Genomic DNA, 144,179 nt, shown 5'->3' on the forward strand with positions numbered 1-144,179 from the left:
TCTGCTGCTATATAAAAAGCCCTTTTAACACCAAGAATCATCTCCAAGGCTCCAGCTTGCTCTAATCAGTATTTCCATTAGATGAACAGGCATGTCTGATTGACTTTTGCTGTTTTCTTGTGTCTGGTTCTTTCCTGCCCACACTCAACATTTGTGCTTCATTTTAAGCACCCTGGTGGTGACCCTGCCCAGGGCTGGTCCCACCAGCAGCATGCACAGGCACCACATCCCTCCCTGCTCCACACAGTGCTCCCCTGCTCCTTTGCCAGCCTGTTTTGCCATCTAGTTTGCATCATGATTGGCAAGCCAAAAAAAAAAAAAAGACACTGGCAAAAAAATAAGTGCTGAATGGCTCCTGTTCATGTCAGCACATTTTTCTGCTTTCTAGCAATTCATCTTAGTATTACAAACAAGGTACCAATGACCATCATCCCATCAGTAATTGCCTTAATCTGATCAAAATTCCTCCAGTTATCAATCACTGCAAGTTCTCATTACCCTTTTCTCTTTCTTCTCTGTTATCCCAGAGGCATCTCTACCAACATGAAAAATTTTCTTTTATTTAGAGAGCCTGTTAAGGATCAGAGCTACCAATTTCCTAAACATGCAGCAAAATCACATTTTTTCCTGGTTCCTGAATCAACAACCTCAGAGTGATTCCAGTGATAAATTAAACTTCATATCTTAATGTTCAAGAAAGTGAAAATTGTTGTTTTCCACTTGAATAGATGCACAAAGAGGTGTGAAAGCCAATATATGCCATTCACACAGCAACAGGGATCTCCAAGGACTCCTGCTCTCAGTTAATGGCTTGAACAGAATACCCTGGCCAGGAAGAAACAGCATTACACAAATAACTGCTGTAGTCAAATTGCTGGAAAATTGGAGAAGTTTAGGAATATTTATTTTGGTGAATTGCAATCCTGAACAAGCCAGTGAAAGATGCCAAGCTGTAAATAGCCTTCCTTCAAGCAATAAGTGGAGTCTTTTAAGAACTTTTATCCACAGTAAAGGTGAAGTTTGTAGCATTTGCTATTCACAGGGTGAAGGGGAAGGGGTGCAGCACCCTCAGCATTCTGTGGTTATTTGGATTCTGTGAGTCTGTCTGGAGAAAACACTTGCCAACAAGAAAAACCAAGCCCACAGATTTTCCTGGAGCCTGTCCTGAGCAGCAGCCACTCATGCACGATTTTAGGTGGTTTTACCTTGGCTGTACCAATGGCACATCCATTTTACCATGGATGGAGATGTGACAGTGCAGACCTGGGGGAAATGAACAAGAACAAAGGAGCTGTGCAGCACAAAATGGAAATAGAGGGGAGACAATGGAAATTACCCATTCCCAGACAGCCCAGAAACTGAATTCCTGCCATCAAAAGACATCCCTAATCTCTTAATGCATTAAGGGCCTCAGCAGTCCTTGCAATTGCCTAAGCATTTAAAGGTTAATTGCAACCAGGATCTTTCAATGGAGTTATGTCAGAGAATAAAGGTTTCAGGAAATCCAAGGCTGTAATTAAGAGATTGATATCACAGATTCACATTTTCCTGAGCTTTGTGCAGTGCCTGACACTGACTGCTCCAGTTTTTCTCTGGAATTCAGAGCAACACAAATAAGTACATGTCTCTGTGAAGCTGAAGGCTTCAAAATCCAGCTGATCATTTCTCCTGTACACTTCTTCTGTACATTTCTTCTTCTTCCCAGGGCTGTATTGGAAGACTCCAGCCATTTATTTAAAACCCCTGGATGAACAGCTGCACCCCAGACACAAAAATTAAAATCTTCCTTCTTGTGGCCTTTTTGTTAAGAGTTTTGCTTCTCCTGCAGATATTTGAATTCCCACAATAACCCACAAAGGGCTGTGAAAACTTTGGGGAAGGGATGTTGCTTCTCTCTACAGCAGAAATGAATTAATTTTGTTTATTGTGGCAGCAAAAGGCTTCATCACACCTATATATTTGTGTTTTGGGTGACTGCTATGAGGCTCTTGCCTGGGATTAAGGAAAGGGAAAGATGTAAAAAAGCTTCTGGAGGTGACACCAGAAGTGGCTGGGTGTGATAGGTAAGAGAGTAAGAAACTGATGAGCCTTTCAGACAGTGTGGAAAAAAGGGTCTGTGTTTGGGGGCAGTGGCAGAGGAGTTATGTGAGGAATAGCCAAATTTCACATAATGGAAGGGCTGAGCTCCTGCCAGCATTGCCCAGGTAATCAATCACATCTGAGACATCAGCTGCAGACCTGACAGCCACATTTCCACAAGGAAAGCAGGCTGGACAGCAGCTCCACATCCCAGCCCTGCCAGAATCAGCTCATTCTTTTAGTGCCCAGCCCATTTCAGACACAGGGTGTTCTGAGAAGAGTGTTTAGGAGCAATGCAGGCAAAAATCACATCATCTGCAGATCAGAAAAACTAGAAAATACTCTCTTAATCACTGGTGTCTCACAGCTCAAAGGCTCCTACTTTGGGACAGTGATTTTCCTCATCACAAGGTAAGAACAGACTGACAAGTGGGTCTGGCATCCCAGATGCAGAATTTATTCTTTCTGGATCAGTCTCTTTCGCAAGCCCAAGTTCATTTTAAGAGCAAAAATAGATGCCCCAAAACAGAAACAAGGGAAGCTCTTATTCTTAAGAAGCTTCTTAAGGGAAGGATCATTAGGACTAAGCTGGAGCACTTAAAGCCCAATTTTTTCCCCCTGCTGCTTTTACACAGTTTCCAGCAGGGGACCAGAGAGGTGGTGGATGCCCCATCCCTGAGACATTCCTGGCCAGGTTGGATGAGGCACAGCTCTTAGCAGTCCACATCATTAGTGGAATTTCATTAGCAGAGTTGCTAATGAGAAATGGGACTGAGATGTAAGGGAGCATTTTCCTCCCAGGGAGAACAAATTGGCCAACAGTCACTAAAAGAAGCAGTAAAAGCAGGACATGGGTTCTGTGCCATCTGGGCAGTTTCCACAGAGGATGTGTCTGGAGTCTTGGCAGACCTGGAGGAATCCACCTGGCCTCTAGTCAGAGAATGTGTTGCAAGATGCATTTGTACCTTCATGTTTCAGTTTTAAGGCACTCCCTAAGCTCAGAATTTGGGTGAGAAGGGAGCACAGTTCAGGCTCTCCAAACCTGGGAGCAGCCACTGCTGTCAGACTGATCTGAAAGGCTCCACACCCTGCAAAGCCTCACCTGCCACAGCAGCAGAGCTCCCCAGGCTGCCAAAGCTGAGCCTAAAACTTCATCTCTACGAGATGAAAATCAAGAAGAGCTCATACAACCTTGCCCTGGCAGAAACAGCAAAACAACCAGTCCTTGGCAGGCAAGAGAGATGCTCTGTAATGCACTTATGGAAAGTGCCCTGCAGTTGTTCTGACACTACCTGCTCAGCTCAATAACAGCACAGAACAGAGAGCAGGCAGTGGGAAGGTCAGGTGGAAATTAGATTCCAAAAGAGACGCTGCACATTTAAAATTCTCCAGCCTCGGGAGGACAGAATTGAGCTGTTTGTTCAGGAGGAAGCATGTCTGGCTAACATTGAGTTTGCATTTAATTGGCACTGATGAACAATAAAGTTGCAAACTCCTTTCACCAGTGCATGAATGTGCAGAAAACAACCTGCCACAGAACATTATATAGGAAATATTGTCCTTTGGCATGCTGCAGCCTTGTGCCATGTGAATCACAGCCCATTTAACAGTGACAGGGATGCTGGGCTGCTCAGGGGAGGGAAAGGCATCTCTGACCATTACACACCAGCCAACATCATTAGAGTCAATTACCCTATTAGCACTGAAACAGACCTGCTACGTGAACAGGGAGCCTCAGTGCTCTTCAAGTGCTGCTTTCAACTGGAGATCAAAAATGGGCACAGGAAAATTTCCAGCTGCTTACAAGCAGCACTCAGCACCCGGCAGCATTGGGTCCCTAATTAGGATTTAATAAGCTGGTAATTGTAATGGCAGTGGTCTCATTAGCCTGATGCCTCATTACTGTGAGCACAGATCAAGTTGAGAAAGGCAGTCAACCTTGCAAGGCTTTCCAAACAAGCAGACAAGAGCTGATTAAAGCAAGCTCTGCTTCTGAGGCAGTTCCTAATGAAAAGTCCAAATTCACAGCCAATGGGAAACCAACAGTAATTTGTGTCACTCTTTTAAAGAACATCTTTAGTGAGAGATGTGGGACCAGGAAGTTTGTTAATACTAAATAAATGCCCAAAATAAAAAGGAAGAATGTGTAGTCAGCACTACAAAATAAGGAACACTGAACTGGAACAATGCTTGCCCCAAAGACAGTCCATGGAAATTCCTAATGACTGCTCAGGGTACAATCCCTAAAGCAGACCAACATGTTTCTGAATCCCAAAGAACTTCAGGGCCCTTGGTTACTTGCTGTGTTTATTGAAGCTGTCACTTCAGGTACACCCTTGGGCACTGCTCAATAGCAGGTGAAATCATTCTGCACTTTCACTGCAGAGCTCAGAGAGCCTTTGATCAAACTAATGTCTGTCAGCTGGCTCTCATCTGCCTCTGCTTGAGCAAGATCATAGCTAAAGGTCTAAAACAAAGTCATGCATTTATCAATAACAGAAATGCGATGTGTTTTATAAATACTTTTGATTTCAGGAATTTAGATAAAAAATAGACTATTCCATGAACAAAACTGGAGCACAGATGCCATCTCATGCTGGGTAATCCCCTAGAAACCAATCAATCAAGAACTTCTGAATGCAAATCAAAAAAGCCTTTAGGCTCTGTTGCTCACCTTTCTTCCAATCAGAAACATGAAGTTTACTGAGGCCAGGATTTTGCAGCAAGTCATTTTCATCTCAAGAGAGCAATGTGAGCAGAGAGATGGTAAAATTAATTCAAAATAATCAATTCATTAAAAATAAGTATCAAAGAGGCTTCATGAAGATCAAATACCTAACAAAAAAAAAAAAAAGACTATTTCTGAGCTTGATTTCTAAGTATCCAACTAGACAGTTTTAAAGTTCCTGTGAGTGGTTACCAAGGCAGAGACACGTAAAAGATCTTATACAGAGGGGAATTGAAGGATTAACCTTTTTTTTCTTTTATTTTTTTGTGAAAAGATGCCTGCAGAACGTATCTTTATATAGGCTGCCTTTCAGTCATAAAACACTTTGACCAACACAGAGAGAAAATTCTCGTAATTTTGGGATGGCAGAGGATGCATTTGCACAGAGGCCTTGGAGCAGCAGCCACCCCACGGGCTGTCACTGGTACCACCCAGCAGCTGCTGCCTCTCTGTTGATAAAAGTCACTGTGGCCATGGCCACCAAAAATGGAGGAACCCCTCAGGAGCCTGAAAATGAGATTTTTTTAGCAGTTAAGAGGGTCTTCTTTGCTATGCTGGTATCAGCACTAGCACTTCCAAGAGCCATGAGCTGGTGTCTATCCAACCCTGCAGGAAAGCAGGTTCAGGGAGGGCTCAGAGCAGAAATCCTCTCCCTTGCCTGGATTTGTGCACATCAGCATCAGGAAATGTGTATCTTTGTGGGAAAGCCCCCAGTGAGTTTTGATAAGTAACTTTATGGCATTATCAGAAGGGGACCTTTTGTTCCAGTCACAAGGTCTCCTTTCCTTCCCTTAAAATGAGATTTCTTGTGGTGTAACTCAATGACCTCCACAAAGCATAGTTATTCAATAACATCAAAATTAATGCTAATGCTGAAGTAATGCAATTTAGGAACAATTCAAAAAAGCATTCAGCACTTACAGTTAGGACATAATTAGGAGTTTGAAAGGAACCCAAATAACTACACCTGCTTTTCCTCACACAAGTTACTGATCTGACAGTCCCTTTGCTAAACAATTCCACAAATCCTTCTGGAGGAATTGAGTAGGGAAGTCCTGATCTTTCTAATTTTGTGTAACATTGTGTTGCTGCTGGAACCCCCAGGTTTTCCTGTATTTACCCAGAGGCCAGGCAGCTCTGCTATCTGATGGAGAAATCTGTCTATCCATGCACTTAGAGGCTGAACAAGATGGGATGCCCAAAGCAGTTGGGCATTTTCCTCAGGTGCTCCTCAGCAGCTCCACGCTGGCTCTGGGGGCCAAGGTGTGAGGTTCTTTGACCTCCAGTGCTCCAGGCACCACCTCCAGAGCTCTTGGCTCCTACTTCATCAGGTAACTTAAGCAAAGCAGCTAATAATCAAAAAGGTTATTTATTACATAGCACATCTTATTCCAAAGGAAATGCACTGGCAGTAAGTGAATGGCTAAAAGCCACAATGGCTAAAAGCAACAACTCTCCCAATACATATTCTTGTATGGGATTTTTCCAACAAGCTAAAATGCAAACTCAGACCAACACTCCTTAACCTATTAGAATTCTAGTTTCTTAGCACACCAGGTTACAAACAGAACTACACATACAATCTGTCATGTTCTATCTAAGAAGTATAAGCAATGTTCTTACTACAGCTCCATTATGACTAAGTCCTGTCTACAGCTGTGGGCCTGGAACATCTACTGAAGATATCAGTATGTTTCAACCTTCACTAGAACACTCACTGCCATTGTGGCATTTGAAACCTTTCACTTACTAAAAGCATTAGAACTCACCTAAAACTACTGACTTACTTCTGTTTAAATGTCTGCTTTATATGTGAGTGGCTTAATATACTTCAATCCATCCAAAGGCTTTAATTCAATCCCTGCACCTTGATTCCTCCCTGGAGGATTCAGAGAATCCCCAGGCTCACTGACTCCAGCACCAAGGAATGGCCCAAGGACACCAGGCAATCTGTGTTTGGCAGATATTGCAATGTGTGGTCACAGATGTGTTTTCTTCAGCTGTTTTGGTACTGCCATCCCTCGGGAGCTGTGAGCACAGCCCATTTCCTCAGGGAAAACCTTTCCACCCTCCAGCACCAAGGCTCAGAAAACACTGCAGGCAAGCTGAGCCCACATCATCTCCTTCACCACTTCTTGGTGAGGGAAATTATCTGCAATGAACTCTCTGAGCTCACAGACCTCAGCAGACTCTAATAAATTGTGGATTTCATTGTCTAACCAGACTCTGTATAGATCCTTCACATGTCCCAGTTTAACACAAAGCCCCTAGTTGGTTTGTGGATAATTTAAAGAAGAGCTGAGTGCTGTTTCCTTCCTTGTGCAAGACTGGATGCAGCCCCATGTCTGAGCACTTCCCTGCACAAACAGCTCAGCTCTGAACTGCAGCATTTGGTGTTTTGCAGGGAAGTTCCTGTCAAGTTCAGCAGGGGCAGAACTCCAGCCTGGTCTTACCCCTGGCATCCCTCACCACTGGCTTTTGTCACCTCATTTCACTGCTTTCCCTACAACCACCACTTCATTCTGTGCTGCCAGTTTTGTTCTGTGGCTTAGAGGAAATTAAAGTGTATTTGCTTATTAAAATATGGACAAGAAGTTGCTCTGAGGTGAAACAAACCCCTGACATGCTGAAGCACTGCTGGCTGGCCAGACACATCCATCTTCAGCACACAAATGTCCCCAAAGAATCCCTCCCAGTGTCTTCCAGCAATCAGGCAGATTACTGAAAGTTGGGTGTTTTTATCTCTTCAACTTCCAGGAATTTCCACCAAGTGGGAATAACCCTTTCTGACAGCTCTGAGTCAGAGTGAAAGGCAGAAAAAAGTGACAGGTTTGTATGACTTGAGAATAAAACCAGAGAGAACACAGCTGCAACTTCATACATATTGAAGTGGGCTAGAAAAAAAGTGACAGCAAAAGAAAATCACACAATGATGGAACCTAGAAATCAGGAGAACCTGACTGACAGCACAGCAACACCTAGAGAATAACAGACCAGAATTGCTGGTAGAAAATTTAAATATATTTAAATTAATTCCCCCATTCCCGAGAAAGCAATTATGTTGACTAGAAGTACCTAAGATTTCAATCTGCTTTGAAATATCAAGCTGTCAATATTTTCATCCGTTTTGCAAATAACCATTAAAGGGAATTAAAATGCAACATTGCTCAAGGATTGCCAGTACATCATCCACAGAGGAGAGAGATTAAAGCTGCCTTGGCAGCTGCAGCCTCAGCCAGCTGCAGCAGATGAATGTCCCACTCCAGAGCAGCACTCAAGGACAGGGGCTCGCAGGGGGAAGGATGCAGACAGCTCTAACATGGTGTAAAAACTCTCCAGAGCACATTTGGACAGCCAGAAGCACAGGGCAGGATTACTAAACCCAGAGGAATTCAGGTCATGGTGTTCTCTTCAGAAGGAGACACAGAGACTGTCTAAGTGCATCTTCCTAAACAGTCTTGTCCTGTCCAGCCTTTCCCCTGTGCTTTTGGAGACACACAGAGTGGTGCAGACTGTGCCCTGGGCTAGGGGGGAAGATGGGGGTTTGAAGGTGTCCAGCATCACCCAGCCTGAAGACACTGCATAGCTGAAATAGAGGCAATATTTCAAAACCACATAGAAAGTTACCAATTTCAGACACAACTCAGGAAACACATTGCAGAACCTAAAAAATACTGAAAGGGTGCCTATTGGGGCACACACAATTTTTGCACAGTCTCAGTTTGAGGTCAAAGATAAGCTCTTCCAAGTGGTGAAGTGCTCCCTCCATTCTGCTCAGGAGTTGTCATGTCCAACATGACTCAGGACTTCTTTTGTTAGCTCTTTATGACTCTGAAAATTCTCAGAGATTAATATTGAGGGCCAAGCCTGTTGTTTGAAATTTATCTAGCCAAGAGAAGAATTATTTCTTTTATATGAATATCCTTCTTTTGCTTTAAATTCAGTTTATTAGCCTTAATTTGACTGATGAAAAATCAAATAAGTCACATGGTTCAATTAAAAGCAGCCAGACATGTTGGGCTTTTTCCTGTGTATACGTAGCCCACAAACAAAGGGAATAATATAATAATGGCCAAAACATTTGTTTGTATTCAACAGAAGAAGAATTCATCAGACTAAAGCAATCTTGAACTAAGTCACTGAGCATGCAAACCAGCAGAAAGTTAAACTAGCTCCCCTAGGAACTAACTTCAAATGTATTAAGTTTTCAGGATTTAAAAATCAACAGAGCTCTTGAAATACTTCAAATACAACCAACAACTGTCTGCAAAGCAGCTAAATCAGTGTAAGGGTGGTTTGTCCTGCCCTGGGAAAGGCTAAAAGGAAGCACAAGCACCATTTGTGGTGTCCAGCCTGGCCTTGGGCACTGCCAGGGATCCAGGGCAGACACAGCTGCTCTGGGCACCCTGTGCCACTGCTTTACTACCCTGAGTAAAAAATTTCTTTCTAACCTGCTGTTAAAGCTGTTTTCTGCTCACTTATATAAATACAGAGCAAAGGATAATCTTTTGTTTTCCCCTTTATCAGGCAAACTGCCTCCAATCCCTGAAAATTAGCCCTGGGCTACACACACTCTCCTTTTTAATTACACCTGTAATTAAAAGCCTTCCTGCAGCACATGAGGCCTTGGGGACCACAGTGCACCAGCCCCTGCACAGCTGAACACTGACCCTCCATGCCCAGGATTTGGGAACAGGAAGCCACGATTCTGATTTCTTACAAGAGCCCAGAGATGATACAGCTCAGGAGAGGGACGGTGGCTTTGGTAAATGTGCCTCAGAGGTGATTCCTGACACCTGCAGATCACTGACTGTGGCTTATTTTAAAGTAACAATCAGAGAAGCAAATGTGGCAATGAGGCATTGAAGTGCCCTGTAGATGAAACAGCAGCAAGTGTGGATGAGGAACCTCTGCTGCACTGCTCTGCTCAGTCTCCTTCACTCACTTTGGAGCTTCAGGTGCCAGGACATTCTCCCAGGATGACAAGCTGACAAGAGGACCTGGCAAGCTGTAAGCTTGTCAGTCCAAGTTCAGAGAGTGTGCAACAGATTTGCAGAAACTCTTTGCTAAACAGAGTAGATGAAATATTATGGTAAATATTTTGTTTCCTTTTACTCAAGGAAATCCCCAATTCATCAGCAGGTCAGAGTCTGACACCACAAATTTCCACCTGAACTTTTGTCACCTGTGGCGTGAGAGTTCAGACCTTTAGGTCTGCCCAGCAATTCCTATAATGGATTCACTTTTCCACATGAAGAAATTTGCACTGGGAACCTACACAGCAGGAACAGACTGTGCTCCCAACAGGGAGAGGTCACCATCACACTGACCACACTGGGGTCCTGCTCACTGCTGTGCTCACAATAAATAAGGAGGTGAACAGTGAAATGAGGTTCCTGTGCCAGCACCCAGGGAAGTGCAGAACATTGGCTACAAAGAGCTACAGCACTTCATTTCACTCAGCAAGGGGGTGAGACTCCAAACCACCTCTGGCTGCAGTGACTTACAAAGAGATGAACAGGGAAAACGTGATTCTAATTCTGCTTTCACAAGGAGGAGCTGCTACTACCCACAAATGGCATCTTGGCACTCTGACAGAGCTCTAAGAAGGGTTAGCTTGATATACAGCAGTCAGTAAGAAAAGGCAAATTCAGTGCTGGGAATTATTAAAAAAGAAATAATAAAACATAATTATGCCAGAACATAAAGGAACTGAAGATGAAATTTTTTCATTTCATGTCACATTGCCAGAGGGAAACAGGAAACAGAAGTATGGAAAGCAGGATTTCACTTTATGGGTGTCTCTCCCCTGCATATCTGTAACTATGGCATTCTCTGCAGATCAGAGCCATAACTGGAAAAACACATTTCACTTGAATATGCATTCTGAAGTCGTAACTGAGGGAACAAATAGGATAATGAGATTATTTCCAAAACAAGTAGATAATCACCAGGTATGACACATCTCTGCATTTTAAGGGAAATGATTATTCTATTTGGATGGAATTCTGCCTCAGATCCATTCCAACAGACATCCAAACTGTGTACCTGAAACAACTGAGGCTGTCTAAGCAACTGGGAACAGCAGGTGCCTGCTCAATAAAGACTTAACACAGAAGTGATTAAGGAAAAAAACCAAACAAGCCTGTTTTCCTTCTGCTAGTGCACAGGTAAGACTGGTCCTGTCTGCCAAGTTCTGCTCCCAGCTCCTTCCACGAGGTGGGTTCAAGTACCAGCAGCCCATGGCCAGTAACTGAGACCCCAAACCAAAAATCTGGGAGCACATCCATTTACTGGTATGTGGTACCTGCTGGAGAAATCTTTTGTTTCACATTGACCACACAGGGAATTTGAGTCAGGGATAGATAATCCGTAGATTTCAAGCCCTGACCTGTTTCAAATGGGCTGCATGTTGCTGCTCAGCCACTCCTGCCCCAGGAGCAGGAGCTGTGGGGGTGAGTTTACAGCCCACCAGCTCTCCCAGGTGCCTGTGTGGAGGCATTTGGGGTGTTTGCTGGCAGTGCAATTCCCTCCGTGGTCACTGATGTTTGCACAGGGCAGCAGTGTGACCCTTCCCCCAGGGATCGCCTCAGCACAGCCTTCAGACCCTCCTATGCCATGCCTTGAACAGGAGCTCTCACCCCCAGGGCAGCATCTGCCAACCACCCCGAGATTAATGTATGAACTGCTCTCTGCACAAACCATCCACTTTGCTGATAGATGGCAAACGGTGCAAACCATGAGTAATGACAAATAAATTATCTGCTGCTCTCTAACAGAATCCAGAGCTGACCCAGGTCACCACAGAAACTGGAACAGTTTCTTAAGGAACGACTAATTGAAAAATAATACTAATGAGGCAATAAGTGCTATTACTAAATCCATTCTGTTGTCATCATTAGGAGAGTCAACATTCCTGTTCTGTGCTAATTAGGTCAGATAGCAGAAGCTCAGAAAGAAGAACATTAACCAAGTGTATCTGGAGCATTCCAGAGACAGACAGAGGCAGCCAGAGGGATTTCTGAGCACTCATTGCCTATGGAATTTTGGAATCCCCTTAATAAGTCATTCCAGTTAGATCAAGATAAGTTGGTTTAATCCTTTCCCTCACTCTCTCTAGAAAACACAAAGCACTTTGTCAAGCAGTTTTCAGCTGAGGCCAAATCAGCAAGTTTGTCCTGTTTTGCTCATGCAGCAACGCTGACTTTCCATCCTTCCTGATAAACAGGGCACAACTTCCCCTCACAGGTGACTTTGGTCCCCACCCAAAGCACTCATTTCAGTGCTACAAGGATGAAGTTTAGATTCTCCAGCCTTTTTCTCTTAACAGGCACTAGGGACATAAAAATATTTTGTTGGGCCAGAATCACACTGACTTGTGCTGAATTTACAAAGTGAATTCCTATGGCTTGTAACTACTGCAATGACACCTGCCAGAATAAATCCACAACTGGTTCACACCCACCACGATTAGCAATACCTGAAGTTTGTAAGCTAATAGCAAATCCTTGTTTATCCCAGATGAAATCCAGAATGGCTACAGTCAACTGAACCTAAAGGCCCATAGTGAGAGCTGAACTCTGTGCCTCTGGACACCTTGTACACAAAAAACCCAAACCAAACCAAAGCAAACCAAACTTGTTTTCTCTCTGCTGGAGCTGGGTTGATGACAGGAGTCAAATTCAAGTGGTTGTTTTTTATTCCATAGGTCTACAGAATAGTCCTTTCACTAGGGTTGTCACAGTGTACATGAGAAACATTTTTTCAGTCACTCAAAACATGCCCTTTGTAGTTCTTGGGGGTTTTGTTTGGTTTTCTTAATTTTTAGAAAGTAAATAATCATGTCAGGGACAAATTAAAAGGGATGAGTCTGGCTGTTAATATTTCTATCAAATGACAGGAATCAAAAAATTCTTCTTCAATGCATTAATCTGTAAACATTTCCCCAACAACTGCAGGAAGGAGATGCAGCTGAAGAAGAGTTGGGTACTTACTTGGTTAGACTCCCACTCCATCATTTTTACCAATGACTATCTTAACCATGTATCAACAGCTGACAACCATTAGTCAGCATGAGGAATTTAAATATTTCAACTTCTCAAATAAAGAAATGAAATTAATCTAAAAATATTTTAATGTAGCAAGCTTGGCTCTAGAACCAGTGCAACATAAAGAGGACACCCATTGTATAACCAACTTTACTGCTTAACAGAGTAAGCTACAGATGCAACAGATTCACCACAAGTTATTTGGTTAAATTAAATACTGAAGTTAGGATCATGCTGTTGGTAATTGTGGTTTTACAGTACCAATGTTCAAATTGGCTGAGTTAGTTTGACTGTAAGTAAAATGCAAGTTTACAGAGAAACAAAATAATTTAGTATGTCCTGTATTCTGTTCCATGCTCAGCCATAATGATAATGTCTTCAACAGATAAACAATATTTCAGCATTATGTCAATAATGCCAAATTTACAACACAATACAGTGTTTGACAAACAGATTCCTCAGGCATGGGGGCCAGTGGTGGCAATGCTACACAGGACTAGAAGTATCCAAGCCCCACCACACTGACAAGAATGCTTTACCTTTTGATGGAATTGTCACTCTAGGAGTTTGTGTCCCAAACATAATGCAATGGAAAAGGAATGTTAAACCCTTGCCTCAGACATGAAGCAAAAGCACTACATGTTATTTACAAAACTGAACCAGTAAAATCACTTTAAGACCAGAGAAAAACTGTGAACACTTGACAAAGATGACAGAGCTTGGTTACTGTACTGTGTGAACCAGGATGGTGATGAAGCTGTAAACAAACTTTAACCAAACTAGGTTAATGCATCTATTCTTAACTCAAGAATATTTCCATTTCAGCAGACAGTGATTTTTAAAGCTAAGGACACTATCAGAGGTTTTATTTTTGTTTAAAGCCAAAACTTTGAAAACCTGGAAGCTTGCAAATTATTTTTGCTCCTTATAAGCCTTCATTAATTTTTACACACACTTCACCAAAATTTTCAACCCCCCTGATTTTATCTAATCCTGCTCCAGCCTCAGTAGCTGGTAGCAAAGTTGAAGCAGACACTACCAACACCTGAAAATCCCTTCTCAGAGTGGCTTGGTTTACACCACTGGGGATGAATTCAGATTGCTGGAATTTCTCTACATTGAACACAAAACACTGAAGCATTAGGTCTTAATTTGAAAAGAAATACTTCCTCAAAATTAAACAGGCTTTGCAAATATAGAAAGAAAGAACATAGGGAAATCATATTTGAATCTGTCAACCCCAGCAGTGTCAAACTCATTCTTCCTCCCCCATCCTCCAACCAAACCACATTGCCAAAGTGGCTGATGAGACACTGATGGACTTAAATTGGACATAAAACTTGGATACAAAACAAAAAGAAACTTTGTCCCTGCCGCATCTATTTTTTTCTTTTTTTTTTCTTGCATTTTGTAATGAACCTATACAAGCATGAAAGGAGTTGTGTTGGTATTTTGTGTTGTTTTTTTAAAACAGGCATAAGAGTTGTGCCAGACAAAACTGAAGAAGCTTTTATTTCACTTCAGAAAGACTTTTTTCTGTATTACCAACCTATTTTTCTTCATAACTAAAGGTGATAAAAAAAATTCCATAGTAATGAAAAAAAACCTCAAACCCTGTAATCAAACTGCTTTTTCAAGTATGTTTCTCCCCTCACAAAAGAGGTGCATTAGCCATGGTGCTGATTAAAACCCACATGCCAATGAGCAGACTTAGCCCCTAGGCCAAATCCCCTGGAAATGGGCTCAGCTGGATCTCCAGGACACAGCACTGGAGGCTGATGGGCAATGCACAATTTCTATCACTCCTGAAATCCCTGATTGACTACATCCCCTGCCACAGCCCCATCACACCCCAGCAGGAGGAGTGGCACAGGAGCCACAGAGTGATGTTGGACAGGTACCATTGCTCAGCCCAGTGCAATTCTTGTGCTGATGGAGATGCACTTTGCAGAGCTACCAGACTGGAGAGTTTTGCCCACAGAATTTTTGCAGAGCACAACATAAACCACATCCTGCTATTTTGTTCAGTCTGGAATTCTCATCTCCATCTATTGCAATTATGGAATCACAGAATAGTCTGAGTTGGAAGGGACAAGGACCATCCAGTCCAGCTCCTGAGGCCAATGAAAAGTCATTGAGGGGGATTCTACAAGAGTTGGTCCCTGCATTAAACACTAATACATGTGAAAAATAAATGGGGACAAACTTTCAAGTCACTATTAGTGATGGTGATAGGTTCAACTTTTCTTCCTTTCTCCTTATTTTCACTTCCCATTAATGCAAGAGAAAAGTGCAACTTTGCAGCATGTTTGTTCACATCAAGTTTTTCCTCAAGAACACATTTTGCAGCAACAAAATATGGTCTGTAAAGTTGCAAAGTGCACAAGCTGAAGGCACAGAGTACAAACATATAAGAAAACAGATTTCAAAATACCAAGTAACAAAAAAGAGACAAAAGAAAAATCTGGAATTCAAAACTCCCTGACAGAAGATACATTTATATGGGACCGACTCTTCTTGGAAGGTGACAGGCTTTAAACTAACAAACAAATACTGCAAAATAATGAAACTTTATTCTTATTAAGTAGAAGCTCCAGAAAATAACTTGAAGTTTAAAATCTAATACACTGACTTGTTAACTAGTTTTAAGAATGTCTTTAATATTAAGAAAAGAGTGCAAAAAGGATTCTTCCATTCTAACGCTTTTGGAAGCTGCTGATTTCGGCTGCCCATTTCCACTTTGAAAGGATTGTTTTTCAAGGTGCATTCCTCACAAAGGTTGCAGAAGAGGTTGTTCATAGGCCAGACCAGGGAATCTTGCCTTTCAAAGTCATCCCAAGTGTAGCAGCAACTGACATTTTAATATATAAAGAAGAAGGTCCAAAACTCTTCTTTGAGGCATAGTTTGTGTCAGAGCTTGAGTTTCAGCAGTTGCCAAAGGAGGCTCCAGCTACCACCTGTGCTCCTCCAGTGTCTGTTCTGGCTAGGAATAAAAGCTGATCCAGTATATTCACTATCTGCATCCCCTGGAGCTTGCACAAGCTGATGAGCCATCTGAAATTACAGAAAAAGTTAAGAAATTCTCTTATGTTAAACTTCCCCATGATGTCCCTTGCCACCCTTCCCCCAAAACAGAGCTGTATCTGCAAAACATTCACACTGTGAGCAGAAGCTGATACACCATCCATGTTCATTCAGTCACTTCAGCCTATGATAAAAGTTCATCATAAAACTGTGTGACATTTTATGGCAGGGAATAAAGTGAACATACTCAGCTGAAAGCAAATGAGGAAACTTGGTGGTAAGAGGGCCATAAAATGAGCAGAAGTTAACAACAGTACCCAAACAGACACCATTCCCAAACAGCTCTGCATCCAAGCAGTTTGGATTATTTCTTAGCATGGTAAAGGCTGGACTGCAGGCAGCTGTTACATGTGGAGATGCAGTCTGACACCTGCCACCCTGAGAAGCCAGAGGTCCACCAGGACCTGAATGCCCAAGCTGGGAGGGGCTGGAGCCTGCAGGAGGGCTGGAGCTGTACTTACTGTAAGTTAACTCTTCTCCAGCTCTCTTGCGTGACTGGTCACCTCTGCAGGAGAAGGAGAAAGGTGTTTTCATGAAAACCTCAATCAAAGATGTCCCTGCTCCTCTGGACCTTCAAAGTCCCTACCAACCCCAATCATTCTGTGATCTTCAAAACAGTAGGGAAATAAATACCTCAGAGAAATATCTCTTTTAGAGATTTAGAAACAAAATGCAGACATAGTAACAACACTACCACTGCAGGAATCTCCATTTATCAAAGTATAAGTAAATTTCATGGATTAAATTAGTTCATCCTTTTGCTACAGACAGTAGGTTTGATCTCATAGGATAATTCTTTACAAAAAGAAGATGAGGAAAAAATGCTCATACACAGTTAGAGCTTAAAACAAGCATAAAATTGTTTTCCTCACTTTGAACTCCTCACCAAACTTTTTTGAACTATGTGAAAAACTCTGCATTTGTCAGTCTGAAAAGATGCTCAGAATCTTACAGACTCTGAGCTGACAACATTTGCTCTTTAAGCAGAAGATTTTAGCAATTAATGTTGTTGATAGCTGTTGTTCTTCAACTAGAAGCTGATGTGCCATTACTGCTGCTGAATACACCTCACTGACCTATGTTCCTCATGGTTATTGCTTTCAATCTTACTAATTCTGTAGGTGGCTGATAACAGTTCTGCTTACCAGTGCATTTCACCAGTTTCACACTGCTTAGAGAACTAAACATGACATTTCAAGTACTAACAGTCTATATCCACAAAACCAACTGGTTTGAAACATGTTTTTTCTTTAGTAACCTGAAAAGCAGAGAGTTGGTTCTGAAGTTCTTTGGCTGGTTCTGAAAGAAGGAGAGACTCTATGAAAGGCTGGGAAAGGTAGTAAGGGACACTGACCATTGCAAGGCAAAATGCATTTCAAAAAACAGTTGGTTTTGTGGATATAGAAATGTCATGTTTAGTTCTCTAAGTGTGTGAAACTGGTGAAATGCACTGGTAAGCAGAACTATTATCAGCCACCTACAGAATTAGTAAGATTGAAAGTTTGACAACACCAAACTGTTCCCTTTTTTTGCTTTGTTCTGTACATTACAATCTTTTGTCAGCACTATATGCCTACTCAGTTATAAAGTCTCACACTTCTATTTCTTGGGCCAAATTGCTTTTTTCAGCCAACAGTTTTATGGTTTTATTTTTATGCTTATCTCTCAAAAAATTATTATTCTCAACAGACAGCCATATAAGGAAAGAGTCTTCACCACATCATTTGCATTTGGGTCAATGGTAGAGCTCTGAAGCTCAATAATTTACCAAGTTTTCAAGAGAGAGATGACCTTTGAAGAAAACCACAGGGTATGAAATCCAGAAATACACCCAAACTAAACATACCCACATCTAGTGGGTGTTCAAACTACAGGGCCAGAGTCTCAGTATTGGACAGGTAACAGGAGAAATGAAGATGTTTTCTCTTTATGAAGAAATGAACCTCTTGGGAGTAGAGTAAAAGGCTTCCCCAGTCTGACCTTAGATTGTCAGAATACTGCAGAAATGGAGGAAACTGCTCTGCCTTTGCCTGGGCAGAAAAATAGAACAGCACAGAGCACCAGGCACTGTCCAGAGGGAAAAATTGACAGTATGAACATTTCCTGGTGTGTCTTTTACTGTTTGTTCCTCTCCCTCTTCCCCCTCCCCAATTCAATACTCAGATGGGAAAGGCCTATTTAAAATAAACACTTTGCCTGTATAAATAACTTTGGAAGTGGAGTAAGGAGACAACTGACATTTTCAGAAGCACCACGAATAAAAGAGAACTTACAGAAAATAAACAGTCAAAGTAAAGGTTGAACAGGATCATGAAGTAGAAACACAACTAAAACCCAGGGATGCATGAACTGCAAGCAACCTGATAAAAATCTTCAAGCCCTACAATTATCTACTCTTTAGGTACATCTGCAGTAATTATTACCTAGTAAATCCATTCTGAATAAGCTCTCTTTGAAGTTTCTGGTCTTGAGCAGCATATTCCTGAAGCTCAGATTCCACAGCAGGGGGTAGAATATTTGGGATGAATTTAGAAAATAAAGCTGGTGCCATCTGTACCCATTCTGTAAGAAGAGAGAAAGCAACAGCAAAATACATGAAAGAGATACTTTGTGAAAATGTTACTGTTTGACAAATCTAACTCTATTTTGAACTTGAACTAACTCTATTAGGAACTTGAATTGAAAAAAAAGGAAAAAGAAAAAAACCCCAAATCAACAGAAACCATGCCTTAAAGCAGAACAAATAATGAGACTGCTGAAATCAGATGTTTACATGCAGACAGAAGAATTACTATTTTTTTCAGTCTCATCATCAAACAAATTCAGTTCTTGTAGCATCTCACAGGACCTGCTGAGTCTCTGGACACTCTTAAGGAGAGGCAACTGATGATCAGCAAACTCACTTGGATAATTAGATAATAATTCTAACACTTTACTGCAGAAAATTTATTCCCAAAATGTACCCTTCTCTCCCCTGAGCCTTACTTCTAAAAAGTACAGTAGTATCATCACACAACCCTACTCCTCCATCTCCATTTCAAAGGAATTCATGCATTTCTCTCACTGATCTTCCAAAGCTTAGACAGGGATCATCTGGAACAGAAAACTGTGATATCACAAGGCCATCACTTACAATATGAAGTGTGGTCAAGGAACAACCACCCTCAATTGCTCTCAAAAGAGTAATACTTTCACACTTATGTGTACACCCTTCCTATCTTTGGTCCTGAACACTTTCTAAAAATTAAATTAGCATTGCCTTAAAATTGGTACAAGTATGTTAATTTTGCTGATGTTAAAATAATCTTTGCTTACAGAAAGTGCATTTTGTACATGTAGAGCCCACTATATTCCTGGTTTGTACACATGCCAAAAACTGCACTAAAGCTTTTTGTAAAGGATGCTCATTCTTATTTCTATTTCCATAAATGGGGACTGCAAAAATAGATTGAAGCTCAGGCACAATCCTTCCCTCAGGCACACCACAGTAAGAAACTGTCAGTACTGTAAAAGGAAGAGAAACAGGTACCATTTATTTATGGATATTTTGAACACTTCCTGTTTCTAAAAACTTCTCAACACAGGGTAAGGCTCTCCTCAGTTCTCCAAAACTTACAAGATTCTTGTAAAAATTGATTAAAATCTGCAACACCATTTTCCTTTCAATATAATTGTTGTTGCATAAGACATCACAATGCATTCACAAGTTAAATTAAGCTCTTCCATGAAATAACACCAACAAAACAGCAGCTTCATAAAACACAGTCAATCATTCACCTCCTGCCAAAGATCTGGTTTTTTGAAGTGTGACTCTCAATACAACTTTCACCATTTCATAATTTCTAAATTTCTGCCATGATTGTCTCATTAACATCCTTCCTTCTTTATTTCTACAGAGAAGGAATGGATCTTCCCTTTGTCTCAGAATAGAGGGCTGGGTTGTTTCTTTTAAAAAGTATTTGCTATTCATATGATACTTTGCCCAGGTGACAGACAAGAAGATCCAGGGTGGAACTGAGCATTGTGATGCACAAAACACACTTTGATTGTTAACTGTGCATTAGTTAGAGAGGAGACACATTTTGGCAAACAAATGACAATCACAAGATAAGATCAGTACAAACATTTCTCCTTTTTACCTGGTCGTAGTGTATACAGGCCTTTCACAATATTTGCCATGGTTGAAGGAGTTATTTGAAATGGTGTTGATTGAGCTTCCAAAAGTAAAGCTGAAACAAAATCAAGACAATCAGCAACTTTTCTAACCAAAAAATACAGGCTCTTATACATAATTAAAAAAAAAAATAAAAATACAGTAATTTTGCTTTTTTGGCACCTTATGTCCTCACAAAGAAAACAGCCACATATCTGATTTGAACTTATTGTCAAGAATAATAATACATCACCTTCAGATAGAAGCATCCTGCTCAAATTATGTATAGTGAAAATGTGTAATAACTTATTTTTCATTCATTGGAGGCAGCAGAGGTTGCAAAACCAAGCAGGTGATGGCTTTATGTATTAAGACACAGAACTGAAGCAAACTCATACCAAGTGTGTTAAACACCTGAAGATCCACAAATCCTTACTTTACAACATTTAGAATCTTGCACACAAAACTAAGGATGGATTGAAAGTCTATGCATGTGTAGTGCAAAAATTGTAACTGCTGAAGAAGAAAAGTTAATAACTGCACCTTCCTCTTGAGGAAAAACCTGCCAATAGAACCTTTACTGTTTATGTTGTGACAAGGTTTTCATCTTTATTTGTATTTATATGAGCTTTGTACATACAGCTGAACTACAGAAACACAAAATAAAGAAATTAAGAAGGTGCAAACCAACTGCTGCTACCTCTTGATTTTCATTTCTCTACCCAGCAGCTGAGCACCCTTCTGTGCCCACCACAGAAGGAGAAATGACTCTTACAATTCTACCAAAGGGACACATCTCTTGGGCTTACATTGGAGAGCTCTGCTTTTAAAGCTTCAGAGCATCTCCAATTCTGGCTTCAGCAGCTGCACCCCTAACATTTAAATAGACAGAAAAATCTTCAGCAGCATGTTTTTTTTCTCTTTCTGGAACTATTTAAGTGGCTCGTGTCAAAGGCAAATTAAAACAAAGTATTTCTTTGTAACCTTCAAGTAATCAAAGTTGCTATATTTAACTGTTACAGATGAATTTGTTTTACAAAGAGACATCCTAAAAGTGCTCGCTCATTTCAGCTGAAGCCTTGAGGGTGTGAGAGACTGTGATTTGCTCTGTAATAACATATTTACAGCCCCTTTCCTAAAGATTTGTCAAACAGCCTCTTGGCAGCACAGAAAGTTGGAAATCATAGAATTAAAATGGGCAGAGTACTTATAATGTGAGAGTAATGCACAATCCAAATAATGTGTCTGCATATACAAATATTTATATCTTTAATTAAGACTGTGGCAACTTCAGCCTAAGCATCACCAATAGATTTGCAATGTACCCAAGAAACTGTGAATTTGTTCTTCATATGTAGGAAATTACATATTAAATCACACAAAACAACAAAATCTTCATTACTTCACTGTAGCTTCAGAAATTGACATTTCTTATCTTGCTTTCTGCAAATGCACACATCACCTGCTACATTGCAAATATAAATCACTCACTCCTGATTTACAGTCAATAAATACAAGCATGACAGTATTATGTTCAACAAGATACAAAGTAATGGCATGTATTTCCTGATTGTCAATAAAGAACATTAAAGAATATTCTGTTCAATAAACCATACAACATGAACTAATCCAGTTTGTCCAAAAGCTGGACATCAAGCCTTGAAAAATTAATAGCAGTGCTGTAGGATTTTTGTTTTCAGAATGATTTCCATAAGAGCAAACGAGACACCTCTCTGGATAGAACCAAAAGATCTCAATGTAAATTTAAAGACAAAGTTGTAAACTAAGATGTAAAGATGTAAAACTTCTCTGCACATAAATTCATTTGCAGTGAATCAGACATTCATTCATTTCACTTCAATGGAACAGACATTCATTCAATCCTGTATTACTTCTTGAGAGGCTCACTCAAGGAATAGAAACAGCTCTGCCAGACATGCTGGAATTACCTCTGTTGTTATTTTACAAATCTTACAAAAGACTAGCAAATACTAAGGCTTTGATTTGCTTTATTAATATAACTAGTGAGAGTCTACAACACAGAAGTTGCAGAGACTCCTTCTACCCACTCCAGAGCTGCACCTGCAGCATTTACAAAGACAGAGGAGGGAGAGGCAAAATAAAACTGAAGCTGAACTGAATGAGGGTGGCAATGCCACCATGATACCATCTGACCACCTCCACAGTGCTCCTGAATTAACACCACATCCTACAGACTATGTAACTAAGATGTGAACAACTTAATTAACCTCTAAAGAGTCTTGAAAATTACTCCTGCCACAATCAGAGAAGAATGGGCTCCCAGGATGAAAAATATTAAATCAGAAAGATACAAAAATGCTTTGAAATCTTCTTGAACACAACACCCAAAATGGGCTCAAGGAATTTTGAGGAACAGTGAAAGAACAGTATTGCAGTAAGTGAGGTGTGAACCTGCAACACTCCAGATACTCTGCAGTGACCAAGTCACCCCAACACTGCAGAGTAGCACTGGAGAAACATGTCCCTTGAATATTTAAGCTACTTCCTACAGTAATTCCTGGAGTAGCAGATGATAACAAGTTCAAATTCATTTGTTCTTAACTCAAGACTGACTTGCAAAACTTAGGATTTTGCTGTTCTAAAAGGCTTTTTCTATCCTCCAACATTCCTTTGAAAATGGATTTATTTTACTTAGGGAAGATGTAACTTTCCTGACACAACAGTGATATTTTTGCATGCTAGCACAAGGGCCTTTTTCCTCCCTCTGTAGTAATTTAATAGAACTACAAAGTAGGCTATTTTAACAAATCATACCTAAGTATGTTCAAAGTTATAACTACTCAACAATGCACCTTAAAAAAATTAGAAACCATATTTCCACTAAAAACAGCCCCAACAGTTTCCACACCAAGGCATTCATCAGCTGCTGCTCTCCAGCCTTCAACAGCAGCAGAACCCATTTAACATTAACAGGTGCTGCAGATCTTTGTCCTGCTGTACAAACTCTGCTTTTTAGGACTTCATTCCACTGTGTATGAAATGTCTGTATTACTGTGCAGGGGAACAACCTCAATACTTCCAGGAAATTGATTCCTTACATAAGTGCACAGCATTTCTGCCCCTTGGGAGGATCTGCAGATCCCATGGAGTCAAATCTGTGGTAGGATAAATTGCCTTTCCCTCAGCCAAATTATTCAGGCTCCATCTGACCACACAACCCTGTCCACTTCACTGTGATAAAATCCCACTCATCTTGAAGATGGTTCCTTTATCCCAGTCCACTGGATTGAACCCAGATATTGCCACAGCAAAGATGCAGCTGAAAGTTTTTGCTGTTGCCATTTTGAGTTATGGTTCTCTGTGAGGTTGGTCAGGTTTTTGTTTTTGTTTTATTGTTATTTGGTGTACCTGCTGCCAATTTTATTTTTAAATAGTCTGATGAAGCTTGATCATACACTACCTTTCCATTCCTTTAACCTAGGTACAATTCCTATGTTAATTACTGATCCAGACCTTCAAAAGCCTTTTGAATGAAAACTGATTCTCTCTTTGGCTTAACCCTCACATTTGCAGTTACATCAATCCTGGGGTTTTATCTTCCTTTAAAAAGAGCTAAAAATAAATTTTTATCCACTAAAATTCTTGATAAGTTTGTAATGGATTAAAATGTAGATCAGAAAAAAAAGAGAAAAACTTCTTATTACTATGCATTTGCCACTGGGCATTGAATAAAGCCACAGCTTACTGTTAAAATATTCATAACACAGACCAAAAGTACATATTAAGTATGTAGAATGTAAAAATGCTACTAAATAAAAATTCTTAATCACATGGAAAATAGTCAATGCTGTAAAAGTAATAAATACAAAAACAAAGCTATAAATGTAGATATATATGCTTTTGGACTTGTATAATTGGAAAATAGGGTGGTATTTTTACATTTATAATTTTATGAGCTCTTATTGAAACTAGAATATTATTTCTATTTCTTTGCCAAGAAGTCAAATTAACCATGGTGGTCATTACCTGAGACTGTATTTCCCAACTTAATTTGAGGTGCTGCAACTCAATCAACATGAAACAGGGAAAATAAGAAATGCAGCTCCAACTTTTTTAAATGGCCTAGAGTTCTTTCATGAAAGGTTTAGTTCAGAGACAAAATTTGCATGTAGATTGTTATTTAAAGAATTTGAATGTGTCCTACAATAGTTGGTAACAACCCAGACTGCTTCCAGTATTGTTACAACACAATTACTTAGTCCTTAGCTGTCAAATTACAGCTGCAACTTCAATATTAGTGATGGCCCACTTAAACTGCTGAGCATGTAAATATTGATTATTCCATCAGATCTGCAGAGCACAGAGGGTATAAAACATTAACAGCTACAAAAGTTCTCTTAGTTAGTCCTGAGAGTAAAAGTGTCTGCTGAGGTCTAAGAAAAGGGTAATATTAATGTGACAACAGTTTTGAAGGAATGGTTGATTTTCCTGCAATAGCAGCATCCCAGCACACTCCCCATGGGCTGGAAAATAAGTGGAACAATAAATACTGCAATTGATTTTCACTATCAGCTATCTGTGTCTATCAATATTCAAAAGGAAAGAAGGAAGGAAGGACAGAAAGGAGAATATTGTTTAGAAAGTTAGAATTGGAAACTTCAAGTGATTAAATTATTTGCCAACATAAAATAAGCTAGAAACTAAATACTGAAATTCACAATCCTGTAGATGCATAAAATTATTTTAAAATTATTTTCAATGAAGTGAATAAGTGCATCCTTTCCCTATATCTCAGAAAAAGAACTTTATGCTACAGAACCCCCTTGCCACCCAAATCAATTATTGTGAAAAGCTCAACAGCTTTGTAGTTGGGGAAAAAAGTACATTAGCTTTTTGTTTCAGAGGAACTCTTAACAGAAATCACCCTGGTTTAGTCTGGCACAAACACACTGGGTTTAATTGGTGTTTTCTCCTAGTGGTCTGCTACCTTTCTTCATTTTTAAGGCCCTGAGGAAGAAATCTCATTCCATTTTACCTATCCTGACACATATGCTAATTCTAAGCACAGAGTCACTCCAAAAGCCAGTAATTCTCTTCTAAAATATGTATTTTTTTTAAAGAAATCTCCATTTTTTTCTGTCTCATTCTTAAACTTAAAAAGCAAGAAATACATTTTATGAACATGGCAGAGTAGAGTTGTGCAGGTTTTCTTATACTAATTTTTCAAAGTCTTAGGAAAAAGCAAAGCAGTGTTTTGAGGCTTGGATAACATCCAATATATTACAGAAGGAAAGGGCCTCAGTAATCAAAAAAGACATTTTTAAAACACATTGCTTCTGTCATCACAGTAGTCACTCTGAATCCCAAACCAAAAAGAATAATGACTTAGAATTCTTGAGGGCAGTTTCTATATTAAAGCTTTAGTTCAGATTAGAAATGTGATTTTGAAGCAAATTCACTGATCATCCCCACTTTGCTGCTCCTTGGTTGGTATGACAGAGCTGCCTTGGAGCATATTACTTTAATTCCTTTTGGGCAAGATTAAACCAGATGTGCTCAATCTGCTACTCCCTGGCACTCTGTCCAAAGGAGCAGACATGAACAAGTGGGAAATAAAACTCCAAAAAGCAGGGAGAGGTCAGCACTGGGTCCTGAACACCAACACAGAGGTGTTTCATATTCTGCCCCCTTTCCACCACCCCACTTATTAATGCAGGCACAGCCTAAACCATGCAATGAAACCCTCAGCTGCTCCTGCAGGGCCCAAACCTTTCAGATAAAAGCTCATGGTTCTGCTGCACCAAACCCACAATGATGCCCCAGGCACTGCTGTCAAAAGCAACTCAGGACAGACATTCAAGAACAAGATGGTTTTCCTGATGAAACACAGGCATTAGATGTGACATGGAAATGAGAAGCACAAAGAACAACTTCTTCAATGTCAGCAGCACACAGAAAGGCTGGGGGCAATGCTCTCTGCAAGAAGCTGAGAAGCCATGAGGATGTTTGCTCCCCTTGTCAGGGCATTTTCTCTGCTGTTCCTGCAGTAACAGGTTGCTTCTCATGTGCAGATTGTCTGAGACATGTCAAATTTTAGGGGGAGGGAAGAAATGCCACCTCAAGCAGGGTGAATATCAACTCAATCCATCTTTTTCTTGTCTATATGTGTCAAAGGTGAGGCAAGGGGAGTGAATAAAAAAACCCAGCACACATCAAAACAAACCCTGTGGTCTCTGTTGTAGCTGTAGAGTCAGGCCATGAACTTGGCATCAATCACAGTCTTTCTGTCAGCCTTTTGCACTGCTCCTCTCAAACAGAGAGTTCTGTATGCACAAACAAAAGCTGGATATGGCATTTATTAGTGAAAGACATTTTGTCAAAGAGATGAGGAGGGTCCCTTGCTTCAATGACATCAGACAGGTTTTGGGAGGTCAGCAAGGGAAAACACAGCTGCTAAATGTGTAGAACAACAAATACTCCTAACTGAGGCACTGCACAGGCAACATCCTCTAACAGATATAAATATTCATTCTCTATAATTTTGCATTAAGTTTCTACCTCCTGAATCAAAAAGCTGGACAGCTTCATTTGAGTTAACATCTGAGTTAACTTTTTTGGTACTTTTTAGAAAGCACCAATGCAGTGGAAATATCTTTCTTGTTTTTATAAAGAAAAACCTTTATAGAAGGTTTTAACCTTTCTTTATAAAGAAAAAGGTTTTCCAACATAAACAGCCCTTCTATTGAACTTTATTATGCATTCAATAAAAAAAAATAAAGAAAAAATGAACAACAAAATCTCTTTCCCTCATCTGAATCCAAGTGACCTAACTGGAAGAAACAAAGCTGTCATGTGTAAAGACCTTCACAGAAATGACTTCCTCTGGAACTAGCTAGAAACTGAAAACATAATGAAGGAGGCTGTGAGTGGTCTCCCTCCTCCTGACTTTTTTCAAAGAACTTTTTCTTTTTTCTTGGAAATCATGAGAAAAACTTCTACTTTGGCAAACATATGTGTTATATTTTTACACTGGGTTTTAGCTCTGAACTAAAGACTGACATTCAAGAACTGCCTACATGCCTTTAGAATCCACACACAGTAACCACTCTGTGCTCAGGCTTCAGCAGCTAATTCTGTAATTACCCCAGGCAACAGGAACAAAATCAGAACTGCTGTACAAAGCTATTTTCCCTCTGATAAAGTTCACCTGACTTCCCAGTTGAGTAACTACTGTACAAAAGTGCAGGCAGGGTTTTGGTTTTTTTTTTTTGCAAAGAACCAACTTGAACTGAATGATCTGTACCAGCACACTGCTCTTTCAAGAGTAAAAAACACTTTTGCAACTCAAAATAGTAACATGTAAGGCAAGAAACAGCCCTACACACACATATAAATGGTTGAAGTACTACAGCAAAGAATTAGTAGAAGGAAGGAGAGGAAGACTGCCCTCTGAAACAGCTCTCACCTCCATGCCCAGCTTAACTTTCTGCTCTTTTTTGTTAGCATGGGAACATCATCGACCTCCCAGGGCAGGATTACAGTCCAGCTTTCACCTTCCTTTCCTCATCTTTCAGGAAGAGAACAGGAATAACTGCAAACTCCTGTAATTTAAACCCAAGTGATCTTTCCACCAAGGAGACACAACATTATGCTCTTAATAGCTTTTCTTCTTTTGTTGGATTCAAAAGCAAGCTTGGTTTGGGCACTAAGCTGCCAATATCCAAAAGGGGAAGAATGGAAGTTACTTGGAAATAATCTGCCATTAAACTTTACCTACTGCAAGTACTAGAAGTAGGGAGTTTCAGGAGCTTTTCTTCACTTTCACACAGTAATTGCCCTTTTTCTAGATGAGAATAAACAGGCAGGATGTTTCCAGGGCATGGAGATTACACTGCAGGACTATCAGAAGAGATAGTGCCTGCGTAAGGAGAAAAAAAAACTATTTCTGAGTTTTTCTGCTTACAAATCACCTCATGCAGGACTGTAGCAGGAAAAAAGATGACATTCTCCACCACCCCTCCTCTTGTGACATGGGGATATTATCTGCATCTTCTCCCCCTCCCAGCCTCATTTCTGAGGCTGCCTGTAAATAAGATGCTGTATCTTTGCTTGTTACATTCAGTTAAGCAGTTCTGCACATAGCAACTTCTCCCAAGCCATTGAATGCAGTATTCTTATCAGCAAGAGCCAGCTTTGGCTTTGTAAGGAAAATACTCAGGTTATATTCACTTAGTTCAAATGTATCCACTTTAATCTGAAGAGCATTGACTTGATAAATGTGTGAGTGCAAAAGTGTTTCAAAACCAGCTGTGTTCATGGATCTGTGCATTGTGGGTTTTTATTATGTATTTACTTTAACTAATGAGAAGTGCTGCAGATAGTAAAGCGCTTTAAAAAAAAATAAAATTCATCTATCAAACCCCAAATGGAACCAAAGTGGCATAGGTACAGGAAAAATTTGTTAAAGTAATGTCTGCTTAGGCAATATTTCCACTGTAAATAAAGAATTGACACCTTGATCACTCAAATTTCTGCAACCAAGTGCTCAGAGAAGTGCTCCCACCACAGAGACAGGTGTTGATCTTGCACCTTCCTGTCTCCCACCAGCCCATACAGGAATGAGGGGCCTCAACCTGGAGGAGTCTGAGCCAAGAGATCAAACACCAAGGAAAAGATCGTGGCTGCACTGCTCTTCTGGCTCTGGATCTCCAGACCTGGAAATCTGGCTGCACTTTTCCCCCCCATCTTTCTGAAGTGGAGCAGGAACTTTTTCAAAAATCAAATGAACCTGAAATGTACTTACAGTGCTTCCTGAACACAGCTTCAAATAGAAATGCCAGTTTCCAGGCTCTGAGAGAATGACAAGATACTATCAACAAAACCCACTTTGTACAAACATAGCAACAAATTTCAGGAGCAAGAGCAGACGTTACTCTGGCCCTCCAAGTCTAGATCACAAATGGATTAAATCAATTCCATAATTTGTTGTGTTTTTTTTCAAACAGAGTTTCCTCTCACTGAAGTGGCAGTTGCAGCATCTCTTTAAAGAACAGACCCAGGACTCCATTTCTCCATACCAATCACAACTTCCTTGACTTTAATTTCCAAAGTATCCCTATTCATATCTGTACTTTTTCCCCCTCACAACAGAGAAACATTCTTTTGCTGAACCAAATCTGTATCAAATATCAGCAAAGAGCACCACACACTGACATTGGGAAGCAAAGTACATAACAAACTCCAACTTGCATTCTATTTTCACAGAGCCCTTACATTTCCAAAAAGGAAGGTACTACTCATCTATTTTGGTTTGAATTTCAGGAAGCTAGAAAAAAACAGCTGAGAAAGGCGAAAAAAATACAGTACTAGAAGTTTTTCAACACATCTGCAGCATTACATCATGTGCTATGTATCTTCAATTATTTCCCAAGAACCTGTTAGCAAGTCTAAAAATTTATTTAGACATACTTTAACTCAATTTATAGATCCTCTTATCCAAGATTTAATTAAATCAGATCACAGTTAGGAGTTCATGCCTGTCAGTATTCATCATCTTACTTAGGAGGGAGATAAAATCCAAATAACTTAGCTTTAATAAACTGATGGTCAGACAGAAATGAACCTAAGGAAATTAACCTCTTGCTCATTAAACAAAAGACTTCATATACAGCAACACAGACAGCTTACCTTTTTTTTTTTTTTCACTTTACTTCTGCAATTAACAGCTGGAGAAAAGTATTTCTAATTCCACACACATACTCAACCACAGGTCTTTTCCTTTCAACAGTTCATCTGCAATTTCTATTTGATTCTGCTATTATCACTGCAGAAAGTTAATTACTTAGCAACAACACATGTGACATCACTTATGCCAGAGGTTTATTCAGTGTTACACCTTTGCTTTGCCACTGGAAAAATAAATTCTTTGCCTGAGAAATGCAAACATTTTAAGGCAATATCAGGCAAATTTTCCATGATCTTGTTGCAGCAATCATCTTAGCAGGTTCCATACCAGTAATTCCCTTTGGCACAAAATAAAACATCAGGCCCATGGCTGGGCATTTCTTATTGTTCTGCTACTTTTAAGGTAGCAGATCTGCTCTTAGTGACACTTTTCCAGATGGCAAGGACAAGACTTGATCAGAGTGGATAATCTCCCATCCCTGTAGGGTGCCAGGCTCCCTGACCTTGCAGTCACCCTGTTCACCCACCCCTCTCCCAGGAAATGATCTCTCAGAGAGCCTGAAACAACAGCAAAGCTCCTTCTCCCAGCCCTTGCCTGCAAAGGGCAGGGCATTGCTACCCAAGCAAAGACAAAAGGAGCAATGAACTCCACTCCCACTGCTCTAATGCTTGGCCAGCTGCCCTTCTGAGGGGCCAAGCAGGGCAGCAGCAAGGTCCCTGTGCTCACAAACACTCTCAGAGGTGGCAGGTTTCAGACAAGCACTGTGGTTCACCACAGGAGTCCCACTTCCCATTCAGTGCTGCTGTGGGTATCACTTGAGGCACATTCTATCTGCACTAACCCATTAACCTGGAGAGAAGTGCTGTCAGCATTCTGCAGCTCCCCACCTCCAGCAGTACTTGAGAACATCGTGACAACAACCCCAGAGGTAGCACAGTTCTTTGACCACACCATGTTCTTAATGATACCTGTGTCAATATTTTCATAATGAAGTTGAAAAGTAACAGCATAAATAACACAATAATAAAACATTCATTCTGCCATAATCACAAGAGAAAATAAATATTGGTTCCCCCAGATCTCAAACAAAACATTACTTCATACAAGATTTCTGAAAAAAATAAGGTGACGTGTGTCACATTTCCTCGTGCCTCAAAGGAATTTGTACTGAAGTTCACTAGTATTTGGCATTTTATCCCTATTTGCTGTGGATTTCCACAGTATCTGAAAGCACTGTGGCTCTCCAGGCTTCCATTAGAAGAAAAATTCAACAGCTTTACTTACGCATTAGGTTGTAAATGTGCTTTTCTGCAACATGTTCCGTAAACAGCTTTATAAGGTCATCTTTTAAGTCTCTGTTTAGCTTGGTTTCTATGTAAAATTTATTCTGGAAAATAAGACAGACGTTTTCAAGTTTGTTTCCCATAAGAGCAAATAAAATAAACATATTTTCTCTGAATAAAAATAGTTCAGAATATGAAAGCTACAGAGTATTTCACCTGCAAAGTGTTTCCTTGGTGACTGCATTTAAACTAAATAGAACATTCCTGTACAATGAAAAAACATTGGTGACAAACCTACTTACATACAGCCATAAATATTCATTTTGTTTTCTGTATCTACAGCTATACCTCCATATTGATCCAGAGTGGAGAGCTTATATACAAAACACTTCATTTTAGAACTTCTGGAAATTATGTAATTTCTCTGAACACAAAAATACAGCTGGACATCATGTTTGGAACAAAGGAAAATATTCTTTCCAAAGACTAAAAGTGATTAAGTCATTAAAATAGATGGATTACAATAACAAACCATCAGCATTTATTCACTTCTCTGGTTCACTGACAATCTCAGAGGATGGCTACTCAGAATGAATCAGCTGTAGAAATAAGTGATATATACAAATATACACAAAAATGAACTACATTAAAATTTTTAGGATTCCATTACTTTGACCAATTCAGCATTAATAAAGAATTCATCTCTTCAAGGGAAATTCAAAGATCATTCTATTAATAATTCCTTGAGGGCCCCAATAGCTAATACACTATTTGGTATGAATGCACCATTTCCTGCAATTAATAGCAAGATTTCTTGTCTGAGTCTTATTCACAGAGGTGTTTTAACAGCTGGGGGGAAAAAACTGCTTCAAGATAAATCTCCTACCATTAAAAAGCTGACTTGGAAGTAGAAAAGCTAAGTTAACTAATTTGGAGAAATGATATAAAAGAGTTAAACAGATAATGTAATAGGAAATAAACTCAAAAATGATCCACGGGAACACTTATCTGAGAGATTTACTAGATGAAGGGATATCTTAAGGGAGAAAGGTTTTTCCACACTTTAAATCAAGTTTTTCTCCTATTCACTAAAGCATTTAACGAAATCAGAACAAACTCTCAGAACACAGAGCAATCTTCATGTTTTTGTGTAAAACCCATTCTCTTGGCCATTACAAAAGCTACAAACACATCATAACAATCTGTCCAGAGAGAAACCCCTTAAGCTTCTGAGAGAACATTCACCAGCATTTATTTACTTTTAATAAAGATTGAAGCTGGTAGAACAAAGGCAATCTGAGGGCTGAATGCTGAATACATGCCCCTATTGTATTTTCAATTTGTTGCAGTGATGGATAACAGCCTTAAAATGTTGGGGTGTTTTTGGTTTTTTTTTTTCTTAATTTACTAAACTTGCTGCCAGTGGTTCCCACTGATATCCTGAATTTATCCTGCCTGTAGAGGTTTTATCAAGGACTAGGACAATTATTTCCCCTCACCTGGGCCTGTGAAAGAGATTGGGGGAAAGGCTCTGCAGACAGAACAGCCTCATTAGAAACAGACTAACTTATTGGCAATGGTTTTGGCCAATGGTGAATTGCCATTGCAATAGAAAGCCATAACAACTAAAGATACACTTTGAGGAAGTGTTAAGCCACACACCACACTACAGCCCTTCACCAGAACATTTTCCTAAACCAGTCTGCACAAGATTATGATGCTTTGTTTTGCTCAGGGGCTGGAAAGCCTAAACTTTTAATTCTACTAATTCCATTACTAGAAAAGCAACAAAACCCCCCCATAACCTAGCAGTTACAAGACAGTACAAACACAGAAGAAATGTAAAATACTCTTCACATTTGCTCACTTGGAAACACCTTTCCAAAAAGGGTTTCCACTGTGTGAGCTTAAATAGACAATGAAAAAGCATCTAACTCAAGTACTTCATTTCCAATGCACAATGCTGAAAGGAGAGAGCAGAAGAGCTGTCACCTCCCCCATTCTTGTTAGGGGTAAATCAGAAAGATTTTCTGTATAACTTGTCACTATCTAGGCTGTGCCAGTAGTTCTTGAAAAATGTCTCAAGTCATGTAAAGGTCTAACTGACACATAAAAAGTTGGCAGATGTGAGAAACTGAAAAAGTCACAAACATTAATTTTACAAAACAACTTACGATAAAGCAATCTGGGAAATCTTAAAAGATAAATTCCAGTTAATATTAAGAGGAAATCAATAAGTACTTTAAAGGTGTGCTTGTCACATCATACTCACATAATTTGTGTGTACAGACACACACAAAATGCCCTCTAGCTGATAAGCAACAAAGTGCAATAGCACCCAGTAGGGATAACATTTTTATTATTTTGGAGGCAATGAAAGCTATATCTCTTAGTAAAATGAAAAACTGAAACTCTATAAGAAACATGTATCGTCTAATTTTTTTTTTTCCAAGTGGAAATATTTTTTTCCACTGTGATATGTACAATCTGTAAGTAACCAGAATAATCTCACTTAAATTTACAGAACAGTTTTCTGCTAGGAACAAAGCACTCTGTGAAGCTGACTTCCAGTTTAATTTGCTTTACTTTCAGGTACATCCTTGAACTTCTGAAGGAGCCTAAACCCACAAAATCTCAGAAGGTCTTTTGGCCTCTGTGCTTTTCTGACAAAAATCCACCACCATATGAAAAAACAAAGTGTTCCCAGCAAAAGAAGGAAAAACAAAACTCCCTCAGTTGCAAGGTCAGTCCTCTCAGCCACCCTCCTGATAAGCTTGGAAACACCCCTTGGCCACCACAGACACACAGGGTAAGAAATCACCTTTCCTGCTTTGGTACATGTCAGGAAAGGAAAGTGCTGCTGCTTTTAAGATACACAGGACTAACACTAAGACAAAATATTATGCCATATTCCAGTTTGACATAAAAGCTTTAGTTTTTTCCTCAGCTTCATAGATTTTAAAAATATTTAAATGCATATTAAAAGTTTTCCTAAGCAGCAATATAATTATCCTTCCAGAACAAAGTCCTCAAGAGCAACTCAACAGCCTTGGAAACTCCTGATTAAAGCAATCACAGAAACGGAAACCTTGTCACCTCTGACACAAAGGCAGAGTTTAACAACTTCATCCACTTCAAAATGCTTTGAAAAGTATCTATTAAAGTAACTGCAAAGCTGTAATTTAGACTGTAATTAGGCTTTCACCTCTTACAGTTGTTTTTCAATTGTACTTTTGGACCAAACAGAGGAAACTGTTGTTGCTGTATGAGAAAACTTGATTAGACACTACAATGCAAGATCATAAGAGTACCTGTACATAAAAGCACTTCCAAATGCATACAGAAAAAACTAAGAAACACATTTTTCACCCTGACTTCTCTGGACATATTTCCCACATCATGCACAACAGTGAAATTATTTCAGTGCAAAAGTATGACAGATTATTTGCCAGTAGTTTATAAACCAGCTGTACAGCTGAGCCAAGTCAGCATTTCTTTTGGCAGCAAGAGGAAATAACAGGTAACTGAACCAGATAAAAGGGCAGATTAGAAGACACCAAGTTCAAGAAAGGCAAATTCTTCTTTTAATGCAACAAATCTGTATGGTAACACAATGCCAAAATACTCTAGCAAGTTACCTAAATTCACTGAGACACAAAAGAGCCTCCTAAAGGCTTCCCAAACTCTTGAAACTACCTATGAGAAAAACTTTGAAGAGTTTGAGGCTTATTTAATTTTTTTTTCTTTTTCATTTCTAAGTAATTCCAAAACAAGGACAGTTTCTGGGATGACATATTTCAAGCTTGAATTATTCATTACCACAAAAAAAAGGCAATAAGTTTTGGTACTTGAACAAAAAGATGCAAATTATTGGTTTCTGGACCACTCCAAGTACACCTGACACTGCTATGAATATTATTTTGTCTTCATCCATCCAGCACTCTGAATTACTTTATCAAATGGTAAAGACATTGCCAAGATACATCTTCCTGTCTTTTCTAAATCTGTACTATTTGAAAGCAAAAAATAATCATCTCCACAACCTGCCCAAACTATGAAGCCAAAACTTAACAAGTCAATAAATGATTTCTGTTCAAGAAGATATAAATAATAAACTATTTGAGATGGATTTTTTCCCATTAAAATCAAAACCATTCTCCCCACTCCCAGGAAAGAAGTATTAGGTCAGAAAGCAACTGCAAAAGTCTGCATTTAGAAAGCATGGCTTCCCCTTCCTCTCCCCATACAATCTGATCAGTACTGTTAGGCAGGCACCAAAACTAGGCATGGATCATAAGTTTTGCATGTCAGAAATCATTATAGCTGCATTTTATTCTTTTTACTTTCAGTCAGCATCTTGTGTATGGAAATATTTATTTGAAAAGAATTTTCTAAAACTTACCATATATATGAAAAGAGGCACAATGCTCTGCAATGCTCCCATATACTGTCCAAGAGCTAGGTTAAATCTTTCAATATAGAGATCTGGAGGGCTGGCCTGCAAGAAATTGTAAAAGTCAGGTTGGAATTTGAACAAGAGAAAGATCTGGAACAGCATGGGCTATGCTTTCACAGCAAACTCAAACAACTACAAAGGATTTGATACATTAGGTCCACACAAAGCAAGCCACACATCATTCCAGAGTTTCTGCTCTAACTCCCTCCAGCAAAATCAATCTCCCTTCAGTAACTAGGTTTTGCCTAGGACTATACATCAGTGCCCTACAAGGTCCATTCAATGAGAAATACAGTGAGCCTGTAACAAGCTGACATTTAGCATATGCAAATAAAAACACTTTTCAAAGACCAGAAGTTTGTTTTGAAAGCACCAGCTGTCATGCCTAGAATCCATAACCAAATCAGCACAAGTGCTGCAGTGTGTGTTCCCACCCCATTCACAGTAGGGTGGCATGAAGCTGCTGCTCTGCAGCTGAGCTGGTGAGTGGCACATCCTGCAGCTCCAGGGAACATTGTCCTCTACAGAAAATCTTTCTAATTACTGCTGGGTCACCTCAGGCAAGACTCAGTTCAGGGAGCTCAGCTTTACAAAGAAGCAACATCTTCAGAGAGAGTTCTGTACTCAGGTCTCACACTCCAGGTTAGGCCTGTGGAAATCTCCAGCTGTGCTCCATCCCCCTGGAGCCCCAGCCTAAACTTGGCTACACAAAACCTGAATGTGCTGTTTTCTGGCTACAATACCCTATTTCCCAAAGAAGGAGCTAAGGAAACTTAAAAGATTTGTTCAGCTGTAGGTGAAGTTAAATTGAGAAGAGAAGCAGAAGAATGGGAAGCACTGAGCACTGTCTCTGTTACAATATCCATTTGGTGGCATGCAGGGGAGCTGCACTGCAGCATTCACAAGTGCATTTAGATACCCACAGCTGGAAGTGGAGCTACAGCAATGTCTTCCTCCACTATCCTCTTTTCCACCCCAATCCTCTCCCTTACACTGCCCCACCTTCAGCCCAGCCCCTGCTTTGGTCTTTCCAGAGGGGCTGGGTGGCTGCCTGAGCTCCTACTGCTCACATATACAGATATACCTATAGAAACCCAAGAGAAAAGTGAGAAGTAAAAATTCTCTTTCCCTGGACTGTTTTCCCTTCTGACAACACCAAGCCAAAAGAAGATGGAGAACACAGCAGTAACTGAGACCTTGCAAGAAAACAAGTTCAAAGATTTTCCTGAAGTCAAAGCATCTGTGAGAAACACTCAAGGCTTAGCTGCACCTCAACCACCTTATGAGAACTTAAAGCTATCTTCAAGAACATTTTTCAACCTTTATATGGACATTCACCAGCAGCCCTAAGAGAAAAGTTAAAATTTATGTTGATATTTTGCTCTGTTAAGGATTCTAAATTTATGACTTTTTTTCCCCTTTAAAATAGCTTCTTTTGCCTCCATTCTTACTATGCTTAATGAACACGTGGGTAATTTTCACAGCAAACACCAATACAGAGCAGACAGTTCAGAAAGGAAAGCAAAACTGGCAAAGGAAGAAAGAGTGTTATTCCATATGCAGTTGCCAAAGGCTATATATGGTTATTCCTTATTTTGATCACAAGGTTTTAATCTTATTGCAAATGCAGTTCTCAGGGGTGGCCAAACAAATTTTAGTTCAAAATGCCAACAAGGTATAAAAGTGATTATGAGCTCCAAGGACTCCCTTTCATATATAGCTACATATACAATTTGTTGCAAATAGCATGCAATGAAATCTGCATTCTAAGCAGTATGTATTCCTGCTTCACTCCTTTTCAACCTCAAATTTAAATATGGTTATACCCTCTGATTTGTATACAGCTTCTAAGATTAAAGAAAAAGGAAAGTTCTACTTGAAAGAACACGTCAGACAAAAGGAGACCATAGCCTCACACATGGCACCACTCTTCTCTCACTGATAGTTTGTCATTTTCATTAAAAAACCAAAACAACAATAAAGCCAACAAGAAAAAACACAGACAGAAGCTGTCTGGGCAGTGGAGATTTAATCCCAGGCAATGCATACAGCCAGGCTGCCACACTTTTGACAGGGGATATAAGCACTGGTATCTTTTGTCCCCACTGCAGATTGAGAACTTTGCTAGCTCAGCTCCCAAAGATCATGTCACAGGAAGGGAGGCTGTTTATGAGGATACAACATCTGCACACCCAGCTGGCTGAAAATGACCTCAGGAGCCCTCCAATGGAGGGGAGCTATCAACTACCACCTTGCAATCAAGTGGAAAACAACTGCTCTGGATAAAGACAAAGCTAAGAGAGGTCCTGATGGCTTCAGAGGAAGTGCCTCACTAGGGTCAGACAAATATCAGGCCTTGGTTTTAACCTCTGCCATGCAGAAATCATGGTGTTGTCTGCTTCATCAGCATGAAATGTCACTTTTCAATTTTATTCTCCTCATACCATTTCATGTCAAGCCTCAACAGTCAAGACATTAACAGACATGGACAAAAAAAAAAAAAAAAAAAAAAAGAAAAGCAAGCTTGACAAACTCTGCTTAACTAAAGCTTGATGGGTAAACTACCAAAATACTCAAGCCAAAGAGAAATCAATAATAGTATTTTCACAGCTCATCTATGAATTACTGTAATCTGTGTGGGGAAAACAGAACCATCTGTTTTCTGTTCATCACAGTGTTACTGCCAGACTGAAATCAATTATTTGCTTCAGCACAGGATCTTTCTCCACATCTCAACATTCATATTTATAGGACAGTAACTGGAGCTGGAATAGTTTTATATAAACCACTTGAATTTTCTAAACTAAAAAGCAGTACATGGCAACAAATTGATGAGTAAACAGAAGTTGTGAAGATTTTAATATTAAGTGGCCATGATTAGAGCCCAACTTGCATTTAAAATCTATGCTTATTCAGATACAGCTATTACAAGAAAAACCCAAAAAAACTGCTTTGGCTGACACTTTTTACTCCTGGTCCTAGTCCAGAAAAAGAGAACACATACATTCAGCTTTTTAAATTATAAGAGGAGGGGCACAATTAAGCATGATATTTACTTCTTACAACTCTCCAGCAACTATTAAGTCTTTAAATCCCCTCCTATCTTACCTGAGGGATGTATTACAGAAGCTATTCAAAAAGACAAAATACACACCCCTAGCCTAAGGTTTTCCAAGAAAGAAGAGGATCCCTCATTCCTTCACTACTCATCCTGAATCCTATCAAACTGTCAATTTAGGGGGTTGGGGATAGTTTCTTTGTAAGTTTGTTGGTTTTTTAGATTGTTTGGGGTTTTTTTAAAACACTCAATAGAGGCAGACAGTTTAAATCTTCTACATTTGATGTTATCTACCACTCACAAGAACAGTTTTCTAGCAGCAATTGTATTGTGTGTCTGTCCACAGGAGCACTGAATGTTTGGTTGGATCTCTCAAGCTCTGATGCAGCTGCATTTGGTTAACATCTTCAGCTTGGTTGTGAGTAAAGTGCTTCTTACAATAAAATACTATGGCTGCTGTTTAAGAGCTGAAGTTAAAGACAATTTTATCTCCTTACACACCACTGTGTTCATCTCAGCACCAACAGAAACTAGAAGTAACAAGAAAACAAATTTGAGAAAGGATGATATACAAAACACAGTCAAACAAAACAAACAGCTGGAGATCCTGCATATTAAATTACCCTTTCCTTATTTGAAATCTAATATCTTGGCATTTCAATGCACTTGTGGGCAAGAAACTATACATCTGAAAAAGATCTGGGTTTTTTCAGATTGAAAACCAGCCTCAATATCATTCCTAAACTGAGCACATAAAATCAGAAGGCAACTCCTCGCTCAAAACAACTCAGAAATGGCTCAGAAGAAAGAAACAGAGATAACAGTTCTGTGTTTAAGGAACACAAAGTTAATCTGTTTCTGAAGAGTTGTCTGGCACACCTGCAGTCTCTGTAGTAGAGTTTACATTCCTATGGTGAATGGGCAGCTCCATTTTCCTGGGAATATGCTCCCTGCCAAAATGCCAGCACATATGCTGCAGCATCCCTCCCACAGCTGCCAAGTGAAAAGGGAGAATGGCTGTGACTACACAAATTAACCTGTTACTCATGTAAGTGATCTGAATCTTCTAAACCACTCTTTGCTCTTTCTCAAGAAAATACAATTTGTTTACCTTGCCTTGCAATGTATGTGATGCATAGGTCTACATCACTGGTATTATTAAAACATTTTACAAAACACAGACATCAAACCAAAGCACTGATTCAAAGGCTGTGTCTTCCTAGCCAAGCCTGCACTCAAACCTGTTCAAAGCCTCATGACATTTTCTCATGTAACTGTCTTACACCAGGTCAGCAGGTGTGGGTCACCTTCCATTCCCATTCTACATGCTTGTAAAACAAGAAGACATTGTACCTAAAGACCATGTAGCTAAAGACTATGTAGCAGTAAGAAATCTTCAGAAGCTCTTCTATCTATTAAAGACACATTAATTTGTGCTGTATTTACTTGTATCTTTCTTGTAATTGCATTAAGGTCTGCAGCCCAGTGTAGTGTGACAAGCCTTTCCAAAAGGCTGCAGTCAAGAATGCTCCTCTAAGCTCAACTTACTGATGGTTGTGTCATTTTTAATGGCAGTATGATAATACCTACTATTTCAAGTCAAAAGCCATCTTCTTGATGTCTAAACATTTATAACACTTCTGCTTTCTACCATCTGAGTTCAAATCATCCATATGATCTGATGCAATTCAGTGAAATTCACAGCAATAAATTCACTTATATATTAAAGCTGCTTTTGCTGATACCTTCACCAGGGGCTGTTTGAGCACCTTAAAGTCCTCATTCAGGACATCTGACTCCCATACACATTCTCCCAAGGAAACTGCAAGTGGGACAATACTTTCATACACTGCACTGACTGGTTTGAGAGCCAGCAAGACAAAAGGCTGAGAAGTTGTAATGATTAATATCAGGCAGGAAACCTTTCTGGCATTGCACAACAAAGACTATAAACCTGCAGGTCCTGGGGGCCAAACAGTAGACATGCAAATTATCTACCAACACCAGTGACTCCTCAGTGCAGTCAGGCTCATTATAAAAAATTATAATTCATCATCATAAAAATAACCCACCACAAACAGAAAACAACAGATCCCTTTTCTCTCTCCTCTAGACAAAAAGAAAAGGTTCAACATGGCAAATAAATGGTTTTCAGCTCTCAATCATTTCACAAAGGAAGCACCTAGTTTATTCTAACTAGAAGGAAATATTGTACTGCACCTGCACAAAAAAGCTACATTTGTAACAAGCCAGCTCAAAGCCACAGCACATTCTGATTGACAATGCTTTGAGTGCTTTCCAGCATCTTTTACTGAAGAGATACATAATGGGTAAAGTGCTTGATTTTAAATTACTTTATCAGAGTGCATAAAACTAAATTAAGCCAGAAACACTAGTGCCTAATGCAAATACAGTTTTATTCATTTTAAAGAGAGGTCTTTAATTTGAAAGCATATGTTTGTGTATCCACCCTACCTCATACATCTGAATGACTCAGCAATTACCCACAAAAACAGCTGACATTATTTTAAACCACAACATAATGAACAATGCCCATTACCAGTGAAATGTTTCCAAATAAAGCACCTTAGGAAAATCATCTGCATGCTACAGGCTTCACAGATCTCAAGACAACAGGAAACAAGTTAATTTGTGTATTCTTCAGTGACACATTATTTTTTTAAAGCTGACAAAATCCAAAATTCAGATCAACACAAGAATTAGGGACATTGAATTTTCAATTACCAAAAGTCCCAATGGTGAAACTCTGTCTTAACTAATGCAGATTCTGGTCAGACATCAGCTGCAGGAGAGGCAAGCAATCCTTGCTGTGAGTCTCTCCACAGCAGTCTGAACTGACCATTTACTGCCAGATACAGTAAGAGGGAGCTGGAAATGGCTGGGCATCCAGGAGGCCCCAGATCAGCCTGATGACAAGCAATTCATCTCATCTCAATGTACCAGCACTCAGCAAGCACTGCTCACTGCTCTGCAATTTCCAACTGCTTTGCACCCAATGTCCAACATGCAGAAATACAACAGCCCAGCTACATTTTCCTGTGGCCTCTGCCACCACTGAAAATAACCTTGAAACAAACCTTCAGGAATTCCCAGGGCAACAAACACCAACACCACCCAAGCTGTCCTGCAGTCTGGAAAAGCAAAGGTCACACAGGATGACCAGGGTTTGTTCTGAGTGTCTGTGGGACACCCAGCTCAGGACACAAGTGTCCCTCACTCTGCTGGCTCCAGCTGTGGCCAGCTGCTCAGGCAAGCACAGGGCCACACACACGGGGAGGGGGGAAATAAATACATATAGGGAGTTTCTGCAGTGAATGCCCCAAAGAGAGAAACCAAGCTCCATTAAGACTAAATCCATGCAAGAGCAAGTCTGACCAGTCCCCTGAGGTGCTCCCACTTTTACAGTTTGGTATCTGGGTTTTACTGGTTTGGCTGTTGATGAGTGGTTCCTGTAGGAGACAGCTTGCTCTGGCATGTTGGTTCCATGCAGACATTCTGCAGCCCTCTTGCCATTTAGCTGTCACACTACTATGCAAAGAAGGTGCTGGCCTGTCCAGAGAAAGACATTGCATTTGCCATTTCAGTTTCCATAACCATCTGCTTTCTTACACACATCAACATTCCTGCTTCTACTGGGCCACTTTTGCACCTCTGAACATTAAGAACCAACAACTTCCATCAAGTCATAGCTTGCCAAACAAACAGAACTCTTAAAAGTTGTTGGCAGGTGAATGAGATTATGTCAGAAAGCAAAACACCACAAATTGTGCATTAAAAGGATTCACACATATAGTTTTTTTTCATTGTTTGCCTGTGGGAACCAGAAACTTCCAAGCAACTAACATTTACAAAGTAATTTGCTATTGTTGCTAGTGTAAAGATCTAGAACTGCATTTTCAACACAAATCCCGAGTGACTGAATGTCACCAAAATGTATTAGGATCAGAGAAGTATCAGGATAACAAAACATATTTTAGAGTAATTTCTTAAGAGTAAATTTCACAACCCACAGATAAAATAGTTTCTTTAGAGAACAATTTTTTGAGACACATGAGAGTTTTATCTCCAGCAGTTCAAAAAGATCCATTTGTCATCTACAAGCCAAGCATGTTCACACAAAACTCACGTAATGCACTCAAGGATGGTATCGTGTTATATTACAGGTGTGTCTAACCTACACAAGGAAGCTTTTGCAAGGTTGAGATTGCATTAAACAATCTCAATTATTCTTTCAACAAGCTGATGTTCAGAAGGCAGCCTTGCTTTTAGGCAGAAGTATTTAGGCTCATATGTGCTAAAGCCAACTTTAAAATCAGCTGCCTCAGTTTTGGGACTTAAGAGAAAAGAGTCCAGGAAAGATTAGCACAGAGTAAAGAATTTGGGGTATTCCCAAATTCAAATCAAACTAAAGCAGTGTATTACCATGGGATATATCAGAAGAACTGGCCAAACCTGTAAAGCTGAAATGATTCATAGTTCTCACAAACAGAAGAAAAAGTGTACAGGCTGCACCAACTCAGCAGAACCAAGAGAAGGCTTTTTTTTAAATACTATGCTCACCAACTCCAAGCAGTTTTTACAGAACACTGAGGCTGTACTCCATGAGGAATAAAGAGAACAAAAAATGTAAAAGAAGAAAAGAATCTAGCAAATACCATGCCTATTAGATGCTGGGTGGTTATTTTGCCTTGTAAGGAAAGCCAGAGGAGAGAAACAGTGCAACAAAAAGGACATTAGAGAGATCACAGTGCTATATATTTTGGGAATGTGTGTTTAGCCAGAAATATCTGATGCAGTTAAAGCACTAAAACTGTTTTAGGCTGACAGAAATTACTTATCAATGTGTTAGAAGCATTGAAGAAGCTGCTGTAGTTTAGGGTTTCTTTGTGTTTGGATTATCTACTTCCCATACTGCAAATCAGTACAGAACTCAAACATCAGTTATGGAAGTGAAAAAAGCTGCAGGGAAAAATAAAGCAGTGTGGCTGCTAACACAATGATAATGTCAAGTTCATATCTGGAGATTCCAGTCTAAAAGGAATGTTCAATAAGGAACACACATGAAAAAAAGCATGGATGCACAAGTAAGATGCAGAGAAGGATAGGGATGTACAAACTGTACACCTAGGACTGCTGTAAACCACTGACATCTACAGATAGGCAAGAAAAATGCAGAATAAGCTGTAACAGAACTCAGTATGAAGAAACTCTTAACTTAATACTTCACCATCTACTTAATTTTTTTCTTTTAGATTTTCCTTTTTGTGCTGCTTGTGGTACACAAGAACCATAAACAGTTCATACACTTTTACACAGGAACAGCAGACATTTATCTCATGTGCTCAGATCATGCTTGACTGAAGTATTTACATCCCAGATTATTCCTAAGATTTCCCATTCTCCATTCTTTCACTCTGTGTCACATATTCAGGTTTAGCCACTGCTCTCCTTATGGCTGAGATCTCCAGGGTCTGGCAGTGCCAAACCTTTGGATCTAGTAGTTGGTTTTGTGTCTAACAGCCCATTAGTGAGTGAAGTAGTTGACAATTTTGTAAGTTAATGTAAATCAGTCTTAACAGAAATCCCCTCCAAGGGCCACCTACATACTGCTCTGATACAATCACAGACCCCAAGAAAAAGAGAATTAGATTGTGCAGCTTCTTACCTGCAGCTCCTTTGAGACTCTCTCTAAGTGGTTAGTTATCTTTTTTATTAGGTCACTATACATCTGTTCCGAATGCTGCTGGCATACACACTTATACACACAACTGCAGAAACAAACACAGGAACAAACAATCAACTTCCAACAGTTTGCAATGAAGGGTAACAGACCTCAAAACAGTTTGTTCAAGTTTCAATTTGGAGGATAATTGAGTTAATTGAATGATTCTGAAGTTTTAAATACAGTCCTAAGCTTGGAATGAGCTCCAGCAGGTCCTTACAGCTCCCTTGGAGGCTCCAGGGTGTCCATCCCACTCCCCCTCCCCAGGTCAATTTTAACTTAAAATGAGTTCTCTTAACAGTGCACTTCAAAACAGCCAGGACAAGTTTATCAACAGCACATTCCTACTCCTGGCTTTTGTCTCTCCTTTGTGAATGAAGTCTCCATTAAAATAAGCTGGTTTAACAATTCTGTGAATATTCTAGGGCAAAACCCTTACTAAAAGAAGGGGAACGCTGACAAGTACCATAGAAGTTGCACCAAAATCATGGTAGCATTAAAAAGAAATGGCAAAAGTTCTAAAATTACAGACTCAAGCATGCTTCTCCATTCTTTGTTACCTAAATTCTAAGAAAATTCTACACTTTCATATTAAAGAAAGATGAAGAAAAAGAGCAATAAAAGTAATTCTGCATTCTGTGGCTTTGCTATGTAAACTCTAGTATTCAGTGCTACCTTGGATTCTTAAGAACACTTTATTGCTCTCATACTGCAATACAACATCTGCAAAACAAGGCTATTCATTGAAGACATTTACAGCAGCTGTAAAACAAATACATGTATTACTTTTTGCAAATGTTATTTGAGTAGTCATCACTGTCAGGACTAACACCAACACCCAGCTGTACCAAGCAGTATTTACCCCCCAGTCAGCATTTTGAAATTAGCCAAATCCAAGAGGGCCAGGGAGACTTCAACTGGTATCTTGGGTAGGTCATATCTCTGTTCTGCTCCCTCCTCCACTCCCCTGCACCAAGAACTGTCACAGTAAGCAATTTAGGACAGAGATTGCTCTTAGGACATGTTCAAACAACTGATTTCCAGGGAGGTTCAGACCCCAGACTTGAATTTGCAGGCTTTAATTGGCCCCCAAAACTATGGGACAACAACACTGTATCTCTGTAGGGGATCTATGGCTTTCCAATTCTCTACTGAAAAGATGGTACAAAGGCAAACTACAAAGGTGCAAAAGTCTACTTATTTGGTGAACTATATTATTTCTAAAAAGAACAAGACTTCTCATATGAATCTATTTTAAAAATGACTGAGTATCTGTAGTTTGATATTATTTACATACTCTCAGTCAAGATCATTCTTTTTCTTTTGTATCAAACCTACCAATAGCAGATCCTACATTGAAACAAGCAACAGCAAAAGAGAATTGGGTGTAATGTTCTTTGCTAAGAGCAAAAATATCAGTTTGATTTGCATCAAAGAGAGAAACACTGATAAAACAAGTGAGGCTGATTTTTGTGATTTCTTACAAAACCAACCAGCTGGGTAACCACAGCAAATGGCCACACATTTGTTTGCTCCATAGATTTCCCAAGCTGACTGCTTTACTTGCATGCAGCTAAACTGAATTTTAAAGTACACTTCTCCTTAGTGTTACACACACTATTGCTACCTCTATTTCTGCAACATGTTCTGTATTCAAACACCAGTCTTCCCATGTACACACAGGGTGTGTTTACATTTTATTTGAACACTCCTATTTAGAGGTTCCTTCCCCATTTTGACATCCTGTTTTCAGTTCCTGATAGTGGGCTTAATTCTGTGAATCGTCCTTGCCCTGATATTACCCAAAAGAAGTCACAAGCTTGTTGGTTCTTTAACATAACCAAATACCTCAGGAAAAGGAAATCTCAAAAAGGACATTAAGAGGATAAGCAGTGGGTGAATATCCAAGCTAAGTTGTCCTGAGGAACTGCACTGCACCTGGGAGGGAGTGGAGGCTGCACAAGCAGGCTTTGGACTTATACTTGGAAACAGACACTAATGATACTTTGGTATTTTACAGATAAACTGGCCCATGGTAAATATCTGCATACACACCTTAGAAGTTATCTCCCATCTCTCACTGCTGGGTAATAAACACCTACAGCTATCACTGACCATGTAAGATATAGCAAACACCCAAATATTTGGGTATCTAATAATGCATTATGAGGTTGCAGTTAAACTTGATTTCTTTAGTCAGCAAAATAACCACCAAAAATATTACTGCATTTTCATGTCAGTTTCACTGTAAAAAAAAATATATATATACGTAGCTATTTGAACCACTTCAATAAACACTCCATTTTTCAGACTAAAGAACTGGCTTAGAAGCAGAGAACATCTAAACTCCAAGTCTCCTACAGACTCTCAAAAATACTCCAAGCAAACATCCTTATTAAATTCATTTTTAAAAAAAAATCAATTATCCTTCCTTTATCAATCTATTTTGTCCAGATTGTTAATCAAAGGAACAATCTAAAAATATTTTAAAAAACTAAAATCAATCTGGATGAAAGAGGCTGTGGCAGAGTAATTACAACCACAGACATAACTTTAAAAAGAAACCTGACACACCAGTTTTTTCATTAACACTAAAGTAGGGAAAATCTTTAGCTTTGGTAACAGTAAAATACATGCAACAGCTATCCATGCATGATTACAGTCCTGCACCAGTGCCCCAGATGTACAAGGGTTATCCAGGAGAAACCCAAAACCCAGTATTGCTTCAGTAAATAAAACTTTTGAGGAGTAGAAAGATGACAAAGATGAACTGCAGTTATCTGCAAGCCATAATTAGGTATAATTAAACCATTAACTTTGCACATCTATTCTTTACCAGAGATGGCTTTTGAGAGATGTCTTACTGCAGACTGTTTGGACATTGGAAAGGATTCTGATAACTTACACTAAAGCTGACATTCTTAATTCAAACAACCATCTCAATTATTTATACACATTGATATCTGGGTCCTGATATCCTGATCAAAGCAGTTCCAAAAGTTTGGAGAGGAAAGAGGAAGTTTATTGAAGCTTTCAACAGGAACTAAGGGGCAAAACTGAAAACTTGCTTTTCTTTTATCTACTTTCTTAATCCAAAAATTTGAAGTGCAGAGACAAAGTGGCTAAAAGCAAGTGAGACATCAGAGCTGAAAGTCTCTAAAAACAGCCATCAGTGACTGTAGCTGGCAGCATTATTCCACAGAGGGCAACACTGGTGAGGAAAACCAAGATAGCAGTGCCACAGCTGTGCTGGCAAGGGCCAGGGGATGGAACAGCATCTTGCCAGTAAACTCAGCAGCAGTCACCCATTTTCCATCCTATGCATCACCACTCTGAATACCTGCCACCCACAGAACAAAAATCTCCATTTTAGTTCATCTCTTAAGAACCTACTAGATCTCTAAAGCATTTAGCACCTTGGTTTGGAGCAGTATTGTGCTGGGGAAGCAAACTCCTCACCATCCCCAGTCCCGAGCACTAGTTTAGCCAGAAAGGAAGTTCTGTTGTGTTATTACATCCCTTTCCAATCAAACTGCAGCCCAAGCCTTCTCCAGACAAGAATGGAAATACAAAGGAACATCCTTTAAACTGCCTGGAAGTGGGCAAGGGGAGAACACACCAAAATACCTGAGGCAAAACACACAAATGACAATTTACATCTAAGGACCTTGGCACCAGGTCCAAATTGATTCATATTAGATATCATAAAGAAGCTTTTTGACACATTAAGTCAACTGCTTACCATGCCAATCTCTTTGGAGAAAAGGATGCTGAGTCTTTAATACATTTCCTAGCACATTACACTAAGCAAATGTGATGGGGTTTATCTTAATATTAATGTTTTCATAACCTCTGCATTTTAATTCTTTAGCATTTATTCCTGTTAACATGGCATGTCAAAATATGTTGCTACTATTCACTCTAGCCATTTAAACAGTGCTGTATTTCACATAATTTTCCCATTCATCTCCTCAAATGTACAAAATATGACATATGCATAGAGAGCAAGGTCAAATAAACAGTGCCTTGTAAAGAAAAAATAACTTACATAGCATTATAGTATTTCCTTACCTGTATATTTGTTCATAGGAGATAGGGATGTAGTCACCAGGACTCTGAGTTAAAAGCTGATCTATGGCACTATCCAACTTTGGCCAATATGTGCTCTTATAGTCTTCAATTGTTATAACATTCATTACTGCAAGAAAAAGGTAAGAATAGATTTAGTAACTTCACCTAAAAGACTACAAACAAGTGAATGCTCTGTGATTTCAGATCACACCAATAACCAGGACAAAAAACCTGGCAACAGCTCACTTCCACCAAAATAACCTCATCTAAAACTAAAGCCCAGATTTGAATTTGCACTTTTATATTTACAAAAATAAAATCAGAAAACCTGCCAAATCAGTGCTTCTAGAGCCTAAGTAACATGTAAAAGTAAACTCCCAGGAGTTCTAATGTGAAATACAATAACAAAAATTTATAAAAAGATTAGTTCAGGCTAATAAAATATGTAACTTTGTGGCAGTTCAGAATCAATTATTAGCACAGCATCTTCATATTCAGGAGAACAGGCTCTGACCAAGACTGGTAAGTTTTTGACTATTCCTTTCCAGCAGATGTATTAATTTCACAAATCTCAGGTGGGATCAGCAGCTTCCTTGGTCTAGAAGATGATGCAATTCCTTCTGCCTTCAACTGCAGTTAGGCTTGCAGGCAACTTTTTTGAATCTGTATTACAGTTCCCCTCTAGCAGGGACAATTACACTCTTTTCCAGATAAAGATCACCACAGGGAAGAATAGGAGGTGTTTAAATTAGCGTTCCCCACTGCTCCCTGATCTTCCTCCTGAGCTTCCCAACTGCTCCCTCTTGCAACACTGACTCAGGGCCTTCTCAGCCACAGAAGGGTTTGGATCTCTCTTTTCAGGGAGGATTTCTGAACCAGCCACTGGTGGCTCAGTTCCAACAGTTTCACACCCTCCCTTCAGGGCTATACTGACAGCACAACCTCACAGCCTTGTCACACCACCACAGCTTCACAGCACCCACTCAAAAAGCCCTCAGCAACCAACAGCACCTCAACCAAATCTATGATTTGAATTCTAGCAATGAAATCAAATCAAATCTATCAAAACAAAAAAAGGATCACAACTATCCAGGCTAGGAAATCTGGAACAATTTCTTCATTTGAACTCCACACGCGAGTCTGTCCTAAATGGAACAGTGAATAAAGATACTTCTCACCCCACACAGACCAGTTTAGACAACACTGGAAAGAAAAATTTTGGTTAGGGATGAATTTTAAATATATGTTTAGCAGATTCACTGATGGGTTTCAGAAGCAATATTTTTGAAAGGTATTTTCACAAGGGGTTGAAAGGAGTTGGGTGAGTGAGTCACTTTTGGCAGCATTATAGGGAACAATTGTAAGGAAATTGGCAAAACAGTTATGAGTATCATGAGGAAAAAAAAAAAAAAAAGATTGTAAAGAGAACATGAATAGAGAGAGGTGTGAGACATGGAAGTGTTGGAACTCCATCTGTACGAGCACATATTGCAGATTTCTCTGTGTGTCATGTTAGGGTATTTCAGGCAGAACCTGTGCCTAGAGAAGGGTGTTAGTGCAGCACTCCTGGCTCCTCTGCACCAGCTGCAGCCACTGGTGCCCTCTCCTTTCACAGCTGTCACAGAATCAGATCTAGTTAACCTAAAAGTGTCTGAGCAGTGACCAGGTCCCCACCAGCACTGCAGGACACTGCTCAAGATCCCAGCCTGCAATCTGAAAGGATATCAGTGTTTGCTGACAGCAGAGTGAAGGTCACAGGGCTGGCTACACAACCACCAGGATTTCAGTTAACAAGTCAGCAACAGCAGAGCACCTCCCTGGCAGCAAACTCAGCCCTTCTTCCTTGCCTTGCAATGCCTTCTCTGAGTTCTCACCCCTTAAGAGCAGCTCCTCACAGCACCTTTACTATTCCTGCTTGCACTCAGCAGCAAAACCTGAACCACTCTGTTCCACAGAAAATATTAAGCTGAAGTCAGCATAAATACTAGACCAATTTCAATGTATAATCATGCTCACATCTGGTTTAGCATATTAAATGAGCCCTATTAATTTGAAAGAAAATAGTCAAGTAAGATATGGGAACACTGGAAAATAATTTTAACATGCTATTGACATGTTAATTTATTTTTAGTTTTTTTACAATATGGGAAAAGAAAGCAGCAGCAGACATGCCCATTAGACATGCTGCACAGGTAAAGGACAAAACACTTTTACAAAAAGTCCCATGAGACTTGCACAGAAGAGTCTGCATAGAAAATTCACTGAAATTCACAGTAACATTCTAGAAAAGCTTCATTTTCATTCAAAAGTATCTTACAAGTACTATGTAATTTGATTTCCACACTTCAGTTCTGAAACTAAGCCAACCACAATATTTACATAGCTAAAATTCCAAGACTACAAACTGAACAATATTTTTATTCTTCTAATCGAGAAAACAAAGTACTTTAAAATTTTAATAACTATCACAAGTTAATAACATCCTTTTTCTCCTGGCACTGCTTACATACACAGAAGTGAAGGGTGGCCTAAAGACCTTCCAACTACAAACTCTGCAAGAACGTGGTGGAGACCAGCAAGGAAGGAATCACACAGATCCTTAGCAAGGAAAGACAGATTGCCCTTTATTTTTTTATTTTTCTCTCTTTTTAGGATATCATGCTTAAATGCCTATCCCTACACTAGGTAAAAGGATTTGCCCCACAGCTCCCACTCCCAAACTGCAATTTAGTTGGTTTCTGGGAAGTGGCACTGATATTTTGTAAGAAAGCACGCTAGAATGCAAGATTTTATCCAACTCCAGCAAGGTTGGGGAGGTGGGGCTGGGAGATAAATCAGTCTGACAGAATCAAAAGAAGTCAGTATTTTCCAGAGAATCCAGCATTTTCCAGAAAATTATTAAAAGACTTCACAAGTAAAGCAGCTTTTCCATATAAAAAAGAAGTTCAAAAGGAAAATTTTAAGTGAAATGCAGTAGTGAAACTATTTCAGTAAAAAAGAATATGCATGAGCTATCATAACCTAGATATATCAGTATTATAGTCATAATGGAAACATAGTCTGCTTCAAGCTACCAAATTCTTTGATATCAACTTCAATGAAAAGAATGGTAAAACCCAGTTAATATTCAGATAAAACCCACAAAAAACCCACCAAGAGTAGGTATATATCCCCCATGAAACTGCCAATAAAACCTTACAAATCTGTAACTAAAATTTTTCAAATCTGTAGCTAAAAAGCAAGAGACAGAGCAGGATGGCTGATCCAACCTACTGCCAAGTATGCAGACATCAGTCTGACAATAATCTGTCATTTATTCTGGCAATAAAAATGAAAGAAAACAAGCATCTTTCATTAGCTGTATTTCATCTCACCAAGTGAGATAGATGAAACTTTACTGCTCAATTAGCAGTGCACCCTATAATCCTCAATATTTTGCTAAAGTGTACAAACTCTTCAGGCAGCTGTCCAAGAGTCATCTACAGACTGGCCCTGTGCTTTCTTTTTTCTCAGCCCCCATGTGCATGTTTTCATAGATTTTGCTCTACCCCCCTGCCTGACACATCCCAGCATATATTAGCAAGTTTATGAGTTTATTCTGTGGTTGCTTCCAACTCTATTTTTATAACCTGTTTCTCAGCCTGCATTAAGGCTGGTTAGTAAAAGTAACTTTTTCTTCATCAGACCATTTGCCCACGCAGCAATGCACACACACACTGCACTGAGCAATGTTATGCAATAGGGAAAGCAGCAGATTTAATGGATGTGCCAGTGCACACATGTGCCTGACCCAAATGGCACTGGCATCAACAACACCTGTAAACACCCTTTCTTGGAAAACAAACAAAACTGAAACTCTTCATTGTTCACCACAATCAAGTTATGCTGAAATCACTACTATGGAACTGTTTTTCTTAAAGTACTAAAAGTTCTTCATCTTCTTTTCTGCCTCATGAACTTTGAAAAATACTTTTCACAACACTATTGCTATATAAATCCACAGCTATGACTGAAGCTGATCAACTGTAAACAGTTTAACACAGAAGTTTTTCTTTAGTTGCTGTAAATAGAAGAAAAGCTATCCAAGAAAAACTATTAAATGAACTATGCATTTTTCTAATTTTAGCTCTCAGTCTTACCAAAATCTCAAGGAAGAACTGGATTTAGCCTCTGTGAAAGATAGGAAGGATACTCTATCCAGGAGAGCCTCTGCTCCGTGAAGCAAGGCAGGAGTTGTTGCTCATCCAACTGCAGAACTGCCTTCTGCAGCAGAGAACACACAACTTTTCTATCAAGCTTAGGACTGGTAAACTTCTCTACACATGTTCTGCAATTACTGGGACAGAGCAGGCAGGAGGGATCCAGCAGACACTGATTCCCTCTTAGGGAACATTGATATCCAAAGCAACCTTTCTCTCTTTTGCTATGTGTGAAAATTAAACAAAGGTGATTAAGGGATCCTCTGTCAGAGCCAGGATAACAAGAGGCAGGACCCCAACTCAGCTCCTTTAGGTTCTCAGCCAATGCCACTTCACTGGACTGGTTCTGTTCACTTAAATGTGAACCATCAGAACTATCCTCAAAGGTGTGGAAACCTTCTAATGAATTTCACTTAGAGAATTTTCTGTTTTGCAAGAAAATAATTTAAAAAAAAAAAGACATCAGTAAGATATTATGTTGGGATAGCAGTGCTGGAGAAGTGAAAACAAGAACTCCAGAACCACACCCTAAGCAAAATCATGCTCTGCTGCTTCTCCCCCTCAGACATAAATTGTGGATTAGCTGGAAAGTCATCTTCCCACTTGCTGGAGATCCAGCTTGAAAACCATTTTCATTCTTCAGAAAAGGAAAAACTAAGATTCTGAATGTCTGAACTAGGACTTCAAGAGCCTAATTTAGCAAGGTGGAACAACATCTCATTTCAACTGTCTTGAGGGTTTAGAAGCTACCCCAAGGTACCTGGAGCCCTGACAAGCAAGGCAGGCAAAGTGCCAGGGAGCTCACAGAGCCTGGGAGTCTCAACTTCAAAGCAGCCAGCCTTGGCCATGTGCCACAAAACCCAGGCTTACCCCAGAAGCAGAAATCCAGAAACCTGGACTTTGAGTTTTTGATCATATCTGGACATGGACAGGTGAGAGATCACTAGGGAAAGCAGGAAGGGCACACAATGTACATCTCCCATCACAATTTTATCATGGCAATCACACAGTTGAACTTCCAGGAATCCAAATCCAAGTTTTCTGACCGTCAAAAAGTTTTTTTTTGGTTCATGGGGAAAAAAAAGTATAGCAAAAAATCTTCCCTCGACCCTAGCTCAGAAAAAATAGGGGGGAAATGTCATTTTTGTTGGAAGCTACAAAAAGCCATTCTGGAACCCTCAAGGCCAGCACAGATGGAGTTCTGAACTACCTGGTCTAGAGGAAGGTGTCCCTGCTCAAGCAGAAAACTTGAGCAAAATGGTCTTTAAGGTCACTTCTAACCCAAACCATTCTGTGACGTTATGATTCTACTTTTGCTGCTAACTTGGATAAATTAATCCTGTGTCCTTCTCATCAGACCTTTGCAGATACTCGTCCCTTCCAGGACAGCACACCCATTCCAGGGGCTCTGCCCATTACAACCACCGGCAATCCCGAACAGGTTTCCAATTCATCTCTAGGATTTTCAGGCTGAGAGACAGAGTCTATAGGAAAGTACGATCTGAGCGAAAAGGCTGCAGAAAAAGAACCCTGCCCACGCTCTCTCCAGGTCTGCAGCCACATTTACCGAGACAGCAAAGCAGAAGTTGGGGCGCTGTGCCAGGAAAGGTTATTTTCGCTTTCCAAGCGCCTTAACCCGTTCGCCTGGGCTTCGAGAAGCCTCTCGAGGCGAGACGCGGGTCGGGATAGGGAAGAGCGAGACCGGCCCCGGGAGGGAGCGGGGACCGGCCCCGGGAGGGAGCGGGACTCGGCCCCGGGAGGGAGCGGGACCCGGCCCCGGGAGGGAGCGGGACCCGGCCCCGGGAGGGAGCGGGACCCGGCCCCGGGAGGGAGCGGGGACCGGCCCCGGGAGGGAGCGGGGACCGGCCCCGGGAGGGAGCGGGGCCGCGGGCGGGCGCAGAGCGGGACCCCCCAGCCCAGGCCCGGTCACTCACGGAACTTGGAGGTGGAGGCGCTGATGTTGATGGCGGCGATGGCCCCGGCCGCCCCCGCCCTGCCGGCCGCAGCCCCCGGCTCGCAGCCCCGCAGCCCCGCGCCGTTGTGCTCGGGCCCCGCCGGGGGCGGCGGCCCGGCCGGCGGCAGCAGCCGCTCCCCGAGCAGGTGCCGCCCGTAGCCGCCCGCGCCCCAGTTGTTGTGGTTCTGATCGTCCATCATGACCTCGCCGCCGCCCTCCTCCTCCATGCTCTCCTCCTCCATGGCGGGCGCCTGGCTGCGGGAGCGGGGCGGGATCAGCGCCCGCCGCCCATCGCCGCCGCCTCAGGCCCGGCGGGGCTCGGCGGGCTCGGCCCGGGCCCCAGCCCAGCTCCGGCCGCGCCGCGCGACACTTCGCGCCGGGCGGAACGCAACGCGGCGGCCGCGCCGGGCGGCACCGCCGCGGGGCATGCTGGGGGATGTAGTTCTGGGCGGCGGGGCGGAGCCACCGGCGGGGCGCGGCAAGAGGCGCGGCCGGCTCGGGGCGCGGCCGGCTCGGGGCCCGTCCCCCGCCGCTCCCGGGGCTCGCCCCTGCCGGTGTCCCGGCGCCAGGGAGGTGTGCTGTGCAGCGGGGAGGCTCCGGAGAGCGGGCCCCGCGCCGACAGCGCCCCCTGGCGGCAGCGCGGGGCCGGGAAGGGCCGGATCGCGGGAACGGGAGCGAGCGGGGATGGCACCGGGATGGCACCGGGATGGCACCGGGATGGCACCGGGATGGCACACCCTCTGCCCGCTCTGCCACCAGCCCAGCCCTGCAAGGTGTCCCTGCTCACGGGGGGTTGGAAACAAGCCATCCTTCCAGCCCAAACTGCTCCGGGAGCTGCGGAGCGCTGCTCCCTTCCATCCCCTGCTAACGGGAGGAACAACCTGCACAGATAACATACAAACCCGTTTGCCTTGTAATAAACAGTGGAAAACAATTAAAAAGTATTTTAATATGTTCTTCATCAAGAACTGTAGTCATAGGAGAAGGAGTAATGGATACAAATTGAAAGAGGGGAAATTTAGGTCAGATATTAGGAAGAAATTCTTTACTGTGAGTGTGGTGTGACACTGGAATGGGTTACCCACGAAAGCCACAGATTTCCCATCCCTAGCAGTGTTCAGGGACACTTTGGATGAGCCTTGGGCAGCCTGGTCTAGTGGAAGATGTCCCATGGCATTGGGGTTGGGACTAGATGGTCCTCAATGTCCCTTCCAACCCCTTGACATGCCATGATTCTGTGATAATATTGCCTAGTTGCCTTCAAGAACACTTTTGTTTTCATTTTCACCTGGGTACTGTGATGGAAGAATGGAAATAAGTAGTGAGATTGTACTGAAAACAGATTTCCACTGCGTGGGGTTTTGATCTTGCTTGGCAAACAAAATAAACAAAAAAAAAAAAGTGAAAAATGTTGATAAAATCAAAGGTGTCTTGCCTTCTTTCCAAAATGTCTCATAAAAAGTGAAAAGCATGTCAGCTTTTTTCTGATAGAAACACCAGGTTCTATTTTAGCATTAAAAAATTGTTCTGTTCTATAAAAGCAGAGGATGTCACTGATTTCACAGCACTGTGGAACCATCTCAAGTTGCTTTGATAAAGGCAAGCGATGAAAACAGTTTGTCCCTATTGCATGGGGGTGGGCTTTGTACATTTTTGAGCTGAGTGTTTTCCTCAGATGTAAAATCACACCTTGAACATCAATGCTCTGCTCAAACCAACAGACATTTCTCTCCATTTTCCATCGTGCTAAACATCAGCAAGTCACAATTTGGTCTCAGAGTCCAAAAGCTGATTTGGCACATCATGCACAGATCTCAGATCACAGGCCTGCTTTGGCTGCTGATTTGCTTCTATCCACACCTTTACCACATCTGGAAAGAGAACAGACAGGACATTTTTGTTCACTCTGCTACAATTCATGTTTAGTGACTTGGATGTGCAGTGTAATGCACAGTAGAGTCATTTATAATGGATGTTAAACTTGGAGAGCTAAAGCAGCAACCCATTTTCAGCTTAGGTAAGTGTTGTGATTCTCTGATAAGCATAAAGAAAAGTAAATGGAGGTTGCATATCTTCCCTGCTTCAAGGAAAGCATGTTTGTGTTCTCAGCCCTCAGAGCAGCTCCATTCACCTCCCACTCACCTGCTCTTGCTGGTCTCAGGAGTGGGTCTCAGATTGTTTGCCAGTATTAAAAACATTGTGGCCTGAGGAGTAATCAGAAACTTTTCAGCAGAGTTTTATCTTTGTTTTACTAATTTCAAAAGTGTTTATGTTAATATCTAAGAACAGTGGAAAAGTAAGACAAACCCAGCATTTTTCTGGTATAGAATTTCTGCTTTTCATCATTTTCAATTCTAAAATGTCTTCTTTTCTCTTTCATACTCTTGCTGCCCACACCTATTTCTATTGCCAACTCTGTTAAGTTACTGAACAGATGGGGTTTGGTTTGATTTGTTTTGGTTTGGTGTTTGGGGGTTTTTCCTACAATCTCTAAAGGTGCATTGCCCTTCTAACTCCTTTTCACAGCATTCCACTCACAGTGACTGCACTCACTGCACTTCCTCGTGGCAGGAATCCAAGAGAGCTTAGGAAATACTTCACCAAGCATTTCTCCTCCATTGCCTTGTGCAAGGAGGCAGCTCATCTTACCAATCAAACAAGAAGCCCTTTCTTGCCTCCCATAAGGCAAATAACAAGCTGCAACAGTCACCCATGGCTCACACTATTCAAAATACTCCTGCACGCTGATAAGGGCACTATCAAATGGTTCATCACTGCAGCAGCACTTGTTTTTCTCAGAGGCTTCTCTGCACCTTTTCCTTTTTTCCTCGTCAGCATGTGAAAATGCAACTCAGGCTTTAAATACTTTCTTGGCAAAGTTACATTTTGAAATGCCACAACTATAATTATTTTCTCTGTTAGCTGTGAATACCACATAGAAATTCAGTTCTGATGAGACTTAAGGATCCTCATGTCTCTGTAACATCCCCCGGGGACTCGAGGCTTGTCTCTGTTGTAACTAGCTCCTCAGTAGACTGCAGAAATTTCGATGACAAAGTAACATGCAGATGTCACACTTTCATTTCAGTCTGCAGGATCTGTATGTAATTACCCAGACAAGTATCACTAGTGTTTGCTACATCTTTCTTTTTTTTTTTTTTCTTTTTTTTTTTTTTATAACCAGGTCACAACCACAAGCTTGACTACAAATGAAAAAGGAAGATCAAGATTTCCTAATGGTACCCCTCCACGGAACGTGTGAGGCATTAAGGAAATATTTTCTAGAATCTCACAGAACTGAGGCTACAAGGAAGCTTTTCCTTCCAGGTTCTCAGACTGTGACACTTGCTGGATGCTTCCTCTTGTGTAATTTCAATTTTACATGAACATTTGTATCGATCAGATAAGGGAATTTTGTTTTTCTCATCAATTTGTGTTTAGAAAGCAGAATTGTTAGGCAGCCCAGAAGAGATGTTTCTACACTGTGTCCCAGCTGGGTGTATATATGGAGCAGTTAAATGATATATGAGACATGTTGGGAAAAGATGCATGTTTTGGTTTATTTCCTGCTGTTGGTAATAAACATTATGACATGGATGCAATTCTTATTTTAAAAGACACTTTTTCCTGATTTGCCAAGCACCAATTCCACTGCAGTCAGTAGGAAAGCTTTCATTGATTTCAGTGGGATTTCAATCAAGCCCTAACACAGCATGCACAATGCTTTTCAGATTTATAGCTCTGATGCTAAAAACCAAATAAAAAAAGAAAATAATTCCTACAAGAAGGAAAAATTAATGCTAGGCAGAGCCTTAAATAGCAGTGTGTCAGGAGGAGGGTGCAACACAGCTCTTTCAATGCTTAATAAGACAGCCCCTTGCTGAGTGCTGGCAGAGAGCAGATAAACCTGAAAGGAGGTTTAGGTGCTCGTTATTTTTGGGACATATTTTGACAATTGATTTGCTCAGGCACAGGGAACTGATGGTCCCATTGCAGGCTGGCAATTTGTGGCACAAATTTCAACAGCAACTCCCACTTTGGGCAAGCTGATCAGTGTCAAGTTTACTTGAAAATATGCCAGTTACGGGATGGAGACACCATTCTCAGTGTTTCTTGACTACATATAATTTCTATATACAGTCTCTCTTATTGTATCATGATGTCTCTGTTGGTCTCCGCCTAAGGAGGAAAAAAAAAATTGAAAAACACAATTTATGTGATAAGTTCTTGGGAAATAAAGGTTGTTAACATGTTTTCCCAGTACTATCAATTTCTGAGCTCGAGGGAAGGTGTCAGCACAAGCAGAAATCACCTGCCTGAAGAGGAACAATCCTTGCCATCTTCCAGAGGCAGAAGCTCTACTGTGAACAAAGGGAATTCCAGCTAATCCCCACCAAGACAGCAGGAGCCTGCTCTTGCCAGGTGCCAGCAGAGTGCCTTTGGTGGGGAAGAGAAGAACACAGCCAGGAAACAGCCAGGAACAGCAGGGTAGATGTGAGCTCTGCTCAAAGCCAGACACAGCTGCTCCAGGGATGTCTGTGCTTTCCCTCTCTGTCCCACATGGCTGCTTTGCAGGGCAGAACAAAAATACAGAGTCAAATCAGATCACATTCTCCTGATATGAACTAAAGAGTCACACCATGGTCTGCTGCTGGTACCCTGGGTGCACATGCAAAAACTCAGCTTGATAATTTGCACTTGGGCTGCTTGGGATAGTTTTACAGAAGGCTCAAGTGTGTCCCTGCTTCAGTCCTTCAGCAAGGCTGCATTCCTACTTCTCAGCCTTACAAAGAGAAGAGGACCCAGAACTGTGTGAAATGATTGAAATGAAAATGCATTTTCAAACCAGCTTCCCCTCTTTCTGTCTGAATGCTCTCACCAGCAAGATATTAAGAGCACAATGACCACAGGAGTTTATGCACTGAAATTTTTCCAGTTTCCCCACTAATGGTCCCATTCTCTGTATCATCGGTGCCTGGTGTGAGGGCCCTGAGCACACCAATTTTCCATAATTAACAAGGCCAGCCTCACACAGATTCCCATAAAACCAGTGCCCTTTTTTTAACAAATTCTGTTTAAGCTCAGAGCTTAAGGTTCACTCCACACCTGCCCTATGCTGTATATGTCCTGTCACCCTTCTCTGAAATGTTCCTCCCTCCTAAATTATTTACAGGATTATCTGGAGTTTCCTATATATGAGAATAGCTCAGTATTTGGCCCATGGGAGCAGGAGACAGGTCAGCCCTGCCCAGCTGTGTTCCCAGAGCAGCCCTGAGCACACTCTGGATGCTCTGTCACATCAGTCAGGCACATGAAACACTGTCCTGAGAGCTGCAGGGTGAGAGGTATGTGTACCCTGTAAAATATGACATAACTTTTGCTCTTGCACCAAAAAAAGCACAGTTCACTTAGTGAAATTGTACTACAAGCACATTTGTGGCATGTGATGGGGGTTAATCCTTCTAACTACAGACATGATCAGACTATTCTGTCCCATAAGCCAGTATCAAAGGGGATTTATGTTAAATAATAAAACTTATTTTGGCTGGTTTTTGGGCCTTTGGTCATTTATCTGGATGACACAGGGCCAGTGCAAGCAACAGAAAGGGCTCTCTGAAAAAAGAGAAACTCTCTGAAAAGAGAGTTTCCCAGCCTGGCAGTAGCTGCCCACAGCTGGGACAATGGGAATGGGAAGGTCACCCAGCACATGGATACATCCAGCAACAAGCAGCATTTGGAAATAAACACAAAAGCTTCAGTTTTATTAATGCAAAAGGAGAAAGCAAAACAGCATGTAAATTTTCTGCTGTTTCATCATGTTTTCTCATCTGACTTGCTCCATTATCTCCCAGTGATCTGCTGAGCCTCTACTTGGGTGTGCAGTCTCTTGTAAGATCCCCAAAAGCAACCCATTTATAGATAAGTGTTTCTTGACTAAAAGCAAAAAGCAAATTCTAACCTTCCCAGAGTAGATTTTGTTTATTTTGTCAGTAAGTATTTAATTTCTTTCTCAGAATGTATTCAGAGAGTATGTGAGAGTCCATGAAAATTTGGTTCCAGTAAAATAAGGTGTGTATTAAGTGATATTTTCAGAGAATGTCCCAGAGCTTTTGAGTTTTAATCTTAATCCATGTTTCCCTTACCAACTTTTTAGCTGAGAATGCAAATGTAAAGAAATATTGGGTATAAAAGCATGAAAACTTCTGTCACTTGAAAGAAAAAAAGGTTAAAAGTATTTTGATATTACCTGATACCAATAGGATTCTTTCAGTAGTAAGAAACCTTTTTTGCTAGGGACAACATATTTATGTATGAAGTTTAGGAATTATTTGGGAATTTTTCATTATAAGAGTGAATAGAGTGAAAACTTTCCTTCCTCCTAAACTTTAAGCAGGTAAATGTAACAATAGAAATATGTCTGCAACTGAGAGCAACCTATACAACAAAACATTCTGCTCTGATTTCTCTCTCCTGCATGAAAATAAAAACCTGAGCATAAAAAAACCTGAACTCTCACCCTTGTAGAGCCAGCTGTAGTTGGCCTAGAGGTGGAGCCAGACATCTGCAGGGCTGAGCACAGAGGAGCAGACATGCTCTGAGCAATAATGCAGGAAAACTGAGAAATACTAATAATGTAAGCCAGGGATTTGCTTGAATAATGGCTCTGTGGGTGTGATCCATCCTCACCAGTATCACAGCAGCACATTACTGGAGGTTTAGAATATATTTGTGATAGCCACAGTGGAATTTCTCAGGGGAAAATGAGGGAAGGGAGCCTGGGGTGGGGAGAAGGAATCTCTGCACAAGTGAAAACCATACATAAAGGAAAAAAGAACACTTAGCACCTTCCTCACAGAGCAATGTTCTGCTGCCCTACCATGCAGAGCCCTGCTGCTGATTACTGTCTTGCACAATTTTTAGGTGCCAAGCAGCAGTTCTCTTGCTCTTTCAAAAACAGGCCTCTAGGACTGTTTAATCAGATAGTAGGAAAGCTTTCTCCATCACATCTTTCTCTGGCTTTCACATCTAAGGCAGTCTGGAAAATAATTTGCCCAGCATTTATCTGGACAGGCATCAGCTGCTATCATGCAGCAACAAAAGAGTGGGCACCCAGTCTTTGTTTTTTATCAGATACTGGATATCCACTCCCTCATTATTTGTATTTTCTCAGGAAATGGAAAAATAGCATCCATAGTTCCTCCTGCTGGAAGATAATGTGTGAATTCATCATGCCTTCTGTTTTAAACCAGGCTGTTTTATTTCCAGGGCTGTAACAGAGGAGATACTGATCCATTAAAACTTTTTTCCCTTTAAGTTGTCACAATGGGGAAGGTTTTAAAGAGAATTATTTTTAATTTTTTAAAGAGTTTTTTTCATCTGCTTTCAATTTAATACTCTCAAAGGAAGGTCCACTCATGTATTCTGTGGGACCTGCTGCTGCTTCCCACTTTCCATTCTGCATTGTCCATAATTGACACCTGCTCTCATTCACTCCAAAAATCTCTGCTGGCCAAACTAATGTCCCCCCTAAAATACTTTAGGGTGAAAGTAATTACATAAATGCAAGTGGTTTTAGAGACAAAGTTAAACACAGAAATAACAAATGCAAGGGATTTCTATGTGTAGTTATTCAGGCACACAAATCCAGCCTCTAGCCCTCATGATTACTGCTCTTCCCAGCACAGCAAGTGGCCTTATCTTAATCAAACTTCCCCACCAGTGCTTCAGCCTCATCCTCTTCAGTCTGCCCAGAGTTCTGGCATCATTTACCACCCACAATCTTGTCTGGCTTCTTTGCTCAGTACTCTCTAATTTTCTTCCTACTTCTTCAGTTATTTCTTCCCTTCAGCCTCTCCTCCCCCGCCCATGTTGTGTTTGTGTCCCTGGCTTAACTTTCTCTCCTCCCTTCCTTTCTGGCAGCAGTTCATCCTCAGAGTATCAAAATCCTCAGAGACATCTCTAACTCTCCCTCTGGACTCACACCTCATCTCCTCCCCTCCTGTTCCCTGGGCACAGTCCCATCCACCCCACCTGGGTGCTGCCCTGGCCTGGACCCTCTTGAAAACTGCTTCAGGTGACATTTGGGCATCCACCCTCTTCTAATTCCCCCAAAGGTGCAGATGTCCTGAGCTCGTTCTTTCCTCTGTTACAGTGGCCTATTTTTTTATTTCTCCACAATAAATGTGGTGATGTTCTCCCCTTATCCATCAAACCACCCAATTTACTAAACTGCCTCAGACCCCTCTTGGGATTCTGGACCCTCTTCTCCATTGCACCAAACAGAAGCTTCACTTTTAAGGTTCTTGATGATACAGTTCTTGTCTTTCATTAAGTGTCAGGAAACCAACTCTGCCCTCTAATCCATCCAGGATAAAAGCCCTTATCTCCCACTTGTTAAAACACTCACTTAGGCACCTTTGTGCTTTTTCCCAGGCAGCTATAAGTATCTGTGAAACTATCCTCATTATCCTCATAATTCTCCTGTGGCATTGCGTCAATACCACCCTTAAGTGTTGGGCTGTGGGTTTGCTGCAACCCTTTGACTCAGAGTGGCTCATGTGTCCTTCTGCCTTCCCCCTGCCCATATCCCTTCTTTAATTGTCTGATAGTGAGGTCTGGGAAGGACAGACATGGCCTTTCTCTTCCACTGCCCCCACCACAGTGAGGTCTTGGTCCCTGACCAGCTGCTGTGTTACAACACTAGGGGAGAAAACCAATCCACAGCCTTTTCCCAACAAAATCAGGCTTCAATTCCTTTTTTAAAATTTGATTCTAATAGCAGATTTGTCCCAAATTCACCATAGACCACAGGAATTTAGATGCAAATGACACATATAACACTATGTAATGAAAGGAAGCAATGAACTGCAAGAACATAGATGAGCATCATTGAAGAGTAATTCTGACTTCATTCCAGAATGAAAGAAAAAATAAATATGGAGCTCCTGGCAGCATATCAGCAGAAGAGTGATAAGAAAAGGCAAAAGCATTCCTAGGAGGTTTTTTATATGTGCCGTGTTTTAAATTCACACCTTTGCTTCTATCAACTATTTGTAGAACTGGTAGAACTTATCAGAAAATAAGGATACAAGAAGAAGGCTTTTAAAGGAGTCTGGAATTAAAGCATCTTTTAAATGCCATCTTTTAATGTAACAAAAAATATTTAATCCCATCCTGTTTTTTAGTTTTTCCGTGGTAATTAGTAACATTAACAGATTATGCTTCAGGTCAATCAGTTTCTCTGCTCTTGCCACACCTTCCTGCAAACTGCTTCTTCCCTTATTCAAGACTGATTCACCAGGACAGATTTTATTTTTAAATCAGAGACCTATCCACTTGGCTTCATAGATGTCTCCCTTGAAGTGAAAGCAGAATTCAAAGAAAATACTCTTTTATATTCATGTGGTCAAAACCATTCTGTTTTGCTGTTAGTCAACAATTTCTAAGCCATAAATCTTTACCAGGACAACTTTTGCTGGCAGAATTATAGTGGCAGCAGAGCCAGTACAGCATTCCTAATTCCAAACATCACCAGTTTGACATATGCTTAAGTCTAGAACAGAGGGATTAAGCTTTTAAATAGCTTAATTCATTGCTGCAATTTCTTTGATAAATATCAGCTGAAAATGGCATGTAGGATTAAAATCACTGTGGAGGTGCTACAAAACAACACAGTGAATGGGAAACAATGCGGGAGGAAATAGAAACAAAATAAGCTTTATTTGCAGTAAATAAAAGGGAAGGGCAACAATGATATCACTTCTCTTTATGTGTACTCATTAGTGTGGCTTAAGGCATGTGGAAATTTCACTGAAAAAAACTCACTGCTGCAGTGCATAATTATTAAAAGCATAATTATAAAAAACAGAGAACTCTACTGTTACAGCAAAATGCCTCAGCTGAATCTAACCACCTTTCATAGGCTTTTCCATCTGATGAGGTACAATGAGAATTACCATATTATAGGTGAGCATTTATCTGCTGGAAGAAGTTAACATCTACGTGGAAAAAAAAACTAACAAAGAGAAGAAAACCTACAAAAACCTAAATAAATAAATCACTGTAGAGGAACTAACAGGATTAGACAAAGCAAATTAAATACTTAGAAATCTTGAATAACAGAGGTTGCAAATAGCCTATCACATGTGTTACTTTCACAGACAGAAATTAAGTTCTATTTAAATATTTCTTCTGTAAGTGAAACAGGTAAAGAAAAGCCCATATGACAATAATAAGGGGAATTAGGTCAGCTTCTGAACTCATCCATCAGTGACATCTCCAGCTCAAACAATTCCAAAATCATTTAAAGTGATTGTTTTCAAGTCAATCTTCCATCACCCACCTTTCTTTTTGCCAGAGGCCAGAAATAGCACCTCATAATTTATCTTCTACGTCAAGCTTTGCAGCAGCTACCCCCTTCTGAGCCACTGAACTCAGATTGCTGCATCTGCTTTCAATATACACACTGGAACCACATTTTCTCCTTGCATTCACCTGTCAAATATGGTTTAGGAGAACAAGCTTCAGATACTGCTAAGAAATGCTACATCCACAAGACTCAGACTTGGAATTCAGTGTTTGTGAACTCTCCTGAAAAGCTTGTGGAGCTTCAACTCCTTGCAGTGAGCTAAAGCTGCTAACTCATGGGTTGGATGCCAGAGACAAGGCTGCTGGTGGTTTTTAAATTTATCAAACTAGAAGCTGCCTTGGACTCAAACATCCAAAAATTTCCACCTAAATGAATGCTGAAAGCTTCTGTATTCTTTTACCCAAACACCCTCATTGCAAGCAGGCTGGGACACTTACCTCTGATAAGAAAGGGGTTCCTGGAACTTTTCTTGGTTCACAGGTCAGGGTGTGAAAGCTCTACAGGTGCTCTGTGAAGATAAGACTCAGGCATGACAAGCCCTTTTCCCTCCCCTTGTTGCCCTTGATGCTCTGCTTTTACCAGGAGTAAAACCTGCCTGCACAGGTGGAAAGCAAAGGCACTTTGGGCAGTTCTGGGCAGCCAGAAGGATGAACCATGGTTGTGTTTGCCATTCAGCACATTTCCTTTTAGGAAAGCTGATTACAAGGTCCAGGCTGCAATGCACAAGCTCTTCCTTCTCTGCAACTTGCCAGAAATTCTCTCTGGCTTTCCACATTGCCCTAATGGAATTTAGCCTGATCCAGTAGGAACAACACTGGTAGAAGGGACCACAACACCCAGGCCATTTATAATCTGTTGTAGGAGTCTATTGGAAACACATGCCCAGTCCCAGGGCTCTCCCCAGCCCCAGAGAAGAGAGCAATCTGGCAGCAAATCTCTGCTCTGCACAATTTGCTGAGCAGGTGCTGGACGGGATAAAAAGAACAATCTGGACAACAGGAGAAGTCTCCTGAAGCTGAACCTCACTGTGCCAGGTTATTTATGTGTTTTCACATCCTCACTGCTCTGAAAGCAGATTCACAATTCCTGTATGAATGTGCACAGTAAGACTCAAGTAAATGGCAAATAGCACATGACAGTCCAAGTTCCTTTATGTTGGTGTCTGCTTCTTCATCTTTCAAAAGGCAGAAGCAGCATCCAGTCTGAGCTGGTTGCAACCAGCTTTGTGATGAAAAAGGAAGAATTCCATTTAAGAGGTCAGTATCCAACCTCAGCTTTGTTCAGCACCACCTCCTGAATAGCAAGAATTATGTTTGAAAGGTATGTCCCTTTGAGCAGCTCCTGAATAGGAAAAACTATAGGAGAGTGCACATTTTTACAGAGAGAAGATGTGCTCTTCCCCATTTACTGATCCAATGCTCAAAGAGCTCAGAAAACACCTCCTGCAGATGCCAGGCTTTGAGAACAAAACAAAACAAAAAAAAAGAAAAATGGATATTCTGGTAACTATGGAGAGGCAAAAGAAAAAAATATTCTAGGTCACTGAAAGCGGGCAAAACACAGAAAGTGTTTTCTATTTCCACTCCACTCTCCCTTGTGCTCCCCACAAACATAAATAGTTCTGTGATTCATTGCAAAGCTGCTCTGCCCTTGCTGAATTTGAAAGAGAATATAATTGCTTTTTCCATACACCAGTAATGATGACAGGGACCAAGATGCCTTTTTGACATAAAGTGGTATGTCATTCATTAAAATTACTACTGCCTGAGTGGGAAGTTTTCAGCAGAAGTGTCATCTTCTCAGAACATGCATTGAAAGGAAGTCAGATAAATAGAAGTTTTCTCCTCTTACTTTTGCACAACACATCAAGCTAGTTTGCAGCTTAACAAAACCTGTCTGCAAGTTCTCATAGGAGCTGTGGGTTTGTTAAAACACCAGCCCAAAGCTGATATTAAAAAATTAATTCTCTCTTATTCAAAGTGTGACTAAATCCATTCCTGGTGAAATAATTAATCTTTTATAGTTCTGTGCATTCTAAGCTTATAGATTTGGATGACTTTGGAGTAAACATACACCATTTGTCACAGCACTGCAACCAGCACATAGGAAGCTATATGAGATTTAAGGGATATAGGAAATGCTTTCAATAGGAAAGGAGCTAACCAGGGGATGTGGCCAGTGAAGGAAGTGTGAACTGTTAAAAGCATCATGCAGTGAAGCACCCTGGCTTCTGATGCTGTCCTTTCCAGCTTTAAAACCTTGTGGATCATCAGTGATCATCTCCCCAGCACTGGCTGGTGCCCAGTATGAGCAGCAGAGCTGCCAGACCTGGCTGGCTTTGATTCCAAGAGTACTGCAACCACACAGAATCCCAGAGCTCTCGTGCAACAAAAATAATGGTGTGCCCTTGGTCAACAGCAATTTGTTCTCTGTCTGTCAGCTCATCCCTGCAAGAGCCCAGTGCCCAACAGGCAGGGCTGGGAGATAAAGGTGAGACCTGCCCTTCATTCTGCAAGCAGAGTTAGAGCAGAGTGACATCCCTTTGCCTGTGATGCACCTTGCTGTACAGCAAACCCAACACATCAATTGCTGATGCTATCAAAGGAAATAGCATTTCCAGCCACATGGGAAATATGTCAGCAAAACAAATGGATTCAAATAAACAGCAGCAGAAGGCACATAGCAATATTGATTCATGGCTTTTTATCCTCTGTCCTTTTGAAATGGTCCCTTTCCAGCACTCAAGCTGCTGTGATAAATACCTCCTCCCCCTCCTGCACGCTTGAATACTGAGAATACATTTTGTGAGATTTTTTTTTTTTTTTTAAGTAGAGAGGGGAAAAAAAAAGATTAAAAAAAAAAAAAGACACCTACACTTTGTAGTGATTCTGGTTTTGAGCCATTAGCTTGCCCTGCAGTATCAAGCATAGCTTTGAACCTCTCCCTAATCCAACAATGGCTGATTTGTATCAAGGTGCTTCTCAGTAAAAGCAAGGCATTGGAGAAAAACACTGAATTGTGTGTCATTTGAAAAAAGGTTAGCAGTAGAAATACATCAAAGGAAGCAAGATCAAAATGACTGTGAAGTGAGCAATTGAAGCAACTGGAAAAGTCCTTCCCATTCAGACAGGTCACCTATTCAAGTCCAGCCTGAATCAAAAGTGAAAATGAGTCTTCTGTAGCTGGAGAAATGAGACAAGGGGTCTCTCTACTGGGTTTTCATTTGATAGACAGCCCCATTGTAAACCCAGTGCTGTCAGTTTTAACAAAGGACAGGGCAAGTTTGTAGGTTTGGGTAATTCAAATTATTTGAAACAAAAATATTATGCTATTTTTTGAATAAAAACCACCACCAGAAGGACATTTTTTTCCACCTAACCATAAAAGCACAGAAAAAAATGTGCAAATGGTGTCTGTTAGCTCCTGGTTTATGAATGAATAAGAGTGAGGCTTAAGCTCAGGCAATATCTGAGGGCTGTGAGTTTCCAAAAAACCCTGTGGTAAGGGTCTCAGCTGCACAGGATTGCCAGCTACCAGCAGAAATGCCATCTCCTGCTGTCCTATAACAGCTCCAGGGAAGGACAACTTGCTTTGGAGTTTGCAGACAAACAGGGTTGTAAGAGAGTCATCAATCCCAAAATAAAATGAAACATTTGAGGGAAGCCAAGAAAGCTTAAACCCCTGACTTTCAGCATCCCTAATGCCCTGGTGTCTCAAACAGACCAATGCTTCAGTTCAAGTCTTGCCTGTCCCCCACACAGGAAAATTCATCTTCAAAGTGGAGGCAGCAGAGAGATGTTGCTGACACAATCCCTGTGCTCTGAGTGCACAGCTCAAAGGCTGCACAGGTACAGGAAGAGGAAAAACCCTTGCAAACCTAAGGAACTGCTTCTGCTGACCTCAGGTTACCCTGACTGGCACTGATCTTGAGACAGGACAGTCCTTCCTGCTCATTCTAATGGCACAACTCACTGAAACCCCCTCCTTGAGCTCTGGGATTCATGGACCAAAGCACAGTTCTTGGGCAGGAACTTGGGGTTTTTAGTGAGTTGTTCTGCTAAATAATTTGCAATTGCCTATTCCCCTCCTCCAACCCTGGCTGTCCTTTTTTTACTGCTATAAAAATGTTAGCATGACTGCCTGTGATGAATTTCGAAAGTTTCAACACATAATTTAAAAGCAGAAGTCATTAGCAAATATCTATTTGATCACTGACAGCTGAGGCATGAGAAGAGCTATCATTTAATAACAGTTAAGGTTAAATATATTCCTGTAGTTTATCATCATTCACTTTCCCTAAATGCATGACTTCAGGTAGTAAACACTGCAGAGAAGGACACTGTGAATTACACTGTGTGGCAGATATAGCCATCAGCAGCAGACTTTAACCCCAGACCAATCCAAAACAGGAGTCTGACAAACAATTTCAGGGGATAATCATATGACAATAAAGTCCTCATAATATCATCCTCCCCTGTATGTGATATATTGGAGGAGCTCTCGGGCAGTCCTTAATGGCCCAGCTGCCAGCACAGTGATATATGCACTGTGTATTAAGGAAATGAAACAGGAATTATGCACAATGCATCATTTCTCCTGCTGCTGTCGTTGGGCAGGGGAGACTGCAACATCCTGTTGCTTCAAGATAAAACAGGATCCTTAGTGTTCCATTGATATGGAACAGAACATTCCAGTTGGAAGGGATGATCTGGTCCAAATTTGTGCAGGTGCAGCAGACCCAGAAAATGAGGAGACACTAACCTAGAAAGATCAGATCCATTCAGAAAACCTCACATGATATCATGAAATACCAGCCTGTGCCTTTCCCAGCTGTACTCCCAGAAGATTCACTTTACCAAAGGCACCCCTCAAAACAAACACATTTCTTCCCTGCTCCAAGCTCTGCTCCATTCCCTGGGAGAGTGAAGATGTGGCCACTGCTCCCTGATTCATATCCTTCCAACCCTGGACTGGTTGGAGCAGCTTTTGGATGCTCCAGCATCCAGCATTATCCTTTAAGAGAACTGAAGTCTCTTATACCAGTGTGAATGTGGAGTATTAAATACTAATCTATAGCTCAACATAGCTTCAGCAAGAGAATGCCAGTGCAAAATAACAAAGCAAAAATAACAGCTATGTCTGTCACCTCTGTAGCAGCAGGCAGCTTTTCAGCCCAGCTCTCCTGGCTACCCATTTATAGCAGCACAGAGCGGGTGGAAATCATTGCTGCTCTGATCTGGTGGCATTTTACACCCACTCTGACCAGAGAAAATCACTGTAAGGAGAGGCAAATACATAGCACAGTCTCCTGAAGACAAACATTTGGCAGCACCTAGTTTCCATCCTCACCATCACATACCTGAAAATAAAATTAGGCTGTCTGGGCAAATGTAGTTGTGACATTCTCTGGTAGGCTGACAAGAGTTGGTTTAGATACTAACAAGCCCATCCATGGCACATCTAAGAGCAGGGGATAATACCAGTTCCAGCCTGCACATCCCTTCCCAGGCCAGCTCACCTTTTGCAGGTTTTCTCCCTCCCTGGGGAGCAGGTGAGACAAACTGGCTCTTCCCAGCAAATTTGCATCTGTCATTCAGAATCTATGTTTTCTCATTACAGAGCTGACAAAGTGACAGCAATAATTAATCTTACTGTGTATGGAGTTCATTGATATCAAGAAGAATTAAACTATTGTAATCGAGTTAGCCTGTTGCAGATGTGTGAAGTGCTGGAGTTTATCAAATTCTGCAGGCACACAATTTGATTCTGCATAACAAGGGAGGACAATAGCAATGAGATAGCAGAGAGCCAGCAGTGTGATGCAGGATTTCATGAATGCCTTTTTTAGCTCTTAAAAAGTGCCACATTTGTCAGCTGTGCAAAAAATGCCATGACATGTTATTGCATGTCATATCACAATTGTTAAAGGATGCTGCACTCTGGCTCCATGGTGATGTGCTCTGTGTCCAGATCAACATGTGCCTGCACAGGCTTCTGGAGAGACACCTGAACTTCTGCAGCTCCTGGAACCAAATAATGGCAGTAAATGTGCACATTTATGAAGGTGTGAGAAATGCCTCCAAGTGGGATGTTGAAAGAGAAGCAAAGCTCAACAAGGGCAATTATTTCTGTCAAAGGGTTTTGGTGATCGATGGCAGCTGCTCTCACAGTCAGAGCTGAGAAAACCACAACATGAATATTTGATTAAATTAGGCCAACCTGAAGTCTCTGCCAGAGCATGTGATGCCATGGGTTTTCTCTGAGATGGTAGGGTCTCTCCTTCACATGGATTACATCTTTGTCTTGCCTCACCACTTTTTTTTCTTCAGCTGAAGTGCTTTTATCACCCTAACAAAAGGCACAGCTGGGCAGTGCCAGGGATATCTGGCACCCTGTGCCAGGTCAGCCCCTTCCCCAGCATGACCCCAATGAACCTGAGGTGTAATTACTGCAAATGGGCTGAGGGCACAGATCAGCTGAGCTGATCCAGCAATTGCTGCCTGCAAATCCAGGTGACCCTGCTCCTCATCCCACCTCTCCTCCCCACTTTGGATCTGTAATTCCTGCCCCTTTTTCTTGGGCCTGGCCCTTATATTAACCCCCAACCTCCTTCCAGCTGCTTCCATGCACTAGGCATATATATATATCAAATATATCATATATATATCAAATCTGGGGGACAAAACCAAGAGAAGCTTCCAATGCCACAGCCTGCACAAAGCCACGGGACAAGAACATGAGTGAGGATGCCAGAGGGGGAAAGAGGCACAACTCCTCTGGTGACACTGGAATTGGCTCAGCTCTCCCACCAGCCAGAGGAGTTCTTGTATTCAGGAGCAGCAGGTGCTGTCAGATCTTTATTTGATGCACCTCAGGCAGCTGAACAGCCTGGAGATTGTCTCCCCAGAATTTACTAACCCCTTGGCATTTATTCCCTTCTCCCTCACAATGCTCTCCATCTAAGCTGGATGATAAATGGTCAGAACTCCATCCTTGGCCAGAACCAAGCTGCTCTGCTCTCCTTAGGCACTATGAGCTGTTAACAAATCAACCTGAATGTTTGCTTGCAAAGCCTAACCTGGAGGGAATGGCTTACTTTCATTAGCAGCCTGGCCTATTGTTCAACACAGATCCTAAACCTGCAAAGGCTGTAACTCAGCCTGCCCACTCTGATTCCTATTTGAGAGACTTTTCTCCAGAACAGTATTTTCTGGCAGCTGCCCCCAGAATAGGAACCTCTTGGTACTCCAAACAACCCCACAGACCATCCTGGCAAGCAGTCACCTCTCCCTGGCCCAAAAATGTCTCCACAAAGAGTGACATGTCCACCTGTGCTGCTGACCCCTTCTCCCCAGCATAGGAACAGAGCTGTCTAATCCACTGAGGCAAGGAAAGCAAGCAGGAGTGGGTCAGACAGGGAGCTGGATGTTTCCTCCCTAAGAAAAAACTGTTAGGGCTGGAAGAGACCTTCTAGTCTGCTAGGACTCACCCCTGCCATCACAAATAGCTCTTCTGTGCAAAATGGCACATAAATTGATCAAACTCTCTCCTTCAGCTCATTAAGCCTGTTGCATCTGTTGCAAGGCCATACTCCCCTAATGCCTAAAAGTTCTGTTAGTTCCCAGGCTCTGGTCCTTTTGCTGCTGGTTTATGCTCATTTTCTCTGTTTACCTTCTAACAATTCCATTGGCTGATTCCTTGACTTCATATTATTTAATGTTTCATTGTGTTCCCTCATGCTCCAACTCTAACAAAGGAAGTGCAAACACATCAGAACACATCAAGGAGCAGTAGGAGAATCATACAGCTTTAATCAATTATGAAAGGAAGGGGCAAAAGGTAGGGAATAGCCCAGAGCTGAATACTGCAGTTTTCCACAAAATAGGTAAATAAAGAGGGACTAGAAAATTTGACCTATCAGTTCAAAACAAAGCAAGATTCTTCCTGCAAATGTACCAGCATTAATAATATCATACAATGGCCACTTCTGTGTCAGAGCTGTATTAATTGGGCTGAACAAACACAGCTGGGGAACTAGCTATGGGGAAGAAGGAAAATTTGAGAAAAAAGAAATTAAATTGTTGGGAAAAGCCAAGTAGGCAAATTTGCTGTTGCTGGAATAACATGGCAGAGCTCAGCAAGCAATCCCCATGAATGAGAGGTGGGAAATTACACCTCCTGTGCTCTGCAGAGGGAAAATGAACATGGAGAGGTCACACTTGCCTCTAAGCAGGAGCGTTTTGGGTCATCTGATTGTGTGGGAGAAGGACCAAGGTTCAGGATCTGGGTGGGGACAGGTTGGACCCAGAAACATCCTGGACTGTGTAAGAGATCATTCCCCTGCAGAAAACAAAGCTTCTTCCCCTTTTGAGTGGTTTGCTCTTGCAGAGAAAGCCATTCTCTATTCATGCCTCTCCAATTCATAACATCCTCCTCCCCAAAATTACCAGAATGGACAGCACACAAGAACAGTTAAAGAGAGAGCCCTCAAAATAGAGTGCTTCATTCCAGAGAAACTCTCAAGTTTATCTTGTTGGCTTTCAAGACATTCATTTGCAACACTTCATCTTTTAATAACCAAGACTCAGAGTTTCCAAAGTCTCTCATGAACAATCTCCTACAAAGTGTCACCTAATTGTATCACGTAATGGCCTTTCAGAACATCTTGAACCCAGGCAATGGAAAACATCTTCACAGGCAAGGAGCAAAGAGGTAACTTAACAAAGAATCATTACAGCAACAATTAGGCTTTCAGCTGGCAACATCAAAGAGTTTATTTATTTGTTACAGGGCTGGAAAATAGACCAGAATGTGTTATAAAATGTTCCAGCTCATCTGAGAGCGAGTACAAAAGCTTCATGTGCAGTTATGTCACCCTTTCTAAGCTGAAAGCAAATAAAAGCCTTGTGATTAATTCTGTGAGTACAAACCCACAAGAAGCTGGGGTCTATTACCACAATGCACTTAAAAAGCTGCAGAGATGTGACTTGGTTTAGAAATCTTGAGAACAAGTCAAACCTTTTTCCTTTCTCTGTTTAAAAATGAGCATTTTTGAAGTTGCACTGAAAAACTCAAAGATTGATTTTTTTTCTTCATTTAAAACACAAAATCCCAGCGTTTAGTAGCTGCAGAACACTTTTCCCATATTTTTTCTCAAATAAAAATTGAATCAATCAGAAAAAAAAATTGTATTATTGGTGCAATTTCCATTTATGTCAAGGCTTTTGCCACTGAAAATTCTGGCAAAGGAGTTTTTGTTTTTGCTGGCACTGCAGCTCCTTTGTAAAATTCAGGTGAATCACTAGAGATAAGCACAAGCAAACACTAATATTAACTATGAAGTAATTTCTTGTCTTTTTGAAGGTACTGCAGGTTTGCTCCAACACAAGAGGTTCAGGATGAAGTGAGAAGGGGATCTGACCTTACTCATTCCCAGCAGTAGAAGATTACTTTTTTTCTGGTAAAAGCATTCCAGGCCTTTCATTTTCACATTTTCTGAACAACATATTGTGTTCTGTATCAAAGAAATGCTTGGGCCAACGCAATCCTTTTTAGCTTTTTTATTTTACACTTTCGTGGGAAGATGAAAAAGTTGGGGGGATCAACCCACAAGCATTTTCCTCACAAATTCCTAGTTCATTCAGCAAACCAAAAATCAATTCTTCATCCATTTCTAGTGCTCAGGGTCACTAAAAGTAAAACACATTCTTTTTTCAATAAGTCATTCCTCATAAAAGGAACAAAACTCAGTGGACAAATGCCTTTTGTGTAGATCTGGAGATATACAAACTGAAATTAAACCAGTGTACAGCATTTCTTTCTTCCTACAAAAGGCAAATATTGAAGGGAAGTTGTTTTTTAAAAGTTAGTGGATGTGTGGGGTAAATTGTTCAATAGGTCCTGTGAGGATTTTGTTATTTGTTCAGCAGAAGCAGCATTTTACTATAACAATTTCTTCACAGAGAAAGGTATTGGATGAATTTCAATGAAATATTTTCCTGATCATCACTATTATGAGATTGTTTAATAAACAAATTATGAGATTGTTTAATAAACAGATGATAGCAGATGAATGGTTCTGCTTTCACTGTCCAATTTTCTTTAAATGCTCTCTTCACTGAAGGGGCCCTAATATTCATGTGGAGAGGGGGAGGCAGCAGGTGAGCAGATTCCTTGCTGATCCAACATTTTCTTCTCTGTAGTTACCCAATTCCCAGTATGTGTCTGCAATATAAAATTCTAAGCCTTTACACAGCACCTATCAGCATGGTGGGGAGGGGATAGGTTGATTTTCACCACAGGAACCCTCCTGCATCCATCACAGCACAATTTAACAGTGATGCTACAAACAAACCAAGCTTTTCACCCTGTAGGAAAAGAGAACTCACTCCTCTCCTGCTTCATCCCACACCCTTTGTTTGACCAAGCAAGGTGACTGAGCTCCTGTCACCCCTCCAAAACCCAGGGCTGTTTCATTTGCAAGGGTTTGGAAATGATTTCAGTTATTTTCTCAGCTGGCCATTGAGGAAATCCCTTCCAGCACTAACCCTGAGCACCTCCTGCCCCCATCACATCACATCCCTCATGGTGCTCAGCTCCCAGCACAAGAAATGCAACCCCTGTTCTGCATCTTTTCCTACCCACAGCTCCAGGAGACAAAGCACCTGCACAGCCACAGGTTTTGGCAGAGCAGCAGGGGTGCCACACCCTGTGCCAGTGTCCTGAAGGCAGCTGTGCCAAGGGAGGGATGCTCAGGGACAGAGATGTGGCACCCACCAGGCTCAGCCACCACACCTCCCACTGCCAGCTCTAAACCAGCTCTGCCTGCTTTTCCTGGCTCTTCTTTGTCCTGGAAGAATCCCTGGTGCAGTCCAGCTGCTGTTTTGTGTTTGGAAGGTTTAATATTGCCAGCATGGCTAGGGAGTGGTGAGCAGCACGACCTTAGGTGGCCACAGATTGTCCCCTGGCAGCCCACAGACCTCTGCCTGTAAGAGCTCAGGGCAGCACCCAGACACATTCCCTCCACTCCAGGGTTACATTTGTACTTCCAGCAGTCATCTTCTCATGCCTCTTACATTAGGGGGTACAGGGCTGGCATGAGAAGATTAATGCTGGAAGTGTGAGCAGAGATTCACAGGGTGGGAGCAGACCCAGCCAAATTTCCTTTGGTACTTTCCTTTCCTGCTTTAGTGCAGCCCACAGTGTGCTCAGCCTGTGGCTCTCTCACTCCAGGACACCACTGCAGCTGTACAAAGATTTTCCTTACCCACAGCACACACATGCACACACTGAGGATGGAGCTGGAGCTGTAACTCCATGGTATGGCTTTGTCACAGCTGTCACCAGTTCAGGGAAAAGAGTAGTGAAACTCCTCTTCCATTTTGAGGTAACCACTGAGCAGCATGTTAATTTTCTGGGTCAGCATCCCAGGATTTTCCTTTTCCTAGCATGCTGTTCAGTACTCTCCACTCTTTGACATCATGTACAACTTCTATAGCAAGAGAGTGCTTAATGCTCTCTGAAGTAATTTCTTTCTTCTTTTATGACTGGAGCCCTGGACAGTCTGTTATGCTTCAACCCCAGTGCTATATTTAACTCAACCATCTTGTTCATTCTTTCTCTCATCCACAGCTTGGCTAAAAGGAAGAAATTGCAGCCATGAACAAAATACCAGGAGGAAAGTCAAATTATACAACACACTTTTAGGCAAATTCCAGCACTTGCAACATTGTCCATTCTATTTAGGAAGGATTTGCACACGGCTTACAGTGGTGTGTGAGAGCTGTGAATTTAGAAAATGGGACAGAATTTGAAATGGTGAGAAAACATAAAAATTACTCTGGTCACAGGCAGCTGCCTCAGCCCCTTGCCCTAAGCTGAGGGTTTGATTCTGCAGATCTGGTGACAGCAGATGCAATGGCCCATGTGTAGATTTTACTTCCAGAGAATAGATTTCCCAGAATACTTCTCAGCAAACTTTGCCTACCACTGCATAGCCCTGCCCAAGCAAAGCTAGTTCAACATGGCATTTATCACCACTTCCCAAACAAGAAAATTTCACTTAGATGCCACATCACTGTACATAACTCATCCTTTTCCATGCTAGTCCTGACACCCTTTCCAAGACAAGCACTCTCTCATTTTGTTATATCTTCAGGATGCAGACACAACACAGAGCAGAGGAAGAATGTGAATTAGAGCTGCCTGGCTCTGACATTGCTCATCCTGCCTCAGCAGTTTGATGTGGATGCACCCTTCACCATCTCATGCACACAAAAAGAAATGACCAGAATTCACAGCAGTCATAATTCTGAAATGTCCTATGCACAAAATTAAAAATTTTTGGGTTTTGTCCCAGTACCAAACTTCAACATCTCTGTAGTTTATTTAATACTGCTTAATTCATGTTCAGCAGAATCATTTTTTCATGAGGCACACAGAGAGTGCCCTGGGGGAAAAGAGGGTGGATTTTCCAGATACCTGTGCCTAAAATGAACCATCTACCTACTGCAAATACTCATGAATACAAACAATCTGCTTTTCAGAAGTATGGAAGATTCAGATCATTTTTAATGACCCGGGGGGGAAAGGTGCCAGTTCTGTTTCTATTCAGTTGGTTTTCTACATATGACATTTTTATTTTCTGTTTCACTGGAGTGCAGACAACTGAGAGGTTCCAGGTTTAGCCTTTGAAATGTTGGCACAGCTGCAGGGTGACAGCTCACAGGTACACACCCACACACACCACAAATTACAGAAGTCTAAATTCTCAAAAAACTAATGTGCTGGAGAAGTTCATCAGCACTAACATTTTAAAACAATTTCAATCTGCTCTATTTCATATATTTCTCTTGGTCACAGCAAAACCTCATGCAAATCTGCTGTGTGTTCCCAACAGAAGAGGCTCAATACACGTTGGCAGCAAAAACTGAATTTCACATTCAGTCTTGAGACTTAAAATCAGCTGGACTTAAAACTCACCTGACCCACACACTGAAAAACTCTGCATTCCAAATTTGCCAAGAAAGAACTGCCTCTACACTCAATCTAGACTCTTTTTAATTGTCCCCCAAATCTGGAACTGATGCCAAAACCACAGATGAGACAAAAGCACCAATATTTGTTTAGCAGCCAGTTAAAGGAAGAGAAAAATCCTTTCAAGCTTCAGACAGGTCTGAAAAACATCAGAAAAAAGGGAAGAGATGAGACAGGAGAAACTGAAGCCTTTAGCCTGTGACATCCTGCTCTCAGCAGGGATTTCTATCACAGACAGATGCTCCATATCCCCAAGCCTCTTAATGACCCAAGTTCCAACCACAGCAGAAATTATTTCTCTGCACCCTTAGCCATGGAGAGGAGACAATGCCTGCAGCCAGGGAACCCTTCCCTGTTCCCATTGCCCCTGTGACACATTGGGGGGTGTGGAAGGGGCAGTTGCCTTGCACCAGCCAGAGGGAGGCTGGAGGAAGGCCAAGACCCTCATTGTTCTGTGAGCTGCTCACAAAGACTTTCTTTTTTTTTTTTTTATTGTTTTGTGTCCGTTTTGTTCCACCAGACCCACTCTAAATAGGCATTTTGTTTGCCATTAATGAAATCTGCTTCAATTTCAAAAGTTCTGTTTGCAGGCTGTAATCTCAGTCCCAGTCCAATTTAAATATCTGTTGTTTTGGTGGTGGACTTCTGGACTCCATCCCTCCAGCTCAATGCCAAAAACATAACGGAGAAAATTTCACCCACCGTTAGGAGCCATCTGGTTGTGCTGCTCTGAAAAGTGAGACAGATAAGGAGCTGTGTGATACCCATGTAAGGCAATTTGCTGGCCTGTTTATCATACCTGACTCTGGGGTGCACAGCTTTATTTTGATTTGATAAAAAGCAAAGGAGTACAGCTGCAGCACACTGCTGCTTCACTAAGTCGACAGATGGGCATCACTGTAAGGAAGCCACATGGCATTTTTTTGTTAAACTCAGCTCATTAGGTTTTATCTGCAATATGTTGCTGTATTGGCAGAAAACCTTTCAGCTAGCAGAAACATTAGCCAAAGTTTGTCAACAGATATAGGGAAGATCCTATTGTGGAAGGATATGTGCTGGGGCAGGGGTGGGCTGTGATTGCTTCTCAAACACAAGTCAACTCTTGAAATGTTTTTCAGCTTTCTCTATAATTTGTGCTATAATGGCAGCTCTGACTTGCATATTAATAGAGCAGCTATTCACAGCTTGCATTTGTTGGGGCATTTCAAGACAGTTCACAAATCACATTATCTGAATAGGTGCAGGAAGTTTGTCAGCAAAACCTGGGAAGTGGGAAATTTTCCTTGTCTCTGACACACAAGAAGATAGATGCCCAAATTCTTATGATACTGAAAAGTGCATTTCTAAGCTGAGAGCCATAGGCTGTATTATTTTGAGGCAGTTGAGGTTGTAAATAGTTCTTTCCTATCTTAAGTCATTGGTTTAATTCCAATGGGCCAGTTTAACTTTGAGAGGAAAAGTAAACCACATTCTGTGTGTTAGTAACAGTTTCAGCTGCAATTTGGCAAACATTACAGGCAAATCAAAGTATTTTTAATTTATGGGAGAAATATTAGAAATGTTTTAAAGTTCCTCCTTGAGGAACTTCAAGGAATGGAATGGGCTGCTTTGTGAGCTCACAGAAATTTCAACATCTGCTCATGTGGAGTCCCAGCACCAGCCATTTCACAGACTGGGTACCACTGGGGTTTTAGGAACTCTTCTGACTCACAAACAGGCACCAATCCAAAGCCACAACTACACCCTAGTCCAGTTCAGAAATGTTCTTTTAAACCACAACTACATCCTAGTCCAGTTCAGAAATGTGCTTTCAAACCTGCCTTGCTCACCATGCCCATTCTGTGATGTCCAGAAAGGGTTTGGGAGCACATGCTCTGGATTCCTCTAGGCTGGAGCTAAACCCCCTGCAGAAATGCCCTGCTCTGAAACAGACACTCAGCTCTCAGGACAGCTTAATCTGAAACATCCCCCCAGAAACACACAGGTGAGATATCAGGGCTCAGCACCATTTCCCCCTCCACATTTCCAGCACTGGAGAGCTTGCTAAAGCAAAAACATTGAAAAATCTCCCCTGCTCTAATTTGCAGGTGGTAAATTTAATTTTACATCGGGGGTTTTAATTTACTTTAAACTCAAACTAAATCAAATCAAGCCCCAACCAAAATTTAATAAATGCAGTTTAAACCAAAGTGGGAATATCCACTCAGTTTTCTGGTTACTCTAAATTTACCAGTTTAATATGGCACTTTGAATTAAACCACACCAGCTCAGGATCTAAATGTAACCTTAGTGTCTGTAAAAGAAAACATTTTTCAATGATACAGCGAGCTGAGCTATGTTTTCCATTAGTGGAAAATGTGATCACACTCTGAGATACTTTATATTTTTATACTGGCTTTTATTTTTAGCCATTTCCCTGTTAGAGCAGCACCCATTATCTCACTCTAATTAAAGGTCACTGCTCCTGTTACTATCTATAGCTATAAAACTTCGTGGTAAGCTGCCATATCTTGACCCAAAATTAATAATGTGTTTTAGATCATGCCTTTCCCCCTTTCTCCAGCTGCCTGGCCTGTGTGCATGTCACCCAGTCTGGGGACACAGCTCCCACCATCAGTGGGATCAATCATTGAACAGGGCAGAGCTGCCACAGCAGGGAATGTGCCAGCCCTGCTGGTTTGGTCCCTGGTCACCAGGGGAGCCCTGAGCCTTTGTTCTCCTGCTGGGTCATCAGGGTCCTGCCCCTGACTGGGGCAGCCACTGCCTTCCACCCACAGCCCTTCTGGGTGCATTTGCCTTTTTTTTTCTTTCTTTTTTTTTTTTATTTTTTTTTATTTTTTTCTTGGTTTCTGCACAGCAGCCAGCAAAGTGGAATGCTAACCCATAAGTAAAGTTCACTGGCATTTTTGTAATTCAAATAAAGATTACATTGGACTTGCAGCCAGCTCTCTCTGGCCTTACTTTACTGCCATGCAGCCAGAGCTCACTGTACCGTGGGTAAAATGTGAAACAAAAGAATGGTTTTGTGTGTAGAAAAGCATAGCTGTGAAGTTTGCTATGTGATTTTGACCTTTTGTTGTCATGATGATCTGAATCAGGTAACCAACAGTGCAACTGCAAAATAAGATACATTATTCCCTCAGAAATAGTCCTATTTCCCAGCAGCCCATAAACTCCATTCATTCCAGCACCAGATATATTCCTCCATGTCAAGCACTAGAAATTCTTCTGTCCTTTTAAATTTCAGCCTTGCTGGAGAAAAAAAAAAAAAAAATACAATATCTAGTCACACATGAAAGAGATAAGCTCCGTGGTAATTGAAGGGCAGAGATTCTGCACTCCAAATTCTGCCCGAGAGCCTGTGTGGATATTGCCTTTCAAGGGCAGAAAGGGGAATGGCTTTTCTGATAACCACTGTATATATAGATACTACAGAAAAAAAAAAGCAAAGGGCTATCAGCATGGTGGGAGACAGTGGGGGAAAGAAATGGCAGGCTTGGCTTTGGGAGAAACACCCCCAGGTTTTACCTGAGACAGGGTTTGTACATAGAATTGGGTCTTGACTCTGATGAAAATAAGAAAAATCTTCTGGCATCCAGCTTGTAATTGATATTCATGAAAATGTATGAGATTAATGTGCTCACTTGGCACTGCCCTTCAACCTTGTAATGAAAGCAGTCAGGTCTGTGAGGAGGTGGCAGAGAATAAAGAGGGACAGGAAAAGTAGAAGTGAAACAGGGAAGAGGAGTAAACAAACTGAATTGATTGATTGATTGAAATATTTCCTTTCTATGTAATTACTGGCCACATGCTGGTCTCCTCTTCACCACTTAGCACTGGAGTTAGATGAGATTCACCCTGGTGACCTGGGCCACCCCAGACCTGTGCCCTTCTCTTTGTGCCTGCAGCTCAGAGCTGGATGCAGTTTTCCAGGCAGAGCCTGGTGCCACAGAATCCATGAGATCTCCTGAAAGATGAAGCTGTTCAGTGTCCTGACATGCTGCTGCCTTTTGTTTGTGCAGCTCCCTCTGTCCTGCAGGGGGTCAGCAGTGTCACCTTGTCCTTGCTTTTGCAGAAAACACAGATCCATGCCCTACACTCCAGCCACTCCTTGGAGGACCTGGCCCTGTCCTTGAGCACTGCTGCTCTCCAGCAGAACATTTCCAGCTCTTTGCATTGTGCTGATTATCTCAACAAGACTTTCAGGTGATTTCTAGGAGGAGGGTATTGAGAGATAGCAGGACATTCTGTCCTCCACCAGTCACCATCCTAAGGGACATTTATGTCAGTGTAGGCCAAGGTTTGGTTCAGCTTTTCATTAACAGCTTGATGGAAGAACTAGACCACCATATGGTACTGAGTGAAAATGTAACTGTGGAGCCAAAGAAACTGGCCTGGTGGCTCCAGGATTAGCCTCAGTAACAGTGTTTGCAATGCAAACCCTATAACCTCACAGAAAGGATGTTTCTCTGGTGCTCCAAAACAAAAACAATCAAACAAAAACAACAACAAAAAGTGCAAAAATGCAGCAAAAAGAGCTGTAGGAAGGACCTTGTTCAGAGGCAGGGGGGCAGTGAAACCATCCTAAGGAGCAGAATTGCAGTGATTATTATCCCTTTGCTTATAACCCATCTGGCTCACCTACCCTGCAGTTTCCTCTCCCAGACCTGTGCAGCTCAATGTTGTGCTGTAGATAATTGTCTTCCCTGCTCAGCTTTGCTGGTGTGCCAGAACAAATGTGCATGCAGCATATTTGACATCAGACCTAAGCTGCTTTACAATGAAAAAAAAAAAAACCAAAACCAAAAACCCACAAAAAACCCAAGCCACCCAAACTTGAAGATTATTGTGGGAAAGAAAAAGCAAAAAGTTGAATATTGCCACTGAAGCCATACCACAGAATCTCCTTTGAGTAACATTCCTGTGCCCCAAGTTTCTCCAGAAGCCACATACCCTGTCATCTTCTATCCCCATCACACACTACAGAATATTCTCCAGGGTGAGGAGACAGCTGTTTGTGGTGCATGAGGGAACAGCCAGTCCATCTGGGAAATAAAACTCCCATGACATCCTTTCAAAATTTCTAAATAAAATGTTATTTCCAGTTATCTGACTTAAAAGAAGTGAGTAAAGGACAAAATAGGGACTTTTGGAGAAAAGTTGAACTTCACAGGAAGTCCAGTTTGCTAAAAGTAGTGTCAGTCAGAGGATGTTTTCAGGTAAATCTAACAGGTTTCTTAGGGCTCACAGCAGAGTGTGAGCATTTTGGGGAGTGCAGCAGGGGCAGGGTCTGGGGAGGAGCTGCTGCAAGAAAGTGAAGCAGCTCTGCAGACTGAGGTGTCTACTGAAATAACACAAACAGGAATTTTTAATTTTTTTGCTTAGAAAATCTTACTTTAAAATACTCCCACTTAAGGGCTATGAAAGAATATGCCAGGACAAAACCTGCCTGCACTTGGGGATGGTGCACATTTGATTAAAACAAGAGAATTGCTTTGGGCCCTGCTCACACTTTCTGTGCAGTAACCCCAGACTGCACATGGGTGCTGCTGCAGGAATTGCACCTCTGCTGTGCCCTGCCCTCCAGTGCAAGGAGCACACAGCTGGGTTCAGCATTCTGTGCCATGCAGGCTGCAGTGACAGTGGCAAGAGACTGGAGCCTTGCAGTTCCTGCTGACCCTGGTGGGAAGGGAGGGGATTCAGAATCCCCTCTGAGGTCCTGCTCTGCCATTGTACCTCATTTTAAAGGGTTGTTTGTGCCATTATGAAATAAGTAGGTCACAGACAACCCTTACCAGTGTTCCAGTCTGCTCACTTTGCTGCTGATGTGGATTAGCACTGAAAAAGTAACTTTACTCTTTTCTCATGTGAGGATGCAAATTACCCTCTCATGTTTAATTCCATTACAGGGAAAAAAGGACAGCTGAGCTGCCCGCATCTCCATCTGAGTTTTCTGCTGTATATTTTTTCTTGGTTACCAGGACTTCCCACCATCCCTTTAGTATCAGCACAGACACAGGACATTGTTAGGTTGCCTCTTTGTATTTCAGAAACCTAATCTGCCCCCCTGCCAGCACTGAAAAACACAGAAGAAAGAAAAACACTTTCTGACCTCCAGAGGATTTTATGAATTAAGTAGATCCTTTCTTTTTCACCAGGAACCACAGAACAAAGCTGGCAGTGATTGGTCTGTATGAAGTCAAGAGATATCAGGAGCTGATGCAACTCAGCATTCAATGTGCCATTACCCCAGAGACAAATTCCCTCCAATTTACCTTCCTGGATTTGCTGCTCTCATCTTTGGCCACATTGTTCTCCCTCTGTTCTTATCCCAGTGCTGAGGAGGGACAGCACTGAGGTCCAAGCTGATAAACAGCAAATTCATTAATTCTGTGCTTTAATTGACTTCTGAGGTCAATGAGGACTCACTCCACAGGCCAGTTTTTCCTTATCTCAGGAGTACCAGTGCCTATGGAATGGAGACATTTCTATCCAGCTCCAGGAGTGGCATGATAGCTGGATTTATCTTTCCAGGTGCTTGTGCCAGACTCATCACCATGGCACTGCAGGGCACTGACTTTTAGCTACAGCCTTTTGCTACAGAAGGTTTTTGGTGGCACTCACTCCCCTGCTGGGAGCCAGCAAGTGCCAGGGACCACTGATGCTGCTCTGGAGTTATTTGGGGAGGAGGGTGAATGTTAGTGCTGTTAATCATTCCTCACTGTGGTGTGCTAAGTGCCTGAGCTCTCCTGGCAGGCTGAGGGGTTGTGGATTATTAATCACCCCTACTTTCAAATATATAAATCATGATCCCAGTAAAGGCAAAGGAAGAGAAGGAGCAATCTCCTGTTAACCCTTCCAGCTCAGGGATGCTGTCTGTCCTCATCTGCTCTCACCAGAAGTCCTGGTTTGTTCCTGTGCCAGTCACCTTCCCAAGAGAGGCCCCAATGATTTAAACCTCAAACCTACTCCAGCAGTATTCTCACATCCACCAGTTTTGGGGTTTTAGGCCAGGCTCAGAAGAAGGCTGTTAGTTCCCAAGTGCCAGACTCATGAAATGAGGGAAAGCAGCTGGCTGGACATCAGACCCCACTCCATTCCTGGTGTGGGAGCCTGGAACAAAAGCACACAGCACTGCTGCAGACAAGAATAATATTGGGTAGAGGAAGAAGACACGTTGAAAAAACACAGGGAAAATTAGCTTGATGGCATTCTCAGATCCATAGAAATTGGGATAGTTTAATAAAAATTCCTAGATAATTTGATTCTAAGGCAATTTTCATATAGAAATGGAAAAGGATAAAAAAAAAAAAAAAAAGTTCTACCTCACTCCTTCTGAATTATTCTACATTTTGTCTGGGCTAAAACACCATTTCTGAATTGGAGCGGACCTTCCTCAGCTGATCTAAATATTACATCCAATAAATAGTTATTGGGGTAAACTGCATCCAAGCCAAGCCCACAGGCTAGACAGTCTTCTAGTTTACAGGAAATCTTTCAAACTGTACAGTCCTTCATCAGTGCCAGAAATCCATATTGACTCCAACCCCAGGCAGTGCTGTTCTCAAAAGCCAGAGGAAACCACTGCTCAGGCTGGACACTCTGTCAAAGCTGCAACAAGATCTGAAATCCAGGAATCACATCTTCAGTCAGGCTCCAGACTGTGCATAACCACACCATGTGATGCATCACTATATTCCTCCAGCTCCTCACAGCTGGGAAACAATTTAAGGTCATTCTAAGTAAACTTGCAATAAACAAATAGACTTTAAAAAGGGTCATTTTACAAATGTTTGTGGTTTTGTGTAACATTTTACAAAGCACTGATATTTCAGGTTTGGAAAGAAAAAGAAATGGGTAGGGCAGGTTTGTGAAAAGAGAATATGTTTCAGGAAGACTAAGATGTAGTACTAAAAAAAAAAAAAAGTTATTTTATGACTGAAAAGAGAAAATTTGCAAACCAATATTGCTTCAAGTGATTTATCTCAAGAGACTATCATGGTCTGAAGACAGCAAGGTTCAGCTCAAGTGATGTATCTCAAGACAACAATGCCAGCCCTGATTCCTTCCACCCAGTTCTAGGGGAACACTGCCAGCCCAGAAAGAGGACAATGCTCACAATGCTCACTTCAGTTCCAGGACAGACCCTGCATGCAGAAAAGATGCTGCTGATCTTCAGAAAGCCCCTGTGGGTGGGAGGGAGCTGGCTAAATCATCAAAAATTTTTCACCAATACAAGATTTTATTTCAGGTAGACCTCCCCTTCCCCAAATTCACATATAGGCATGAGGTCTGCCCATGCAACACCCTAGGCTGATTTGGGAGAGGAGGAGCTATTGCAGCACAGTACTTGCACTGGCAGTATTTTATCCAATAGTTTGGCCACTTTAGAATTAAATATAGCACAGAAAGAAAAATTGCTAATTGTTGTGGCTTGTGTGCATGTTTTATGCTACAGCACAGAATAATATTTTGGGTTTTTTCTGTTGTTCTCCAATGTTTATAGCAAATAACAGTAAATCTGGGTTTTAGGTCACCAGTTAGAATAATGCTCCAAAGGCCTTGCAGCAAAGCAAAGCAGCACAAATCCTAATTACAGCAATGACTAGCAAGAACTGTGGTCTCAGTATTTCTGCACAGTGGTTTGATTTCAGGTTGAGCTGAGCCCTAACCAGGCATGTTTATAAGAGATCACAGAGCTTTGGTTTGTGAGTTTATACAGCCAGATTCTCATGTAAATCAGCACAGCCCTGTTCCAATCCCCCAGAGCCCTGGGCTCCAGCCCCTGGGGAAGGGCTGCTGCCAGTGGAGCTGCACCATTTCACAGCAGCACAGCCCATCACATTCAAGAGTTTGCAGCATCAGAGAGAGTCTTAAATATTGAAGGTTTTGTCCTGCAGTGGGCTAAAAGGATTCACATGTCCTTGGAGCAGCAGGCATTTAGTACATCTCTGGAGGAAGGCAGCGCCCTGCAGTCATTTTGTGTTATCATCTGAGCAGGGTTGTGTAGGCACTGTCATGGTGGGTAAAACTCACCCCTGTGAGCAGAGCACACCTGGGCTGGAGGCTCCCTGCAGCCTTGGAAATGAATACAAATGGATTTATACAAGGGGAAAACTCCATGCTCTAAATTATCCAGCCCTGGAGCTAAACCCCCTGATGCACAGAGCTGCATCCTGAAATGCATCCAAGATCTCTGCAGATGGGATTGGGTCAGTGCAACACCTCTGCTCAAATTTGGATTGACAACTACAGAGAGCAGCTGGAGCAGCTAAAAGGAAAAATACATCTGGTTCCCCTCTCTGCTGAGATTTGATAGGTCCAGCACAAAACATCTACAGCACCAGCAGTGCCTCAAGAGCCACAATAACCAACCTTGTCTGCATAAATTAATCAGGTATTTATAAATAGCTAATAAAAGGGAGAAACTTGTGTATGTGAAGCAGGAACAAAATGATGTGATTATGGTTAAGCAAATGTGAGCTGTAACAAAGTTTTCTCACTTATCTGTGACTAAGGCACTGCCAGATTCAGCTCCTTGTGCTCCCACAGGAGGGTGAGGATAAGAGAGGCATTGAGATCCCATCTAGGGCAGCCTGGGAGGCTGGAAAGCCAATGGAGGCTCTTGGGAAAACAAATATTTTGCTGTTGGCTTGGGAATCCTGTGGGTCACAGAGCCACAAGGGGATTGTTGGCTGGCCCAGATGCAGCTGGTAGTGATTTTTTACAGGGACAAGCTCTCAAATCTCCAGGCTTGCCATTCCCAAGAGCTGCATCATGAACCTGCTCTAACACAGAAAAAGAGCCATTCTCTAAGTAATGATGGCAGGAAGAAGTTTGCTTTATCTCAGAAATTGGATTTATCTGGACACAAAAAATACTGCAGAATACCTGTAGAGCAGCAGCTGTCCCAGAACAGCTCAGGCCATCAGCCACTAACAGCCATCAGTCCATCCTGGACCACCTTGATCTGCTGAACCACAGAGTTCCTAGGCTGAGAAAGACTTCCAAAACTGTAGGGTCCACTAAACCATGTCCCCAAGTGCCACATCTGCACATCTTGTAAATCCCTCCAGGGCTGGTGACTCCACCACTTCCACTGTTCCAGTGCTTGACAACACAAGCTTTGGGCTGAGTGTGAATTTTCCTGGATGGGAATAATAAACAGGAAGGATTTGTTGCCTGGATGAAGCTCAAGTTGTATTTCCTGTACTCTCTTTATACAATTAACTTCCCCAGGCCCTTCTGCAATGCTGTGCCACTCAGAAGGGGTAAATTTAACTTTCTGCTGCACTGGTGGCAGTGGCTTTGCCCTGCAAATATTAACTCATTTGGGGTTATTTTGTTTTCTCAGATGCCACCTCTGGTTTTCTAATCCACCTAAGAGTAAATATTGCCAGGAGCAATAGAATTAGAAAAGCTCCTGAACCATCTCTCCTGTTTTCTAAGATTTGGATTAGACCAAGAAAGTCACCCTGTCTCATATAAACTGCAGTAATATTGAGAATACTCATTTGATTGCAATTACTGTGGTTTCCTGGACAAATATTTAAATGGAAAAAGACATTCAAAATGAGGCAATATTAGATATAGACCTTATAGGATAAACACTGAAAATTTGGAATACTGAAATATGAGGTCTAGAGGAAAAATCCTGTCTGAGTGTTTTAAGCAAATTGTAAGAATGCAAGAAGAAAAATTAAAAAAAAAACAATACCAGAAGCACTACAGAATCCACCAATTACATGTTGTTTTATGGGCAAGTTCTTCAGCAGAAAGCAGCAGCAACTTACATTTTCCCCAATGAAATTGAAAATGCATTTATATGTAAGTATAGTGGATTATGACTTTGTGAAATATTGCAGGGGTTTTTTTTTATTTGCTTTTGCAGGTAGTTAAATTTTAGGGCTCTTTATATTCCCCTTCATCCCCAAATTTAGAAGGCAATAAATTGCTTTAGTGTTTTCAATTTCTTTTCCTTCAAGAGATGTAAATGGATTGCCTGAGTCCCTCTACAAACTCTCTTCTTATGAATAGGGGAGAATAATTTACAAAGCCATTGGCCCCATCCAATTCCCCTTTAGCTCCAGTACACCAGCAGGGTGAGGAGTGGGCAAATCATCCCACCCTCCCCAAAATGTTGGGTTTTTTCCTGCAATAAGGGTCATTCCCTGAGCAAAGCCTTGCTGCCATTCATGACAGAGATGCCATACAACCTCAGCAGCAGATTCACAAAGAGAAACCTTCAAAGCCTGGAAGGGTGAGGGGCTGGCACCTGGCTGATCCTGGAAATAACTCACAGGATTTATCCCTCAGAAGGAGAGATGCTGAGATAAGTCTGAGATAAGCCAGAGGAGCAGCAGGGCAATCCTCCCCAGCCCTCCCCAGGTGTTACACACACAGAAATCCTGTAATCCCACCCCCACCATCATGTGATGTCTAGTGACAGCCCATCAAACACCCCCTCTTTATTAAATTCAAGTGTGAACAAAATCAGCAAAGAAATATAGGGTTTAATTAATGTTTGCCTTCACCATAAATGAAAGAGAACTTTAATTTTTTTTGCTATATTTTACTAATCAGAGTCATTCAATATCTTGGATGCTAGTAAATTAATTCTGAACTAATGAAGTTAAAGGAGGTCATTTGTTAGAGAAAACTGATTACATATCAAGATCTCCCAGGGACCTAAATGAGAAAATCGCTATAATGAAAAAATATTTTAAATGATGCAGGTCAACCAAGTAAATCATTAAGGATGCAGGGGGGATGGAAATATTAATGACACCACGACAGGGAAATGCCAAAAGGGAAGTGAGCTGACATAAGTAAGCAAAAAGGCATTTACAGAGCAGGCAGGCTTGGTTCTTTTTTCTCCTTATAATGATTGAATCACACAAATTTCATTCCTTACCTCAAATTAGTCACCTGTGTCCAGATATTTCAATGACAGCAATGAACTAATGTGCATTATGCACATACATTTATTTGTATGGCACATAAACCTTTTTAGCAGTATAAATTACAGTGGCACCTGAGGACCAGAAAAATGGGCTGTATTCCACAAAGCACAGGGAAAAATATACAAGGGGACAGGAGGGATCTGCTTCTCAGAGGTTTAATTTCAACAAACAAGCAGCAGCTGAGTGATGTAAGATTTTGTGGCACAAACCAGGCTAGTGCTTGAACAGTGGGAGCAGTGCAGCCTGGATGTGCAAGAAATAGCCTCAGACACTGCAGCTCTGGTTTGTCTAGCCCAGAAATCTTAGTGCCCTGCGCCAGGGCTCTCTGATTAGGGACAATATCTGAGCCTGGCCACTCCCTGCAGCCTGTTGTCACTCCAGGATCTGGAATGACTGCAACAGGAACCCAAAAACACTGCTCTACCTGAACTATTTAAAACACTTCAGATCTGTTGGATGAAATCAAATGTGTTTAGTTCCATTTTGAATCTCATGGGACAACAAACCCCTTGTTGCCATGAGAAACAGCAATTTCTTTCACCTGTCTGACACTTATTTCCTACCAGTTTCAGAGTTCCCCCAGCCAGAAGCAGTGCAGAATTTGGTGAGAAACACTTGCAGGTCCACCTAATTCCTGACTTTACTAACTTTGATTGTATCTTTCTCAGCAGTCCAACAAGTCCCAAAGCTTTGCTCTGAGGACAGCCTGGACCCTGTGGCTGCACCAGGATCTCATGATTTCTGAGAGCCTTCAGCAGCTGTGAGTCTGGCATTGTGTGGGCAGGATTTAAACCATTCTTGTTCCCTATGCCTTGAGTACTCTCATGAGAATCCCTAAAACCTCCTTTTTGCCACATTCACATAAATGCTGCAGATGTGGCTGAGCCCAATCCTGCCTGGCAAAGCACACAGAATTCCACACATCTAGATAGCATCCAAAGATTGGCTGAGTTTTACTGAGCCAGTTCTTCAGGATACTCTCAAGAAAAAAAAGAAAAAATTAAAACTCAAAGGTGTGATTGAAGGTAGGAGCAAAACAAGGAAGGTGCAAGTCAACCCATGGGGAGTGGCAGATGTAGCTGGTAAGGAAAATTGCAAAGTTGCAAAGTATGGCTAGAGAGAAAAAGGAGGAGGAAAAAAAAAAGAGAGGAAAAAACCAAGATCTTTGCTCTATAGTACAAAGAGGGGATACTCTCAAGGATTCAGGAAGGTAGAGAGAATTAAGGTAATATTGAAGGAGAAACAGTAGCATCAATAAAATTAGAAACAATCCTCTATGAAAAAGGAATTACTGCTTACAAAGATTACCAGGAAGTGGTTTATTCAAAGGAAAGAAGACTCTATAGTGATCCCAGATCCACTAAATCCACTTTTCAGGATTTCTTGACCAATTAGCCATAGAGAAATACATTAGTTCTACAGAGCAAATGCAAACTGTTCAAATTAGCACATCAGGCAGTTCTATCACAAAGAGGTGTAATTAGATTTGAGGAGCCAATACCTCAAGCAGAGCCTGAAAGAGTGATCAACAGTTTACAGCTTGGAAAACTCCCAGAGCTGGAAGCCAAATCCTTTGGAGCATTTAAACAGAAACTCATTAAATGGAACATTTGCTGAAATTCCAGGAAAGCCTAGGATGAGGCTACCACACTAATGCCACACAGAAAAAAAGCAAATCCATTAATTATTGAAGGTTCTTATGATTTATTCCTCTTTTAAACACAGCTACTAAAATCAGTGCTAAAAGGCAGATGACAAGACAGAGATTGTTTTCCCCAGCAGTAAGCATTTCTGACCTTTTAGTGACCAGTTGTTTAATTGCAATCTCCAGATCAGCAATAACAGCAATTGATTTCTGTTCATTAAAACTCGGTTGTAGAACCAAGAACTAACACTGATGTTTCACAATGTAAAGATTGCATTAGGCTGAGTTAAGTAACTACATCAGTTAATATCATTATGATGATTTGGCTTCCATGTAAGTATGCCTTGTATTGAACCAAAAACTAGAATTCCTGTAAGAGCTTCATTAAATAAACATTCTCCAAGGATGGAATTAACCATAACTGTTTATCTCTTCTTAATTGGTCTTTCAATGAAAGTTTTCTGGCAATTTCAAATCAGAAACCCCCACCACTAACAAAGCAAACACTTCAAACTCAACTCTACTTCATTGGATAGGTATATCTCTATTTATATCCATTATATTAAAATATTATGCAAACAGGTATTAATTTAGAAAATATATCTGGAGTTGTCAACTACCTGACACAAACCCCCAAATTCCCAATAATTTGGGTTTAATACCCACTAGAAAGAGCTGCCATAGTCAACTGAAGATGTTTAGGCCAGTACAAATATAAAACAGGAAAAGGGCAGTTCCATCCAGCTGAATAAGGACAGATCACTGACACATGTAGGAGAAAAAGGAGGAGGGTTCATTCCTGGAAAGCATAAGGCTGGTTTAATTAATTCTACACTCTGAAATACACATATCACCTCACTGGCACCTGGGAATTCACTCTGCTGTAGTGATTTGGCTTTGTGTGAGTGCTGCCCATGAAATCACTGCCCCAGCAGGGTGGAGAAAAAACCACAAGCTTCAAAGGAATCTGCAGTGTTTGCTCTCACCCCAACAGAATTAATAGGGCCAGAAACAGCAGAATGAAGTATTTCTCACTCCACTACCTCTACGTGGAGGATGGCATTTATAAAGCAGCTAATTACAGTTCAAATCATAAGTAAGCACTAAAGCTGAGTTTCATTTCTAGTCAGGTGCATAAATCTTCCTCACCTATACAAGTCAGAGCAGCTGTACAGTGGCTGTGCATGCCTGATGTTGTCATTCCATGGGGCTGATCCAAACAGAAAATGAGTGATGCTTTGCCACACTTGGTGTGCACATTTTGAAGGCAGAATATTCTTCATGCAATAATTTATACATTCCTAACCTTGAAAGAATCATATTTTTGTAAATGTGTGTATATGTGTGTACATATATACATACATATATTTAATTTAGAGCACTGGTAGACTGAAGTTCCAATGGTACAAAATAAAGTGCTCCTCTGACAGGTCTTCATCACAGTTTGGTAACACTTCCCAAATTTCTTAAGGTGTCTTCACCTTTTAGTACAGTTGTGCCTCAAATGTACAAATTCCAGCTTTTGGCCTGCCCCAAGTTGTGCAGAAATAAGTTCTGATAGCTGATGAAAATTCAGGCTGCACAACTCAAATTGCACACATGCTCAAGCTGGAAGAAACACCTCTGAAACCTGCTCTGATGATAACTTGGAAAAAGAGTGAAATTTATCATCAGTGAAACACAGGCATTAAAATTTTATTTTTTCTCATTGTTGGCCAAAAAACCCCAATGGATCCATTACTAACATTTAGTAAAAATAATAAAAAAAGAAATTAAAAATAACAAGGGTTTTCCTGAAGAAGACCACTGACACTTGCTTTTGAGGGATTCCCCTTTGCCATTTAACCTGAGATCTTCTTTCAAAGATTATTGCTCACAAGAGTGATGTTTGAGACATTTATTATTAAGACAGGTCCAATAATTTCCTACTTTTATTTTTCATGTTTGAAGGGTTTCTGCCCCACAGCTTGCAGGAGATTTTTGTTCTCAGTAGCTGAGATGGTGCAGTAGAAATCAAGCAAGCTGAAACACTATTTCAAAAGAAACATTTCTGCCTCAAATCCAAACATTTCATCCTACTATGAGCAGCTAAAGGAAGCCTGGTAGAAATCCACTCTGGATTCTAATCTTTGTTTCCTACAGCTGTTCAACTGGAGCATGGCAATGACAGCAGGGGGTTTGCACTACCCAAAAACATTGCAGTCTCTTGGCTGAGATAGAGGAGTGTGGCTTGAGCTGCAGCAATCTACTTCACACCAATCTAATCTTGGTGTAATTAGAGGATCACTGCCAAACAGGAGCATATGCTTTGTCCAAAAATCTCAATGCAAATCTCTGTGTGTGTGTCTGTGTGTGTTGAATTATTAAATTCAGAACCCCATAGCAACATCTATGATAATATATCCTGCTACTATTATTACACACAAGAAGCTCTAAAGTCACTTTTAATCAAAAGAGATCCTTTTAAATCTATACCTGGTTTTAGTGACATTACTCTTAATGCAGCTGATGAAATATTAAGCATGCAATTACTGTACATGCTCTATAAATGGCTTTCCTGATATTCAGGCTGTATAGAAGGCTGTGTCAAAATGAGAAGGAAGTTATTTTTCTCCTGAGTACCTTTTTCCCAGAGAGAGATTCAAGATCAGGTTGAAAGCATTTCACTCTGAAGTGACAAGAACCCCAACCAAATACAGAATTAATTAAAAAAAATAAAAAGAGGGAAAAAATCCACCAGGCTGGAGGAGAGAAAGCATCAGAGTTCTCAAATGCTGTCCTGCAGAGGGCTGGGCAGCCAAACACAGGCTCCACACCTGGGATCCCACCTGGTGTTGAGTCACACACAAAAGAAAGGGAGAGAGGCAATCTTCTCAAGAGAGCTTGTCACAGCCTTGCATGCACACACAAAAAAGCCCACAGGATAAGGTTACTTTGAGCTCATTTTTTGGGGGAAACAGCAGTCAGAAATGAGAGATGCCACAGTGCAGCTGCTGACACAGTTCATGCTCTATACAGAGTGAAAAGGGAGGCTCATTTTGCAGGCATCCTCTTGCCATCCCACTTTTGGAACTGCAGCCTTAACCAGTATTGATTGATGGTGTCTCATGGCCTGATAGGGCTGTGCTGCTGTAATTGTATCTACACAGGCAGGTGTCAGAAAAGCACTGACATGAGCATCTGCAGAGCTCCAGAATCTGCCTGTCGAGCTCACAGGGCTTTGAGTGAAACACAACAGAACCAAAATACAGCTGCTCCCTCAGCATGTGCACTGACAGGACTGACCATCACTGGCACAAACAGGTACAAACCTTACAAATCCAGACTCACTGCAGGATTTTATAACCCTTGGGGGTTAGAAAACCCATCAGGACCCCATCACATGGTTGCTGATTGCTGTGGTTGTGAGCAAACTTTTCATTACTGAAACAATATACACAAGAGCAAAAAAAAAGAAAAAAAATAGATTCTTTTTACTGTCAAAGGGACAAATATTCTTGCTTCTTCACACACAGCATCCTTCCTCTTGGACACTGCTGCAAACTGAGGGAGTAGTTTCCTCCTCTGGGGCACTGCTGTCTGATCATCTCATGATTCTCCCACTCTGAAATGGAAGAAGCTGCCTGCCAGATTGGGGAATCCTTTCATTTCAACATCCATTCTTACAATGTTCAGAGTTGTGCCAGAAACCCTCATTCCTCCTGGACCTGAAGCTCCTTCTTACATTCCTGGCTCCTGCAGCACAATTCTCTTTCAAAAAGAGCATCATCAGTCCCCTTTTATTATACAGAAGGCTTTTCAGGAAAAGGCATAGCTGGAAGGATCCCAACATCTGGTATTTATCCAGGAGACTGATAATTGTATGCAACACAGGCCTCAAAAATTATTAGACAGCTCTGGCTTTATGAAGATGTGATGTAGAGAAGGTCAGGCTAAATGCAACAATCCCTTCTGGACTTGAATACTATGAATCTGTGAAAAGATCATTCATATTATTCAGTGTCTCATAACTAAATGATTATGCTCACCCTTCCTCCCAGCACTTTGCTCTCAGTGACAGATGCACAAAATAATACTGCTCCAGACAGAAAGAAAGATAATAGGCTCAAAAGAGGAAAAAAATTAATCTACAGTATTTAGATATTATTACCAGGAGGCACAAAGATATTACTCACTTTGGTCTTGCATTGGACAGAGACATCAGCATAAAAATAGATGCACTTTCAGAAAAACAATAAAAAATTACCCAGCTGATACAACATCTGATGCATTTGTGGTACATTGCATTATTTTCATGCAGCTGGAGTCCTGCAATCAATATACTAGTACTCTGGATCTGGAAAGAGGCTTTTTTTTTTCCTCTTATGTGTCTGGATCTGGGATACTGGATGAAAATCTAAATATTTAAAGTAGCATTCAAGTTGTTAATCTATTCCACTAGTCTTTCTGGACATATTCCAATATAAAGTAAAATACTTTGTGCTGTAATGGAAGAATTACTATCAAAGGATTTAATCACAAGTACACCCCAGTGCATTTCTTTATACATTCAGCAGAATCTGAAGGGCTGCTATTTTTATCAGGTTTGTATTTTACATATAGGCATTATTACAGCATTGGTTCACACCAGTGGTTCCCCACCATGTAAAGGATGCACTGGCAGATGTGTTATGTGCAAGGCATGGGAGGTGGAGTTTCTGCTTTACACACAGCTGAGAGACCTCAGCTGGAATATTGCAACTGGATTTGAGCATCTGACTAAGAAAAAGATGGAAAATTTAGAGATGGTTCAGAGATCAACAATTGGTTTAATTTCAATATAGAAGCAGTCACCTGACTAAACTGGATATCAGTCTCTAAACAGGTAAAAACAGAACATAATTGACAAAAAGATTAGATAAACATCATCCCAGGCTAGATAGACCTGGTTCTACAAAGGAGCAGGGCTTGACCCCTTAAATGTATCCCTAAGTTAAATATTGCAACATATTTTATATATTTATATATATAATTTTATATAAATGTATTAACTATATTAAATTTTAATTTTATGGATATTGTTGCTTACTGCATTAATTTTTTTCATTTTTATAATTTATATACTTAGGGATATAAATATATATTTAGGATATACTTGGATATGCTTTATTCCACTAATACATCCTTGTAGCACAGGATGTATTAGTGAAATAAAGTGTCTTATTTGTTAAATACTCTGAAACATCACAAAGTAAATCTCAAAGGTTAATACACTGAAAAAAACCCTGCCAAGGCAGTGCCTGCACATGTGTGGCAAAAGCATTAGGACATACAGGTAACATGGCTTAGATAAAACATCAAAATCAATTGCACTCAAAAATACTGTTGGTCTCAGCAATTGCATTTCTTGTAAACACATTAAGGGATTGATTCAATAATCAATCCTGGATTCATCCAGTGAAGCTACAGCCAGGAATATGCACGTTGATCACAAGGAAAGTTACTAAAGCTCATCCAGCTAATAACACTTTCTAGCTTGAAGCTTGATACCTTTATAGAATTTGAGCCAGCAGAGCAGCAGATGATATTCCTACTTTCCATGCAAATGCATAATCCTTTTCTGAAGGCTACTAAGCTCTTTGCCACCAAAATCAGTGGAACTCTGGCTGTTTACATGGGATCTGTGAAAGGCTTTGAAGATGAAAAGAGCTGTGCAAGTGCTAAGTGCAGCTATTTTGGCAAGGAATCCAGACCAGAAACACAGGCTGAAACACACAGGTCCTATTGTTTCCTGTCATCCTTGTCAGCATAAAGGCAGAAGACAGTAAAACCCACGCAGTCTGATAAAACAGAGGGGAAAAAATAATTTTCCTAAGGATGCTTTCAGAGACACTCTTAGCAGAGGGACACAGTAGGACTTTATGTCCATTACTAATCCTTTCTTGTATCAACTCTTATTTGTTCTGACATGGTTTTTGATCAGTCACTAAGTCAGCAATTGGGGGGACTCCCTATGATCATCAGTTTATGCACATGAGCAGGAGAAGGGTGAGGAGGTTGAGGTGGAGAGGCTAGTTGCAAAAAACTGCTCAAGTTGAGCAGGAAAAATAAGAGTAGAAAGATTGTTCTGAAGAACCCAGAGCAGAGCAGATGAAAAACCCCAGAAAAACTTTCTGGTTCAAATAGAAGAGAGCAGGTGCAGGGTTTGTTGTTGTCTTTCTTGTGCTTATTGGTTGTGGATTTTGGTTATTTTTTTATTAGACTAAGGAGCAAAAATTCTCACAGTTCTGAAAAAAAGTTCAAAAGAGAAACTAAAAATGACACTGGAAACCCATGCTACAAGCAGGTAGGGAATCCACAGCTAAAGAACTGTAAAAACCAATTCCTCAGGAATGTAAATAAAAAGAGAGCAAACAATAAAGAGAAAGAAGAGGAATTGAGGGTAAGGTGAAAAAAATAACTACAGAAAACAGGCTGGGTTTAGGGCAGGACTCAGAAGAAATGCACCAACATATTATTTTAACAGAGGTCTTGGAAAAGTCTGCAGGACCCAACTGAACCTGATAAATTAATTTAATAAAACCTGAGCAAAAGTGGAGGAAAGACCATAAAACTCAACCCAGGATTTATTAGAGGACAACAAAAAATAAGGCTCTAGGTTCAGATATCCCAAAACTCTGCAGGATCTGAGGGCTCCAAGTGGAGAGAAAGAATCATAAAGACACTGGAAAGAGAAGGATTAAGTTGCTACTGATTGCAAATGAATCAAGAATATTGCAAGATCCATGAGGTTAAAACTGGGGTTTTTTACAAAATTCATAACTGAAGCAAGTCAGCAGCCTGGAGGGAAGCAAATGAAGAAAACTCATTGGCTGCAGAATTTGCTTCAGGTAAATGGTAATGAAATACATGGAATAACAAGGTCTGATGATATAGAATGGTAGGATCACAGAATTGTGAATTACATGGAATAAATAACAAGGCCTAATGACACAGGGTGATGCCTTATTTAATTTCTCTTGTTGCACTGAGTTAACAGACATGTTTCACTTCCAAATTTGTGGAGTGCAGAGGTAAGCAACCAGCTAAGCAACATCTGTCTTGATCTTTCCATGTAATAAAAATCAAACACAGTGTCATATTAATGTGGATTTGAGCCACTCCTGCAGGTCTGTGCAAGCCCCAGCCCCAGCTCAGGGAATCTGCTGCTCCAAACAACTGAGCACACAGGAGCCACCCATGGATTCAGGACACTGCCACAAACACAGCCGGGTGATTCACAGTCTCTTATCATTTCCCTTCTGGTGTTTGATCACCCCATGCAGGGGGTCAGGAGGGTTTCAGAGGGTTCCTACAACAGCAGGAGACTGAGGGGTTGAGTACAGACCTCTGTGGCTGCTGGAAATGTGAATCCAGCTTTTCTAGGATCAGCCTCCTCTTCTTTGTGTGTCTTTGCTTCACAGAGAGCATTCAAAAGGCTCAGAGGAAGCAATCAGCAGGAAAGGGCTGTGTGATTTCCTCATCCTCCCCACCCCATCATGCATTTGCAGGATGTGAGATTTGGGATGCAGGACCTAATGTCACCCTGATTTGTCTCTATCCTAAATCCCCATCTCAGGAAAGATGCAAAGGGCTGCCCTGGGCCCACACATCCTAACAGCTCCTCTACAACTAAATAAAACAGGGGGAAGAGTAAACTTTAAAGCAAATGCTGGCTGTCATGGTGAATTTCCAAACAGTCTGTGAGTCAGAGGAAGTTTCTACATGCTTATGTCTTCCAGCTCAAATAAAGTAATTAAATTATCTTAACTACTGACTAGAAAAAGCTTTATTATTGCAATAACTGGGTCTGCAATGAATCATGGTGCCATTACACAGCACAGGTGGTTTATCACAGAATTCATTCAATTGCCTTTTAGGACAGGTGGCATTTACTAAGAGAAAAAAAAAAAACATGTTTTCAATGTCTAAGTAGAAAATTAAATTCCAAATATTGTCCTTTCTCAAAAAAAAAACCACATTGAAAAGGCAACTTTTAAAGGGGAGAGGCAGGCTGCAAAGCTGCTCTGACACTAGTGATTAAATCCTAAGAATTTAAGTCTATATTGCTCTGCAGAAAGAGATGAAAACCCAGCAGCCCATAACAAATACCTTCTGCAGGCTGAATTAGTGTTGTTCACAGTGAGGTTTTTCCTTGAGCACAAATGAAGAATGGGTCATGTATGATCCAAGATGTGGTCACACCACCATCACAGGATATGCCATAATACAAAAAAAAAAAAAAAAAAAAAAAAAAAAAGGCAACATGCAAAATTCTGCATTCCATCTTATCAAAGATTTCTGGGGGAGGATCTAAAGCTCTGCTTCCATGCCATCAGCAAAAGCAAGGGAATTTTCTAAGTGATTTAGCAACCAGCATGTTAAGGTCTTCTGTTATTCTGGCCAATGTAACCCAAAAAAAAGTTGCTGAGTATGGAACAAGTAAGAAAACATGGTTAAGACATCAGAATGCTTCTCTCACATGCCCTTGACAGAGCAAGGCTGTTACATCCAGTTTTACAAAGGGCCAGGTGGGACAGACCCTACAGAGAGAAGGATTTTTGTGGGTAGCTGTACTAGGACAATTCAACTGCCCCTCAATCAGTGTGAATGAGGGCTGATAAAAGTGGTAGGTCAAATATGGGTTTGGGTTTGTTTTCTCCTTCTTGCTTCACCCAAAAACACCACAGGAGAAAGGGCAGTGTGATGTTCTGGTCCCTCACCCCTGTTTTCTCTCGTGTAATGATTGTCCTTTCTTTTTCCGTAGAGAACTGAGATTATGAAAGCAGAGCAAGAACAAGTCATGTACCAAAAAAAAAAGTTCCTTAAAAAGGCAAAAATTAACCACCCTTGGAAAAACAATAAGAGAGGAATGTGAATAACACAGCATTTCCCCTGGCTTGTATACTTATCTCATACCATAACCATCAAGTGGCTTACTTGTCTCTACCCGTTACAAAAGGGATTCTTTGCATTTTCACGTGGTTCTGCTCCACAACCAACCACACAGTTTTACTACTTTGTCTTAGCTATTTTGGTGCTTAGATACTCAAATCCTTTCCCCTTCCCCCTACTAAGTAAATTTTCCAGGCTAAAGTTCAAAGTGAATTCCAATGTGATTATATAAACACATGCATGCTGTAGATTGACATCATACAATGCTATTCTTTGTTGCTGGATTTTTTTTTTTTTCTTTTTTGTCTTTTTAGTTTGCAACAACTTCAGTATGCCTGGCTTGCTACCCTAAAATAGTAGCTTATTACACCCTACTGAATAAGATAACACTGTATTTATTCCTCTGGCAGTTTGGTTTTCACAAGGGAAAAATTTAAGATTTAATTCATAAAAATAGACTTGCAAAGGAAAAATAAAAGTAACAGACCTTATGAATCTCTCTGTTTATTAAGGCATGTGAGTAGTGGAGTGGAGAGAAAGCAGGTTTATATGTTTCAGCCCATCATGACTGTGAAATTGAACTGTAAATGGTACCTAGTGCAGCCAAGTGAGACAGACACCATGCAGGGAGTTAATGGAAATGTGGAGAGCTTTTCTTTTTAACAAAGTACTTGAGCAATTATTCCAGCACACCCACAGTGAAATGAGATAAAGTTAGGCTGTGCATTACAAAGGCTGTTAACTGCAAAATAAATTTCCTGACAGCCATTGGGAACCTTTCATTCCTGGTTCCTTTTCCTGCACCTATTATCTCGAGCAGTGCTGGTGGGGATAAACAGGCAGAACCCCCAGACTCACCTTCCCCATCACTCCTGTCCTGTGGCACCAAGGAGTTGAAGGTCATGTTTAAGGCTCAGCCTAGCTCTGAACTCCAGGGACAAACAGGATGAAGGGCAAATCCTTGTCCTCTAGAACTATACTTGTCCAATTGCTTACCAAAGCTGCCCTCCCTCCATCCCCACCTGCTCCCAGCAGCAGCATGTCCAATGGTAAATATTGATCTCCTGGGGCTCAGCTCATCCCTGTTCATGGCCAGGCAGAAAGCCCTGCCCAGCTGTGTGCAGCCTCTCATCCCCCCATCCAAAGGGGACCTTTGTTGGATCAACTGTGCAGGTGAAAACACAACCACTCTCTCAGTCAGGAAGCTGAAAGGAGCTTTGCTTCCTGAGAGGATAAAAGAAAATATCAAACAGACACCAAGAGAGAAAGGCTGCCCGTATAGGAAGTATTCATCATTGATCACAATGGTTTTCAATGCATTTTCCATTTAAGGGAAAAATCCTTCCCTTTCAGGAGGGCATTAGAAAGCACCACTGGTATGTTATGGATTACATACCAGAGGAGACTGGCCTCAGCCCTCGTGAGAAACCCACTAGAGAAGCCAGTATAAGGAATGGTGTTAAAAGGTTTTGAAAAAGCAAACAATTTCTATAGCAGCTACAAATTCTGTTTTACAAAGTCCTTCATTTGCTAGCAGGGCCTAGTGGTGCTTAGATCTCTTTGATATATCTTATTGTGACAGCAGCACACCATTTTTTTATCATGCTATTTTGAGAGCATCTCAAATGCAACCCTGCATCAAATACAGCATATTGAGCCAGAGTCAAGCCATGTTTTATGTAATCCCCATGACATCTCCTACACCTATGGCAACACATGTGAGCTCCTATTTGCATTTCCAGAGCAGATGAACAGTTATTCACTCACAACTCATTTCTTGCTATTCCTGGTGTCTGGGCTGAACCAGCAGTCTTTCCAGCAGGTGCACTGACTTTGCTAACTCCCTTCTGGAGCTCATTGTCATGGCTTGCTGCTGCTAGCCCCAGTGACACCACCCCTCCCTTCTTTTCAGGGAGGGATGATTTGAAGATCTGTGTCTTTTGGCCTCACAGCTATTATTTGTGGCAGTCAGTCAGAAAACACAAACTGAAGTGAAAATAACCAATGCTCTCTCCTCTGTAACAGGTCTGTCACTGTTATATTTTCCTGACTTTATTTGACATAATCAAAATTTATTTTGTTTTTCCTGCTCATGCGTCCTATATAAGCATCCTACACATGACTAACCCCTCCCTAACCCTAATCCAATCCCCAGCAAACAAGAGCCTGTTACCTCCAGGAACTGCTCTGATTCCAGCCCTCCTGAGCTGTACACAGGCAAAGCTGCTCTCTGCTAAGGAGGGACATTATTTTCCAGCAGCAGTTATTCATGAAGCCAACCTGGACCCTGGGGAAGTCACTGCTTCATCCTGCCCAGAGCTGCTAATGCACATGGACCTGCTCTTCTTTGCCCTGCAGCATTTCCATTTCCTTGCACGTCTGTCAGCTTCTTTCCATGTTGCTTTTCCTTTGCTGTGCAGTGTAGCAAGATGCCAGCTTTCTATTTGTTTATTTTTTTTTCTTTTTTTTTCCACTGTGCATGCTCTAGATCTAACATTATGCTTCAGATGCTATCAAGGAGCCAAACGTGCCACAATTTCAAGGTTGGCCTCAAGGTGGTTAACTCTGAGAGTCAGCCTTTCAATCACCATCAGATACAGATCAAACAAAAATAGATGAGGCCTGACAGCAGGCTGGCTTATCATACTCTCCATTTCCAGCTGGTTTAGTTCAGGATGTTTTTATCAAGTGAGTCTCCAGCTCTCCTCTTATGCAAGGAAGGCAGAAGGGGAAATGGTTGTATAAAAATGGAATAGTTTGTGATTTATAGCTGAAGAAAAACTAAGACAATGGTTTTCCCTGATTCACTAGATGTAATTGTGCCTTGAGCATCACCATAAGACAAAGCAAATACCAAAGACAAAACCAGCCTGGGGGAGGAGAGAGGACCCACAGCTGCAAAGTTATAATTTAGGATTTTCAAGGCAGCTTTTCTCCCTCTCCTTGCATAAACATCACGTCAAAATTATCATAAACCTGCAGCTGCCCAAATGGCACTTGTGTCCTCACACACTCACAGAGCTCACTCTTGACTTCAAAGGAGCAGAAGACACTGAAAATTTTTACCTTTAGTTTTCCATGCTGATAGAGATCAGGGAGATTTGTAGGCTTTGATCATCCCTTGTTTAATTCCAGTCAGATGGAGCCCAGTTGAGTTGGGATGGTTCAGCTTCAGCAGGGGATTCCATGCCCCAGCAGAGTTTTCCTGAGTCTTTCTTCTCCTCCAAAGTATCTTATTTCCAGCTGGTTTCAAACTCTCCTGATAAGAGCTGGGTGAAGAACTGCCTTTTTATTTGTCATGGGGACTTCCTATGATTACCACACAGGTGTCTCAGGTGAAGGAGATACACTCTTGCTCACCATTCCAGCCTCAAAATACATTTTTAAAAAATGACTTCCACTGCTCTACAGTTCCACAGCCAGGGTTCCTTAAATACAGGGACATATCTTATATCAATGTCTAATGTAAGTTCCAATCTTTTACAGACACTGCTAATTTTTGCACCTGTAACAAATTTAGACAGTGATTACGAGTGTAGCTGACCTAAGAATAAATGAGAAGTTTTAGCTTCTCATTAAATACCTGGGCTCAGCTTTCACAGATTGATCATTTCACCTGAACAAGTTCTAGACAACTGTAACACTGCCTGCTCTCCCAAATGTTGTGTCTACATGTTATATTATCTTTCCAGCTTGTTTGTCTCACTTTCACCAGAGATAAATCTCTGTGCCACAAGGCAGAACTGCTGTAGCCCCCAAAGCACAGCACCTTATTACAGAGCAAATTTACTTGAGAAGAAGCAACAGCAACCCACAGGTCCCATGCAAAGCCCTGAGCCCACAAAAAGCTCTGCAGAAGCTGGCCCTGCTCTGGCTCCCTGTTCAAAAACCCTTTAATTCAGGGAGATCATCTCATCTAAAATTCATTCAGGGCACAAAAAACCCATCTGCATCTCATATGCAGTCCCTCATTCTTCAGTGGAGGAGCACAACCCTGCTACCAAACCCCACCAAAGCTCATGGCTGTGGCTGAGAGTCTATTCCTGTGAAACAGAGAGATCCCATTCCCACCTGAGAATGGGATAATGTGTCCCAGCAGGATTAGAACACCTTGCAAGGGTGAGGGGAGCTTAGGTGACAAGCCAAACAACATTCAGGAGCCTCTGGATCTCACATCCTCCAGTTAATTAGGAGGGAAAATAGGAACACCTTACCACTGACTGCATACAGAGTGACAGCTCCTGCTGAAGGCACCAAAATTACCTGGCTGGAGTTAGAGAGCTTTAAAATCCCACCACTAGCTAAGGGTATATATAAATGCTGCTCTGACTAGTGGGATTTTGACCTAAATTTGGTAATGATTTAACAACCAGCCCTTTCTTCCAGGGGCAAGGTCTTAGAGCTTCCCAAAGTAGATTCACAGGCAGGAGTTAAATGTCACCATCTACCTTTGGCTGATTAAACTCTGTTTTTATCCATCTGATACAATTGTAAGAGTGCACTGTGCTGATCAGGCACACGTTTTGCACAAAATGTCATGCATGTTTATTATTAGATTAAGCTGCAGTAGGTTTAATTTTAGATCTTTTGATTCAAGTGGTGCAATGAAGATTAAATGCTAGGCATTATTAAAGATGCAGATGTGGACATATTGAATTATAAACCTCATTAAGTGCAACATCCTAGACAGGCTTCTGAGATAAGCTACAAAGGACTTCCTTACTTCATACCAAAGTTATTAAAATATTAGAAGGTAAATCTAATCATAAAAATATTATGATAGAATGAAACTGATACTTTAAAAGCATTATTACAAAAGACTCTATTTCTTTCATGTATAATTACTTCCTTCTCAGTTTAGATTGCTGGATTGATATTAAAATGCAAGTATTTTTCCTCTCTTGAGCACACATAAAAAGTAAGTACAGCAGAGCCAAATTTTGTCACTGTTTTCAGTGCCTGAACCTTGAAAAATCCTCCTCCTCCATGTCAAGCTTTTAGTTCTCATTAAGATTAAAGTTATCCACTCATGATTATGTCTGGAAGCAAAGCCATCCTCACTTGCATGGATGTGGGAGCGGCCAAGACATGTATCACAGTAAATACATGGCAAGATTTTGGAATGTCTGAGGTGGATTAAATTTGGAGAAGGGACCAGAATGGTGAAACAAGACAGAGATTCATTAAAAGATAAAGGCACACAGAGTGGATTCTCATATTCCCTCATCAGATTCTTTATCATCAGTTAATTTCTATAATTTTCTCTTCTATTGTAGGAAAGTAGGGGATGCACAATGAAATTAGAAAGGGCAAAAGAGGAAAGTTTCAAATTCATGCAACAATTTTAAATTTTTTTTACCAACTACCATATGAGTTTGTGGGACTCATTTCTACAATTTATGGAGGTTCCTTGTCATTCCACTTCACAAGATTCCCTGTTGGCCTAGATAATAACAATTTCACCATGTCACTGGTGAGGCCAAATGATCTGTAAGGTATAAAAGCAGTAATAAATAAATAAATAACGTATAAAAGCCCAGAAACTTCAGCCAACCAGTGACTGACAGGTGGGAATTCCTGTAGGAATTTCATAATTGCACAGTCTTGCCCTTCTCTGGAGAGGGTTTTGCTCTGGCTCATGATATCAAGACCAAGACATTGCTCTAACCCAGCAGAGCAATTGCAGCTCTTTGAACCCATGAGCAGGCACAAACCATCTCAGACTGCACCAGGACTTTCATAATTTTGTAAAAACTCACTGGAAATCCATATCCAAGTTCTGAAGAAGCTCTCAACACTTCTGCTATTATTCCCTCCATTGCAAGGTAAGGCTGAGCTATGATAAAAACATTGCCCTGTTATTAGATGGACTGGTTCTCCCTCCAAATTTAGACATCAAATGTTTTTGCCATCCTGGGCCACCTCTAGAAAAAGTCCATGAAATCCTTTAGTTCAAGATCCATGTTTTCTTAGCGGGCTTTCTTCTATTTCTCCATTAAACTGTGCCAACTCTTTGGCTGCAGTAGATAAAGGCCATTCTCATGCACTGAAAAACTGAGACAGCAATTCAGCTTCTCATTTGCTAAACAATTGAATTTGTAAAGTAATATAAGGATTTAAGAGCATTTTCTGCAGCTGTGTTGTGTGAACTGAATGAAGTGACCATGATGGATTTGATCCATGATAAGATATTTGAATTTGCTTGTTTGCAAGATTTGCTAGATCTGATAACCTGTTTTGTCTCAGCATACAGAGCAGGACTCTTTTCAGATAAAGCTGGGGAAGAAAGCACAAATTTATTTGATTGCATTATATTTTACATTAGATGTTCCTTTGGGGATTTTTGTAAAAGCTGGCTTTTATTTTTATCTATCTGTCACTGACTGGAGACACTTGATGTCAAAAATGGCAAGATAAAAAAGCTTGTTTTACAAATAAACCTGTAGGAACAAAGCTACAGCAATGATTTTTGTAAAGTAGGCAATCACATCCTAGTGGATTAGAGTTTGAATATTGCAAACATTATGAGAAACTGAAAATAAAACATGAAATACATCACTGGCACTAGGAAGGAAACTGGGGAACAGGGAAAGCAAGACTAGTAGCAAATTATTAAAAATTTTATTACATTTTTCCAGTAGAGAGTCACCAACTCTTCTGCTTTCTTTTAGCTGCTTTTGTGTGTGACAGGCTAAATATTTTTAGGAATAAGTTTCTCCTTTACTAAAACCAAATTCTATTTAGCACTATTTTTTGTATTGAGCAGAATAAAACACCAGGATTTAAAGAGAAATATTAGATTACTTGTAAGGGTTTCTGAGGAACAGAGTGGTTGGGTATTTTTATCTTCATTTCCTTGTCTTTTGCAATTTTAATTTGAGAAAATGCACGTACTGTGAAAAGTTCAGTTAAATATTTCATTGTTAGTGCATCCTGCAGAAAGCAAAAAAAAAAAAAAAAAACCTTAATACTCTAAAGATCAGCTCTTCTATATTTGTTTTGGTGGGTAATTTGTTAGTGTAAATGAAAAAAAAAACCAAGGTTCCTACTGAGAGCAGACATTCTGAAAGAAGGTGAAAAGTAATAAAGCACCATAATGAATTCATATGTTTCAGACAGAGCTATTAAATAAAATACACAAATGGGGGAGTCAGAACTGTTGCCTTTTCTTCTGCTCTAAAAACAGGTCAGATCTGCAGAACTCAGATTGTTTCTGAAACTGGAAGTAACAGCAGCTCCTATACCCTTGTTTGGAGTAAAACCAGCCATGACAACATGATCTCTTGCACAGCCTGGATGTTTTAGCACATGCAAGACTGTAAGATGACTCACCACGCTTTTAATTGCAGCTTTGATCATTAAATCTCTTTTGAATTACTGAAGGCTCTGCTTCCTTTTTCCAGTTACAAAAACCACCAGGAAAGGATTTGAGGTTTCAGGTCGGAAAGTTCAGCTTTGCTTTTCAAATCCCAGCCTCGTTCAGTGAGGAGCTGCAAACACCAAGAGAAAAGCACAAAACAGATCACACCAGACCAACCTTCTCAGCCCTGAGCATCCTATGTTGGCATCCACCTCTTTATCTTGTCTGCCATTTCCAGGCCAGAGCTCCTGTTGCTTTGGTAACCCCACTAAAAGCACTGATGCTTTCATTGTGGTTGGCCTGCTTCTAGCACTAATCACTGTTTTCACATTAATGAGATGCTGTTTATTGTTTTTTTAGTGAGATGTTCTGCTCCATATCCAAGGAAGGCACCACTAGATGGCTCAAGGGACTAGAAGGCTGCTCCTGCTTCCCAAAATCCCTAGGCAAGGCTCTGGGTGCTGACTCCCAGAAGGTTGGGCCTCCAAACCCAGCTTCTTCTGGCCATGGAGAAACCATTTGGGCAACACAAGACAGGACTCAGCTTTGCCCTGAGGAGCAGCAAAGATCCCACACACTGACACCTCCTCACACAGAGCAGCCTCGTGCCCTAAACAAAAGATTTTGCCTCATCCTGTTCTGACAGAGCCCCATTCCTGTGCAGTGTGCCAACAGAGGGAGAGCAGGATGCCTCACTGGCACACTGAGTTTGTTCAGAAATGCTAGTTCTGTTTTTTTTTTCCTCTCACAGCCACCCAGCTCCCAGAGTCACTCCTCAATGACTTTTAATTCACGCCGATGATTAACACAGTTGGTCGTAATCACCAAATGTTTCCTTCTGATGTAAATCCCTTCCCTGATGGAAACTCAGGACCTTGCCACAGCCCAGCTTGAGAGGACATCTCTGGGCAAAGAAGGAATTAGGCATTAGCATAATGGACTTTTAAATCTCTCTGGTCATTGGCCCCAGAGAGGTGTGTCCACCTGGATGCTCTAGCAGTTAATTTGTTCCACAAATGGAGAGGGGATTTTTTTCTCCTTAGAAAGCTTTTTAGTGGGACAATTTCTCCCCCAGCCAACATCAGTTTGACTTCTGCAGAGTCACTTTAGATTTGGAGTGATAAAAAGGAGGTAGAACTCATCTCCTTATTATACAGCTGAGTGAACTGCTCAGGGAACTGCAAAGGAAGAGCAAGGGAAAAATCAGAGGAAATTACAAATAATGTTGATAAAAGTAGCAAAGAATCACAGTTCTCATTCCAAGTGTGTGACAAAAAGTTCTCCCAAAACAATTCCACTATTGTATGGTCTTTTCCTACAGCAGCTCTTACTCCATCTCCTCCCACTCTTTGGCAACCCTCAGGTGGCCAGCCTTGCTCAAGTCATTTTTTATGGGGGTGGGTAGGAATTCCAACATTTTTAATGTCACCATTTTAATATTTAAAGTTTCACACACACAGTAAATACAGATTGATGAGCTACAGAAATCTGGCCTGTTTTAAGTAAAATGCAGCAGTACAGTAGTAAATTTATCTGGGATGTTCAGAAATTAAAATAGGTCAGTCCACTTATTAAAAAAATCCTTCTACCTTCCAAGAGAGCTTTTGGGCAGCCAAGGACTCATTGGTAGGAGTCTCCACAAACCTTGATTTTGTCAGACTTCCTACAACAGGGAAACATAATCAAGTGAAATGAAAATGGCCCCGTGTTAGTCAGCAAAAAGGGGGCCCAGCCTTCAATTAGAGCCACCCCTACTCAGCCAGTGGAAGGGAATATAATGGATCTTGGCTGAATTCCTGCCAGGTTTTCCTGACCTCACTCTGCTTTTTTGACTTACAAGCAGTGTCATATTTAGCAGGACTAACGAACCTGCATTCCTCCAAAGGGTCCACCCCAGCATGGGAGGGTTTGTTTTGTTCTCTTGTTGATGATCTCCCTTCCTCAAGAAATCAGTTTGAAAAAGACAGAGAAAAAGGTCTTTGCAACACTTTTATTCCAAGGTCTCTGCTTTACCATCACTTTTAGAGCACACAAATTATTTTTGACTAGCAATTTCAGAGAAAATCCACAGAAAACATCTTTCTGCAGGACTGCAGGTGATTCTGCTCTTGCTGCAAGTGCCTTGAGCACCTCAAATAATTACTCTTAACTGGGGAAACTGATGGAAGGAAACAGAAGAGACATGGAAGCAAATGATCAGCAGAATTCATGCAAGAAATTCAGCCTGTGGTTTCTAAAGAATGGGTATGAACAAAAGCCATCCAATTCCAGAGAGGTATTTCAGCATCACCTCTGAGAGGTCTGGAGAAAACCACAGGCTGGTTGGTCTCACCTTGACCCCTGGGAAGGGGATGACTCCTGGTGTTTTTTGTTCCATTTCCAAACTTCTGGAGGAAAAGAATGTGACAGGGAGGAGCTGGTATGTGTTTTTAGGGGAGCAGTGCTGCCACTCCTTCTCCTCAGAGACCCTGGGGGCAAGTTTTAAGTGTCTGAGAGCCCTTGGCAACATGAAGAATTTGGTAGAGTCAAGTAATCAAAAGCAAGAGAAGAGCTTCAGTTTTGAACATCTCAAGAATCAACAGAGATAATGACTGCACTGTTTTCTTCAGACATTAGTATTAATAAAATTCACTCTGAAAAGGCCAAGACATTAAGTGCTAAGCAGATGATGAGTTCCAATTGCAGCAATTACTTATTGACTGTGTAATGTGCCCTGCTTTTTGCTAATGTCATGCTTGTCCTCCTCTTCTCCTTTTGCTTTTCTCCAAACATTACCCAAGTCTTTTTAGGCAATGGACTATGGAGTGAGACTTCATGCATCCAATGTTTTTTTTTTTTTTGCTGATTACAGTCTCTCAAATTCCATTCTTACAAGGATATTATTTTAATTTTTGCTCCCTTTGTTGATTTCTGGGGCTATGAGTAGGGTCTCCAGCCTCAATCCAGATGTCTCTGTTCACAAAGCCTGTAGAGACACAGTTATTACAGGCACTTTTTATTCCATTTGAAGTAAAATGATCCAACAACTTCTGATGTATAAACCTTTGTAAAGTCATGTAAGTTTGTCTAATGAAAAAAAACAAAACACAAACAAACAAAAAGCAAGTCAGAAAGTAAAAATTTAGGCAAGAAATGAAAAAACCCAGGTATACTCTTTATCTAGTAGATCATGTCTGAACAGATTTCTAATTAATGCTGATTTCAGTGTTGAGCTTGCTGCCCTGGTGGGCTGTTCCCATTAGTGATAGTGTGGAAGTTTGCTGAGCCATGAAAAGTTTCCAATGCAGGAAGTTTCCTGCTAATTACACTGAGTTTGAGAAATTACCAGAATATTGGCTTTATTAAGAGTTGCTTTTTTATGCAGATGACAAAGAAAAATTGCAGCTAGTGGTGTCTTTGCTGAAAAGACTCCATTACACTGCCATTAGTTGCTAATAATATATCATAATTATTTTTATAGGGTTAAGCCTGTTTCTTTCCTCATCCACCTGCCTTGCAGAGATAACCTCTAAAAATACCCTGAAGGACTGTCAGGCTCCAACTCAAAAGCTTTTCCTTAGCTAAATTTTCTAAACAATTCATTACCTATAAAAGATTGGTGAGAATAGAGATATGGCCCTTTCTCTTTCCAATTTACATTCTCATAAAATTCCAGTCAATGCCTAGTCAGACTCTGGAATAATTTGATTTTTCTTCCATTATTACTATGCAAAGATATTCTGTGTATTAGTGAAATATCCATTCATTCTCCAGAGCCCTTTTGCTATTAACTACACAAACACTTGACTGTAGTTAAAGAATTGTTAATCAGACTTGTCACATATCTTATTTAAAATATCCATTTTATTTATTGTGTGGGGCATGGTTTTCAGAAGTTTGAGCCTCAGTAGTGCATATTTCTACTAGAAGATGAAGAATAAGCTCTCTGCTAAGACACATATTTGTGAATGTGCATGTGTGCTTGAAAATACTAAAAGCTGAGACTTTGTTTTCTTTTTAAATGCTTTGCCTTGAAGTGAAGCCTGTCAGTGGATCTGTCAGGTCTAATGGCAGCATCTGCTGCCTGATTTTTGTGCAAGTGTTAGATTATTTTAATTGTAAACCTGAGCACCACTGCTGGATAAATATGAGCAGCAGAGCAGCTGACTTGACCAAGTCCCACCAAAGGGCTTGCTCTACTTTTCTGCTTAAAATCCTGCTTCTGTAGGCTGAGTCCTGCTATGGACTGGACTTCTCTAAGCCTGGAATTAGCTCCAACACCCTCAGGAGAAGGAGCAGGTGAATTATCTGAGCCTAGAACAGGCATTGGTGACTCGACCAGGAAACACTGGTGAGGTTCTTCAGCTCAGACCTGAGTGTGAGATGAACCAACACCCATCAAGCTTCCAGCAGTGAGGGTCTGGCACAGCAGACCCATGGCCACTTGGAGAGCAGGGCTGGCTCAGGCCACAGGAGCAAAGCTGCTTGCATGGCAAGATCAATGCCTTTTTCAGCCACTGTGGAACAATATCTCCACACAGCCCGAAATGCTAAACGCTCATTTTCTCAAACTGAATTAACATAATTTAACTGAGGGTCATGTATCTTCATTCTGGACTCTGTTTCATTGCAGGAGCTCTAACTGGTGGCATGACCTCACCAGCACATTTGAATCCCCACTGCAGAGACCCTCTGAGCAAAAGCCAAGTTTAATTATAATAAGAAAATTTCCACAAGGAGAGTGAATCAGACTTCCTTGTATGAAACCAGAAGATGCTGCAGTGCTCTCCAGAGAATGCTGCATACATAACCAGCAGTAACAAAACCCAAACTGGAGCAAATAGCAGTGCTTTCTGGGAAATATATTAAAAAAGAAAAAAAAAAAAAGGTGAGGTGGGAGGGGTTTTTTGTATCTTATTTGAATAATGTTAAATTTGCAGATGGAATTTCAGAGGAGACAAAAACTATTAATGGATTAACATTAAAGTTTAAGGGGAGAAAAAAGAAGAAATCTCCATTTGTGGAAACATGAAAGCCCACGTGGACATGGGCAGCCTGCTCCAGCTGACACTGCTTGATCAGGGAGGATGGAATTTATCATCTCCAGAGGTCCCTTCCAACCTAAATGAGTTTGTGGTTCTGTGACAATAAAAGTAACAGAATAGATTTTTTTCTTCATGTTTTCAAAGGGGGTTAATGTTTCTGCCTTAAGCAGGGGGGAAGATTTCTCCTCCAAACTCAACAGTACTAGTTTAGAAGTGCTAAAATACTTTTAGAAGTTTTCAACTGTTTTGAGTTGGCATTTCAGAATGACAGGGATGAAGTATAATTTTTTTAAGCTGGGGTGACAGAAAGAGGAATAAAGCCTAAGTGACTTCCAAAAGAAAAGAGATTATTAAGGTTGGAAATGATTCCCTAAAATCGAGTCCAGCTGTTTACCCAGAACCACTAAACCATGTCCTCAAGTGCCACATCCACATTCTTTTTGAACACTTGCAGGGATGGTGATTCCACCACTTCCCAAGATAGCCTGTTCCAATCATCTTTCCATTTGAGTCAAAAAGAGAGTTTTGTTTGTTTTGCCAAGATAAGTTGATTTTTCCTATTATTTTTTTGGTTCAGCCCTAGAAACAAGATAAGAAAAATTTCCTTCTCAGCTTTTTAATACAGTTTCATGAAACTTTTTGATCTCTAGTATAAGTTGTATGCCAAAATAAACTAAGCAAGTGAAACCACACCACAGGAACATTGTTCTGGGTTTGGGGTGCTTTAAAAGCTTAGAGACGCCCCCAAAGTAATTTATTCCAAGTAACACAAGATATAAGCAGCCTTAATTTAACATTTCAAGTTGTGAAAGATGAAGTATCAAATTGCTATATCATATTTTCTGTTTAGATTTGTCCAAACAAATCATCATGTTTCAGGAATATTTCCACTTGCTTTCATCTACCTGGATATTTCAGAAGGTTTAACATGTACTGTTTCCTTTTCTTATCCAGTCACTTGAATAACATCTGCCCTTTTCGTCAGTTTCCTAAAATAACCACCTTTGGCATGTTTGAAAAGATTTTTCATCCTCTGGTGCAAAACAGCAGTCAAGTAATGAACTGGGCTCAGCCCAGCAAATATTTAATTTGGCAAGTGCTAAGTTTTAACTTCTGGTATCTCATCTTTGCATTCAAATGTCCAAAACAGGTGATATATGTGTAATGCAGAAAGCCAGAAGCAAAAACCACAGCATTTAGAAAATAGCTGCAGGGGTTTTTGCTATGGAAATTATTTCTGTTTAAAATATCAACCCAGAGTAATTGTATATTTTGTTTAGAATGACAGCTGAATGTATTTGCTGCCTTTTGATGGCAGATAAGTGGGAAGGAAAATGCACTCTCTGAAGGCTTTTATCAGGGAAAATCACTGTCAGAAAATTGCACCATGTAGCACAGCAATATTTCCATACTTTACTGCACTTACAGAGAGAAAACTGTTATTAAGGCTAACAGGGTGTCATATAGAAAGAGATGTTTTCACAGGTCCTTTATTTGGCCAGAATTTCCCCTCCTACAGTTGCAGGGGTTGGGAGGCCATTGCAGCAGAATTTAAAGCATTAGACTTTCAGTGAAGTGCAGCTAATATTTTAACAAGGGAATCCAAACAAATTCCTGCTGGCTCTGCAGGCTGTGACAAAACCCAGGATGGGACAGACCCACCCTGGAAATCTATTCACCTGCATTCCCAAGGGCAGAACCCTGGAGCAAGGAGGGAGCAGAAATCCATCCCTACAGCCTTGCCTTGCTGCAGAGAGCTCTGTGGTTCCCAGAAGATGAGGATCATTCCTCTGGTGCCCTTCATGCCTGGTTTGTTGGACATTTCAGACAGCATCAGTAAAGACAGCTGGGCAGCCACCCACTGAAAGGAGCTTCAGGAGAGCTGATTGTTTTGGAGTTCTCTGGAGGACAGAAAGGAGCTTGTAAGGGACCAGACTGGAGAAATACAGGCTGGGCTGCTCTCGTTGGATCCTGCTGGGAACCAGGGAAAAGCAGCCTTGAAGCCTTGGATTTCTTAGAGAAATTCTAACAACGATTAACACTGCTGGAGATGTGCACTATGTGATATTTTGCAGAAAGCATGTTTTCAAAGAGGTGTTGCCTTCTTGGACCAATGAGCCTTTTCTGTTCTGTTTTGCACGAACTACCCTATAAAAGTGCAGTGTTTCTTTAAATAAAGCTCTCTTTTGCTTCTCCATTACACAAAGAACTGTTGCATTATCCCTTCAGCCTCTCTCCTGCAGCACAAATGCAACAGGCTCCAGCTCAGGAGCCCTGTGGTCTATTCCTGCTGCTGCACTGACTCACATCTACTGAATTTACCAGTGCCCTAATTGCCTTGTGCTAAGCATGGGCCCTGACTCATAGTGAGAGCTGCTATTTCTACTGCAAGGGATGAAATTCCCAGTGGACAAACCCCTGCAGATTCACAAGAATCATCACAGCAGCTGTAAAACCATTTCATCTCCCTATGACTCAATCGTGCTGCTAATACTGCAATTATTTGCAAGCTTTGTAAACAAAGCTATTCTGGGATGTTTTGGAAGCTCCAATCTCCTTCTCAAAGGCCAGCAGTTAGTCATTCATTCATTCATCAGAAGCCCCTTTATTTTGGGAAATCTCAGCTCCCCATTGCTCTCAGCTGTGCTGCAGCCACTGCTCTGTGCTCTCTTCACCTGCAGGAACATCTCTCAGATCCAGATGAAAGCTGCTTGAAACAGAGTTCTCAGCAGAGGGGGAAAATATCCAAGCCTTCTCTGCCATCTTAGCTTGTGACAAGATCTGCACACATTTTGTTCCTTTCAAGCAATTTTAAATTTAAAAACAACCTCTCAAACACTGGTCTAATCCCAGAGCAGTATTGGCATAAACATAGGTGCACCTTCATCCCACTGTCAGGGAAAAAATAAGTGAAAAAATGAAGAAAAATCATTTATTTTCCCTGACAATTCCAACTGGCTTCAAGCTGCAAGCTGTAGCTGGTATTACAGCAGGCCCCAAGGTAACACTGCAAAAATTCCCAATCCAGACCTTTCAATTTGCAAGCACAGAGCAAGATCCCAAGCTCCCCACAAGACCAGGGACTTTTCCTGGTGTGACAGTTTGTTTTCATTAGGAAGAACTTCCTTGTGGGATGTTGTGCAGATTGACCCCCAGCCCTGAAGAAGGCAATTTGAACCTGCCATTAATCATGTCATGTAACTCATTTTTGCAAGTAAAACATCCTGAGCTGCTGTTTGTGGGTCTCCACCAAAGATCCTTTGAATTGTTCTGATGAAACCTCTTCATGGTGGGATAATTGTTGTTGTTCTCCACACAGATAACTATTTGCTTTTCTGTTTCATGTTTTGGATTCCCTCTTTTAACTACCTGAACTCAGCATTCAGAAATATCAAGCACAGCAGTATGAAACAATATTTTTGTCTTGTCCTGCCAATACTCAATTCTTCATCCACTGCTTCAGCAAGGAGTTGTTTTTACTTTATTTGAGATACTTCAGCATTCCCCTAGGAATGGATAGAAGTGCTGCAGATTTAATTTTCTTCTTAGTAATTGGTCAGATGGAGATAGCTCAATAAAAAATAAAAACAGAAAACAATATTCTCATAAAAGCTGTTGGTTCTTCCACAAGTTGAGCTTAATTTTACTTTAATTTTAATTTAATAGAGAATGAGAGAATGGGTCTAAATGGACAAAACTGTCAGATTTCACCATGCAAAAAATTGTAGCAAAAATCACATTTTCTTGACAAAATAGAGGACAGTTAATGCCTCTTATGACCATTCTACTTTATGCTTCTCTTCTCCCTTTTAGGAAATTCATTGTTTCTAATTCTTTCACAAATGAAATAAATAAAAACATAGATTAAAATCTTAACAAGAGGGAGGGAAATGGTACAGGAATGGACAGTGGACATGGCCAAAGCCCATCTCTGTAGAGTCCATCCACACTACCCCTGAGATAACTGGGAAAGCCCACAAGCTGACATTAATGCATGTAGTTTTCTCCTATTTTACAGGTTTTTTAGTTGCTGTTGCTTTATAAGAATTAATCCAGCAGGGTTATATGTCCAGTGTATTTCATTCTGGACTTAAGCATATAACAGACCTGTTCATCTTGAAAAAAAAAAAAATAGACCCATTTTCTGCACTTTTGCTTGGAAGATACCACTTTTTCAAGAAAAATAGAGTGTAAGAATGTGAATAAGTGATATTACACAGGTTTTCGAAAGAGAAATATTGAAAAAACCTTGCAGATCACATAGTTTATTTCCCTGAGAATTAAAGACCAAGAAGCTTTTACAACATTTTAAGATGATTTTAAGCCAGCATTATGTGAAATAAAAATTATCTGAATTATCTGAACGTCTCCTAAAGAGGATTAAAAAATTAAGCTAAATACTTTCCATCACATCATTAGATACCTGATCACAGAACATCAACTGCTGCTACCAAAAGTACCATTTCTCCATATTTAGTGGGTTTTTTACATAGTTCCATTTGTTTACCTGCAGAGCAGGATATCAGCATTGCTATGTCCAAGTACAACTCTTTGTACCTGTGTGTGAAGATAGGGAAACAAATTAAAGGCACTTATCACCTTGATTTTCTGACTCCAAGAAGGTGCAGTGGAGGATCTTCTAGATGAGTAAAAACATTCTTGCACAAAACTCACTCTCACAGCACAAATAACTTCAATATTAACGATTAATTTCATTCAGACTGAGAAGTGGTTTGAAATAAAGGCACTATCATTTCCCATGACTGTCGTTCTGCACAAGCACCAGGAGACACTGAGATCACTGAGATGGAACTTCTTTCATTTCACAGGAGAAAATGCTACTCTGGAAGCAATCAGTGGTCAGCAGAACATAATAGCAGCTGACATTTCAGGTCAATATGAAAGCAGTTTGGAGCCAGCCAATTTGGAAATGCTCCAGTTTGTCACTTCATTGCTAACGAAGACAATGTTGCAACATGTTTTGTTTAATATAAAAACCAGGATAGAACCATGGGAGAATTATTTCCCTCTCAGCTTCACCCCCCTCCAGTCCTCTTTCCAAATGCAATTGTTCTATTTTTAAAAAGCTCATTTGTTCTTATTGTTCTTGCATCAAGCTGGCTGCTCACCCATCTGTCTCCCACTGTGCTTAAAAAGATGTCATGATCCTGCAGTCCCAAACACAGTCCTGATGTTTCCACTCAACTAAAACACATCTGCAATGACAGCTTTCACTTAGGAGTAAAGCTATTTTTTTTAAAAAAAATCCCAACCTCACTAGTCAGATTTCAGGTGGATTTATCAAAAAAGAAAAACCAAAATAAAACCCCAGACCAGTGCCACCTCATCCAAGGTACCAGAATGCTCATTGGTTAAAACATTAAACTTTGTTTAAAGAATTCCAGTCTTCATCATGCATGTTGTTTGAGAACAATACCACACAAAGATTGTTGGGAAAACTAGTCTCTGCCTTTAGGACTGCCCTTCACCCAAAATCCCTTAACAACATCTTGAAAAAGATCCCAGCCCAAGGAGATCCCACAGGATCCCTCAGATGTGTGGTGGTAATATCAGGTGAAACACCCCTGGAAAATCACCACTTGCTGCATGTCAGAAAGAGAAAGGGAGTGATCAGACAATCAAACCAATGTGCTAAAGTAACCATTTTTAGGGTTTCAAACAGAATTATTGCAAGTGAGTAAAGACTGATCCAGTCTTTTGCAGCTTCCATTGCAGGGAAGAACAGTCTCATGGACAAAATCAAACCACATGTGCCTTCACTTTCCTCACAGCAGTGCAATCTAATGGGGAGAGTCAGAAATGTGACACATCATCAGCCCAGGTCCCCTCACATCCCCTGCTGCCTCAGGCTTTGGCTTGTTGGAGGCAGCAAAGCCTTAAAGCTGGGATTGGCTCTGCTGAAGCACAGCCTCCTCCAGAAAAACAGCTTTTAGATGAGGTTTAGATCTGTTTTTAGATGAGACCTCAAGTGCAAGGCAGTGCAAACACTGAGAAACTGTCAGACCTGGCACAGCCTCCACCACAGTTTCTGACCCTGGTATGTGCACCCTGGTTCTAGCAGTGGATTCCATCACCACAGTTTGGGGTTCAGCTAAGAGACCCCAAGACTCTTTGGCTTTGTGGAAAATAGAGATTGAGGCATTTTTCTCTCTCTTTAACTTCTTCCCTGTGAATCAAGTCAGAGGCAGAGCAGACACACACTTGCCCTCAGTGTGTTTCATGGTATAAACAGGCTTGACAGCTGAGAATTTTTGGCCAGAGCTGCAAATAAACTTGCATTTTTTTAAAGAGGCTTAAAGCAGACAAACAGCCAGGCTACTCTCCTCAGAGAAACAAATCCTGGGGAGACCTTTTTTTTTTCTTATTGCATTAATGAATATTCTGTCACTTTAGCAGGCCAAACATAATTGTTCAAACTGCTATGCTGAGACTAATTGCCCTGTCATTTACAATTAGAGGTGTTAATATGGCCATTAAATTGTTACAGATGGCTCCTGAACACCCTCCCAGGTCACCAGGATGTATAGAGCACCCTGGCAGAGTGGCAGAAGGAGTTAGAGGTCAGGGATTTTGGCAGGTCTGGATGCCATGAGAAACCTGACATGGCAAGAACATGCCACAGCTTTCCTTCCTGCCTTTCTGTGTGGGAAAACCAGCCCAGCTCAGAGAGGACTGCAGCTCTGCCCCACCTGCCAGCCCAGTGACTCCCTCAATTCCAGATGCTGCAGCTCCAGCTGCCCTTCCCTCCAGGAAACCAAGGCACGAGGTGCCACAGCCTCCTGGCAGCAATTAGTCATCAGAATCAGGCTGGGACTTCACTTATAATCTTTTCAAATGGAGAGACCATCTTGTAATTCATTTCTTCTGTCCACAGAGCATCCAACACAGAGGAGAAGGACTGTGAAACCTTTAACCCATGACTTGAGAATGGAATGGAGCACATGCTCATACAGAAAACTTCTCTCTGTTAGCTGAGCTCTTAAAGCTTGGCTGGTGAGGGCAGCTTGTGGACTTGTGTGCCATGTTAGCTGGAAGAGGCTGCACTTGCATGGAAGACTCCAATCTCCAGCTACATCCTACTTTGAGATGATCTGGGGCCATTCTGTTTCAAGAGGTCGATTTTTAAAGTGGCAGGAACAAAAACATCCCTCTCTAAAAATAAACCAACTCCTGTGCAAAGGCTTGGCATTCCCAGTCAGGTTTCAGTGACTGGGAGAGAGAATAGGCTGGTGTTGGCTTCCAGCCACAAGGAAGTTCATATCTAATATAATCAAGCACATTAGAAAAAAACTGAGCAGATAAGAAGCCAAATGCAACTCAAACCACAAAGCCGCCATTGAAACTGTGTTTTGACTTCAGAAGGGGGACAGGAAAAAAGGAGAGAGGATTAGAGATTCAGGGCCCAGGGCTCCTCTCAATTGCCCCAGATTTACACCCATTATAAGAGTTGATCCAAATTCCACTTAGCTGTGAGAAAGGCAAGTGCTTAACTTACATCAGCTGCAAAAACATTTCCGATTTCTTATCTCTTTCCTAATTGCCATCCAGGGGACAGTGTGATGTGTGTCACGTCCAGCTTTCACCCATTTATTCTGAAGGTTAAAAATGTCACAATGGGTGTGGAGTAACCAGCATTTAAAAAAAAAAAAAAAAAAAGTTTGTAGATGCAGAAGTCTGTTATTGCAAGTCCAACAAGAAAATAATGCTCTCTTTGTACTTGTTTTCCCTTGACAGACAGCTTAAATTAGGTTGCTGAATAACTTGGTACATGGTACAACAGTAAACCTGTCACAAAAGCATGTTAATCAAAGCACAACTGATACTTGACATCCCCTGGTGAAAGGCATTTTTACAGTGTTTCATTAAAATTGAAAGGAGGATTAAGAGGCCTATTTCTTGATTAATGTCTCTCTCTGACTGGGAGATGTAATCCTATCCATAACCTCAAATTACTGGAAACAAAATTAAATTTCTGCCAGCAGATCATTCCGAGCACATATGACACAGGGCACAGAAGTGTTCATTTCCTTACACTTTTTATCCAACCTGGAGACCCTTTGAGTTGCAAACACCACAGTGGGAGCTCTAGTTACACTCCAGGCTACAGGAGATGCTGTGGAATAGTCCTTGAGAATTATAGGGGTTGGCCAAACATTTTAAAAACATTGCTTTCAGTGTCAAAAACAATTATAAAATGATATGAGGAAATCCTTAGTGACAAAGTAAATCAGAGTGATAGAGACAGAGAAAATTTCAGAGGCAGAAGTTTGGGGAGGAGGTATTCTACCACCTTTGCATGCCACAACAACAGGAACAGGGAAAAATACTGCAGCTGACAGGGCATAGCAGGGTGCTACTCAAACATCCTCAGGCTTTGGGAAGAGCAGAGGCAGCCAGTCTGGAAGGAACAAAATCCAGAATTTCTGTCAGGACACATCCTGGCTCTCCTTGCTGCCAGGTGACAGGGATCCTCCTGGGAACACAGCCCTCCCTGGTGACCCACAGAGAGATGAGAAGTGGATTTTAATTCCCCCCACCACCTGAGGCCAGGAATTCAGTGTGGAGTGCAGGGACAGAGCTGTGCCAGGCAGCCCTGACTGCCCAGCCCACAGGGCACCAGCTCCTGCCAGCCTCCACAGCCTCTGGGACATCTGCTTTCAAACCTCTCATATCAGCAGTGCTTGAAGCCTGTGTGCCCAGGAGAAAGAACAAAAGATGATACAGCCCACATTAATTTCAGCCTGCTCCACACAGACAGGCAAAGGCAGTGCCAGGTCAGAAATCAGCCCCGGTGCCAAAATCCCCATTTCACAGCATGCTCTGCTCACACTCCATGGCAAAATCCACAGCTAAGCCACAAACAGCCTGGAACAGCTGCATATCCCATTCTAACAAAACAAACCTGCACCTCAGGAGCCCACTCCAGCAGCACATGGCTGCATCTCCCAAAAACACTCTGTTTCTTGCACAAGCAAACTCCAAGTGGGCTTTTGTAGCACACCTGGCAGCCACAACCTGGCTTCTCAGAGGCAGATTAGATAAAATCACTTACAGCTCTGCTGTTTCAGCCACTTCTCCCTTGAAATATTTTCTGGCTGTCTCAGCCTGATGGTTTATCTTTAGAAGACAATAGTTGAGCTAGGAGCCTAAATTCCAAAATGCACAAGAGTCAGACTCTCAACAGATGCTCCTCATATGTCTGGGCTTCAGCACTCCCAAGGCCATCAACACTTAGTGCCAGGAACAATTTATTCCATTAGATAAGGGCTAGAACTTCTCCAAGCAGAACCTACATGCACTGAGATGTTAACAAGTCACCTAAGGCTACATCATGTTTCAACTTTGATCTCCTCCGTGGTTGCTCTGAATATCACTCCCCATATCCATCCTCCCTCTCTGCAAGGCAGGGCTGTATTGCAGGGGCAAGCCCTGGGATTTCATTCTTCTTGGGGGTACTGTGACAGATCCCCTGCCCTCCCCATCTAGAGACCAGGTTGGAGTCCTGCTTAGCCATGAATAGCTGAAAAATTTGCTTAAACAAAGCAAACCAAAAAAAAAAACCCTCAAAAGACTCATATAACACTGAGCTCTGGAAGGTGGCACAGCATTAAACCCTTGTTTTTAAACCAACATTAAAATGTATACATGTATCTGACTTGCAGCCTTACTCCAGATTTCTGCAGAGTTTGGGTTTGAAACCCATCCACCCCTTTTTTGATTTTCCATTCCCCACTGTCTCCTTGGCATCTCTGCTCTAAACACCTCTGTTCTCACCCCTGTTTACAAGATCAGGTTAAAGCAGCCTGTGAAAAAAGGCAGAGTTCAAGAAATGGATGGGGCTGTGTTATCCTCAAAGTGTTTTAAGGGCAGGAAATATCAGAACTCTCTTCCTCCTATATGCAGCTCAATGTACACAACACAGGAGAGCACACCTGAGAGATGGGCTTTGAGATACAGCCTTTTATAGTATCTGCATTAATTTAATAAGCTGCAAGCTGCTCCCAGAGCACATTCATGGGAGAGAGGGGTTGTTGTTGTTTTAGCCTTTGCAGCTTTGCTAAGCTTTGAACTGAGGGTATTGGGTTGAACAGCAGTAAATGCACTGTGAGTTGCCTAATTTTTTCCATTACACCATTCATATCATATAATCTTACACGTGACATTTCCTTTTCTTATACTATATCCACTGCTTAAAAAAAAAAAAAAAAAATAAAGAGATGGGTCTTTTGTTGCTATTTATAACACACCAATAGATCTCAGTGAGTTTTACCAAAGGGCAAGTTAAAGAGTAATTAAAAATCTAGTCAGACTGGGGAAAAAAAAAAAAAAAAAAAAGGAAGGAAGAATATATTAGGCATTCAAAATCTTCAGGGTGAAGTCCTCTGGAGCAGTATTGAAATAGACTATTTTGTTTCTGTTGTTAATCTCACTTTGAAAACTCAGTTTATTTTCATGAAATAACTTCCTTATTTGCTATCTAACTTGTAAGAAAATATTTACACCACATACACTGGCTTATTTGTCTGTTAAGTGAACCATATGGCATCAAGACTGGCAATTTAAGTGAGAACACACAACAAATGAAAGATGCAGAAAACTAAACCTTACAGAGCCACAAGGGCTGGTTCAGAGATGAGCTTGAGAAAAGACAAAAAGAACAATTTCCTAAGGTTTCAGGGGGGCATTGGGGGAGCCATGGGATCAAACAGCAGCAGCCAGCACTCCTGGCTGTGCCCTTGCAGGTGGACAGGGCAGGCTGAGGCTGGTGCAGCCTTTTGCAGGAACCTGGCAAAGCTGGGCACAAACCAGTGTCCTGAGGATGCAAAAACCTGCCTGGCTGCTCACTCCCTCGGGCTTCTCATATTTCTGATGCTGGTGAGGGGGGAGGGAAGAATATAAAACAAGATTTCTCTAGCTGCCCTCATCTGTGTTATGCCCCTGCTAAGCTTTCTCCTCACATTTCTAAGCACAGACATGGCTCTCATTGCACAATGTGGGCATAGATACCAACCAAAGACATGGTTATTCTGCTTATTTGCTCTAAAGAGGGAACAACAACAGGGTCAGTGGGGAAATGGGAGCTGCCAGGGGAAGAAAAGAGAGATTTAAATTTTCTGCATTTCAACAGGACTAGAAACAGTTAAATGGGTCACCCCACTCTGATATCCCATTATCCCATTATAATCCAAATGGGTTATCCCATTATTGAAGTTGTAAGCAGTATTGGAGCATAAAGGTTTTGGGCACAAATATGTCTATGGTTATTTTCAAAAAAATATGTGTTTTAAAAGTCTTGAGTCTAACAGAGTCTGAGTGGAGAGAAATACTGGAGTGATGGGAATTTTAAAAGGCCCAAGGTATAAACATTTACACAGCAACCTGATTTGGAAACCAAGAAATTGGAAGATTAGTTTATTACGAGGTTCATTTCTTTTCTGATTTCTGTAGCAGAGTGTTTTGATCATGTGAAACGACAGTCAGTGCCACAGCTAGTCAAATATAACAAGTGGGAGAGAGAGGGGAAATAATTCTGAAACCTTCCTAAAATGAAAGCTTTCTTCTAACTCAGGAGCCATAAATAAAATCAAGTATTTGCCCTCAGGGAAGAACTTAACAGAACTCCAATTCAGCTGAAGGAATCTTTCACCAAGGCACTTTGCCCTCACTGTTACTGTGCCTTCTCCTCACTCTGCTCTTTGGGAGTCAGAGCCACTGCATTTAACAGCTGTGCACTGCCAAAAGTCACCTCAAAGGAGCCAACAGAGCCAATAAAACCTGGACAAGGCTGATTTCTGAGAAGTTCATTCCCTGGAGCAGGATTTCAGCCTGCAGAGCTCTTCAGGAGCTGCACACCCCTCGAGCCTCACTCCATCCATCACTGCCCAGGCTCCCCCAGCACCACCAGCCTGCTCCTCACAGGACTGCAAAACCTGCAGAGCTCTCTGCTGATGCAGGATTGTCCCCCACCCTTCCACTAGAAACTCTCCCAGGCTGGAGGGCTTATTTCAGGAGTTCCCAGCAAGCCAGTTTATCACACCAAGAACCATTTGCAATCCAAGTTCATTTTCCCCATCCCTCTGAAAACCACACAGAAGCCAAACAAAATCACATAAAAAGGTCACAGTTTCCCCTTTCTTTTACCACAGTGAAAGCCTTCCTTCCTTGCCTCAAAAACAAAACAAACCCTGGAACTAAAAGCAAATCAGAATCTTTTATGAAGTGGGGAAGGACAGTGCATTGAGTTGAGTGATGTCAAGATGGCCAAAGACTTGCTATAGTAAATCTTAGATTAGCCACAAATCTAAGTGCAACAGGGCAAAAACTCTTTTTAATTCCACCTGTATAAAACCAAAGTCACTTTCCAGTGAACTCAGTAGAGCTGCTCCAAATTTACTATGGTATAATTCAAAGTAGTGTGGAAAAGGAATGTACAAACAAAATCTTGTTCAGGCTGGCTCATGACAAATGGTGACATTTCCTTCTTGGAATAAAACCTGTCAAAATCATGTAATTAAGCAGAGAATGCTTTTGCTGGCAGAATTTATTTTCAAACACCAAAAACATCCTATATGAAGTAAATCTGTGTTCTTCTTGTTTATCCAAAGTCTCATTTCCAGCATGACTTACATTCCCCCTTGGAAGAATTCCTGAGCTAGACTGCCTTAGCCTCAAAACAATACAAAATAACAATGAGTTAAAATAACAAAAGTGAGTGCAGCAGCAGGGGGATGCTGGGGCAATACTGCAGTCTTGTTTCCAGCCTCTTTCTGCACTCCTGTTTCACCTATGTGCTCACAAAGGTATTACCAGAGCAAGATAAGCCAAGCCTTGAGTAGATGCACCTGTAACTGTCCACAGGCTGCTCCAAAATGTGTCACAACTTCTTTGCAAGGAAAACAAATCCCTCAGAAGCGCGCTCACACTATGAAACAGTGCAGGGAAGATTTGGGAGTTGCCTTTAGTTCCAGGGTTACAGATGCCCCACAGCTCCCAAGCTCTCTGTGTACAGAACAACATAAAACTCCATAGCTCAGAGCCCCAAGTCAGCAGGATGCCCCAGAGCCTGCAGAGAACAGCAGCTTCCATCACTTCTCAATCAGCAAAATGGCCCAAATCCCTCACAAGCAGAAGAAATGAGAATCCACACACACCAAAAAAAAAAAAAAAAGAAAAAAAAGCTAAACCTTCCCTTCAGTGGGAAGAGGAGGCTGCATCCCACATTCAGGTGTGGGGACTGAGATTTTCCAGAAAAAATACATCCCCACAAGGCCCAGCTAGGAATGTGCCTACAATAGCATGGAAATTATAATACACCAATATTCCAATTCCAATAACAACACTGGAAAATGCTGGGTTTACCAAAGCTGATTCATGTGTCTGAGGAAGGGGGGGAACAAAAGGTGGTTTTGACACATCTTCTTCCTGCCTCGTGTTTTTCTCTGCTTCTTGAAATTTCAAAATTCAAATGCTATAATTGGAGTTGAGTGAAAAACAGATCTTGTGTCATATGAGAAACTGACATTCTGGCATGTTTTTCCATTGAATCAGAACAAAAAAAAAAACAAAAAAAAAAAATTAAATTTCTCATGAAGTGACAATCCAAAAAAATCCAGTTTTGAACCCATCTATATTGATACATTTTGAAATTTTGTTTTGAGAACATCAAAGCAATGTAACAAATTAAATCCTGCTAAAGTATATCAACATTTTTGTGAAGAATCCAAACAAACACAGAAACAAGGATTTTACCTTACCAAAGCAAAACAAAAATGTTCCTCAGTTACAAATATGTGTGATTGACAACTCTCAGTAAGACATTCTAATGTTGATGAAATTTCCTTTTCTGACAGAAAATTGTTCCATCAGAAATTTTAATGAGCTTTCCTTCAATACCAACAAGTCTGTGTTACTCATGCCTAGGAGAAAATGTCACTTTGCAATATTTTGCCTCCCTATAAGGATGAAGATATTACACCAAGTCTGCCTTGGTTTCTCCAAAATCCCCCCTCCCCATGCACAGCATGCACATCTATCATCTGATTAAAAACATTATTTATCTTTATATAAAAACATATATTTCCTAACAAGCCAAGACATTTATAAATAACTTATAATACCACAGCCGAGTGCTAAACATCATGATTTAGGATGAAAGAAGAAACCTTTCTGATCATTGTCCTTTAGTATTTCAAAGCCCATTTTTCATGTTTATTTGCTGTCACTGGTGGTAAGTGATTGCCTTGCTGTATTGCATTTCCTCTGCAATGGTGAGCTGTTTGCAAAAGGAATGGAGGACAAGCTGTCACATCAAAGAGAAAAGACTGAAACCCACCAGGAGGTGAGGCAGGGGTTTATTGTCTTTTGCCCTGGGTTTTGACAGTTAATTAGCTCCCATCCAATTTATGCTTGTGTGGCAGCTACACCAGGGTCACCAGCAGCAGCTCCAAGGTGAGGCCAAGGCAAAGGATACAAGGCAGGAGAACTTGTGGCAGAGCCCCAGCAAAGCAAAGGGCTCCATCTCCCACCCCATCACACTGATGGACCCGTTCCCTATGGAAGACTTTGACTCATTCATTTTTTCCCCTCACCACTTGAGGACTCTTTCAACAGCTTTGAGCAATTGCCAAAGGCTGATAAATTAAGCAGTCAGAGTAGCAGCATCTGTGGGAAATGCTGTCCCTTCAAGGAAGAGGAAGATGATAGTGAGGAGGAGTGATGAAGGGCTGCACTGAGATGCTCTGCAGGGCTGGCTTCACTGCTTCCTCTTCAAGATCTCACCCACATCTTCTGGCACCCAAACATTTTCCAAGGCTTGGCAAAGCAAATGTTCTTCCCCCTCTTATTACCTATTGCTCTCTCTGATGCTTTGGTGGGTTTTTCCACCTGCACACGTCTCACCTCCTCTGCCAGTTTGAAACCCCAAGTGCAAGGAGAAAGCAGAGCCCAAGGTGTTGTCCTGGGGCAGGAGCACAAAATCAGGATTTTCAGATCATGGGATAAACCTTTGATCAAATCACACGTCTCAGCTGCAATACATGCTGGAGAGTGCTGCCCTGCTTGATGCCTAGTGAAAAGAAGCAAGGTTTCACCTCTGAAAAAAGGCTCTGAATCAATTTAGAGGTCAGGTGGATGTCTCAGGGGAATATGACAGACAGTAGTACCAGAAAAAGAATTGGAAATGAGATGCAAATTCACTTTATATTAAATATCCACTGAATGGGAATTTCTAGACATAACTGAACTCAGGCTCAGACTGGAGAGCCAGCCTTGAATACTACAGAGCTCCTTGAAAATGTCCAAAAGTTGCCCCATTTCCAAGTGAAATCTCCATACCTTGCAGAAAGCACCTGCTGCCTCAAAAACCAATTTCTTTTATAGAATTACCTGTTCAGACCTTACCCAAGCACAGTGAGGCACACAGAGAGCATCTTTCCCACAGAGACACTCCTAAAGAATCAGCCTCAATTAGCCACATTAAATATGGAAAACCCTGCACTAAAACAGCACTGGCACCATATCCAGCTTCCCTCCAGCTGGATCCTGAGAGATCCAGGGCTGAATCAGGGCTTCCCATTCTGTGCTGCTATGATGGGATACTGGATCTGCATCTCACCAACGATGCCACAGTCCTTTATGTTCTCTGTGTAAAATACATTGAAAAGTCACCAGTAAACTGAAAGTCTAAAGCACACCATTATCCAGCTTTCTATATTAAAGTCACTTCTGGAGAGATCTTTCCTGAGTCAATCAATTACAGGAACTACCCCAAATAGCCCCCTACTCACAAAAGCTGGAGCAGCCTGGGTTTTAAGCACTAGTGAGATGCAGCAACAAGCTCACATGAATCACCTGCAGGAACTGAGCTTGGTTCTCAAGAACAAAAAAGGCTCACAGATTCCAGCTGAGATGAAGAGCCAGTCCCCAAACACTGGGCCAGCAGCAACAGAAGAGCCAACACCTTGTCCAAACCCACCTGGAAGTACCAACAGAGTCACTCTCAAACCACTGAATCACAGAATCCAGAATTATTTGGGTTGGAAGGGACCTCAAAGATCATCTATTCCAACCCCCCTGTCATGGACAGGGAGTGCTACACCTCACTGTGTTTCTCAGAGACTCATCCAGCCTGGCCTTGAACAGTTCCAGGAATTCAAAGCACAAATGCCTCTTTCCTCTGATGACAAGAAGCTGAGACCCACCTCTTCTGAACACCTACAGCTAGGTGTGATGATTCCAGCTCCTGCAGCCCACTCCTAGTATCATCTGAAATATCCTTCCACTCTGCAAACCCCAGTGCTGTGTTAATGAGGGACTGATGTGAATGCAAAGAGCTCTCATGGGAGGCAGGCAGCGAGCTAAACAACAGACCAAACTTAGTGCGTGGGCTCTGGTTTGTGTTCCTCTCAGCTGTGAGTCACTGTGTGGGGTACAAAACTGCTTTCCTCCCCCAAAATATCATGGAAAGTAAGCAGAGCCTCAGTTAGAGTATGAGAGGCTCTGCACAGCAGGGGCAGGGCTGTGTTACTCACGGGGAGCCTGAACACTTGGCAGCTGCTGCCAAATCTGTCAATGGCATTTCACACAGGCCATTGAGCAACCAGCAGAAGAAAATCTTTTTCAGCCAGTCTTGATCCAGTGAGGTTCAGATAAGAAATAGGATAAAGACCCTTTCAATTCAAGGTCACCTACCTCCTTTCTCTTCCTTGAAATCTCCCCAGTTCCTCGCTGGCTGTCCTGAGTGCTGTGCTCAGCTCAGGTCCTTCCCAGGCTGCTGTGATGTGAAACTGCTGCCTGGGGACTTGGATGCAGCCCCTGGCAAGGCTGCCAGCACCTCTTGCAGATTAGCAGTGAGTCCCAGCAAGCCTTTCTTTCTTCAGCACAAATTTGGAAGTTTGAGAGTTGGAGCATGCACGCTGAACACTTCCCAGATTTAACAGATTTGCATTGGCAAATGTTCAATGATTTAGCTCAGGGCTCCTCATCCTCACAGGCACATCAGGTACCCTGGTGTGTGTCACCTGAGCATGTCACCAGGAGCTGCTGCACTGCTCTAACTCAGGCACCAAAACCATTTTGCAGCAGGAGCATTAAAAAAAAAATAAGGTACTAAATAGTAAATTCAAAGGGATGGCAAGTCAGAAACCCTGAATGATCCTTTGGCTTCTATCAGGAGATTGTTTTCACCTATAGGTGCTTGTCTCCATCCAGGGAAACAAGTCCCTTCATACCTGCTCCAGGGTGCAATGCACAAACAGGAAGAGGCAGGGAGAGCTAAGAAATACACACCTATGCAGATTGACAGCAGTTTTCTGCTGTTACTGCACAACAACAACTATTGTCCACTTTGGGACTGTGACCAGGGCTGCAAAGCACAGGCCCTTGTGTGCCTTCCCTGAACCAGCAGTTGATAATGCAGTGCAAGGAGCCAGGAAAGCCCCAGATGCCATGACCAGGGCTCTGCTGGAGAGAATCCCAATCACACAATGCAGGAGAAGCACTGAGTCTTGTCCAAAGTCTTGTAAGACCAGCCAGGATGGGCTTTGTACCCACACCAGGATTTTTCTTAGCTGCTTTTTTGTACTAGTTTCCCCCAGCCCATACCTGTGAGAAGCACCAAACACTCCTCCACTGTATCTCACTGAGGATTACCAGCATTTTTTTAATTTTACAGAGGCTGCATGAGCAGAGCAGAAGCTTGAGGCCAATCACAGCACGTAATCACCCTCTCCACTAAAAAAAAACACTTTTTAAAATATCTGCCTGCTGCTTGAAGAACCTGAATACACAGGATAGCCAAGACCCCAGCACACCTGACCTGCTTTAAATGTCTCTTTGCCCTTGGGAAAAACACAGTGAGGCTTTTGAGAATGAATTACACAAGGTAAAACTTCTAAAGGAAGATCAATAGTTGGACATCCTTTCCATTACAAAACCACACTGACATTTTTGACATGTGCCTGTATATCTTTTGTCAATGGAGCTGTGACACTACAAGAGAGAGTTGAGGGTGCTTTTGTGCTACCCTCAACCTAAAATTTTTATAAACATCTGACTGCACTGCAAATCCACTATGGATAAGGAAAGGAGCCCTAAAATACAATTAAGAGATGAAGCCATGAGGCTGTAGCCTTGCAGCTATGAGGGAATGACCTCAGCACAAGGGATAGATAGAAGACACACTAACCCCTATTAAAGGGGGAAGCTGGCAAATAATGGTTTGTAGATAATTTAAATCTGCAGTGAGGGTGCATGAGGCTGGGGGAGAGCTGGTGCAGCCATGCCAGTGGATTTCTCTGCTCCCTGGGCTCCAGAGGCTCCCTGCTAGCAGAGGCACTGGACAGCAGGATGTCTAAACAAGCACACACAGTTTTGGTCTCATTGCCCAGGACTGTCTGCTGACACAGAGCAGCCTGGTTCTCACAGACCAGCCCAGCTTTATGTTCAGGATGGCACAGCTCCAAAGAGATGCTTTATTAAAAAGTTTTTCCCAAGCCTTTACTCCCACCCACATCCTCAGTGCCTTCTCAGTGCTGCAGGGGAGCTCAGAGCCCCCACAAATTCTCTGCACACAAGTTACAGCACCAGATCATCAAGGGCACTTTTCTGGCAGGTTCTTCTCCCTCCCCTCACCCAATTTCAAAGCTTTTGGCTTTGAGAGGTCAATGGGCAAAAAAAAAAAAACAAAATAACAATGCAACCTGAGGGAAGAAGAGATGTCAGAGGAGAAGCAGTGCAAAGTCTCTGCTCACCACAGGTCTGCTGGCAGCCCGAGATTGTGAGGCACAGCTGGGAGGAGAAGTGCCACTGCACAATCACTCAAAGCAGCAGTGTTTCTTCTAGAGGCATTCAGATGCCTGGGCATCCTACTGAGTCTCCAAATAAATAATATTTGATTGTGACAAGTGCCTAGCATGCTTCTGAATGAAGCAAGAAAATAATGCACTGGCATTATGAAAATGTTAGAGAGGCACAAGGCAATCCTGCTCATCCTATGAAGAACAAAAACAAAAAAAAAAAAAAAAAAAAAAAAAACAAAAGCCCACACAATTGATTAAATAAAATGTCCTCACCAGCATAAGCAATCATAAAAAACACTTTTCTGGCAAGGCTCAAGCTACCTGCAGAGAATTCACTTTCCTTTTCTTCTGACAAGAAGCTCAAGGAATTAAAATGGCATCCATCCCTCTTTGCTCTATATGCTCTGTTCTGCTCCATATGGAGCTGCCTGATAGTAAATGAGAAATTAAAAACATTAACAGCAGCCTCTGCCCTCTCCTCCCCCACTGCTTTCTCACTGCAGTGGCTGCACAAAATCTGCTGGCCCAAGCTGGAGACAAAACCATTTAACTTCTGAGCTCTGGAGGAGTCACATATGAGCTCTCTCTTGTCTCCCTAGTTCATAGATGCCAGTTTTGCCAAGCACTGACTGTCCTGAATTATTTCATCTCGGAAAATAACACTATTGACAGACTGAAACTCTCCCCATGGATGGTTTCCATATTTATTTAAAATAAAGATACAGGGACAATCATAAATTAAAACCTTTAAGTGTGAGAGATGCAGCAGTAAGCTGTAACACTATATCACAGTCTTCCAAAATGGAATTTGTGAAGACATCTTCTTCTAAAAAAAAAAAAAAAACAAAAAAAACAAACAAACAAAAAAAACAACCCCACCTAAATTTTCCCCATAAATTCTAGTCATAATCTGCAACTGCCACTTTCTGTTTCTGATCCCTTGAAAATCATCTTCAGCATGTGCCATGTGCAGTCAGTTCATTCACAAAAATATTGTAAAGCACGATGCGAACATAATTTTTTTTTTAATAATATTTGAGAAATTGAATGAAAAGCCCAAGGACTGGGGGAAGTAGTCAGCAGGCACTGAATGGGCTTTTTTGTTATTCCTGTAGCACCCAGGGTGGAGGCAGGAGCAGGTACAGGTGCCCTGGAGAAAACTGTCCCTCCCCATCACACCTTGTAGGGGCCAAGGCCAGACAGGGGAGAGGTCAGGGTGAAATGGGCACAGTGAACCTGACAAATCACTCATCACCAGGTGCAAACACATGATCCCTACAGATTAACCTCTCACAAGAGCCATTGTAATCATCACATTTCTGTGGGCATCACAGATTTTGGGAAGGTTTGAGCCCTGAGGATGATTAAGCTTTATCAGGTACCACAGTGACAGCCTTGACTCTCATAGCCAGGAGCCTGGGGAGATGGAGACTGTGTCCATCACAAAAGCTGCACTATGTTTTCAACAACAGCTTTCAATAAATGCTGATTCAGTCACTGCATCAATCTTTCCCTCTTTGTCCATGATCCAAGCAGCAGCACAGGGCAAGCCCTGACATCTGGTGCTGCTCACACAGTTGAGGTTCAGGGTCCCCTTGCAAGATCTGGGACATTGTCATCATCACCCTCCACCCCAAAATGTTCCCACCAAATGGGTAAGGCCATAAAGTCCCTCAAGGAGAACTCACTCAAAAGGCCTGAGAAATGGGCAAAGGAAACGGTTACAAGAGAATTCCATTTTCCATCCATTCTGTGAGAGAATGCTTCCTTCAAATTAAAAAAAAAATAAACACTGATAACTGCCAAAACTGCCTCAGACTTCTTAACAACAACAAAATCCATGTCTACAATTCACTTCAGCCCAGCACAAGCCAAGTGCAGGGAAAATTTCCTCCTAAAAAGAGACATTGGTTTCACCACTTAGCAAAACCAGTACAACCTGAGCAATCACTGCTCTTCCCACTCTGCTCCCTCTAAGCAGCTATGGCAGATATTTCCCATTAAAAATCATGGGGAGCAAGATGCATGGAGCTTGCAAACTGGGGAATAAAAGAGGTAAATGTAGCCTATAAATGCAAGGGACTAGAGAGAAGAAATTCATGGGTAAAAGTGAGAAGCAGCCTGAAACTGGAAATGGAAAAATCCATGCTGAGCATGAAGGAACTCTAATCAATGCAGAGAATTACAAGGCAGTTGTAATTCTCCATTTACCTGGAGAACCTGACTAGATATGCACAAAAAAAATCCAAATGAAAAGACATTTGAAGGGAAATAATTCCCTCTCTAAATAGATTGTTTGTGATACACTCCAGTATTCACTCAATCTCTTATAAAAGGCAGAGATTCCTGTCTAGTCAGAAAATGTTGTACAGCATAGATCAAAAAGTGAGCCTTACCTAGTAAGACTTTGGACAGAGGAGCTTTCAACTACCAGCCAAACTAAGGACTTTGAAATTAAACTTATTGCTGTCATATAGGCCAAAAGAGAAATCTAGGAACAGGAGAATGCTGCTTCTCCCTGGTCAGCTGTGGGATGAAGCCAGGCTGAAAAAAGAATAACTCCTTTGGATCTGCAATGCAATTCCTTCCAGACAGCTGTTTGCCAGCTCAGATATATGATGTACCCACCAAGCACAGCTTTTGTCATGTGCTGAAATAAGTGTTGGAAGCAGAGCCTGTGCAAACCTGACACACAGAGCAAGGCAGGCAGACCCCATCCCCCCAAAGCCACCCTGATCCCTGCCATGGCCTGAGCCCAGCCTGCAGACACTCTGGCAGATGTCCCCAGGGCTTTCCCAGGCTTTGAGGCTGCTCAGTCAAGTGGAGATGCTGTCTGTGAGCCCCAGCACTGCTTTAGCTTCTCTCTTTGGAGGTGTCTGTAGACTTGTGGCCAGTGCTAAAGCAGCACAGAACAGCTCTGAGAGAAGATTAAGACCAGGATAAACAACTTATTATGGGTAATGATTTTCTCAGTATTTCACCCAATGCAGTGCCAGTCACCCAAAGGCAGGGCTGTGTGTCTCAACATTAACACAGGCATGACACAAAGTGCTTTTCAAAGTCTGTCTTCCTGCTAATTCTGTATTGCTTTAAATTGTACCATAAAAATTGTCTGAATGGCAGTACAACAAACCAGGATTTCACAGATCTACCATGTTACTGATGCATGTGAGGCCAAGAAATACAAATAGAGAAGACAATTAGAAGGGAAGTGTGTGTTGCTGAGCAAACACATCAGGCATGGGAAAATTTTCTGCTCTGGAAAGGTAGAGAAATTGCATTTACAGAACCACCTTGCATTGGTTTGAGCACTCATGAAAAACCAAGAACTTGCAGGTTCACAAATACAAGATTATCAGCCTGTAGTAATGCAGTTCCTCTTTCAGAAGCTCTGAAAGACCAAACTCACCAGTGGAATAACACAATTCAGGAGCCTTTAGCAGAGCTGTCCCCTTCTTTCCTAGGAAAATGAGTTATCAGGGGCAGCCCTTGGAGACTCAGATCACATTCATTGCTAGAAGAAATGAAGAGAAATGCTGTGCAGCAAACAGAGCTGTGCACATCTTCCACCAGCAGAAAATATCAGTCTCTGCCGTCTTGTTTTACACCCTGGAAAGCAGAGCATGGATACATCCCACTTGGAAAAACTCAGCTGCCCTGTCTGCTGGGAGAAAAATCCTTACTTTGACATAGAAGCAAAATATCAAAAGCTTTTCATTCAGCCTGCCTTAGCCATGAGTTCTGCTCACTTCTGTGTCATTTCAAGACCTGGTTAAATTTTGTGTTTCACTTTCCCCCCAAAAGCTGGCAGCAGCCCACCTGTTTTGGGGTGCACCTTTGTGAGTGAGGGTGTGGCAGACAAACAGTGTAAGGGACCCTGTCCTGGGACTCCAGGCAATATTCAGAAGCTGCAGAAGACAATCCACATAATTCACCTCGTCAGCACAGAAATGCTATGCCATTGACAAAACCCCTGCACAAACACCCAGCTGGTAATATGATTATGCCCTGAGGAAAAGAAGATTGATAGTCCTGGTGATTTTACTGTGCAATAACCACAGAAGCTGTCTTTGTCCACATAGTTCTCTAATCCTTTGCTGAAACATTACTACATACCCTTGCCTGACAAAGGTGAGCTCTCCAAATTACAGAAAGAACCAGCTAAAATCTCTACATTCAGCTGGAAGCTGTAACCCTTTTGCTCACTAATGAAGCTGCAGACACCAGAGATATTTTTAGGATGCCTGCAAACCTTGTTATAATCCCCAACTAAAAGTTCAGCTACAATAGGAAGACACAGAATGTTACAGAAAAATAAAAATTATTTCCCAGAGCTATTAAAATATCCAAATAGTCAACACAAAAAATCTTACCTGACATAAGAAAAATTTTAAAGAAATACTCTTCAGTGTTGTAATGCCTGGAACAAAATTTATTAGCAAATTTAAATTAATTCTGCTCCAGGCATTAGGATACACTATCAGTTACTCCCTCACCCTCCACCCCCCAGGAAATATTTCCCTATTGCTGTCAGTCAACTGCTTGAATGCTTGGAGTTTACCAGCTGCATAACATATATTGATTTTTGATGAATGACATCTCTCTCTGGGCCATTATGGTTTTGTTTTCAAACCTTATTTAATTGTTCGCCTATTTTTCAGTGAAATAAATGCAAAGTGTTTATTCTCCAAAGGCTGTAAACAGAGATCTCAGGTCTAGTTTCTATGACAACCTCACTTGATACAGCAAACCTAGATTATCTCTAATGACAGACATGAAGTTCAAATTGCACATTCTGCACAAACAGTGCACTGTTGACCTTTTATTGAAAAATGGAATATAGCACGATTAGCATAATGTGCTACGTGAAAGGAAAAACTGTGGAATAATGCAGATTGTGCTTTAATCATAACTACAGTGCTAATCTCCAGCAAACTGTTTGCCAGAACATGAAGCTTTAAGAATTAGGATTTTTCCCAAGCACCATTTTCAAATTCTGTTGGGTAGTAATGCTATCACATTAAATAGTTATCAGATAACACTTGCTGCTCCTGCTATTTCTCTCCCATCACAGTTTTTAACAGGGGAGCAAAAGTGGATAAGCTTATGTAGAAATATGATACAAAAAATTCCAGCTATGAGAACTATTTTTAAACCTCCTGAAGGCATTTCTTTCTCATGCTTACAAATTTGTTTGGAAGTGAGAGCCAAAAGACACAGCCCTTTCTGCTGGGTGCTGCCTTCCAAAACCTGCAAAATCTGCATGTGTGTTAGTGAAAAAACCCCAGCCCAGCCTCAGAGACATTCTGCTTTGCAAGAGCAGAGATGGAAAACATCTTGCCTTCATATCCAGCAAGTTTTGGCAGGCTTTGATTTTGCCAGCTTGGATTTGTTGTTGCTCACAGAAATGTCTGCAGCAGTTTACAAAAATGTGAATTCTTTGGGGAGTTTGCTGCATGAATTGAGGTTCCCCCTGGAGCTGAAGGAGTCACATGCTGTTCTAAGGGGACAGCAGGCTGTTAAATCTTTCCTTCCCTCTGGAGAATACTTTTATTTCTTTTAAACTTCCATGAAACAATAGGGCACATTTCTATTTACTGAATGCTATTTCAGTTCAGTAGTATTCAGCATAATCAGTGAACAGTCTGGAGACAACCAAGCAAACAAAATCCTAATTAATATCAAAATACAGTTTTACATGGTAGAATTGAGAGGATAATGAATTGGGAGTGAAGCAGATAAACTTTCATCTCTGCAGTACCCAAAAGTAATGCCAAATTATTATTGTTTTCTTTCCTGCATTTATAAAAAAAAAATTGAAAGTGGCAAATACAGAGGAAAATTGTAAAAGTAGCTCTCTCTTGTGTAGCAGAAAGTGTTGGATTATTCAAGCCTGGTCACAAACACTGAGGTCCCAGGCACTCAGCTACCACCCTTTTTCTTCCAGAGGATGATATTCACCAACTAGATCTTATTAGCATCACACCAAGTTGGTCTCTTCATCCTCCTTATTCAGCAAACAAGCTAAAAATGATATTCAGGTGCTTGTCTACAGAGCACTGCCATTAGAGGAAACCTATTCCCTCATTTCTCTCTCACTCTAATGGATTTATGCCATTAATCCTGTCAGCTGAGTTGTTTTTAACCAGCAGTTAAGGCAGCAGCAATAATAAAGGATTTTTTTTAGTCCAGGCAACCCCCAGTGTACTTGTGTTCTGTGCAGCTATTCACCAGCACTGCTATTCTCTGCATATCAACATATCTCTGGTTTTCAGTGTTTTCCATTTGGCAGCTTTACATTTTTCTTAACAAGCATTGTCTTCCACTACAGCAGCTGACAGGAAGGAATCAATTAATTTAAAAGGCATCCACTTGCTTCCACGCAGAATTATTATACTTGTAAATGTAATCCTGTCATTTGATATATCAGATAGCAAACTGTGTGTTTGGGAAGGTGATGTGTCCCACGCTTAGGTATTTTTAAACCCTTGAAGGCTGCCCAAACTTGTCCAGGGAAATTTAAACTTCTCTGCCTCATGTGATGGCAAAGAGCATTTTTGGTGCTGTTCACCTTGTGGGTTATGGGACAGAGGCTGTATTGACCATATCTGCACAGCCATTCAAATGTTACCACACATTTTGTAAATCTGAAAAATAGAAAAAAAAATATAAATGTAAATACTGACAAAAAAATTGGCAGCAGAAGCCAACATGTCTGAACAGTGATGTTACAGGCAGCCTCCCTACCTACTGATATATCTAAACACAAACAAATTACTGCTTTTAAAGACATTGTAAATCATAAACCTATCTAAAGACAAGCTCTCACCACTGGCCTCTCTGTCAGACAAGCACATCCCCTGGACATTTGCTCCCACAGGTCAAAAGAAGCCAAATATTTCCTTGTTCTTCTGGCATATTCCTTCAATTTCTCTTCTCACAGTTTTAGTTAGGATACTGACCAATTTTAGTACCTCCAGTTAATTCTTCTCCTCTGTTTCACAGTTCCTGCAGGCACAGTTTGCATAGCTCTAGTCACTTGTACAAATATTTAAAACCAGCAAGACAAACCAAGCATAACAAATCCAGAAATAAAGCAACTCCCACAGAAGCTAATGTTTACCCAGAAGGGAGCATGAAATATCCCACAGCTCCCTGCAGACAGCCTCTTCTGCCTCTCTAAGGTGGGACCTGATGGTGCTGGGGGCAGTAAGGACCAAAGTCCTGGCAGTTTCTGCATTCCCACCTTGGATCCTGTGCTGTGATCCTGGCAGGGCTGCAGCTCCTGCAGGCTGGATGCAGGAGCAGAATTGGAGATGGTGAATTTGTCAGCCTCTTATTTGTCATGCAGAAGGGTCTGGACAGCAGACACAGACACTGTCATTGCCACCATGGGGCTGACATGTGGTCAGGAATCACCTTCACTTCTGCTCCTGGCAAAGTGAAAGACTTCAAAAAAACCAACCAACAAACCTAATTAAATTTTGCAATCAAAGTAAAACACAGGACACAGAAAATTCATCCTGGCTGCTACAATCACCTTCCTGCAGTAAGTAAACATCTCCACAAAAAGTCAGACAGCTGAAATACCGTTTGCTTTGCAATGAACTTTTAGCCCCATAGCTCAGCCAAGCATCCACTTCTTTTTTTTCCTCTGAAACATAACAAGCTCTGCGAGATGCCAGACAGCTAGGAGTGCACTCCAGGCTGGAAACAAAAAGATACTATTGTCTTGGGACTGCCAGAGTCATTGCTCCTACCTATTCTCATCCCACCATTTCTGCAAGGCTGACAAAACTGTTACAGGGAGCTCTTCCACTCACAGCTGCTTCCCAGGGCTCAAATCAGAGCTGGAGCTGGAATAAGCCAAGTGCAGAAATGAAGCATGATATGCTCAGATGCTGCTGTAAAGACCAGGATCAGAGTCCCAGACAGAAATAAGAATCCAAACTATGTTTACCCACATTTTTATATAGACACAGGTAGCTCATTCTGGTTTGGCATTCACTTAGAAATATTTCCAGTCCTCCCCAGCACAGGAAGCTGATACCCAAAGGGCCACCAAAGCTTTAGCTCCCAGCCATGGGTATCTGAGAGACTCCCCTTTGGAATCCCTGTGAGCACAGGGAATGGTGGTGGCTCTCAGATGGCACCCAAATGTTTTCTGGGGCTCCAAAATGAAACATCCTGCAATTCAAGTTCTGCAGTTAATGCATGCTATTGCTCTACAGACCAACCAGGATGCTGTACATTCTGCCTCTGTGTTCTTTGATTCAAGTGCAAACTAGATTTTTTTAAGTAAAGATTAGGTTGATGTATGCAGTTATATTTTTTAACAGTGACTTCTAATTTTAAAGAAAAATATATTTATAAAAAAGGCTTCCTTTAAAAAAGATTTCACAACAGCTTCTGCTCATTTGTTGCCACTTTTTTCAAGTACTCTTGGAATGAGTAAGGACTGTTCAAGACCTTCAGCACCTATCATTGCATCCTCTGAGATGAGTGTGTTGGATCAAGGGGTGTTGAGAAACTGCTGCCCCATCTATGGAGGGGATTCTTAGCCAGGTCAAGAGATGCATGAGGATGAGGTTTCTCAAAAAAAAAAAAAAAAAATTCATCAAATCTTTATCTGCTCTACCCCCTTCCTTGTTTTCCAGCACGGTGTTGCCACAACCCCATAAATGAGTGCCTGTGTACAGACAGGCCAGTCCCCAGATGGGGGATGTTGTGCAGTTAGGGTAGCTCCCAGTTGTGCTGGATCCCTGCTATATTGATGGATTGCAGAAGGATTTGAGAATTATATAATTATCCAGAGCCTGTGAAAAACAAGATGAGAGTCAAACTGGCAGGCATGATAGGAATGTTAGGCAAAGGTGTCTGTAAACTTCTGCTGACCCCTTACACCAACTGGGTCGAGATCTCTTTTATTAATGCTAATGCTTTTCATATTAGTGCTCACATAAAGAAATCCGGCTGACTGCTGGGTCAGGGAGTTCACAAGATGTGCTGGCCACATCAGCAATACACTGATGATTGTTTCTGATGTGACCCCACAGCTAATGAAGGGCCATTTGTGGGGGAATTGCTTTTTCACACAGAAACAGGTCTGTGATGAAGGTGGAAAACACATCTGGAGCAGGACAGGCTGCAGTTTGTGTGGTGCAGTAATGAGGGAGATCTCTACTCCACTGAGACATGGTGTCTGTGCCAGTGATACATGTCCCTGTCCTTCTTCCCATTCCTGCCACTTGATTTTCCCTTGCACAGAGCACTGCTCCCACTCTTTTTTGTTAAATGACCAACACCCCACTATTTATGACCCCTCCCATCAAGTATTTCACCTATAAAATTGGATTTTTTGAAGCCCAGGTCAATATTTCAGCTCAGCATCTCTCAGCCAACTACACATGCTGCATGTTTTTCCTTTGGGGCCCTGACAAGAGGCTTTTCAGAGGATAAATGGCTCAGGGGCACCCCAGGACAGGGCTGGCAGCAGCAGGGAGCACAAAAGGCTCACCCAGTACTCCCAGCCTGTTGTATCTCTGTGTAATCCTGTGTTAGGCAACATTGCCAGTTCCTTTGGTAGAAATCTGTTCCTGTGCTTGCCTGTGCATGAATCTATTGCAGAGGAGCAGTCTGGAGAGGGCTTTAGGAGACCAGCCAGAAAAGGGACTCTGTGCCAGATGTGTCACTAACCTGCTCTGAAAACACTCTCTGAAGATCCCCAAGAAACTGGGCCTGAGAAGTCACTCCTTGTGTCACTGTAAATCAAGATATCCTCTATTACTGTGTCTGCAGGATCTCAGGAACATCCTTCACATCATGCAAATGATCCTGTTTTGTGATAGCCTGGAGGCTCTCTTCCCTGACAGACACCTCCTTATCTGTTTACAAAAGACCTTCAAAGACTTGCATGTTTAATTTGTTGGTGAATAATGGCTTCATTACCTAATAGGAGGGACTCCCTGTATTATAGGGGATTGCAGAATTATGGGGAGTTTAATAATTTTCACCCTGAGGAGAGCAAGCTCCCATAGTTATGTATATACAGGCATTTCATGATTCTGAGGAGGAAGGGATTGCATGCAAACCTACAGAATCAACCAAGTAGAAAATCTTGCTGATAAGCAAGGAACAGTCATGCTGAGAAATTTCCCTTCATCACCTTGAAAAGGACCTGCTGGGAGAAAAGAATTCCACATGATGAAAAATGGCAAGATGTCAGATATTCCTTTTCATCCCCCAGAGCAGAGTGAGACTGTGTCTCAGCAAGCCTTTTCTGCTGGATCTGTTGTTCTTTGCACAAATCTGGTATCATATCAAGCACAGAACAGCAGTAACCCACACTCAATATTTCCACCCCACCAGAGACATGCCAAACCCTGGGTTCTTCTGTTGGAGCTGTTTTTCTCTGTGGTCCAGGAGGAATATGCAACAAAAAAAAAAAAAACTCTTTTTAAAATTAAAAAACAACCTTTTCCACAGAAGGTTTTAACTTTCATGAGCCATTGCTCTTCAGCACAAATACATTTAGTCAACATCCCCAGCTGCATCATTAGCTTCCCACTCAGGTGGGAAGGAGGGGGAATGAGCAAGAGTTCACAGCTGCATTACTGCTGCTGGTGGGGTTGCCATGGAAAACAGAACTCCAAAAAGCAGCAGAGGACAAAGAATCTGAGGGCAGCCTTCAGCCTCAGCACATTTCCCTGGTCTCTCTCATGAGGTCACATTTTCATCACAGGACAAGTGGCAAAACTTCCTCCTGTAAACATCCACAGCCCCCAGCAGGGCTGGAATCAGCCAGGAGGAGATGGAATATTCCTCTTCAGGCAAGCCAGCTGCAGCTGACAAAGTGCAAAAGTTTTTACCAAGAGCTGAGCTGCTGCCTCAGCCTAAGGCTGGCACATTGAAAACAGGAGGCCCTGTGTCCAAAAGCTTATCTGTTTTATTCAGCTGTATCATCTGGCCTAAAGAGACATATCTCTCCTTACAGCTCCCCCCATGGAAATGGAAGTCATTTATCAAGGAGGATTTTTCCCTGAGCTACCTTGACCTTTTCTGTTTGATGCTGCTTTTCCACTGTGATTTTTACACATTTGGGGGAGAGTCACACAGACTAATTTTAAATGCATCATAAGCTTGCATGCCCTATATTATAGTGGGACCACAAATGCAGAGAGATCTTGGCTCCCTCCAGTTAGATGCAGCTGCTGTGTCTTACCTACAGCATGAATTTCTTCTCTACATAGATTAAATATGGAGTTAAGTGGATTTATAATTATTTCAGTGTTGTTACAACACACACCAGTATGTACACTTGAAGCAAGTCCATAAAACTTACAATTATACATATTTTTTAAGAGTCCTAATAGCACCATTTGATGTGGTAATTATTGATATTGGCTTCCTGTAGGAAGAGCACTCAAACAACCAGCTAATTTCACACGTAAAACAGCTGTCACATGGTAATGGCATTAAAAGTCACTAAGCTGATCTACATTCAAAGCCATGCCATAGAGGTGAAAGGGCCTGTAGCCAATTATTACTGCTCTGAGCCACACAGTCCCCAAACACAAACAACATGTGCAGAGCCATCCCTCCTTGTCTTTAATTAGACCCTGCCTACCCTCTGCAGCAGAAGGGAGAAGGGCACATGTTAGGCAGTGGGAGGATAATCACAAAGAGATCCCAACATGCATGTCCTGCATGCTGTACACAGGAACCAAACTCAGCATCAAGAGACAATGGTTGCAGTGTCCACACTGCAAAACATCTGATTTTCATGGAGCTGGTAAATAAATGGCATCCTGTGCAGAACATCCCAAGTCTCTATTTTTCACTGCAGTGACCATGTCACTGACAGATTAATGATCACTGGTTTTTCTCTGGTGGTTGTGAGTACACAAGGAATACAGGTTTGCACCCATTGTGCCAGTGATGTTTTTAAAATTATTTCCTTGTAAGCAATCTGGTACAGCTTGAGTGAATCTGGTGCATTTACCAAACTTGCATTGATTATGAAATTGGGCAAAAGCTAATAAAAAAGGTCCGAAGAAAGGTGCCAGAGCAGCCAAACTATCTTGGATACTTTTCAGCCATAAAATCTCACCTGGCTCTTGTTGCAGGTCCTGACATGGAGAACTCCATGCCCATATCTGTCCTTACTCCCTGCAAGGTTTCACTGGCTCTGATTCCAACCTTTCTGGTACATTGGTACAAGTCTGCTGCTGCTTCCAGGAAGAAACAAGATCTTCTGAACTTTCCCTAAGAATCCACTCTGCCACTGAAGGAAGGGAGGTTTATCCTTCTGCCAGGTGAATTCCCACCATCCCATCCCTGCTCACCACACTCCCTGTCTGGCAGAACCAGGTTTCTGGCATGGAATTTATACAATTTTTTAAAGACACAGTCAGCCTGGACAGTCCACTCAGCAGAGCAGGTGTGGCAGCAGCATGCACAGGGATGGATCCACTGAGTATCTGCTTCCCAGTCCCAGAGAGCAGCTCTGGAAAGGAAACAAGACCCTGCA

The 144,179-nt window shown here is 41.4% G+C and overlaps 1 protein-coding gene and 2 long non-coding RNA genes across 4 annotated transcripts; all 3 read right to left on the reverse strand.

Moving 5' to 3' along the window:
* Window positions 1-15,406: 15,406 nt before the first annotated feature.
* Window positions 15,407-54,941, reverse strand: CACUL1 (CDK2 associated cullin domain 1). Of its 2 annotated transcripts, XM_079312121.1 has the most exons (9): window positions 54,504-54,939; window positions 48,371-48,497; window positions 44,243-44,345; window positions 35,445-35,540; window positions 31,044-31,146; window positions 20,079-20,168; window positions 18,363-18,501; window positions 16,401-16,444; window positions 15,407-15,909 (listed from the first exon to the last, which is right to left on the reverse strand). In XM_079312121.1, the coding sequence occupies exons 1-9, from the start codon at window positions 54,763-54,765 to the stop codon at window positions 15,869-15,871; spliced, it is 1,005 nt and encodes a 334-aa protein (XP_079168247.1). In that variant the 5' UTR covers window positions 54,766-54,939; the 3' UTR covers window positions 15,407-15,868. The 2 variants fall into 2 exon arrangements, with proteins under 2 accessions (XP_079168247.1, XP_079168248.1); XM_079312122.1 differs by lacking the exon at window positions 35,445-35,540 and having other exon boundaries at window positions 54,504-54,941.
* A 1,770-nt stretch (window positions 54,942-56,711) lies between these two features.
* On the reverse strand, window positions 56,712-121,206 carry LOC306805112. Its single transcript, XR_013775119.1, has 3 exons — window positions 121,144-121,206; window positions 117,340-117,389; window positions 56,712-56,727 (listed from the first exon to the last, which is right to left on the reverse strand). It is a non-coding gene; the product is annotated as an uncharacterized lncRNA (long non-coding RNA).
* Window positions 121,207-140,294: 19,088 nt separating this feature from the next.
* LOC306805111 lies at window positions 140,295-141,831 on the reverse strand. The gene is made up of 3 exons (XR_013775118.1): window positions 141,746-141,831; window positions 141,347-141,411; window positions 140,295-140,466 (listed from the first exon to the last, which is right to left on the reverse strand). It is a non-coding gene; the product is annotated as an uncharacterized lncRNA (long non-coding RNA).
* Window positions 141,832-144,179: the final 2,348 nt, after the last annotated feature.

Source organism: Erithacus rubecula, assembly GCF_903797595.1.
Source record: "Erithacus rubecula genome assembly, chromosome: 9".
Taxonomy (NCBI): domain Eukaryota; kingdom Metazoa; phylum Chordata; class Aves; order Passeriformes; family Muscicapidae; genus Erithacus; species Erithacus rubecula.

What these genes read in the sequence shown, in the direction of transcription:
- CACUL1 (XM_079312121.1), bottom strand. Translation starts at nt 54,765, where the DNA reads ATGGAGGAGGAGAGCATGGAGGAGGAGGGCGGCGGCGAGGTCATGATG. An exon ending in GCACATTTACAACCTAATGC is followed by an intron (nt 20,169 to 31,043) that starts GTAAGTAAAGCT and finishes ATTTTGTTTCAG; the next exon opens with CTTTACTTTTGGAAGCTCAA. An exon ending in TGGAGAAGAGTTAACTTACA is followed by an intron (nt 15,910 to 16,400) that starts GTAAGTACAGCT and finishes CTGTAATTTCAG; the next exon opens with ATGGCTCATCAGCTTGTGCA.